Here is a 121,896-nt window from a genome sequence, read left to right as displayed (position 1 = left end):
CCCCACCCCCACCTTAAGAAATACATTGTTGGATCACATCAGATCTTCTACCTCAAAAGTAATTTCTCTTTTTCTTTTCTTTCTCAAATGTTCCCAAAAGATGTTAGCTACTGTTGATCAAACAGAAAATGTGATGTGCTTCAAAGCTCATCCTATAGACTATGTCTTAATATTCAACTGAAAGGAAAATAACATTCAGTTTACATCAAATCCAAACTCCTGAACTAAGGTGGGAGCTCTCAGACTAGCCCTGAAATCTGTTGTTCTTGATACAGTATTATTGCATTTTCATATACATTATCAACTAAATACTTCTTTGGAGAAAAAAAAAAGGCTTTGCAGGAATTCTTAAATATCCCAATGATATTTTTATTATTCATTAAAACACACTTGTACATCACACAGAGCTTAAGAGCATGATTATAAAAAACAATCACTATCCCCCTTTATATTTTTTAAATCACAGAAGAGTTTAAGAGCTGAGCAACTTACGCAGAGGTGATAGCACTTAGATTTCTCTGAGATCTTGACAATACTATGTGTCTCATAAATCTATTTCTCAAAGTAGAGAATCACAAATGTCACCAGGCACAGAGGCCCTATTAAAGTATCCCCAATTATCTTTCCAGAGTGCCTTTCTTTACCACATTATTTGATAGACTCTCATGTACAGGTTTGAGCTGCCCAAATATGATGTCCTCAGCCCATTCTGTGCTTCTCACAAGACAGAGCAATCACAGGCCCCATTTTCCCCCTAAAAGTCCGACCATCAGTGAAAGTCTATCAGATTGTGTAAGTAACAACACGTATGTGCAAACAAAAATCATCAAATCTTCGGTAAAGGCAGTTTTTCCTTCCGTATAATAATGAACAGATTTTGTGAGAAATGTAAAGAGCCAGTATGTTCAGCATAATACCCCTGTGTAAGCCCTTCAGAGATTAAACTACAACATCAATGTCTGCTACAACAGTATTTGTCAATATATATTCAATTGGCTCCATGAATAGGAAATAACATGGTTTATTGCAAACAGTAGACTTTTAAAAACAGGTATTTCGAAGTCCAGCTTGTTATGATTTTATTTAACAAAAGATGAGTTAAATGTTTTCATGCAACATTTGCACTTAAGTCTGAAATAAACATGACAAACAGAAGAAGTTAAAGAACACACCAATTATAGACTTTGGTGAATATACAAAAAACCTCAGCATTATAGGTTATACAAAGTAAAGAACATCTTAAATACTTCCCCAAAATACTGCAGCAGCTGAGACACAGTGATATGCCTTGCAAGGGCATAGGAATGTAATTTAGAAATCACATGGGAACTACCCCTTTCCTTTAATTTCACAAACAAGACAAAAGCAACATTCAACTCCACACACTGATTTTTCAGGTTATGCCTATGCAGTACCTTGAGTTTTATCCAAACAGTAAAAGTTAGACATGTTTATTTAGTAAACAATTATGCAGTAAATCTCTATTACATTTCTTCCTTGGTATTACCTGGAGTAGCCATGTTATTTAAAAGTGGGCAGGTTTGGTACTTTTATACTGATGTCACCAATATTAATATTTCTTGGGATCTCTGGCAGATTCATATTCTTTACAGCTGAAACAGCCCGGGCTGGAGCTCCTGCTAAACCAGCCTGTATATAAAGTGAGGAAAAATGCAAGTCAGGCAAAGTCAGTCACAAGAAGGCTCACTAGCAATCTACACAGACAACTAACTTTTCAAGTATTTCCATGGTTACACAATTAGAAAAACCCCATGGTAATTGTGTTTGGAATGAAATGGGTTACTTGGAAATATTAAACCAGAAAGAGAAAACAGTTCACATATTAGTCTTTTTATGGTAAAATGTGTAATGTCAACTGGATGGAAAAGTATGGGAGGAAGGAACAGGAGGCTTATCCAAGCACGTGTGATGTGCACGTTACAGAACAGACAGTCTCAAGGTGGTGGGTGTCCAGTGTGCTGCCTTTGCCTCTTACCTATTCTAAAAGTTTACATGGTTCACACTTGACTAGCATTGCTTACAGGTTCAGAATAAGTAACCTCAAAGCAACAAGGTGCTGAATGTCAGTCAAATCAATGAACAAACACACACACACACACACGTGTGTGTATATATATACACGTACAAAAATACATATATATGTACACACAGAGGTATTTCAAGGTGGCTTAGACTAAGATGAAAAGGATAAACACCTTGCATTTATGGTTGATGAAGAGCATGCAGACGGATTATTTCTACAGCCCAACTAGAATAACCTGTTTCCCACAGCAACTAATTATACACTAACATATCTGCATCCCCTTGAGCATTACACAACAACATAGTTATGCCAAAGTAAACTATTACACAGCACCTATTTTTTATGAAAGTTCTCTACTGCATGCACTGTCTTTGCATACAAAAACTAGAGCCTTTCTGTATAAACATGCAAGTTTTACAATAGAGAATTGCTGACTTCCATTTAGTTATGATTTTAGTTAAAGTAGCTGCCAAGTTTGTACACTGGGGTATATTATGAAATGCTAACAATTTATGGCTCAGAGACCTGAAGACATACCAAAAATCCATCTTTCCCTATTGCTTCTGAAAACACTTACTGAAAACCTTGTTATTTTAAGGACCATTAAAACAAAACTCCTAAGTGTTACTACTATTTTTGATGTTGTGAAAAAACCATACTATTCATTTTAGATACAGCAATGTTTCTCCTCTATGCAGATCCTCTATGCAGATTTAGAATTTGAAGTGTGGTTTTACTTGAGGCTTCCCACAGAAGTGTAAAAATAATTTTTATTTTTGCAAGGAAATAAAAAAGCATGGGAGATTTTTATAAGAAAAACTCTTATTAGCAGAAAAAGATATCATATTACAAATTCTCTGAATATGTAAAAAGAATTAACTTTTATTTTAATGTTTTAAAGGATTAAAAATATTCAAAAACAATAAAAATCACAGTGTGATTTACTAGTTTTAGAGTGTGGCATCTTACGGGTCCAGTAAAAAGGAGCAATCCACAAAAAAACAAAGCAAGATGCTAGGAACTAGTTTAAAAAAAGACTAAACCCACAGAAATGGAAGATCCTTAATTTTAGGTTTCTCAAAGACTGAAAAAACCAGTCCATTTGCACACAAAGTATTTCTGAACAAGAAATACAGCAAAATGAAAGCAGAAAAACTTCAACAAGGTTGTGTCATATTTGATTATTAAAAAGCGTTGGTACATAACTACCACTCAAAGTATAATTCTTGGTTTTCACTGAAATTCATTGCAAGTGCAAGGTAAAATTACTGAAGAGTGCACCTCACTTCCACAGTGTCCACCTGGTCAACTTTGCAAATGGAGACAGACACCCCACACACTTGTCAGATAACAACTCCACTTCTTGGAGGTTACGAAGAAAAGTATTTTCTCCCTTTTACTACTCTCTTATAAGAAATAAAGTCAAGCTAACATAAGATTTTCACTTCACATCCTAGCTTACTGTTCTTCCTTCTCTCCTTAAAAACATAACCCAAGTCAAAATAAAACCGATTGAAGTTTCTGATTTTGAACTAACCCTTTACGTGGAAAGGCTAAAGCGTCATAAATCCCTAGATTTTAGATCATTTCTGGGATGATTCCCAGAAGCAGAAACAGAGACCAGAAAGCTGTAAGTCATCTATTAACAATATCTTCCCTGTCAAACCCTCCCGTGTGAGACATGCTGAAGTTGAGAAAAGCATGTGGGGCAGAGAACATAGCTCAGAAAACTGCATCTGTGATATCAGCAAATTTGCTCTCACTTTGGCCCTGCCAAAGCCCAAATTATCAGTTCTCAGAAGTACAGACTAAGTAAAACTCAACAGGTGAAAAAAAGTATTTTGAAACCCTCTTTTTCCTTCATTTTCCTTAACGTCACCAAATCTACCAGGTCAATCACTTCACAAGCTCTTTCAATAGCAGTATTTGCTTAAAGGAGAAAACCTGGACCTAATACTAGCAGTATTGAGAAATACAAGTATCTAAAATCTGCATCCCTGAATCTGCAATAAGTTAAAACAGCAGTATTAGACACTGGAATTTCTTTCTATTTATTAAAAATCAGTGCAGAAGGCATGAAGATGCCCAACACCATCCTATTATAACTGAGAACTTGGAAATACTAATTTTAAATCAAGAGGTAATTTCCAGTGAAGTCTTATTGGATAAAACAGTAAATGCTTTTAATCCTTTAAGTTCTATTTGCAGAAATGGAAGAAAAATTCATTAAGCAAAATGGGGTAATGTAAACTGGTTTCCACTGAAAAGATGAAAACACTAATTAAAAGCAATGAATTATACAATCTACAACTGAAACAATGGGAAAACAGCAAAATATAATAAGTAATGACATGGTAGCACATGGCTGGCAATTCAAAGGAGAGGTGCCTTCTGGGTGACTTGGATGCAGATTCTTTACCCTAATTTAATGGAAGTTATTTATTCTTAATGGACAAATAAAATTTTTAGTATAACTGGTTATTATTTTTACCTACCTGCTACTATCCTCTTTATACAGACTTACAGTCCCTGCCTCCCGCCCCAATGGCATAGGACACAATGGAGACACAATTGAGAATTATTAAAAATACCACAATTGACACAAGCACTGCCCTTCCACCCCCCTACCCAGTCACAACTTCCAACAGTCACATTTCATGAAGACCACTCTGGATCGAGATCAGTGAAGATCCTTGACAAAACTGCTCTGATTGTCAGATTACCTCTTTTTTTGACAGCAAGACTATCTTTCACTATCAGATGCTGGAGTAGAGATTTTCAAGCTATTACATTCTCTTCTCCTGGAATTCTCTGTATTAAGTGAGTCTGAAGAATAGCGGATACATAAAACATATAGCAGAATGCTATTTAGCACAATTAATGTCCACCCTATCAAGCAAAATACACTTACACAGCATTTCTAAGAGAGAGCAAACAGCTCATAAAAATGTCTAATGGATAAAATGACTGAAAAGCACTTGAACTCTCAAGCTGGATAATGAATACAATTCAAATGCTATTATATTTGAACTCCTCAGCACTCCTTTTTAGCATGTCAGGCAGTGAACTAGTAGCAGTCCTTCCATTCCTTTTACTGGAAGTGAACTGTATTTACAAACACAAAGTACAACAAGTAAGTGCTTTCTGCCCCGTGTGCTTTTGAGGCATTTTCTAGAGACACCTGATTAATACAGCTTCCACTGTAACACTGAACTCAACAAGTTCCACCTGCCTTTTTTATCATGTAATTCAGCAGGTAAGATGGTGACATGCAAAGAAAAAACTGTTCCACTTGAAAAAACAAAACATGTAACAAGCTTTAAACATGCAGTGAGAATGATGAATTGTCTGTCACAGCAAGCAAATGACTGAAGCAAGTGAAAGTGAAGCTTAAGACATAATTAATGCAATTTCAGAAAGACTATGAATTTCATACAGCTGGTATAATAATTAGCCAATACAACACAGTTTTGCTGCAGCTCCTTTGTAGTCTCAATTTCATTTGTTGTGGAAGGATGTGCTTTAATGTTGAAATGCTGCATATTGAAATTTTAGGTTCCATTATAGCAAAAAAATGCTTGTAAACATATTCATACACTTTTAAAGAGCAATACCATATATGTAAAAGAAGACACTATTTCATAGATCGAAATAGATACATTTAATAACAGGATTCTTACTCTACTGACCCTAATCTATCAAGTGAGAAATATAAGCTGTCATTAATTTACTTAGCTCATTATTAACCACTATTGGGATCAATTTTATTTGTTCTTATCATCACCCCTTCTTAGAATGCCCAACTGGTAACTTCATATCAAAGTGATATGCAACCCATTTTACTCTTTAAAAAGAAATTCAGATCATCTGGGTAAAGTATTACACATCACAAACACTGTTAATATGCATATACAAATAAAAATGTTACAACTGTCATCCCAAATTACTCTACATAGAGCTAGCTAGCTAGCACTAAAATAAATATGTTAAAAAAACACAGCCTACTGGAAAACAAAATAATGAAGGCTAACACTGCAAAATAAGCCACCCTTTTCCAGATACTTCAGAGGTACTAGGACCTCTCTGCTGCTGGTGTTTTATAGCAATGCTTCTTTTCAGAACAAGTATGACTTCAAAGCAGCAGGGATATGAAATCATGAAAGGATGCGATACATAATATAAAGGAATGATCATGTCCCCTGCTCATGAGGTTAAATAAATGAACGTAATTAGAGAAAAACCAAAATGAAGTCTGCAAGTATATCAAAATGAGGCCAAACAGATAAAAGACTTAAGACATACTCTTAGAAATTTTAAGCACTTGAATCACAAAAAGAGTAATGGATGGGAATGATTAATTATTTCTTTGTTTGTTTTTCATTGCCAGACCCAAAAATAAAAACAGAATATGTGTGAGCAGAACACAGAAAAAGAAAAGTAGCTTTGCACGAAAAGAAAAACAAAAACAAAAAAGAAACCAAACCAAAAATCTGAGATCAAGCTCCCTAATGTTACCAATGAAATACAGACTATATGTTACAAGTTAGTTAACATATTAGGCAGAGAAAGGTCACATCCTTGATTTTCAGCATGTTCTGTAGCCTACTTCAAATTTAGGTTGAAATGTTTCATGTTACCAAGAACTATTTTTAGCTAATGCTTTTACAACTCAGTGCTACTAAATCCAATTGTGTAGTTATATCTGTTAAATTTTAATGGTATTGTAGTACACTATCCTGGAAGATCACATAAAAATTAAAGAGCAAAGCTATTAATAAATAAGTTTCAATTGCTTAAGATTCCACCTGTTTAAAATTCCTGCAGTTTGAATACACAGAGACTTAACACAAGTGGAAATTAACTTTCAAGTACTGCCATTAACACTGACTGACATTCAAACTGTTGAGCTAAACTAAATGTTTCAATCAACAAATGGCAGGTGACATTGCCCATAAACTGAACTTCAAACATACTATCTCGTTCTCCTTTTTCTGTTCTTTGCTAACATTCATGTTCAGGGACTGCAGTTACCAGGATATCTTAGATCAAAATCTGGACATCCAGATTATAATAACAGCAAATGTACATCTGAAGCTGAGTACATGCTGACAGCCCTTCTCACTTTATGTACAACATCCTTAAGGCTGGATCATCAACTTTGGAATTTCTACATCATCTTTACAAATTGCACTGATAATTTTATTCTCTCTATACTTCAGTTTGCTGGTTTTGGTGGTGGGATTTTTAATGTTTCATTAACCTGAAGCTTATTCTGAAACTTTTCTTTGCAAGCAGATAAAAGTTCATTGTTTTATCTGGAAATACTAAATGTTGAAGTAAGAGAATTTTTATTACTTATTTTAGATTATCAGGGACAAAATTCTCCCAACAAAATAGTAATTCATATTATGTCATCATATCTTATGTTGTTATCTTGAGTTCATTTTTTATTGACATTAATTTCGCAGGATTTTTTGGCTAGTATTCACATAAGTTCATATTCCTTTGCTTCTTAACAATGATACAAAGAAAAGTTAAATTCTAAAATGCAGGAAGAGAAATAAAATAAAAAATATGATGTCAATGAAAAGCTAGTAAAATACACTATAGCCAATAAAAAGATGAGGGAACTACAAGAAACTAGCACAAAAAGTAGGCTACAAGGACTAGTATGGGTATTTTTACACATAATTTTTGAGTCTGGCCTACGTAATTTATTGCCTTTGACATCATTTTGCTTTCCCTTTTTTGTTAAAAGTACATTTTTTTCTAAAATCAGCAATACCTTTGTCTACCTGTCCTGTCTGGGAGACTGAAAGATAAAGGTCTGTAAGAGAGAAGAATGGAAAGAGCCAGAAAAGATCAGGAGGTTCAGAAAAAATGAGGCCCAGCTTAAAAGTCTAAATCACACGCAGTTGAACACTCCAAATAGAGAAGAGATAGCCCAGGTTTACCTACAATACTTCCAGAAGCTCAGCATAAAATCCCAATGACCCCTCTCCCAAAGAATCCCCTCCCTTCATCACAATGATTTTTTGGCTTTAGGATTGACCAGAAACCCATTCACAGATTAACACTAAACTGAAAGGCAGGGAAATGCATACAATACAACATTTCTCAGGGTACAAATAGTTTCTTCTGTAACCCATCCAAATAATATTAGCTGAATCACAAATCAAAGCTAGGGACTCCCTTATATGGCTTAATTAATCTCTGTTGAAAGTATTCACAAATTCCTTGAGCTGATAATTTTGCTCAAATATATGTAAATTTCATAAATACATTCAGTCTTTTTCACTAAATTCTAAGTGGAAGCCTGTTTAGAAACCTAGTGCATAACTAAACAATTACCTGATGTTAAATAGTTAAATTTTGTATATTACTGAAAGCCAGATGGGCACAATAAAAATTGAAGTATTTCTGAAAATGTAACCCAGTTACAGCTTTATTAGTTTCATCATTTCAGCTATAAAAGAAAAGGCCATTTAACCTTAAAATAGCTGCTTTGTAAATGCAAGAGGTATGATGGCGGTCTAAAAGCCAAAGGGACTAAAGCAACAGTGCTGTGAGGCACAGGTGGCACTCCTATATACTACGGACTACATTAATACTAATTTCTGTATTTTATTTTTTTCTAATTAAAGAAAACAAAGAAGTTTCACTAGCTTCGGTTTTTTAGTGACCAGCATTCAAAATTTATTAAGTTATTACTTATTCTGATTTACATGGATTTGCTTGCATCTTGAAATAAGTGTTCAGGAAAGACATACTCAAAGATTTACAATCTTGATCAAAAAGATAAAAGGAAAGGAAATAGCAATCAGGAATTTTCTGTGGATATACATGAAACAAATTATTAATGATTAAGGAAATAATTATCATGTATTGCAATGTATCTCAGCATTACAGTAACTGTTAAATTTGAAAAGAAATAGTCACTGAACTAATGAAAGAGAAAGTATTTGTGGTGAGCAGACTGTGAAATGTTCTGCTTCATCCCAGTCACAAAGTGTTTTAATTTATCACTGCTACTTCTTTACCTTCTTTAATTCATTGCTGAATGTAAAGGAACAAGTTCCTTTTGCTTTGTATATACTTCATGTTCTGTGTGGGTTTTTTTCAGATCATCTACCATCTACTTTTATATTAAAACCTCTTAAAAGAAAGAATGACTTGATGAATAATGGAAGACAGCAAGTATTGCAGCTGGCTGCACTGAGTCAATGTATCTCAGAAGACTAGTCAGAGACTGGTCTACAGTTGATTTGACAACAGAATTTACATAATTGAATGCTTTCAGATAGAACCATAATGTACATAATACATGGTAGAGCACAACTGCTGATTAAGTTCAGCTTCTGGGAACACGACTGCTTTTTTATCAAATAAGGAAAAGTGTATGTATACAGAAGTTATTCAAACATATTAAAAATTTATGAGAATAACTCCAAATATTCATCTCTGTGATCAGTGTTTCATTCTGAGTGTGAGAAAAACATTAAAATGAACACTTTGCACATGTTCAAAATCTACTACAAAATCCTTTCAGAAGCATACTGCTATGTATTTTGTCATATCATACCTAGCTTTTTCTTGTTTTTCACATATTGTTGACCAGTTCTTGAATATAGTTTGGCAGTTGTGCAAAACAAAAATTTAAATGCATTCAAAAAACTTGAAACAGAACAGCTTGAGACTGCAGAATAAGAACAGTATACACTGTACCACAAAAAAACCTGAAAAATTAATTTTTCTCTTTATTGCACTTCAGTTAGAACTAAGAAGTTCTCTGGGTCCTCTCCTAAAATGCCATTTAGTTCATATTTATGCCACCTGGAACATTTCAGTCTGCTCAGCAGACTTCAACTTCAGAAAGTCTCCAATTCAAGCAAAGGCCTGTTTAGAAACTTGGATATTACTGTTTTGATATATTCCTCTGCGGAACTACTCCCATCATTTAAAATCCAGCACAGACTTAGCAAATATATATTAGAAGCATTTTGGCTTAAAAGGCACATATAGTGATGTTAAAGGGACAGTAATATTCTGTATCAAAGATAAAATAATTCTAAGATCCTTTCTTAATCTAAATGTCTTTCCTAAACACAAATTAAACAACAGTTGAATTGAAAAAGGATTCCCAAAACCCTTTTGTGATCTCTTACTTAGCCCACTATGGACAAATACAGAATATAATTTTCTCACTCATTGAAGACCAAAGGCTCAGATTATCAAAATTTCAGAATTCATATTTACTTTGAAGTGTCTAAAACTGGGCTTCAAAGTCTGTCTAGTCCACTTCAGTCCAATTTATTTCCTTGTGTTGCAGCATTTCTGCTGCTATTTATTTCAGGTGCTTAGAAGCATACTATCAGGCAGGAATATGTAGTCTTTGAAGACACACTGTTTCTTTACCTAATTTCATTTAAGCACTGAAGTCACTAGTCCAGCATAATAAATGGGCTGGAACTAAAAGGTTTTCTACAACAGAAACTTAGAGAACTACAGAAGTATCTTAATAGCAACGGTGCACAATGTAATTAGACACAAAAAGCACAATCTAACCAGCAGCAACTAAGCAGTTTATTACTTCTGATGAAAGGTACAACACCCTGAGACACACTGCAAATTTTTGGCACTATAAGCAGGCAGCTTACACTATTCAGTTTGCTATGAAGGACAAAGAGCATTATATAGCATGCATTTACTACAATCCTGTTTTTAGTTTAGAAACTACACAGTGCATCACTCTTACCTCAGATTTCTCCAGTTTATTTTGAGCATCAATTTGAGTGACAATTTCATTCATATTGGTCTCCAAAACCATTCCACCCATAACCATTTCAGCCAATATATTATGGACCTAAAAGAGATCAAAAGAGAATTTAAAAATGCAAAATATCCCACATACAATCTGAAAAAATTGTCTAGGTACCTTGATACAGGGAAGTATGTATTCTGTAAGTCAATCAATGTTAGCACTTAATCTAAGTTGGAAAAAAAAGCTCATAATTTCATATTCCTTTCTCCAGTATCTTCATTGTTCATACCTCTTACAAACTCATCTGCTATACCACTTATCAATACTAAGAAACGTTCACATTCCTCTTTCTTTGTTCCCATCTTCCACCCAATTATTAGAGTTATTATAAGTTAGCATCAACAGCACTAACACCTCTAGGAGGCAGGTTCTACAAGATGAAACAAATTGCTCACACGTAGATGTGCAAATACTCCTCTGGGCTACACCTGAGAAGGAAGAGACTCTGATGCTCACCCAACACAGATCCCAAGATTTGGCTCAGAAGTAGAACTGACATTCTGAGACACCTGATAAATATGGAGTCTTCAGTACCTACAGGTAACACTGACAGCTAGGACTCAAACTGCAGGAGCACATAAACCAGCTGGGGACATTACTGAAATAGGTATGTTTCAATATCTCTCCTCCCTGCAGCCCTGGCTTGAGGATGAAAGCTCTGGTTCATGAATTGCTGCTTCAGAGTCTGCATTCAAACCATATTAAAGACCTGATTTGGGTTTTTTTCTTTTTAAAAAGGCCTCTTTCTGCACACTTACTAGTAAAAATCCAGCGTTACCACGTAATGTATAATATTTTAATCCAACATTAGTATTTAAATCTGAAGTCAAGGAGTATTTTTCTATTTTTCAGAAATAAACAGATACAATCTGGTATCTCAAAAGCATAATTCTAACTACTATTTTGGACATTCTCCCAATTTCCCCATGAATCAAGGACAGAAGTAAGTATCTAAATCAAATAACTGGGAGATAGTACATCAAAAACCATCACGGTCCTTGCTTTTGTGTCATACCTAAAAAACAAAATTGAGTTTGTTTTAAGTGTATTTCTGAACAAATTTATAGTTAATGTATCTAGCTAAGCTGAAAACAGCCCTTCTTCAGGCCCCTTTGTGCTCTTCCAAAACCCTTCTTTACATACAGTTCTTACTGCTTTGCCTCCAGTCTCTAGAATATATAACTTCTTCCTCAGTGCAAACTGCCCCATGACTTGGGCCATGGTTCTTACCTTTCTCTACATTTTTTCCTACTTTCAGAGTGCAATAGTGAAGTCTAACAAACAGCATTTAAAAATGTTCAAAACATACATGGCTTTAAAGAAGCTTGACTATTTTGTCTCGCCCCACATTTCTTCTAAAGGGACAGCTTTCTAAATAACAGGATTTAATTAATTTTATTAGGTAATCTCCATATGAAAGGAAATCCCAGCTTTGACTAATAAAGTTACATAACTATCATAATCCACTGATTCCCTCCTCCTAAATATATGTTTGCTCATATGTAAGCAGCAGCAAGAGAAAAATAAACAGTAATTGTTTTTTCTTTTCAAATTAACATTCATTGCAAATACATATTAAATGTACAAATACACCGTGTTGTCTCTATATTTTCTTATTTAAAAAATCACTAATTATTTTTGACAAGAAATAACAACAACAAAAAAATCTTAAATAAAAATGCATTAAGTGGAAATGAAGTGCAAAAGATACTTCAATGGTGTATTCGAAATAGTATTTAAGTGAAAGACTGAAGGCACAATGAATAGACATCTTATATTCCAAAAGGGATCTGTCTGTTGAGAACATCAACTCTTTAAAATTTGAAATTGCTGTTTTGTAATAACAATTTTGAAGTGTTTTTACAAAAGTCAAGAGTGCTTTCTATTTTACGTTCAATGCACTCTCTAAAAGCATGAATGCATATTCTAAAGAAGAAGGAATTTATGAAGGAAAAACTCTCAGGAAAATTTGGCAAACACATTTTCTTGTCTTCAAGAAATTTGATTCTGAATGGTTCACTCATCTGGTTAGATAATAAACTCTTGCAAGAGATCATGATACTCCCAGAGATAGTTCAATAGGTGCCAAAAACTAGTGAAAAAAACCAAAGTATTCCCTTACATCCCTAGCTGAATGTATTCTATTATTTTAGTTGCATAATAGCTTTCAGTGATGCCTTTTCCATCAGAAAGCATTAGGCTCTTGGACTCAGTGCAGGACTGAAATAAACCTGCTGCTCCTCCTCACAAGACATGTGAAAATGTCTTGCTCCAGCTATAGCAAGTTTTTTGGCTGCCTGAAGAAGAGAAGTTAAATTCTCTCCTGTATGAACTACACTCCCCAACCCCCCAAGTCCTCATCTGCTACAGCACATTAGAAACACTCATTGCCACCTATATTCCATTCTCCAAATGAATTCATCATACGCTATGAATATTCTTGAATAAGCATCTGTCTTGACTCCAGGTTACTCTAAGTCACTGCTGAGTCCTGTACAATTATAAACACATGATGAGCATAAATACTTCCTTACAGAAATACCACATAAAATACCACACAGTAACAGCTGTTGAGATTATGTAGTTTAACTCTTCTACATGCCACCTCATCTTTTTACAACAAAAAATGCTGGTTTCGGCAGCTCTCGCAAGAGAACTGCAAGAAAGCAACCTCCCTCAGCTCCAAGAACTGAAGACACAGAACCACTCTAATTCCAATAACTTACCCAATCCTTACTTTTCTCAGTATCAGACCACTCAAAATAGAAATATTTTAAAGATTTCACCCCTAACAGCACCCATACATAAGCACCCATTATAACTAAGACTGTCAAGATCAAACAGGAGCAGCTGCTGTTTTCCCCTTTTGCACACTTGAAATATATTAACAAGAAAGATAAAGTTAATGCATTAACTCTGAAGGCTCAGTGCATTATGATTCTTGACAAGTTGACTGTATCAGCAGTTCAAAGATAATTCAACATTTTAATTTAATTCTCACAGATACATCTTCCTGTTTTGTTCTCTGACCTATAGGAAAGTATTCTTTAATGATGAACTTAAAGTGGAGGGGGGGGGGAAAAAAGGAAGAATCGAGATGACATCAAATTAGTCACAGCTGCCCAACTAATGCTACTGTACAGTTGGTGGCAGCCTTGCCTTAACACAGAAGTTCATGTCTGATTACTGAATTCTTTTGTTCATTTACGCTCAAGTTAAAAATCACTGCACTGGTTAATGTCATATTCTGAGCTTTTTAACTCAACGTTTCATTGGCTTTTATTGTGAAAATGTATTATTTTTACCAAAGTATCTAACTAGTATTTTGGGTTCTTTCAGATACCTAACTTGGTATTATTTTCAGTCTGCTTTTTCTATCTTACTTTTCCTTTGACATATTTTGCTATTGATGCAGAAAGATATTCACAGATGGGGAAAGGCAACTGCACAGAGAGAAACAGTAGGCACAAAATGCAACTGAAGGAATAAATTCTGTATATTAAATTCTCAGCATTTTAGGTGTTACACCAAGAAATGCCAAAGTCCTTTTAAATGAAAGGTGACTAAAGTAAAAGCATTTCTCTAAACTAGATTAGTAAGTACAACACTTGTTTCTTATAACTTGGAATATTCAAACAACATTGTTTCTAAACATTTGAAAAAAGACTAAGTCCGTTTGAGATTTTAAACAGAAAGATCCACAAAGCATTTAAATGACTTAATAAATGCACCTTCCAATCCAACCTTTGACCAAACAGCACCATGTTGATTAAGCCAAAGCAGTAAGTGCCATGTCCAACTGTTTCTTGAACACTTCTGGTTACAGTGTCTCCATCAGTTCCACAGGCTCAATACCTGACAACTCTTTCAGGGAAGAGGAATCCAGCCTGAGGCCATCTCCTCTTGTCTGCCCATGGTTACTTGGGAGAACAGACCAACCCCCATCCTGTTACAATCTCCCTTAAGGTGGTTGTAGAGGGCAGTGTGGCTCCCTCAAGCCTCCTCCTCTCCAGCCTGAACACCCCCAGTTCCCTCAGCCACATCACAAGACTTACTCTCTAGACCCCTTTGTTACCCTTCTTTGGAAAGTAAAGCAGAGTTTAATACCAAGTATCAGCTGAACCAAACATATTACTTGATAAAAATATTACAGGATGTCATCACAGTACCTTGTCTACATGGAAGATTAAATCCAGCTCACAGACATTTTCAAAACATTTGTCTAGTGTTTCCACAAATACCTACAAAGAGGGGAAAAAAAGCACCAAAGGTCAATCTTTAAGAAAAACTCTGCAGTTCCATTAGGTGTGAGGTTTGAGAAAAGCAAATACAGAAATTAAACACTAGTCAGATCTTAAGGGATTAAAGGCATCTACAGAAATTATGTGGTTAACATTATGTCAAAAGTATGTTATCTGTGTAGAGGGCAAAATATGCACAAGCCAATTTAGGTTAAAACTCTGTTTAAAGTCACACTGTTTTAAAAAACATACATCTTAAAAAACCAGTAACATAATCTACACTATAATTTTCTCCCTTCCCATTTCATTAGAACTCAAGTATGAAGCAAAGAAAACCAGCTTTTCCCATCATTATTTTTAATAATTACTGTGTTGCAGGCATTTCCTAGTTAACCAGACTGTTAACTTTGCTGTTAACTGTCAACATCACACCTTCCAGCAGCAGTACAGTACAGACCCAGTGAATCCAGGATGAAAAAGGCATCTGTCTTAATGTCACACCTCCTGATCCTGTCAGGCATATTACCATATAAATTTAGAAAAGTCTGTAACAGTTCACACACAGGCAAATAAATCCTTTCTGAATCCAGAATATAAAAGCCTTAAAATCCAAGCAGCTGCTGCACTCCAGTCACTGATGCTCCCTGCCAGATATGGCCTGTACGTCACCTTCCTCTGAGTGTTTCTGGAACAGATTCCTTGGCATTTATGTTTGTACTTTGCTACACCAAGAGCACCTGGTCCCCAGTTAGTCCAGATAATAAAATTATGATTGTAATTGCAGTCCTGAAGTTCCTGAATGCCAGTTACCATGTGCTTGTGGGGAGTGCTCAGACTCTCCAGTCTTAGAGAGTTGTACACACAGTTCCCTTTGTCCAAGGGATAACTCCTACAGACATAGGTTATGTCAAGATCTCTCTAAGTTAAATATAACAATCAGCTTAGGGTCTTCAAAGTTAAAACAAACTTCTGAAAAAATTTATTGATCATTTATTAATGACATGAAAATAAATGGCAACTTGTTGGAAATTTTAATCAGTTTTGTATGTTTCAAGGTGGTTTTGTCACAACATTGTATTTAATACTATTTATTAAGCTGTCACTGTATGCAATTTTTTATTCAATTCCTAACTCAAACATCCTAAAGAAGCAATATGGAAGACAAACAACCTCATTTTGATTCTCTGTCCCACATAATTTATGAACCCCACCTTAGTATTTGAGAGGCATCAGATTTCAAGCTTCCTAGGCCCAGGCATAGATCTGACATAAATTACAGAATTGTTTTGGTTGGAAACCTAAAGATAAATGTGTTGAAGAGGTAAGCTAGCACTGCCAAATCCAGCTCTAACCCAAGTCCCTGAGGGCTACATCTAGATGTTTTTAAAACACTAGGCATGGTGACTCCACCACTTCCCTGGGTAGCCCACTCCAGTGTCTGACAATCTTTTCAGTGAAATTTTTTTTAACATCCAGTACAAACCTCCCTTTGCAAAAATTGAGGCTGTTTCCTCTTGTCCTATTTCTTCTTTTTTGGGAGAGAGATTGAAGCATCTCTATAACCTCCTTTCACATAGTTGTATAGAAAGATAAGGTCCCCCCAGTCCTTCCCTCCAGATTAAACACCCCCAGCTCTCTCAGCCATCACTCCTTGTAAGACTTGAGCTCCAGCCCCTTCACCAGCTCCACTGCCTTTCTCTGGTCTCACTCCACCACTCAGTGTCTTTCTAGTACTGAGGAGCCCACAACTGGACACAGGATTTGAGCCATGGCCTCGCCAGTGCCCAGTACAGAAGCACAATTGCTCGCCTCACTATTGCAGATCTAAGCTGAGCTGCCATTGACCTCCCTGGCTGCCCAGGCACAGCTGGCTCATGCTCAGATGCTGCTAACCAGCACCCCCAGGTTCTTTTCCACTGGGCAGCTTTCCAGCCACTCTGCCCCAGCCTGGAGCACTGCAGGGACTGCTGTGACCCAAGGGCAGGACCAGGCATTTGGCCCTGTCACACCTCCTACAACTGACCTTGGCCCATCCCTCCAGCCTGTCTGAAACCCTTCAGCAGATCAGCATTCCCACCCAGCACAAAGTCATCTGCAAACCGGCTGAGGGAACACTTGAGCCCCTTATCCAGATCATTGATAAAGATATTAAAGAGGACTGGCCCCAACACTGAGCTCTGGGGTGCACCACAGCTGACCAGACACCACCTGGACGTAATTCCATTCACCTCCACTCCTTGTGGATAAAGTCCTGCTTCTACAGGCTTGTATTTATATCTACTGACCCAGTGAAAGAGATCTGCTTGACATCACCCATTCCCAAATGTCTACCTTGCATTATCAACAAAGATTACTTTCACATCTTAATCGCTGGTCTTCAGATCCTGCTCACACTGTAAAAGAGAGGACGATCACACCCTGCCCTTGGTATTACTACTAGTATTAAAGTCTTTAAAATGTTGAAATCAAACTACAAATTAACAATGATCCATGCATTTAGACTACTCTTTAATACCAAAAATACAAATCTGTCACTTAAACTAAGAACAGAGAGCATATTCAGAGGCAGACTCAGGACAATAAGATTTGATGACAAGCTAACTAAGAAAATGAATATGCTTCTGTTAAATTATACTGAAGCTAAGCAAAGCAGGGATTTTTCTTCAAGCAGTTGTTAATTCATTGCAGCAATAACAGTCTTCTGTAAAGAAGGGGTGTGAGCAAACAAAAAAAACTTGTATGTTAGGCAGATAAACTACACATTTGACAACATGTGCAGCAAAACACAAAGATGTTTGCTTACTTTCCTTGCACCTTAGGAGAATGCAGTTACAAGAACAGTGCTGTTTGACATTAGCTGCAAGAAGAAGATTGGAAACAGTGTAAATGTAACCTCTGTCCAATGGTTTCAGTGACAAGAGCTAAGAGTTTGACACTATTCCTCATATAGTCACCAACTCTGCACGTGATTCATCTACTCTGACTTTGCCATCTATGTAGTTCCTTGGAAAACAAAGGAACCCATTAAAGACACAGGCAACTCAAGAATCCTAAAAACACCCCCCTACACACACACATGTGTTTAGTAGCAACATGCAGGCTCACACATCAACCACATAAACTTTTGTGACATTTTTCCAGTAAATAAAGCTTCTATAGCAATACCTGATTCATTGTTGGAGCAGTTACTTTTAAACTTTTACCTGTTACACAGCAACCCCACCACACACTAAACAAACTCACAAATCTCTGCTTACAATGCATGACCAGCAATGCACATTTTTTAATCTAAGGGAAATCAGCTGGCAGACTATTCCTTCACAAAGATTTTTCACTGCCTAAAGACTTCTCATGGAAATTTTGGAAATTTCCCCCATCTTCCACTCATGACGCAAGGCTCACTCAGAATAATGCCAGGAATTTCCAAGGTCTACATCTATTATAAACGATCTTTTAAAACACTGGTCAGCAAGGTAAACTAGATTTTTTACACTAAGATTTCTTGGCCTGTTTTAAGATGCCTGCAATAATTGAAATGGTAAATAAAATCAGAGTCACTTTCATCTGAATTTTAGCTGACTCAAATGAATTGCATATTGTGGCAAGCAGTGCTAAAATTTAAGTACTTCAGTAATCACTTCAAATGCTGCAGACTTGTAGATCAATAACCAGAAGGGAAAACACATCAATTGCTTTGAGATACACACACCCTCCACACACATCAGTTCAGATTGACCATGTGATGTTACTAGAAGAGTTGCATAAATAAAGGAGTGAAATAGCAGGAAAATAAGGATGCATGCATGATTAATTACTAGCTCCCCCTTGTGCTTTATTTATGAAATTATCATCTTTTATGGCAAAAAGAAAAAAACACACACATCTCCACGTAAGTAAACAGAAAACATAAAAAAAAGGGAAAACCTGCACTTTTCTTCTGTAAGAAATATGCTTTAATGAAGACAGATACACACTGGGAGCATAAAATTATATGAAACAAAACACAAAATTTTTATTGAATATAGGCAAGCCTGGAGCTCCCTCTACTCAGTCGTGTCAAAACAAAAACATCACCTTTTCAATAAATGGCTTATTTTTAAAATAAGCAAATAAGACAAAAATGGAGTAAACCATACATTAGTAGGAACATCACAAGGGCAGCAGAAAACTCAAGACACCTAATCAATTAAACGTATTGGAGCACAAATGATGTCAAATACTAACAAAAGCAGGTACAAAAGATGAGCTAGAAACAGCAGGAGTAACTCATACCAAGAATATCCCCTTCTTCTTCCTCACCTAAACAGCAATGGTAAACCTGAGGACAGAAGTAATTCAATCTGCCCTTGGAGAGTTCTCATCTCAGTCACACACCTCTCTGTTTTTTATTTAATTAGCATAAAAGCATCTCTGGTCAGAATCCTTTATCCTTAAGAACTGAGAAAAACATGTTAGATAAACTGCACTGCACTCCCCACATGCCTCTCACTGAACACCATTACCTTGAAAGGCTCCATTGAATTTCCCATGGAAAACTGATCCCACAGACTCTGCTGCTTGCTGACTCATTATGTCTTCTAAGTACAGCTATGGGCCAACACACTCACTAATTCTTGGAGCTGACACAGGCTCCTCAGTCCATAACATAGTTTAAGGTACCACTGTAAAGACCCCTCATTCTTTCCTTATGGCAGTCTACAGCTAGTTGTATTTTCACACAGATTTTCCTTCCACACAATAAAATGCTGCACTTCACAGGCTAACACAAAGATGCTAAAATAGCTTGACAGAATTTACAGAATTCAAAAGACTGCAAAACCTAAGCATAGCACAGTGCTGACCTATCTCCCAATCCAAGAAAGCAAATATAATAAAAAGAAACTAGTATTTATATTTAGAAAAAAAGGGAAGAAAATGGTCAAAAACTAACAAAGTGAATTTGCCTTTCGAATGAAGAAATCCAAGTTGAAGACAGTATCAAACCGGCAGAGTCTACGATTTGTAATGCATACAGCATATTCATTAAGCCTGAGTCAAGAAGATTTACCTGTGAAACAGCTTTGACCTAATGGGGGGATAAGTGGCATTCACAAAAGTACCTTAAGTATCACAACAAAAACTTTCTGCTGAAAAGAACTGCAGACTACCATATGTAATCTAATCTCCTATGCATTTATTCAGTTTACATGACAGAAACCCCCAAAGTGCTGTACTGAGTTCTAGATTCCTTTCATCATTTACTTTCCACCATGAACTACTATACATATCTACTTACTTAGTCATTCATTATATGTATGTCATAACAAAGCCCAGATGTCTTACTCTTACCTGTGTTATCTCTGAACTACAGGAAACAAAGATGTATAAAAATCGTTCAACACTTTCAGGAAGAAACAAAGCTTATTTGTTCAATTCAACATCCGTGTGTATATCCTGTTAGTCTACCCTGGATGTGGGATTGACAAGTAATAAGAAACTTTCTGAGGGCCCTCTTTCAGTAAAAGGTACATTCAATTCTGATTGCTACCGCTAAGAGGATTAAATAGATCCTTCTTCTGAGCCAGTCTAGAAATTAAAAATATTTAATTAATCTCAATACTGTTAATAGTTAATGAATCTCTAATACTCTATGCTATAATCAAATGGTTGAATGTGTAAGAGAATTTTGAATCCTCAACAGCTGTAGGTACTGGGGTGAGTCTGAATGATTTATAAACAAAATCAAACAAGTCAGAAAAACAAAGTATCTCTACAAATGGAAATAGCATTTTTAGTATTTCAGTTTCATTTAAGGAATTATGTTGACATGTAATTAAACACTGGGGCATTTTTGGAAACAATGTGAAATATAAAGATGAGGAGATCAAAATCTATTTAAGTATTTTTGGTACAAGAAGCAAAACATTTCAGAGAAAAGTTTAAATTCTCTAATTCGAAAAGTTTGGGGGCTATATAATTATGAGTAGTAGTAAGCGCAAACAATTTGCTTCAACACCTGAACAGAGAATTCAGGCTGCACTGTCTATGTATGAATATGCTTCTTTTCTCTGTTCATAAATATTTTGGCACTTCTAAGTAAGAAGACACACTATGTGACAGACAACTAAGCAACCCTGTACAGCAAACAGCTATGAACAGGCAGAACCACTGTGTACCTTACTTGTTAACGCTGAATTGTATAGATACTGCAGAACGCTCTATGACCAAAGATCGTATAAGAATCCAGATGGGAGTTTCCTTCCCTCCTACCCATACAAGCACTCTTCTGGATGTACTGTCCAGAACAACACTGGTGCAGCTGTTCTGAACAGCAGGAGGTGTCTGTGAGAAGCTATGCAGCTTCAAGAAAGGTCCGCAGGGAACTGTGAGGCTTTAGAGATGCACAGTGTTTCTACAGGGAAATAACCAACTGATACAGTCTCACGTCTCAGGACAGATTTTACTTATGTAATAAATCAATTCTCATTATGTGCAAGCTTTTGAAAGGCTTAACAGTAAGTTATATTTACTGTTTTATATATATATTTACTCTCTCTCTCTATATATATATATATATATATGCACATACACACACACATATATATATATGTAAAAGATCCATTTTATCCAATGACATAAATCACTTCACGGTGTGAAACTGTTTTTTGCCACATCTGAGTTCACTAACGATCATCAGTGAAATTGTTTATTTGCAAGTTTTAAGTTGAAAAAATCACTGATTTAGTCAGAGGCCTCTTGACCTAGGAGCATTGATATTACCAGACATGGTATTTGTTACTAGGTTGATAACAGACATATTTAGCAGTTTAAATACTGGCCACAGCTCTAAGCCTGCCTGAGTTTAAGAAGCATTTGAACAATGCTTTAAGGCGCAACGTGTGATTCTTGGAGGGTCCTGGGCAGTGCCAGGAGTTGAACTCAATGATCCCAATGGATCCCTGAGCTGGAAGGAAACTGTATTTGGAAGCCTTGCAGAAGGCGTTCTGTTTGAGGCGTCACTGATCTTGAATAGGCTGTGTCTGTTCTACTGGGCTGAGCAGGCCAGATCATCTTCATATAATCTATAACCTATGATGTCCTTGGCAAAAATGAACTGTAGGAATGCAATGTACTGATTCTGACTCAGAGGCTGTTGCATGTTTAGGGGTTAGTCATCCACGTAACAAAACCTGAACAGACACAGAGGCCTGTGCTGTGCTGCAGCAATTCCTTGGCTAAGGGATAAACTCAGCCAGCTCACTGTAATGCAGGAGCCTGCAGGCAGCTCCCACGTGGTACTGGGGAGCAGGCCACCTGCACAGCCTTGCCATGACCCCAAACTGCAGCAAGAAGTTCTCCTGAAAATATCCTTTAGCAAGAGCTGTTTTCCTTTGAAGAAATTATATAATAGCTCAAAGATTCAAAAGAGGGAAAGCTTCTCTCCTTAGACAGCATCTGCTCTCCCCCACGCACTGTAGGAAAACCCAACTGGGCTCCACTGGGTGCCACATGAAGGTGGCATGCCCAGCACCGGAAGGGCTGCAAGATTTACCACCTACACTCATCTTCTCACTCTGCCCTATTAAGCAGTTATCTTATTAAACCATTTGTGCTGTTGAGCCTTTCTGACTAAGAAAAAAAATGTAGGCTTATGGACCATCTTCCTCCTGAACAATCCCCACCATACCCATCCCAATTCCCCTGGAGCAGAACACATACCAAGGGGAGAATTTGCCCTCCTTTTCTAAGGCATACCTGTCAAAAAGCTCATACGCCACAAGGAAAGTTTAATCCAAAGAGGTTGTGGACATATTTATGCATTATGCATTTATAGTGGGGGGAAAAAAAAAAAAAGTATGTGCGTGTTAGTCTGGATATATATTAACAGACATAAAAGAAAAAAAAATATATACACACACACACATATACAGAGCATTGCCCATCAAAGTTCTCATAGTCTACACTTGTATAGCAAATGTTTGAACTGTGCCATTTTTACCTGCAGCCAAAAAAGGTCTTGAAAAGCTAAAACAAAAACCAGTTTGTGCTCAGGAGACTCTCAACAATTTCCTCACTTTCCCATCAACTTGAACAACGACTTTTTCAAAGACAGCCCAGAAAACTGTAAACAATCTGAAAATAATACTCAGCACTTCTTGGTATGTTCACGGCATAAAAGCAACCTTCCAAATATTACCAAAAAAAGGCAAGCAAAATACTTAAGTTCTAAGCTACTTTAGAGTTGAATTACAGTTATTAAGAATAAAAAAAAAACCCAAGAAAAACACAAAGCAGCAAAAAGAACTTACTTGTATGAGGTCTAAAATACCAAGCTCACTTTCTGAGGAATCCACACAGAAGACAAAATACAAGGTGGCATAGTGTCGGTAAATTAGTTTGTTATCAGATCCACCTATTAACCTAATGAGGAAATAAAACAAGGAAAACTTAGTTAGCAACTCAGGCTGAGCTGAGCAAATCCTCACAGTAATTTCAATTAACAGGAGGCCTATTATTAACAGCTGGACCTATCCTAAATACAACTACATTGCAACTTTTATTTTGTCATAAAATTCCAATGGAAGACTAAGTAACAAGACAGACCAATTTACATTTAACACACAAGCAATTATTATTAACCATATGGATAAAAAAATGACATCAAGCTGTGCACCTTTTTATTAAAAACAATTCAAACAGACCACAAAAAAGCAGGTATTAAATGTACTTTCATTCCACACTAGCAGGCAGGCACTGAACAGGGATTAATCTGCTTTACAGATTAACAGTGTGTGCCTATGAATCCTTCCCTGACCTCAGAAGAGCATCAAGAGAAAAAAAAAAAAGAAATATGTAATGAAGACTGGCATTTGGATTACCAAAAAAGCCTTAAATTAGGTTTATGATCTGTTTAATAACAAAGAACATGTAACATTTGTGCTACAAAATGTTTGATCTTGAGAAGTAGGACCACACTTCAAGCAATAAGTCATGATGCAATGTTACAGTCACAGAAGCAATTATATTTTTATGGACTCATTAATCATCATGGCACTGAATGAGAAGAGGTCTAAAGATGTATGTTCTTCCACTCTTCTACTACAGCCTTCCAAAAAAAGGCACATAAAGCACAGGAGATCTACATCAGATCACTGACATTTGCTTTGAGCTGTAAGAGGCCCATTCCCAGAGAAACAGAAGTATTTTTTAGGCTGAACCTACATAGCCATGACTATTGTGATTTTTCCTTAACTCTGTACCAGAACTGAATCACCCATTTAGTGGAACATAACTCATCCCTTCAGTTTTTGTCATTATCACAGGGAGAGAATACACAGATTAAAAAAAATATCTTTTAGGTCACTTTTGTTCAAGCAAATTGCTCTGCATTAATGCTTGGCAGAGAGCAGGGATGGGGGTAGGGAAGGGGAACCCTTGGTTTCTGAAGAGCAGGAACTATGTTTGTGTATCAGATAACACTATTACAAACAAAAAGGACAGTGGAAATACCTAGCAATTGAAGTTTCTTCTTTTGTCATCTATTTACCCAATTCTCTCAAATACTTCATACTTGAAGTAAACATAGTTCTACACATAAACTGTTGAGGGCTTTGGGTAAACTGCAAACTATAAAGTGAGCCCTGTCCTGAAAGAAAAAAAATACTGAAAAAAATATTGAAATGGTAACCCTGTGACTGAGCAGTAGGAGGAAAGCCAGAATTCTGTTCTCTGACTCAGTTTATTCTTGTTAAGCAGCTGTCATTTTTAAAAAGCTCCAAATGTCTTCTGCCTTTCACTTACAGAATTCAAGCCAGAATGGTTCCAACTTGAGATCATCTCCAAGAACCTGATGATAGAATCACCAGTTGAGTAGTCAGAAAAGAATAATTTAAAATTTAAAAAACAGTCTATAAAAAAACTCAGGAATCATTTTGAGCAAGAAAAAAAACCTCCTAGCTGATATGGTACAGCTAAGCATTTAACTGACTCTGCACACAGAAAATCTAGGTGTTAGAAGACCAACTTTCAGTAGCCAGAAATTTCCATAAATATAATATTTAATAGACTATGACAATCTCTGTGACAGACTGGAGATCATGAGCTTATTCCACCAATTCTGACCCCTTCTTCTAGAAGGTGGCTTTTTATCTATTTACTCTTGATGGCTAATAAATACTTCAAAATAAAACACACCTCCATTTCAGAATTTCTTCAATTACAGCAAAATGACTTTCAAAAACAATGAAGATGACCCAAAAGAGATTTTTTTTTGTGTGTCTTACAGAGACAGACACATAAGCCTCACTTTCCTCCTACCTTGCTTTTCCTTTATTAATAAAATATCTTGGTTGAAACTGTACTTGCTAGCATATTTAAAACCTATTTTTTTCTTCCTAGTTCATACAGCAAGCCCAAATCCTGATAAAAAGGCTGTGGAATCCTACTATAAAGGCTGTCTGCTCAAATTTTAGGAGTTCAAGCCAAAGAACAGTTCTAAAGTATGTCATTTTCTAGACATTTGGTCAGAGCACGGTGCTAAAAACACCAGGACTGCGTTGTGGTTTCCTGTACAGGCTGTTCACTTCAGGCACCTTGTGGGTCCCTTCAGAATATTCTGTGATTCTGGGAGTCAGTGGGTATGGCAAATACCAATGCCTCGTAAAATGTGACCAGAAATCTTTAGCTTGATTGTAGCAAAACAACATCTGCCTGTTCCCTCCTCATCTTTGTATCTGGAACAATTATGGCACTAGATATGGCACTGTGGCTATTACAGCACTAGGAAAAGAAAAAAATTATTGCCCAAGACATTTTGGCATTTATAGCTATGCTTCAGTTAGTAAAGAGTATGTACACTTGCTGCAGAATGATATAATTCCTTGTGTAACAACAAATCTCAAGTGGCATGGCATTTACACTACAGCTGTGAAAAGCTGTACTGCAATCAGAAATAAAAATACTCGAAAGCCAGTATTCGGCATTCATCTCAAACTTGATACTTACAGTCCTCCTTCTAGGAAATTACAGACATTTTCATCACGTTTTGATACTAAATGGAAAGTTTCTCTGATAATTTGTTGCTGCGTATCTTCACTCTGTGAAAGAAAATACACTCTGCTAAGCAAACAGGATTGACAACGCACAGCACACCAGACTGTAAAACACAAAGTATATCAGCACTCTCAAACTATCTACTTCTGAAGCCTTAAATCTGCCAGTTAACAAGACAAGTATTGTTTGTGTCATTTCAACACAAAAAGCCATTATTTACAAGTTGCAGAAGAAGGTATTACTGAGAAATGTGGAAAAGTGATTGTTTTAAGGAACTTCAGTAAAAAACTAATCTAAAAGTAGGTTTTTTAAAGTAAACCAGAAGTGTTCTCAAGTAGCTTGAATTTTTTTGTATCTCCAAGGTAGCCTAAACTACTTTTATCCATAAACTGAGAGTAAAATGAAGTCCCCAAAGAGCAGGAAAGCTTCCTGCTCTCTTGAAGAGAGCAGGAAAGCTTCAAATCTCACAAGATGTAACACTTCCAAAAGTACCCTAAAATACAAGGGCACCATGAGCAACAGGTTCTCCTAAGCTATAACCTTAACTCTTAGCAGATCAGAAACATCTCTTCTGAGACTGAATTCTTCTGTCTCTTTAGAAACTTAATTTTTAACTTTGAAATTATGGCCATGGGGCAATATTTTGAAAGACTAAATAATGACATATATTTTAATTGCCATAAATTAGTATTTTTCTACCTAACTGAAAAATGTTATTAACTTCACTTCATGCAGGTTGCAGGTTCTGTTCTCATATATATCACCTGAAAAAGTTAGACCCATACTATAAGTTTTAGTATTATGAAAGAAGAAAGTACCTCTTTCACGGATCTGATCAAATTAATCTCTCTAGAAAGCAGGAGATGCATCCCCTCATAGAAAAAATCTTGAGATTTGCCTCCCGTACAATTGACAGTAAAGAATGCATAAGCTTCAAAAGGTCCACAAACAAATCCACATAATTGAAATCACACATAAAAACACAGTCTATATGACTGCACCTGTTTCTGCACACCAGAAAGTTTCTTAGTTTAATTTGCTATTTGCATCTTCAAAACTTCAAAGCATTCTGTTTACACAAACATATTACCCTCCTATAAGCATTGAGAAATTGTTCAAATCCCAGTTATGAAACTAGTAGATCAGAAGGGTTTCACAAGAAAAATCTGGTATCCTCTGGCCATTTATTCATCTCCTTTCCCTTCTACTTTAGTCACACATAAGAAGGACCAGTATCAGTTACACTCTTTTAATTCAAAACCGGACCGTGCAAACTGAAGCGTCACAGTCATCATTTCTGCTCTGAGGTGTGCAAGTAAGATACATCCCTTCCAATGAACTATGAGCTCTCCATAAACCAGAGCTGCAAAAAAAGGGGCCACAAATCCACGGAACTGTGCTGCTAGAAAACGAGGTATTTGTTTATGTAACTGTAAGAAATACCAGCTGTTTTCTTTTATTTTAATGCCTAAGCAGACCTCAGCATATTTGCTAGGAAATACAGTACGCTCAAAACATTATCTTAAAATCTCTTATCCTTCAACTAAATCACGAGTTTCCGGTGCACCTTCCTTCCATCCAGGCTGAGCGTTTGTGCTGCATTTTCATTGTGCCTGCCTTCTACCATGTAAAAGAATGCTCTTTTCTAGTTCATTACGTGTTCACGTCATCTGCAATTTCATAGTGCACTGAGACTTTCCGAGAGGAAAGGTTCTGTTTAGGAGCTCACCCGCCCCGCTCTGCCAGCGCTGCCGTGCACAGAGACACGCAGCACCGCGCCGGACAGCAGGGCTTAGAGCGGCGCTTCCAGGCGACAGCCCGGCGAGCCAAGCCTGCCGCTGGACGAGACTCCCTCCTCCCCCCTTCACCTCCAAAGCTCCTAAAAAGCAACTCCCAGCGAAAACACGACCGGCTTTCTCCGAAGCCTCACGTCCGCGGTCCCAGCACGGTCCCTTTCCCACGGCGCTGCCCCGGGCAGGGCAGGGCCGGGCCGGGCGGGGGGCCCTGGCGTACACCCCTGCCGCCCGGCCATCGTACGGCCCCCGCCCACCCCGCCGAGCCCCGGCCTGCCCGTACATAGCGCTGGTAGAACTTGGAGAGCCGTGGCTTGCCGTGGTTGTTGAAGATGAGGATGGCTTTGATCATGATGGGACGGCGGCGGGGGCCGGCGGCGGGGGCCGGACGAGCTGTGCTGTGTCCCCGTCCCCGTCCCCGTCCCTTCCCCTTCCTCTCCCGCTCCCTCCCTGTGCCCAGCCCCGTCCCACTCTCGGGCCCGTGGCGGCGTGGCGCGCGCACCACGTGACCGGCCGGGCGCGGCCGCTGCCGGCGGGACGGCTCGCGCGTCACGTGACGCTCCTGGCGTGTCACGTGACGGGAAAACCGGTGTCCCACGAGGGACAAAACGCCTGGCGGCGCAGGGGCTGCCCCTCGCGCGGCGTCACTTCCCGCTGCCCGCGCAGCAGCATCATGGCGGAGCCCGAGGAGCAGCCACCGCCCGCCGCGGCGCAGAGCAGCGGCCGGAGCGACGGCGGGGAGGACGCCCCGGAGAGTGGGGCCGCGGCGGGGCCCGCCGAACCGGGCCCACCCCCGGCCGGGTCGCCGGGCACTGAAGAGCCCGCGGGCGACGCGAAAAAGAAAAGTAATGGGCTGGGAGGCCTCCGCGGGGGCGGGCGGGCTCGATGACGGGCAGGCGCGGCGGCCAATGGGCGGCGCGGGCGGGCGGAGCGGGCCAATGAGCGGGGGGGCGGGCCTGTTGTGACGCGGCGCTCCCCGCAGTTGACGTGCTGCTGAAGGCCGTGGGCGACACTCCCATCATGAGGACCAAGAAGTGGGCGGTGGAGCGGACCCGGACCATCCAGGGCCTCGTGGACTTCATCAAAAAGTTCCTCAAGCTGATGGCCTCCGAACAGCTGGTACGGGCGGGCACCGGGCGGGGGCAGAGCGCGTAGGGTCCACGCTGTCAAACCCTGCAAAGACAGTGTTGAAATCTAGGCTACAGCTGCCTGCAGGAATCTTGGAGTAGGAGCTCCGAGAGAACTAATATTGAGCGAGCTGTTGCGGTGCAGTGTAGGTGTGCTCGGCACTGACCTTTGGGATTTTTGCAGTGTCTGTATTTCTCCGTGTCTGTCAGGCAGAGCTGTGTGCACGCTGCGCAGCCGTGTGTCCTAGGGAAACATTGCTAGGCACTGCGTACCTGGTAGAACTAGGTATAGAGACGGAGTATTAGAGAAGCAGTTCAGAGTTTTTGGGATCAGCTTTCTGAATCTGAGTGTCTGTTTCCTTCAGAACTCACATCTAAACTAGTTGAGCTACTGTCATAGGACTGTTTTTGCTTTTAGAATGGTGAACAGGGAGATGTTTGTCCTTGGGCAGCGGATTGCCAGTGTTATTTATGGACTCCTTCCTGCGGAAGTGACCAGCCTAAGTGGCCTCATGATAACACTGGAAGAGCTGGAAATACAGTCACACTGATTTTGTCTTTCTGCAATGAACTCTCAATACAGTCTGAAGTTTTTATTGAAGATAGACAGTTAAAGCTAGCCTCATTAAAGTAGTCAACTAAAGTGTAGCTGAATTCATTCTGTTTTTGGCTTGGAGGATCTTATTTAAGTATATAGGCATAAATGCACTGGCCTTCTGATTCACCTGGAAATCATGAGGGATCTGCTTTTCCATGGTTTAATATCTCAAAGAAGAGTGATAAATATGATATTGACCAATGACAATCTCAACAATTTGATTCCATGCCTGTCATCTCATTACTTCAGGACAAAAAAAACCAGAGTCACATAGCCATTCTGTGTGCCTGAAGCCTAAGGCTATACTTAAAGAACAAAGCCCTAGGAATTTTATATCTTTTATTTGGAAATAACACATGATACCCCAGTACCCACTGTTGCCCCACACAGCAGATCACAAGGCCCTCTTTGTCATTGAGGATTAGCTCCTATACATGTAAATGTGTTTTTTTGGAGCAGGAGGTGAGAAGGATGACTTGGAAATAGAAAAAGATGTTTCTTATTTCTGTGTTGGCTATTCTAATTGAGCAAATCTGGAATAGCATGAGTGGTTTGGGCTGAAGTAAGAGCAAGAGCTAAACCACTTTGTGCAGCTGTATGGGAGAGTAATGGGTCAGCTTGCAGGAAAAGGAAGTCAGCACATTTACTTTGGCTTGTTCTGGCTGGTCAGACAGAGGTGATCCTCATAGCTCTGTTGCTCCTCCACGCTGAAGTGAAGATAGTAACTGGTCATATTCTTCTACATGCTTAAAGATTATAGCAGAACTTTTGACTGCAGAATGATTCTTCTGTGTTCCCAGTGGGATCCTGTGCTATCTCCATCTCTTCTCTCTCATTTTCTTGCAGTTCATATACGTAAACCAGTCTTTTGCTCCATCTCCAGACCAAGAAGTGGGGACCCTCTATGAGGTAACTTTCGTCGTAAATATCCTTTCCAAAGGATTTAGCAGGATTTGTCAGCACACCTTTGACACTTGAAGTCTCTCACTGCCTCTAGCAGTAATAGTTTGCATTTAATGTAGTGTAATTGATATTCACAGATCTGTGTGAATGGGGTCCAAAGAGAGGTGACTTCATGCAGTCTCTGGAAATGCATTCCTTCATGTGCAGTGTGTTTTCCTGCCTCTCACTGTAATGGGGAGCTTTCTCATGACAATATTCCATGACGTGTGTATCTGATGGGAAGACTTTTTGTTTTGCTTCATGTATATGCTAGCCCATGAATAATTGTAACAGCTATTGTTTTTTTGTTTTTCTTGCAGTGTTTTGGAAGTGATGGCAAGCTTGTACTGCATTATTGCAAAACTCAGGCATGGGGATGAATGACTGGCCACACAGTTGTTCAGGTTTTCTCTTCAAAAACGGAGGAAGGACTAACTTAAACTCAAGCTGTAAACACACAGAAAGAGGGATTTTTGCATTGCTGCCTATGAACATATGATGCAGATGAATAAGCGAAGAGCTGGTTAGGCTATATGATCACATGGCTTTTTTTCTGATGTACATCTGGGGTACAGAAAAAACACCTCCACCTGCCATGTAGAGTAGAGCCAGTGTTCTTGCTGCTGACTACTTAATTACTGTATCTGAAGGGAAATTATTTCAGTTGTGTGCAGGACTGACTGGACAGCTCTGTCCATATGCTGTACTGAAGATAAGAGAACCTTTTTAATAAAAAAGGAATGTCTGTTGTACATGTAGCCTGGGATTCAGTTTACTTCTTATGTGTTGTAGATCTGTGGTGGGCATCCTGTTCTTTGTGAAATCTTTATCTTCAGTGTGCATTATCTCATATTATTTCAAGACAGTATTTTGATTTTTTTTTCTTGTAATATATCGGGGTTGGTATCTAGTCTAATTACTCCACCCTTTGCCTTCATCGTGTTGGTAATTTGGGTATCTCATTTATGATGGCACAGTATCATGGGCGTCCTCACAATACTTCTCTCCTGCACAAATTTTGGAATGTTTTGTTGAAGGCTCAACACTTCAGCAACTTTCAAGGTGTTTCTTCTTACACTGTTTAATGACTTCCATCTTTAGCTGAATGATGTAGCTAGCTGCTGCATCTGGAGTTCTTGAAAAAGTAGATATTAGCTGCTAAAACCTCTATATATTCTCTTTTTGACTGTTGTTAATTTTCATGTTTTACCAGCTGTGTGGTCCACTAAACAGCAGAATGCAATTTATATTCTTTTGCTAAATTGTTGCAGTGAAAATTGACTTGAGGTTTTTTCCATTTGGAGAGGACTTCGTACCTTGACTAGGATGCTGACCTTTGCTTTTATTTATTGGAGAGTTTGGGTGTGAGGGGTGGAGATTTTTAGTGGGTTTATTTGAAATGTCTGTTGTACAGTCTTTTATGTTTGTTTAAGCTGAACCAAATTAAATGTTAGTTATTTGCTTGGAGAATGTTCTTATGCTGGATGGCAGTTTTTGTCTCTGATGTAATCCAGTTCTTCAGCACGTACAGACAAAACAGCCATTTCTAGTTTAAATCATGTTTTTACTATAGTCTGGAACTGTTATTTCATGCAAAAGTGGCACTTATGTAGTCTCTGCAGCCTGTGTATTGGATTTTTTTCCAACTGAGAGGACTTCTGGAAGAGTAATACCCAGCTTAATTTACTGACGTTGCCACAGTTTACGTGCAGTGTGCACATACACTACTTACATGGGCACGTGCTCTGAATGCTTGCTTATGTGGATAGCTTGATGTATCTTGGCACTTTTTAAGTGGAAAACTTGGGTTCACTTCTTTAAACTAACAAGGCAGAATTTGTTGTAAGCTTTAAACTTCAAATAATCCATACTTTGGCCTGCTTAGAACCCTGATCTCATCAATCTACGTCTCTTTAAAAGAGCTGTTGCAGAGGGAAGCATTCTTATTCCGTCTGGTTGAGGAAATTGCCTGCTAAGTTACTGTGAGGCCAGCACAACCTCAACAGCCACTAGAGGGTACACAAGGACAAAGGTATTTGCATAGTTTTATCTGGGGCTCTTTTTCAATCTTTTTCATAGTATGTCGACATGTTGGCCTTGCAAATATAAGTAGTTTGTTCTCCCGTGTGACAGTATGTTTACCTAAGATAAGCTACTAGTCTGGTTCTCTTTAAAAAATGCTCTATTGGTGCCTTTCACCTCACTTGATCTCAACAAATGAAACTACTGATAAACTGGAAATGTCCTCCTCAGAAGTGATGCAAGAAGGTTGATGTGTGTGTGTGTGTGTACTGGGGGCATTATGTTTTGGTCTTAAAAAGTCAAAAGACATTGAGATCTTGCAGAACTATAGGTCATTGTATCTGCCGACTAATTATAGAAGGTTGTCATTTATGCTGAATCTATAAATAATTTTTATCCTCTGAAGTTGAATAAAAAAATCGTTTGCCTCAATTCCTCAAAATGTGATAATCCAATAATGTAAAACCCACAGTAATGGTCTGGATTTCCTTCTTTACCTCATGCATTTTTAGACCTGGATAAATGAATCATGAAGCTTTGAATTATTCATTTATCTAAGATTCAGCTTGTTTCCTGAACAATACTTACTTTTTACTGGTTGCTTCAGCATTTTTCTGCTCTTAATTTTTTTCCAACCCCAAGTAATTTTTTCTTGGCCCCTTGTTTACCAGTATACAGTGAGTACTTACTGATCCAGCCCTTGCTTTGTGTTTCCTCAGTCCTCCTAAGCGGCTGCCTTTATTCTATTCCTTTTATTGACTGCCAGCTCCAGTTCTGCTAATTTCCCCATGTCACTTCTGTACCTTCTTTACAGAGAGAGTCCTCCTTTTTGCCACTTTCCCTTTGGGTTTGTACCTTGCATCAGGGAAGTTGTCAGTACTTACCTCTGGTAGCTCTTTATGGACCATGGACTCTGTCTGGAGCTGAGGTGTGATTTTGGGTGGTAGAAGATTTTCCTTGCTTGTATTCTTCAGTAACAAATCAGACTGCAAACATGTCAAGTAGATAATGTGTCAAGTGAACAAATAAGTGATTCCCAGTACATTACTTGTAGAATTTGCAAGATACATGTTGAATCTCCTATTTTAAGAAGGGACAGTTATAGCTTCTAAAATCATAGATTGTCTTGGTATGCTTTTCTCTTTGAAAAGAATATTTCCAGTAAATTGTGAACCTCAGAAGCCCAAGTAGAATATGAACTGTGTTCTCTGCATTTGGTATCATTTAAGTGACTTCAGTTACTAGAGTGGGAGAAAAAGGGTATGAAGGTAAGGACTGACTCTTGGATAGATCTCTCAACTCTCAGTGATACAACTCTCAGTGAGAGTTGTACAAAACAAAAAATAAAAGTCTAGATTTACTCAAAGTTGTGCTCAACCAATATGCTACTATACTGATGCTGCTACTATACTGAACTGCCAATATTTGTAATGTAATTTAATTCACTTGATTTAATGTAACTGAATTAACAGAAAAGGCAAATTGAAAACATTCAATAAATAATCTTTAAAGACTGAGAAATAAGATAAGTATTGGAAAGGGAAGTTACTACACTGTTTTTATGAACGACCTAGTACTTCACAACATCCTGATATTAAAAAATAATTCTATGCAAAATTCAGTTACCCTGTTTCAAGTTAATAATCACCAGATGCAAACCCTTCAAACTGTGAGGCACTATTTTTATTAATTATTATAATGTTTTAGAGAGTGGCTTTAATGATAGATTTGTAAATTGTAGTTTGATCTAGTCTTAAATGTATACGGAAACCTGAAGAAGCTAAATGAAACTAAAGTTACATCAAGAGTGAAATGATAAAATACACAGTTGTGCCACCTATGAGCATACTGAGCAAATGTCGTCAGTTCCAGGACTTTAAAATCTCGGAAAAACTACTGCTAAGATCTTGATATAAGATGTGTCCATGTTAATTATCCCCACAATTCAAACTTGAATGTACTGATGCACAGTAAAGTCACAGTGAAGAGGTTGGAAATTCACACATCCATTCTTCCAACTCCTTCCAACACCAAAGCAGCTTCTGTTTACCAATTGTTGCTGTTCGTGCTCATTTTGCAAATCAAATTCTGCCTGTTTGCACAACTTTTTGACCTACATTGCTTTTGACTACCCTGAAGTCTCAGTTATTCTTCAGAGATATTATACAAAGGTTATTCAAGACATTATCTTACTGCACCATCTTTATCTTGAGGGTGAGAAAAAAAAAAGGGGCGGCAAAAATTCCTTTAACTGGAGTTTTTCATGAGGACTGACTATTACAAGCTTGTATAGAATTCAGATGTGCATTAAAAATTAAGAGGTTTTCAGCCTTGTTTTGAGCTGGATCATCAAGAGAAGAAAAACACTTGACAAGAAAACCTGTGAAATGTATTTCTTATTTGCAAAGACCACACTTCAGCTTTGTTAATACCATATTTAATATGCTTCCAAGGCTAAACGTCACAAAACCCCATGCTTTGCTCTTGCTTTAATAGCGATAATGCTGTGGGATGTCAGATGCCTCTTTTAGTCAGAATTAGAGTGACAAAAGCTCATTTAGTGATTGTTTCATCCTTAAATACGTGGTAAAAAAAGGTTGAATCACATTTTTGACTGAGATCAAAATGAGTACATTAAAGGCCTAATGTTAAGCCTGTCACACTACATCTATGTCACTAGACTTGGTAGTGCCAGGAAATTTTCTGGGACTCTGTAGCTCAGTCATCTGTACAGCTGTTTGTTAGAACACTTGCTGGCACAGGTTTTGGCCTGTGCTCAAATCAGAAACTGGCAAGGTACCATTTCTGGTGGGCACTTTGGATGTGATCAGCCTGTTACAAAGTTCAGGTGGTAAATAAATTGATGAAATCTGTTCTGTGCAAGCTGGCCCCTGTGCCAGAGATCAGTCCTTGGGATACTTGTTGCTAGGTACACAGGTGAAATTTCAGGTGAGATTTGATCCCTTGTGTATGCAATGAGAAGAATTAAACTTTGGGAGAAAAAAACATGGTCCCTCTTCAAACTTTGAGAGCAATCTAGGAATTTTTAAAAAATTATTCCTCTGTGTTCCCTCCATGCAATTGTCTCTAAATTACTAAATTGATGCCTAGCAATAGCCACATTCAGCAACATTTTTTATTAAATATGCAGATTACAGATGGTGGCAAAGTACTAGCTATGTCTTGGCTCCATCATACCTTTCTTTATTAAAAGTAGATGATGAACATTGCTTAATTTTTTTTTTTTTGAAGAGTAGAGGGGTATTGGAATCCTTGCTCTGTATCTTCTGATGGAATGATTCAACATGCAAATTATTTATATAATGTGTATATATCAATTAGACCGAACACAAAATATTATTAAAATTGGGGGCCTTACCTTAGAAAAAAGGTTTGAGTTAACATGTTCCAGTTGCAAAAATCAGTATATGATTGAAAGCAGATAAAGATGTTTCCCTTGAACTCTTTGGTAAAAGAACTAATAACCCTAAAGAGCTCTTAATGGGAAACCTCAAAGAAAGGAGAAAGATCTCCATATAAAAGCGCACAGCAATGTTCCTAATGCAGAGGCTAGCCAGTACTTTGGCTTTCTCATGTAAATATCATAAATTTAAAAAGACCACAAATTTATTTGTCTTCCTTGCAGAGGAAAATATCAATATTTTGTATTTTATCTATAGTATATGCATGTCCCACCAAAAGTGGATCAGACTGATTCTTCCAAGAGTTCCTTCTGTGCTATGTGGTTTAATGCCATGCAGCTCTTCACTGCATTGTTTGGAGTTTGCTTTTACCCTCAGCAGAGCTCATGCCGTTCAGTAGTTGTTGGTGTTTCCAGTGTATGATATGATTTTTTATGTGGCATCCTCATTTCACTTGTAGTTCACTTCATGCTTTTAGTCTGAAGATGGTGTTTAACTGCATGATGTTTGATGCAATTGTTCTCAAGCTTTTTTTGAGAATTGCTGTGCATGCAACAGTTTCTCATCAAAGATCTCCTGCATACTAAGTGATCAATCTCACTTTACAGGTTATATTACTGAGGGACAGCTGCACGGATACATTGATTCATGACTGTATTGAGTCTTGTAGTCCCAATACTTGCACTACAATTGCAGATCCGGGTTTTCTCTTTAGAACCCTCTACAAATGTCAGAAACTTAGGTGAACTGAGACTTAACAAAGAGGTGACTTAGTAAAAGGGGTGGAAGTAATTTCATCTGGAGGAGGAGGTGTAAGTATTCATAAGGGTGTTGAAGTGCTATCGCCTGGCCAGGCTAACAGACCAAAGGGACCAAACAGACCAGAGAGTCTGGTCATTTAGACACCTTGGATCCCACCTTCAACCTAGCTCACAATTTTTATTTGGAGTTACAAGATATAAAATAAAGTACAGTCACCAGCTACATTTGCAGGCCTAGTACATGGTGCAAAGTGTCTAATGCTGCAGTTTGATAATTCCATTGATCTGACTTGAAGATTTTCCTCAGTAAAGCATGAGAGAAACCTTGTGAGCTGCACCCCAGTAGGAGATGATGTGCCAGTAAGTGATTGAGCACTTCAGCTGATAAGTGTCTCATAGAGTTAGCTGTCATGTCAAATGATGGCTTGATTTGCTTATACCTGTTTTCTGGGTAATAGCAGGGTGCTTCAGCATTTGTACATAAAGCAAAGTTTTTGCAGTTAAAGCCCAAACTCTATTCTCCAAGACAAGTTTTTAATAGGATACTTGAGAAATACATGTAATTGTTCATTTCTTCAGGTATATGATTTCCAGCAATAAAAGTGCATAAAGTCCTGAAGTCTCCTTGTACAGAATCACAACTGAGAATGTAAAAATAATTCCTGTGCTGTGTGGATTTCAGCATTCTCTTTTTTTATATTGACTTTCCAGTGACAGTTAAGTGCTGTATGTGCTCAGACCCTTGTGCCATTTCTGTCAATAGGGCATAAGCAAAAGCACAGGTTGGAGAAACATAAGTATTGTTCCTAATGGTGTTCAGTCAGTCAAGGAAGAGGTTTTGGGGATCAAAAAGTATTTTGAACAATTCCAAATTAAAAGCTGTAAACACTTTTGAATAGGAGCAAATAAAGAGTATAACTATATAAACCGTAATAAACAGCAGTTGGAAACTGCAGTAGGTAGATCCAGCCTGATCCCTTTCTTGTAATGGAGGTATAAAAAGTCCTTTTACTAGCAGTATTTAACTAATGATCTCATCAACATTGTGGCAAAGGAATCAAAGTACTGAGGTGGCAGGGATTAATGGCAGTGGCATAATTATTTTTTCCCCTGGATTTAAATACCAGGTAAAATACCTCCAAGCACAAGTGTACAAATAAGCACTGAAATACAGCTGCTGGAAATTAGTTTCTGTCAGATCCTGTGCATATCAGAATAAGACAAAAAATACTTGAAAGCTTACCTCATGCTGCATTTCAGAACCCATAATTGTGATTCTTACAATTTTTTCTTGAGAGACATTTTATTCCTTTGGGCGGCGCTTCCAAAAGCTGCCAAAAGAACGTGAATTCTGCCTTTGAAATAAATGACAGGGTATTTCATACTAATTCTAACTCTTTGTAACCTACAGCAGTTTTAATGGTGCTGTATGAGACTTCTGATGTGTACTGAAAAATGTGCTACTTGCCCATCCAATCTTTGGAGAGCACCGACCAAGAGCTGACAGAGAACAGAGGCAAATTTCATTAAGAAATAAGACTCATTCTTAATTGTGACTTTGAAAAAGTTACCAAGGGAAGCGATGTGCTTGTTCATTACCTGCATTTGGCCCAAGAAGACTGGACATGACTGCTGAGATAAGCACAAGGGTTGTGTTTAAGAGATTTGGGGTAGTCTTAGGTTCTTTCAGACCTTAAAAAATCTTGAAATCCTTGCAGTTTTCTCTCTCTTTCTCATACATGCGTACCAACAATAATTTACAAAATCCTGATAAGGCAGGGTCTGCTTTCTGCGTGCCAGGAGAGGTTCTGGAGTGATGGCTGAAAATGTACCTATTCAATACATTGATTTGTGTTTCATTCCAGTGTGCTAGATTCCAGCCCCGTTTCAAACTGGGAAAATATTCCCTACTGCAGTGAAGTCAGAAATACATTCAGCCTTTCAAGCTATATTTACTTTATTAATGGCACTTCTTTTTGTTGTGCCTGAGCTTTCATGTACAGGTCAGGGAGAGAGAAGAGAAAGTAGGTGTGCTAAAAATCCCTTAATCTAACTGTCTGCAAGGGAAACTGCAAGCTGTCAGTGTTGTGAGCACCTTTAAGCCTCAGAGCTACAGCAGCCCACACCACCAGTCTGTTTACTTCTAGATCCATAATCATAAGGCAGTCCTGAAGACCTGAACCTTTTTTTCTTTTTAAGAAAGAATAGATGGATCTTCTTCAAATACTATTCTATGGTGTTGCCAGAATTCATGACTAATAAACTTTTTATTAACAGCTGAAGTGGAAGGAAGACGGCTGGTATGGTGTCTGCTTGCAATGCTGCCAGTATATAGATTGGATAGGCTGAGGAGCGTGAGGACGGTCTGTTGTGTTAGCACAGTCTCTTTTGTCCCATTCGCTGTTTCTGGGTATCATTCTGAGTGCTAATGGTTACGGCAGCCTAAATGTTCCTGCAGAGTGCACTGGCTATCAAACAGCACTATCAACGGGCAGGCTGTCTGTAAGCAATCTCCAGCAGCAATCTTCTGTGTGCTTGAAATACCTGTGTGTCTTGTTTTGCTTTTCAGTAGAGCTTTTAGATGTATTTTTTCAAACCAGCGTGTAAGTAACGGAGGCAGCGGCAGGCCGCGCTCCCCGGCAGAGGGAGAGAGATGCTTTCCACCCGGCAGCAATAGCCACTTCTCCTATTTCCCCCGCCCGGGATACGGGAGCGCCAGACGCCCGCCGGCCCGACGTTCTCCGCTTCTCCTGGGCTCCGGCGGGGCAACAGCAGCGGGCGGTGCGAGGAGCCTCTGCAGCCGCCTCCGGCTGCCCCCGCCCGCCGGGGTCGGTGGCCGCGCTCACGGGGACGGGGACGGGCAGCTGTCCGCGGGCCCGCCCGCCGGGGCGGTGGTAAGCTCCCGCCGTGCCTCCCGGCGCATAAAGGCAGGCGGCGGGGGCCGGCCAGGGGCAGCGGCTGGCGGCGGCAGGGGAGCGACCGGCGATGATGGAGCAGCCGGTGCAGACGGAGACCTGGAAGGCGCAGAGCCTGGAGGAGCTGATCCGTATCCTCCATCAGATATTCGCCGAGGACAAAGTCAGCGTGGAGGAGGTCCAGGCGCTGATGGAGTCGTACGAGAGCAACCCCGAGGAGTGGCTGCAGTACGCCAAGTTCGACCAGTACAGGTAGAGAACACCCCGGATCAGGGAGCCTCCGGCCGCGCAAGCGGCGGGGGCGGCGGCGAGGCAGAGCCGCGGACGGGGACTGGTGTCAGCAGGGACGGCGGGCGAGCCCCTCTCGCCCGCGCCTCCGCCCGGCCGACAGCCCCTCCGGCGGTGCCGGGGGGCCGAAGGGCAGAGGCCGCGGGGCGGGGGTCGCGGCGGGGCCGGGGGCGGGGAGCGGGCGGAGCGGCCGCGGCCAATGGCGGCCCCGGGGCACGGGCGGGCGGCGGCCGCGCACCCGGCCCCCAGCAGCTCCCGCTCCGGCCAGGGGGCCGCGATGGCCCAGGGAGACACAGCGGCGTGCCGCAGCCACCTAAATAAGCGAAAAAACACGTAAACAAAGTTGGGAGAAGGAGCCCGGGAGAAGCACGCCGGCGGCGCGGGTTGGGCGCGGGGCGCTGAGCGGACGCGCAGAGGGACCCGCGCGGGGCGCGCTCGGTGTCCGTGGCGGGGCCGGTGCCTTCTGCATGCCCTGCCGTGTCGGCTGCCCCGTGTTCCAGGGTAGTGCAGATCGAGGTTTTCTGCTGCTCACCGGCTGGAAGTAAAATACCTGTTGGGGTTCTAACTCCTTCTTGCTCTGCCAGCGACTGATTTATTTCTGCCGATGTTGGCTTCCCTGTCTTAAATTTCAAGATAAATACATTTTATTCGAGTGTTTTCTTTAAAAAACAAACGTAGAAACAAAACCCCCCTCAAACTTCCCAAACTCCAAAACTTCTTTTTAACTGTGGCATTGTGAAAGCATCATTCTAGCTTGACATTTTTAGCCTCCTTTCACCTCTCTTTGACTATCTTCCATTTGGAACAAATCATGACATTTGTTACAGAACACAGAAAACTAAGAATCAGGAAAACAAAGTGTGTTAACATTGGAAGTATGCATAGCAACCTTTTATTTATATATTTATTTATTATTTGTTATTTATAAATTTATTTTTGTCCAGCCAGACCTGTAAAGAAATAACAGCACTTGAGAAGTTTTGTCAAATACCAGCATTGATTAATTGTTTTCTGACATCATAGGAGAAATATGTCTACATAATATATGTACAGGTTGTGGATGCAGTGAGAGGCAGTGTATAGATATACACGTTTCCTTTGAAAGTAGTTCTTTATGAGCATCCTTACTTGAGTAAAATAGAGTGGGCTTATGGGAGTACTAATATGAAAGCATTCAATTGACATCAGTGCACTTTCTGTGTGCCCTTGATTGCATTTTTCAGGTGAGACTGAGGCATACCATGGCAGGCATAAATATTTTCTTTACTTGACGAAGTGCAAATACTCATGACTACTGCTAAAATTAAATCTGAAGGTCTCCCACTGAGCTACTTGTGCCATAGCATCAGAAACAGATAAGAAGGGTCACGCTATGGGAAGCAATAGAGCAAAATCCAAATCCCTTCTCTAGTGAACTTTGCGATTGAACAAGATGGTCAGGAGTTTAGGGGAAACTTTTAGGACAGTAAAAGGAAACAAACATATAATTTGAAAAGAAATTTTGCTATGATAAACTTTGCTTAGAAGTAGATGCTGGCAAAACGTCCCTCACAGGTGCTTTATCCTGTGCTACAGGATATGCTACAATACAAGACATGGAACTTTCAGGAACCAAGTGGGAGGACCATGTGCAGGAAGTCTGGCATCTTCATTCTTTGTTATTTTGGCTTTGTACAAATGAGTTCTGTGTAAGAGAAGGAAAGCCAAGAATATCAGAAAAGGAACTGCAGAAGAATGTAACTATGTATTTTTCTTGTTTCATTGCAGTCCTCTGTTTCTAATTATAAGCCAGCTGCTGAAGTGACTTCATTCAGTAACCATTTTGATTTGATCCTGTCTACCACTCTAGTCTGACTCACAATTCCCAAACTCCAATCATCTATGTAATTCAAAAGAAATAGTATTCAAAATATTAGAGATTCCTTTTCCTTCCCAAAAAAATAACTCTTACCAAAAAAAGCCAAACTTATAAATACAATTTCGTTTTTTCTAAGTAAAACCTGCATTTCAAGAAAACAGAGGAAAAAGAGTTTTTGTATGTTACAACCTTCTTTCATAAACATACTTTTATATTTTTTTCTTTTATAGACATATTAGTACAGTAAAGAGCAAACACTTTGTATTTCAGGTATACAAGAAATCTTGTGGACAATGGAAATGGAAAGTTCAACTTGATGATCTTGTGCTGGGGTGAAGGTCATGGCAGGTTTGTATTTAAAAACTGTGATTTTAGCAAACATATAAATTCCCCATATCTTTCGCTGTCATACAAAATAGAGGAAAAATCAATCAGTCAGAGAGGGAACTAGCAGAAGGTGTCTGGAAAGTAAGCAGTGCAGAGCTCCTATTAGTGTAGCAGTCCTGAATATCTGCTGTAATATTTGCAAGTTTGTACTCCATGGCCATTTGTAAAGCATTCTTTCAAAAATACTTTGTTTTTCTACAAAAGCTAAGATTCTCAACTGTCAGAGAAAGTTTTTAGTCCCAGAGATACAGTGATACAGATATGACCCTGTTCAACCTGTCCCATACAACAGACCCATATAACACCCGACCTCAGAAGTAAGACTAGGTGCAGTTTAAATAGTCTTCATTCTCTCAGGGTGTTTAAATCTGCCTTTGTGGCAAAATGAGAAAAGTAGATTTGGATTAGGACTGCAGATAGGGAGGAGGGAGCCCCTTTCCAGAAGTGTTTGGCTTTCTCTAGGTTCATGCATCCCATCTCTTCCCTCAAAATGGCTCATAATGCTGATGTGGCCTCCTGAGTTGTGTGCATAGACTGTACACTTGGTTGTGTTGTCCTACACTGTGTCAGGGCAGGATCTCTCTCTTGAAGGGTCTTTCACAAAGTGTGGGCTAAAGGAAAAAAATGCAATAGCAAATATGCAGGTTTTGGATTGAATATTCTCACATCTAAATAGAAAACCTAAGGAGATGTTTATTTTTTTGTTGTTGCAATTGATCATGTACAGTATTCTTTAGGGGATGCCATAACATGATACTCAGAGCAGTACAGGAACTAAGCTCACCACCTCTACTCCTTCTAGGCCATTCCCACACAGCCTGTAATTTATGTTAAACTGTGTTCAAGTTGGATGGGCATTTGTTACAGCTAGACTGAGACAAGTTGTTTTTGCTTCCTGCAAGAAGGTCAGATTTTCTCATGTTATTTAGAAGGACCCTGACAATGTGGCATTTGTGAAGTGTTCTGTGCCTGAAGCAAGGTCTGCTTGCTCAGCATCTCAGTTTGCAAGAAATCCTAATTTTTGCTGAATAAAAACAGCAATGTACAAGTACCAAGTTTTTGATTGAAATGCATTAGCTCTGTACTTCGGAGGGTCGAATTCCCTCTTCTCCTTTGCTCTGATGAGTGGACAGCCCTCTCTTTGTCCTAATCCCATTTACTTCCATAGCAGTTGGTCCTGTACTTTAAGAAAAATAAACCAATACTAAACTAAATATCTAACCCGTATGTAATCTCTAAATGTGGTAAATAAAACATGCTCCAGAACAAGGAGAGAGATCAAGAAAGCAAACAAATCCTACCAGATTCTGCTGGATTTTAACGTGAAAATGCCATTGAAATTAACAGCTTAGTATAGCTGGTTGTATTTAGTGCTCTCAGAGTAAAAAGTACAGCATTTTTTTTTCAAAAATGCATGTGAATCCCAGCAGTAAAGGGGCTATAGAAATTAAGCAGCATTAGCTCATTTCTTCATGTTTTGGGAGTGAGCATGATGGATTTGCAGAGATGAGGTATACTTGCAAGTTTATAGCAGCCTCTTCCTGGGATCATGGTAAAGCATTGTTTTGTTTCTTGGCCCAAAAGAGTTTTTGCATTCTGGAGAAATTTTCAGCCCTACTCCTTTCTCCAGACTTTCTTTTTGTTTCTCCATATTGAAGTCATAGGCTAACCAATATCTGACTCTTCTCCAAATCCTGCTGTATGTGAACTTAGCTCAATTTATTTCCATAGTAGCAGTTTAAGTAGACATCCCTTAATGCACATCCCCTGTGAAGTGGAATTTCATTCTAAGGTTTTGTCCCCATACAGTATGCTACATTGTCTGTCTTGCACTGAAATTAAATATGTGCATCACACTGAGTTTGTTTATTCTTTTTACATATATAGCAGTATCCATGATCACACTGACTCACACTGCTTTATGAAGATCCTTCAGGGAAATCTAAAGGAGACTCTATTTGAATGGCCTGAGAAAAAAGGAAATGGTGAAATGACTAAGAAATCAGAGCGAGTTTTGAGGGAAAATCAATGTGCCTACATTAATGGTAAGATATTAAGCTTGTTTTGACAATTATCTGTCCATAAATCTTATTCATAGCAGAAGAGTTCATTTGCTTTTTAGTCTCCTGCATTTAATAGTATAATACCTATGGCTCTATGCACAGTTTAAGAATGTGGCTCTTTAGACTCTGCACAAGCCTGTATTTAGATTGAATAAAATAAACAACCACATCAAAAATGTGCTTTTCACTCAGTCTTAAAACATTGCAGCAATTGCTTGTAGCAATAATAATAATAATATACTGGATATCTCCTCTAGTCCAAGCAGCCTTTAGTATTGTGCCCCGATAATTAACTGAAATTGCTTGTAAACCTAAACTTTTTTTAAGAAATAAGAGAAGCAAAGTTTAGATAGCTTGATCACCTTGCTTTTTTTTTTTTTTTTTTATTTTTTGGATCTCAAAGAACTAATCCTTTTACTCAGTCATGGAAAATTTATGTTGAAAATGTAAAAACTGTCTATGAAATAAATTGACCAGTCAGGAACAGAAACCTGTAACAGTGCTACTTCTTGTCCAAATCAACAAAAGGCTATAGTGCTGAAGTGCAGTGTGAGCAAAACTAAAATTCCCAATCTACAAAAAAAAAAAAAACGCAATGTTGAGAATGACTAAGATTCCATCAATAAGGCCCTTTAAGTACCTAAATCCACACCATCATCACATGTATCTGTAACTATTACCACCTCATGCTTTGCTGGAGACCATCCTGGAGGTGCCATCTGGGTGTTATATGTGCTGGTGCTATGAAAGACCCTGCACATCATGCTGAACTTTGAGTTCAACAGAACAAAGGTGAAGCAGCAGATAAGCAGGTCATCTGCTTTATATGTCATGGGTAAAATGCTGGAGAGCACACCTAGAGGGGCTGACCTTGGGAACCTCCCAGCTAGAGGGAGTTGGGTTTAAGATTGTAGCTGGGTTGAGGGCACTAGGGAGAAAGACTGGGGTTCTGCAGCCCTCTGTTGAAGCTTTGCCATGCTAAAGGAAAACACTGAATTGATGGGGTAGGAATTGCAAGAAGTGGCTTGACACATCTGCTGATGCTCTCATGCCAGGGACATGGGTTCCCCATCTCAGTCAGGTTTCCCAACATACGCAGTGCTTTCCAATGCAAACAACTGCAGACTTTGTGCATCTTACCTAAAGCTTCCTCAGTTTAAAACAAATTTGGTATCCAGTTCTCTGAGGCTGTTTGGACCTCTGCCATGTTTCATAACAGATGTTTTGGTTTAAAACGAGCACATTAAACAAGCAGAAGGAAAACACTGACAGTGTGTTGATTGCCATAACTACATGGATAGCAAGCACCTTCACGATTCTACTGCATGCTTCTTGCTTGCTCTTGTACATAAGGGTCAGAACCCACTAAACTATGTTTATTTGAGTTCTCCGTTAGATGAGCGAAGATTTAGGATTTTGTCCCCAGCTGCTAGGTCCTCAATTTAGATAAAGTATGTTAACAACACTTTGGGCTTCCAATCTGAGTTAAGAGTGTACTTATGACTCAGGATACCATGGCTATGTTGTGCAATACATGTCCAGGTATTATATAACAAATTCAAGTACAAAGGCCTGAGCTGTTTTTACAGCAGGGTCATAAATTAAATTCAAGGTCTCTCTTAAGTAACTCAAAACCTCCATTTTAGTGTAGAAGGGACATGCTTCGTTTCACGGATGTGATTCTTCATACCTTACATTTTTCTGTAATAGCTTGATTTTGCTTACTATTCAGTCATCATTGGAAGTTTGTTGGTCACTATTGATTGATTAGTCACTTTATAGGAAAGAGAAAACAAATGAAAAATGTGTTCTCCAAACCAATAGACCGGAAGGATTAATTAGGAACAGATGCCTGCAGTCAAAGACACCATATGTCTGCCCATAAGTCCATGCCCCAAATGCATGTAGCTGACATTTAATGTGACTAATATCCTTGTTACTTGTAAAGAATTAGCAGCTTTTGCCCCCTTCCTGCTTCAGCTCTCCTAGGAAAGCCTTGAGCTTGAAGTCCTTTGGGAATGAGAGCTAGAAATATACTTATGGTGTGGTCTTCCTTAATTTTCTTGGGATTTCTGTTGGCCTTTATCCTGTGGCAGATAATCTAGAAATTACATGAACTGTGAAAGGCAATAACACATTTTCAACTACCAGTGCATTTAGGAATCTGCCAGAGAACACCAGTTAAATTCCCTGTACTGAGTTACTTGTTGCCCATTGAAGTGTGGCCATGCCTATTTGCTCATGAGTTACAGTTTAAAAAGTATTTTTTCCAGGCAATTGAGATCTCATTTGATCTTCCTGCTAACACACCTTCTTTTTGCCATTTTCTGCCTTTGCTGGTGTAGACTCCATTGGCCTGCACCGTGTGGAGAACATAAGCCACACAGAGCCTGCTGTTAGCCTGCATTTGTACAGCCCGCCCTTTGACACCTGTAACACCTTTGATCAGAGGACTGGGCACAAGCACAAAGTCACGATGACCTTCTACAGCCAGTTTGGAGAAAGGACTGTCTGCGTAAGTACAGGATGAGGCGCTCTTCACCCGGCCTCTGGCTCTGAGCCCTGCAGGGACGGGGCAGGGGCTGCCCTGCTGCCTGCACAGGCTGCAGTGACTCTGCCCCAGGACTGCAGAAGGGCCAGCACCTCTGCCCTTCCTGGGCCATCCCCTCTAGGATCAGATAAAACCTGTCTCCAAGTTCTGCTTGACTGGCCAGGTTGTGCTTCCCTTATGCGGAATTCCCGTTTTGTAGCCTTCCTCTCCTTCTGAGCGGAGAGGATTTAATGAGACATCTGCTACTAGTTAAGCACCTGCAGGGCGAAAATGATGGTAAATACGACCTAGCCCATGGAAAGTGTGAAGTAGCTACATTGTTTTGGCCAGCATTAGTCAGGTGTGACATTTCCCGCCTAAACTGTCCTGCCAAAAAGGATCACATTTCAAGAGGTTTAAAACCTTGTAGCTTACTATAAATACTTCTTTAATCAATTCAATTCTTCATAATCACAATATCCACAGAGTAAGACTTACTCTGAGAGTAAGAGTAGGCCAGTTGTCTGTTGTCTGCATTCTTGGGTAATGGGAGATTTTATTTGGATAGGAAAGAAATCTTAAGACCATTTTTGGAGCAACCCAGCTGGAACATGTGGGAGAGGTTAACAGGGTTTCAGCACTATTCCATGCATTGGGAAAAATAACTACTTACCTGTAGAGAAAAGATTGATTCTCGATGTTCAGCCACAGATGTTCAAACACTGTTTAGTTTTGTTTGATGCTGAACACTTTCGTTTTCCTTGAACCCAGAAATTCAGTGCTTGGGAATTTCCTAGAGTGAGTCCTTAGTCAGATCAATTTAAAGTTTTATATAGTTGTCAAGTACCATATTAATTATTTCTCTGAAGCCTGAAAAATTACCAAACAGCTGAAACACATATTTTTGCCTTCCAAAGTTTGAAAAGTTCTTGAGAAAAAAATTTGAATTTATGGTTCAGATTTTAAAGGGTAATTAACATGGAAGAATTCTGAACAAAATTAATAGTAGGATTCAGTGTTTGTTTTCTTTCTTTTTGTTTTAAGTCTTTATTGAATATTTAGTACATAAATAGTAAGTGACACTAGGTATTTTGGCTTGGAGTGTTTCCCTACTCTGATCTGTAACCATCTGGCAGTGTTTTCACCATTTATGGGGCTGTGGCTCTGGCTTACAGAAAAGAGCTAAATCTTAATCGGGTCTCTTTCACGAATTCCTCTAAATGGAATTCCATTAAAGAAGAAGGTGGTAGCAAGTCTGGACCATTCAGCTGCCTAAAATGACTTCATGCTACAAAAACCTTCTGATCTCAGTGACTTGGTTTCTGGAGAACAGATTGGAAAAGCAAGCTTTCTTCTGCTTACCAGATCACAGAAGGACCCACAGAGGCAGAGATCTATAAATTATAAATGCCAGGAGATTAATGTAAAGTCCATTTGTGTGTCTTTTATGAGTGAGAAGATTGGCCGAACAAAAGCACATTCAGTTCTTCCTCTTTGTCTTAATTATTTTCTAGGTAAAAGACCTATGCAAATTCCTTGTGATTTCTGGCCTCTGGCCATGATGAAGTCTTGATTAACTAACTCTCCAGGAAATATACAATAAGTTATATAGGCTTAATAAAAAAAATAGTATGTGTGTCAATGGACTTGCTCATCGGAGTAACTGCATAGTTCAAGTACAAAACATGTGAATACTGATAGGAAAGTTCCCTGACAGAAAAGTGATTTTGTGTTGGGTGTCACAGCACACCAGTTTCTTCTGCCAGGAATTTTGCAGGGGGAGACAGTATCTGTTTGCAGCCTGTCTTCCAAGCTGGACATTCAAGCAGTTTCTGTCAAAATGGTGTAGAGCAGGCTTTTGGGGAGACAAGATAGCCTGACAGAGGAAGCAGTCCTCAGCAGTCCCTTCTGCCATGACCTTACTCATGGTCCCCCAGAGCCGATAGACAGGGTGGCTTTGTCAGGCACATAGTGCCTTTTATAAAACTCAGTCAAGGAGCACTGAAAACATACCCTTCAGGTGTCATTAGGAGCTACTCTGAGAACAAAGGTACACAACGAGACCATGAAATAGGCAGCAACAGTTTCTTTCCTTAAAGCAACAACCTCTCCTCTTTCCTTTTAGGCTACAGGAGTGCCGCAGGAGAACAACTGAGAAGCATCAGCACGCATTTGCGTAAGACCTGCTGAATGTTTAACCAGGGACAGAAGACTTGCAAGGCTAAGGCTGACAGCCAGATCCATTTCATTGCTTGTACATCGGAGTACACTAGGGCAGCCTCCAGAGCACACACAGTTTCCTCGAGCAAATGCCAATTATGGGACACTAAGCTAACTAGTGCCATAACCTGCTTCAGAGGTTAGATGCCTTTTCTTAGGCTCCTGTTAGAATTAAAAGGTTGGTTGTCTAATTATAGCGCCTTTTAACACTCCGCCTTGGATATCACACTGAGAATATCAGAAATAGGGTTTTTAAACATCATTTGATTCTTCTCAATAGACCTATGGGGATGTATGCTCTCAATGTAATTAGTAACTATATAAACTTCTAAGCTTCCAGTCACTTGTACCTATGTGTAGTACAGTAGATACAACTAACAGCAGTGTCTTTTTTTTTTTTTAATTAAGTCTTTTAGGGTTTAATGCTTTAGGCCATCTTGATAGTTTTGTGCATTTTTTTACCTTTTTTTTTTTTTTACAATTTAATTTTTCAGATCCTGTTTTAAATAGGAACAGAGAAATGCTTCATGCATGTTAATTTTCAAAACTGATTCGACAGAGATTTGACTTTTAAGAAGACTAATCATACTTAATTCAGCTCATGTCCAGTTTCCAAAGTATTCTGTGTCGCTAGTGAAGAAAACTGAAATAAAACTGGATTTCTGCACTGATTTCAGAGTTTTCAACATTCTTTTCACTGTAACTAAAATACTCATCACACTTTACCAAAATCCACATTCCTCATGAATTCTTTTCCAAGTAATACACTGTTAGAAAAGACTTCTAAAAGCTGGCAGTTTGTCAAACATGCAAAGAATCCTGACTCAAATTAAGTTAGGGGGGAGTTCTGTCACTGAGTGTGCTGATGTTTTATCCTCCAGATTTAGTCACAGGGAAAGAACCTTCTTGAAAACAGTTAACTGTAATTAAACATAAAAATCAGCAAAGCTAAGTGCATGGGGGCTATCTCATTCATTTAATGCAGTTACTAACATATTCTCAAGCAAGGAATGTGTAGCAACTCTCCTAGTCTCGTAGGTGACTGCTGGTTAGTCAGACAGCAGTTTAAATTTTATCAGTATTGGGTTGAGTCACATATTTCCCTCTGTATTGACAAGCCCAGAAAATATTTACTTTATAAGACCCCACTTCCAGAGAGGCCGTGTCAAATTTTTAGTAAATATTTGAGCAGTGTAAGTGGTTTTGAATGAACCTGTGCCGTGTTGTGAAAGTGTGAGAGCATGAGAGATGAGCTGAGGCTGGCAGTCTGGCTGTCCTGCTTGTGCACGGTCACCTACAGCAGGTTGCTCGGGACTATGCCTAGTTGGAATTTGATTATCTACAAGGACCAAGGCACTACAGCCTCTCTGAGCTTTTGGGGTTTTATCACCTTTTCAGTAAAAAAGGCTTATGTTTGCACAAAATGTCTTGTATTTCAGTTTGCACCCAGTGCTTTTTGTTGTCCTCATCCTTCCTGCAGAAAATAACCAGTTTCACTTACCTAACTTCAATTACAGAATATTAATTGGGCTTTTCCTTCCTAGGTAGAATTCAAGAAAAAACTTTACAGCTTGTAGACCACATGTTCAGTCAGGTCAGGGGGAATGGAAGATCAGGGAGACAGCCAAGAAGGCACAGCAGATGAGAGCAGCTAGCTGTTCTAGGATGCATACGCACAGAACCCCAGAGAGTACTCCAGCTCGTCACTCACATGCCTAGCAAGTGGGACAGAGGAAATACAGGCAGAAGTGATAACAACAATCTACACGAGCTGTCCCAGGTACCATTTAGCCACAGTAAGCATGATAGCATGCATTGCATAGCATAACACAGGAATTTAGGTGTTTCAGAAGAAGGTAGCTACTGGGGAGCTGTGTCCTCTGTACCTCAACAGTACAGAAGTAGCCTACCCAACATAAAGGGTACAAATACAGGAAACCTCAAGAGAAATGTTTAATTGAGTCCAGAGCCCTTAGAACACATACCACAGCCACTACATTTGCTACTTCCTAAGCATCAGCTAAGCATCAGCTCTGAGCAGCACAAGCATAAAGCTACTACCTACTAAAAGCAATATTCAATCAACAAATATCAAGTAACATAATGAGAAGCATAAGCACTTTTTCACTCACACAAATATGCTCGTATAACTTGTGCTGGTTTAAAACACAGGAACCAGTAATAGCAAGGTAGTATTTGCACACTATTATGGCTGAACAGCCAACATGTTAAATGTTCTAGCATATGAATGCACCTTAGCTCTGGAATAGTGTTAACTGGCCATCTGATGAGGTAGCAATATGCTGTAGGCTAACAATTAGATTTCACTGGGCCATGAACAGATGTTTAGCATTTCATATGCTTTTACCTGAAAGGTGCTTTTGACCAGTGTCACTGTAAATTGAAGAGAATTTAACATTTACCTGAGTTACTACTAAGATCTTTACGTGGTGAGAGATACTGCCTCAAATCATCCAGGCTGGTAACAGCAGAAGGAACTCAGCCTTAATATGATTTGATGCATTAACCAAGACTTCAGTGAAGGAGCTGCAACAAAAAGACATAGGAAGGCAAAGTAATGCCAGGAGTGGAGTGAAGTGCAATATTTAGGTAATATCAGCAAATTCCAAGGGTGTGGTGTTTTTGGTTCGGAGGGTTGTTGTTATTAAAAATTTAGCAAGAAGAGAAACTGTTTATCAAAGACGTGTTTGAGATGGGAAGGCTCTACAGCCAGGAGTCACTGGGAAGGCATGTGCCATATGCCAGGGAAAAGATGACAATGGGGCTCTCCAGGAAAGGAAAGGCCCTCTTAGTTAATTTGGCTGTGGCTGACAGGAGCTAGATACAATGAAACTACAGAAATGTTTAGGGGGGAGTTCACTTATGTATAAGCAGCAAATGAGCAGTTCTTCTGCTTCATATGCTGAGGTCTGGGACCTCTAAAGCCCCTAGCAGAAATTTTTTCTCAAAGAAGGTGCCTTGCTGCCTAAAGAGTTTCTTAAAGTTCTTGGGGAAAATTGAGCCTGCAGTTACCTTGTCTCCACCTCACTACAAAATCTTGGCATACACAAATCAGTTCAATTTTTTATTTAACCCTTGAGTCTCTTGATGTTTGAACATTGCTCATCATTGTCCATTGTTGATGTATAGAGGAACACAGAACCAAAATCCACCCTACATATAACCCTTCCTTCATTCGTTTTTTTTCCTTAAACCACAAAGATACAAGATGTGCTATTCACTAGCTAGTCCCCGTGGTTGTTTTTTCACACTCCTCTCATCACTGAGAGAAAGCTGTGTTGCAAGAATATAGCCTTCCCAAGGGTAAAAGAGGTGACCTGCCTACAGTAACTGTTTGCAGAGACAAACAGAACAAATGAAGCAGAAGCTCAGTGCTTTTCAACCATACCATGTACTCTGCTCTTGCCAGTTTAGCTCATGAAAGAATTCACTGTCCTTGAACATCAGTCTTGTGTTCTGTGAATGGAGAGTAATTCCATTCACTGTGTCTAGTATAGGAAACAAAACCACCACGGATCAACTGTGCAGGTCTTCCAGACTAGCTCTGACACTTGTAGCTCTTATGGAGCTTTATTCACTAATTTCATCTCAAATCTTTGAACCCTGTGGTACTTAAGACTACAGTATATTTCTTCAGGGATGAATGACCCCCAAAACAGGCAAAGACAAACTCTTCTGACCCATTTGCATGCTACACAAAAAACATTTGAGGGGGTTTTCAAAAAGTAATGACAACATCTTCTGCCTTTTCCAGATCTGTCTCCCCTTCACTTTTATTTTCTAATTTACTGGAAACCTTTGGTACAGAAAGATAAGTGCATTGTTTTCTCTTGAAACTAAACTTCTTGACATTTAAGGTGCATCTCCTTCCTCTCTCACTGCAGGTTGAAAGGAACACATAATGTTAAAACCAACTCTATTTGCACTTCACTTCCCAGTAGGAAAAAATTCTTTCCTGAACGACAATGACAAAGTATATACACTGTTCACTGACTTCTGCTTCGGCTTATTTTTCACATCTATGCTGTTCTTTCAGCTTCCTCCCAGGCTTAGTTTAGCTGTTAGGTTGACATGTGGTGATGAACATTTTAAAACATGAGGGATACATGTGAATTAATGATATTTCTTGGGAGATGAAGCATCATTAACCTGCTTCTTTAATTCATAATGATTAGAGGAACAGCATAAGAGGATTGTGTGGCACATGCTACCCTGATCTGGCCAGTTTCCCTGAGATCCATGAATCACATGAATCACAAAGCTACCATGAGAAAAATATAGTGCCTGACCAGAAAGCAAAATTTCTGCTGCAAAGGACAGCTCCCTCTTAGTATTCAGAATGAGATCCTCAGGATTGTTTGGTTTTCTTTTTTGTTTGTTTTTGTTTCTGTTTTGTTTGCTTTATAAAACCCCATTGTCAATGCAAGGCATTTGATTTTCATTGTAAGTCACTGTCTTGGGAAACTGAGAATCACAGTCAGAGAGAGAAACTTCCTGTCCCTGGCTGAAAAAGATGCCCCAGCAAAACATGCCCTGTTAACTATGAGCACTCTGATCAAATCAGGTTGCTGAAAAATTCTTCCTTTGTTTCAATCTGCAGACAGGTATACAGCTTTTCCATTGAGAAAAATTACTGAATTGCTGTGTGAGTGCTTGGAACCAGGTGCAGAGACCTCCTGTTGATCACTCTCTCAGTGGATGGCCCTGAAGGTGCACGTCCTAAGCATAAGGAGGGGCAGAAAGGCACTTCTGAGGGGCAGAAATAGTTCTGGACATTGAAGAACTACTCTGTAAATGCTGACAGTGTGTTGCTACTGCAAAGACCAAGTTCACTTGAGGTCTGGTTACATATGCTTGTAGAGCACATGGCTTGAGCCTTTTACTGGGATATTGAAAACACCTACAGGAGGCACCCAGACCTGTAGCACACATTTATTCCTCTGGCATAGCTAGGCTGAGAATGAGCCTGAGATTGCTTGTATGAGAATATTTACCAAATACGTGCATAGGGAGAACACAAGCACTTGAAAAAGTTTTCTTCATAGGAAATGTGCAAATTAGTCCTGTTTAAACTCAGACACTGGAGGAAAGCTTATCATCTTCTTGGGCAAGATCTTTATCCAATCGAGGCTGGAATAGCTATGCTGTTGTCAACCAAATTAAAATGTTTCACATGGATTGAAAAAGCCATGACTAGGATTCTGGTTTCTTGTATTACCTGAGAGTTCAAACTATGTCCCTGCTGAACATGGTTACTTATGAGTTAAGAGGAGCTGCTTGAGAAAAGCCCTAACAGCCAGTTTCATGTCCACCAGGAGTATTTAGAACTAGAGTCTTCAGACAACAGGCAAGTATGAGAGGAAAAGATTTTTCCTACATCATTGCATCAGTGAAAAAAATAGCATACATATCTGCTTTTGGACTTCACTTTGTTGAGGCATTGCAATGTAGACAGAGATTAGGAAGGTCCTTTAAATTTTTTCTAACTATTTTGGGGTTCTGATATCTTGCAAAAATGAAAACCTTGTGTTAAGGTTTATAATCTGAATTCTGGCTCCTGCTCTGTTGGCACAAAACACTTAAAAAAACAGCTTAAGTAATTTTAAGACTCCCAAACTTGGAATTTTTGCTAATACAGGGCATTTTGCAAAGCACTGCAATATTCCAGTTGTAAAATTTCTTAAACCAGGTAAGAAAAACAGTCTCAAGATTCTCAATGACATTGAATTGCATAAAGTACAAAAACGTAAATTATTGTTGTCCTTTTATATGCAATGTGATATCTCTTGCTCCATTCCTAGCTCATAGAAGCATGTAATAGGCATTAGAGAGAATTAGACTGTTGTACACAAAATGAGTTAAATTTTGTGTGAGTAACCTGTATAGCCTCAACTGCTTCAGCATCTGAGCTCCTGAAAGTTTTTATTCCTGCAGTATGAAGTCTGTAGCAGGTGAGTAATATCAAGTTCTTAAATTAGAAGGGAATTGAGCATGGATAAGTTGGTGGGCTTCTGTCAGACAGGGCAGATAGCTCTACAAAAATGTTGCAAACCCTCTGCTAGTTTCCAATTAATTTAGCTAATCTTTATTCCTGTTGCTGCCTAAAAAAATATCATCTTCCATGGACACCTAAAATATAAGGGCTGGCTCTTCATAGAGCAACTATGCCCTCTATGAAGACAGGCTAAGCAAGTGAAGTCTTTCCAGCCTGGAGAAGGGAAGCTTGTGTGCAGACCTCGAAGCAACCTCCCAGTATCTGAAGGAGCCTACAGGGAAGCTGGAGAGAGACTCTTCATCAGGAGCTGTGGTGACAGGACAATGGCTCCAAACTGAAAGGGAATAACTTTAGATTGGATATTAGGAAGAAATTGTTTACTGCAAGGGCGGTGAGGCTCTGGCACAGGTTGCCCAGAGAAGCTGTGGATGCCCAAACTCTGTCAGTGTTCAAGGCCCAGTTAGACAGGGATTTGGGAAACCTGGTTTAGTGGAGGTGTCCCTGCCCTTGGCAGGGGGCTTGAAACAAAATGATTCTTAAAGTCCCTTCCAACAGAAGCCATTCTATGATTCTATGATGTATCATGCAGTCACCCTGCCCTTCTATTGGAACACTAAATTTGAAAATAAGACCTAGAAATATCAAATGCACCTGTGCAGAGAAAGCCCACTTCAAAAAGAAATAATGCTAGGTATTTTGTAGTAGTTTTTGACTCTGAAGTCACAACCTTAACATTCAAAAAAAGCAACTTTTATAACCAAAAGTTCCCAAACACTTGTGCAGGTCCTTTCCACAGAGCTAAAAATGATACAAACCAAATGGAAAATTCTTTTCATAGACTCATACTAAAATAAAGGTGGGGTTTTGGAAACCAGCTAGTTCTAAACAAAACAAGACCAAATATTGACTTGCCTTTGGAATTCCCTTATTTCCAATGGCAGAACAGCTAGTTAAGAGGATCCCAAGGAGATGAGTCATGGAGTCACTGTAACATTAAATGCTTACCTTAATTATAAGGCATTTCTCTGAAACAAGTGTTGCTTTCTATCTGTAAGGGATAGCTCACTGTCACTTGAAAATAATGAAGCAACTGCAAGTGACTGCATTTTCACACTGCCACTAGCTTGCATTTACAACTGCTGTTGAAAGCCAGCTATACCACAAGCCAGAGAGATTCCAAAGCTCAGGCTTTGCCACGGACTGCAGCTTCACTGGGACTAGCTGTGTGAAGAGATTTGTACAGTGAGGTGTGAGCAGGACCAAGATTCACCAGTGGTTGGAAACAGACAGGTCAAACAGTTGCTACCTTCATCTATCCATCTGAACAAACATGTTTCAAAGGCTGGAGCCTATTCATACCTTGAAGATCCTTCTGAGCCACCACGGTCTGCAGCTTTGCATATTAAGGTCCACTGAAATTAACACCAGATTTAAGACATGTAGAGCAACAAATCACCGGAGTTCATTAAGAGCTATGCACACTTTCAGCTGTGCTTGGTGCAAGGTGGAAAATGTGCCAGTAAGGTCATGCTCAAAAAACAGTGAAGCGACAATTTAGGATGGGAAGAAAGAAATGTTTTGGTGTTGTCCAGGTATACTCATCAACATAAGAATTTGGAACTACTAGTGGCTGCTTTAACCCCCTACACAGATGTCCTGACCTTGTTATTAAATAAATACAGTGGCTTGAAAGCAGCTTCATGTTATAATGAAAAGTGACAGCACACTGAGTTAGCACACAGGTATTTCTACACACTATGCCACACTCAGGGCACATGGAAATTATACCATGCTTAAATAAAGAGAATTTGACTGGCCTTGGATGATGGACAGTGCAGAAAAGAAGGAAAGATGCTGACCTTGGATGAAGCAGTTCTACTGGCAGTAATTATGAGGTCCTAAGACCAGATTTGCCTACACAAATAAGATCTCGAAAGAATATTTTATAGGAGTCTTAAATCAACCCACAGTCTTTGCTTCCTAGGAGTACAGAAGATCTCCACATGCAAGATTCCCTTGAGAACTCTGCTGAGACTGGACCCTTAGAAGAGATCTAGAATTATTGATTGGTGAAAGGGCAATGATTTAGAAGTAATTTTAAAAGCCACGCTGATTTCTCAGTGTTATAACTACTCATGTTATTGTGATGCAAATATCTTATACCAAACACGAGGAATGCTGAGAAGATAATTATTTTTGTTTAACAAGCACATGAAGTTCCTGTTAGGGATCAAAGTACATGGCTTTGCCTGCTAGGGTAGGGGCATAATGGTTTACAGGAGCCAGTACTGCCATCTCATTTGAATGAATGAATGAATCATATCTCAACTAATTCTCTTTGGCTGATTGATAGAGATCTGCTGCATCACACCCACTGGAGCGTGGTTCTGGGGTGCACACTGGGCTCTTAAATGTTTTTGGGTTGCTGTAGCTTTGTTGGCATTTCTACTAGAGAACAGAGCTGGTACTGTTGGTACCTGTGTGGCAGCACAGGATCTCACAAGCCAACTGACTTCTCAGGTAACTTCTTGTGTTACCACAGACTCTTCCAGATATGTCAGTAGTTTCCACGAACTCATCCTCTGGTATCACTTTTCCAGATGAGGCACAAGGAAGGTAGCTGACTTACAGACAACCATAATTGGGGGGGTGGTGTCCTTGTGATAGGGTGGATCTCATAACTCATTTTTATAATTCATAAATTAATAGGAATAATGCTCCAGAGACCCATAAAAATAAAACATTAATTGTACCACAAGTGTCATTAGATCAGCTAGCACAATTCAGAAAGGAGGACAAGTTTCAGGCACATACATCTTCCTGCATGGAGATAATGAGCACATAGGATTAAATCTCAGAAGAAATTTATGCCTAAAATGGCAATCCACTGGTTAACAGAAAATTTCTTGATGGAGGTGGGATTCTTTAATAGAAAGGCAATATCACCCTGAAGAAAAGAAAACAAAATGGGATTGACAGAAAATTTGCAAAGTAAGACCATATCAAAGTTCAGAAAAGCATTTCATAGGAGCACTTTTGTACTGAACTTTGAGTTTAACTATCGGTACCCACAGAAGCAGACCTGGATGCAATGGTGTGGATGTCTCTCTATCCTAGTGATGTAATGGTGAGTTTTTGAGGTTGTGCATTTGGAAAGGGCTGCACCACTTCAGCAATGTTCTTTATATCTCTTAGAACCCCTTCAGGAGAGACAGCTGTGATTTAAAAATTCCTGTGAACTCTCCTGAGTCTCTGAGGAGACAGACTGTTCTTCCAAGAGGTGCCTAGCACCAGAAGTGTGTGGGCTATCTGGGATCTGAGACTCCGTGACGGTTTTTGTTATGTTCTGGCTCTAAACCACTTGTTTTCTTTACTTTCCAATTACTTTTCATTGCAGGGCACAATGTTAGTTCATCTCACAGGAATTTGTTTACTGTTTTCCACTATTTCAAACCTGTTTCCAGCTTAGTTTTCAACTTGGAAATTACCTTTTTCCACATAGACACATTTTTTCCCCCTACAGTTCTGATTAGATACTATTTTTTCCACTTTTTGCTTTTCTCCTGTAAGTACCATTACTCCTGGCTGAAGAACACCAGTTGGCCTGCAGCTGTATTTTTTGTTATGCTTGAAGGTCCTCTCCAGTTAAGAGGGTGTCATCTTTGCTGGATGCTGACCAGTAATAACTTAATGGAGTAAGAGTAGGGAAAATAAGCCAGACATTTTGAAGTGCGCTCTTGATGTGGTTTGTAACTTATTTTTCATTATCTTGGGTCTGCGGGAATATGCTGTCAGCTTAAAATCTGGTTTTATTCCCTCCTCTCCCCTCCACCTCCTTGTCATCTTGTTTTTACTCCTTTTTTTCCTGACTTACAATGCTATTTTCTTTCCCCTCTCACCTTCCCCAACACCCCCACCCCCAAGCCCCCACCTTAATGATGTTTTCTAAGCAGCCAGGAGAGGGAATTTAATTTTGTGGTGAAGCTCTAGCAAAGCAAGAGTGGGATGTTTAAATGGATTGGCAAAGCAGCGCATTCAGCATGGAAGATATATATGTTTTTCATCCACTCTTCTACCATACAGTTTCCAAACACTATTTCTTCAGTAATTCAGCAATTCCTTCAAATTATATCTTTTTACTGGGATTAAACCTGCCAAATAAATCTATCCAATTGACAGGGTTCCCTGTCTTGCCTCTTTCTCCTAGTCAGTGGTGCTTATAGCAAGGCTAACACAGAGGCACAATGGAGGATTCTGTTTCCTTAGTGACCTCACACTTGCTAGCACTAAGTCAAATTCCTTCCTTTAAGTCAAATAGATAGGATATTGAGGTTACAATTAGGGCACTGAGGGAGGAGGATATTGAGGCAACAAAGAAATTATCATTTCAGTGTGAAAAGTCACCACAACATGCCAGGAGTCCTTTTAGTTCTTACAACTAAATCTCAAAGGTCTTATGTTGCCAACTGATGTCTGTGCTGTCTGTGCAAACAAAATGCCCAGCACCTTCTGGGGCAGCCCTGACAGACATGCTGGGCCATGCTGAGGATGCATCATCACACTACTGTGAGCATAATGGAGTAGAGGAGTGGAACCAGGCCCTGCATTGCCAGAACACCTCAAGGTGAAGTGTAACATAAATCCTGGCAGCCAGCAGGAAAAGCCCTGCTGGAATATTGCACAGTAGCAGCTGGAAGACATTACATTACAATTAGATGGCTCCTACTCTGAGACTGGTTTGTTTAAGATCTGAGTGCTTTTCTACCTTGGTAGTAAAATATTTTAAATCATAATACAGTTTAAAATATAACACTATAGTACATAATCCCACTCCCACTTGGGAAGGCAGAAATTTAAAAACTGCGTCATAATGTGCACACACTTTAGATTTATTTAACACTTTCCCTGGCTCTATTTATTTTCTACTTTCTAAATATATAAACTTAGCTAAACTGAATGTATACAGACAAACAAATTGGGAGGGCTCAGAGGGGTATGTTTTCCTGTTCTAAGCATATAAATCATACAGTGTATCCCAAAAGGATGATCAAGATATCTTTGTCAAAAGAGGGTTTTTTTTACTATTAAAAAAAAACTACAGTGAGAGATGTGTGAGTTAAGGAGAGGTGGTTATATGCAGCCAACTGTATCTATGTGTATATAAACCAAGTAAGTCCCAAGAGCTGTATTCAAATCTGTGTGTACAGATTGTATGTGTGAGATGGGAATTACTGTATAAAAAATTAATTTTAATTCCTGCCTGTCTCCCTTCAAAGGATGCATACAACTGTGACCAGAGCATGAGCAGGTGTCCTGGGTTGTTTCTGCTGCAACAGAGTTGGAAATACCCCGGACCTCATAAACCTGCATTGCTAAGAGCAGAGTGCCTGGAGATTTAACTCGTGCTGTATGTCAGACTCTGCCCCTCATACAGTCATATTCCTAAGGGACAGCCAAGACAGAGCATGGAATGAAAACTGTGATGCTCTGGAAGGAGAAGACTCATTGTAGTCTCATGTCATGGTGGACACGCAGGAATAGATGGTGCCAAACTGATTCAAGCCTGTACACACCTCAAAAGGGAAAAGGGACTCCTCCCTTCAGTGAAAATAAGGGCTGGAGAACTGGCTTTATGCTTTTTACTTGGATTCAACTACAAATGCCCAGTTTTGAGTGTCATTTATCAGATTGCTTGCTGTTCTTTAACCTTATACACTGTAGTTGAGGTGACATGTTTGACTGAAGACTATCCATGAATTTTTTCTCCTTCTGCAACTTTAGTGTTTGGTTTCTTAGCACATCTCTTATTCCTTCACATGTACTCTCTTGTGCACAGAACATTTAAGCTATGCTTTGATAAATGTCTGAGGTTTTATATTTTGTACTTGAAGGTATTTATTTGGTTTGCACTTTCATTTTCTTAGACTGCCATTAATTTAAAGTTCTGTATGTTTGCTTAAACATGAAATGTATTAGTCAGTGATGTGATAGCTTGAATTCTACTTGATTACACTTAGGTGGAGCTGGAAAAAGTATTACATTGATCTGAGCTGAAGTTGGGGTTCAGTTTTGACCTTTGACATACACAGAGTTCCTGCTGATTACAATTAAAATTAGGCATATGCAGCCAAGGCTCAGCATTCGGCCTTTGGTCAGAATGTGTATTAAGTTTTGCCTTTCTCTGGAAATAAGGTTATGTCAAAACCTTGCCTATTTGAGCCTTGTTTACTTTTGCCTGTCTAAAGTGAGTTTGTTGCCATCATCTGACCCCACCTGAAAGTCACAGAGCTAACTTCTAACTTTGCCAACTGTAGTTCTCCCCGATTGCCAGTACTTTTGCATCAATGATGAGGACAGGTCACATCACCTTGTTGACACAATGATATGCCTTTGCAATGCAGCCCGGGGATGACACCGTCCGTCTGTTTCACAAACACAAGTATTACATCAGTTCTTATTGGAAATTCCCCCCAGTCAGGCACCTAGTGGAAAACAGTGGCTTAACTGTTTAGATGGTACTTAGTTCTGTTTGTGCAGGAACTGTTAAACTAATTTAACAACAACATATTTACAACAGCCACTTTGCACAATGGAACCAAAAAGCTGAAAACAGCTAAAAGTAATGTTAGTTTGAAAGGCCTAAACAGAGCCGGCCAGATTTTTTAAGCATTTATTTTACTGTCATTCCAACAAAGTGCAAAGAAAGTTGAAGGTGAGGCAGATTTTTCTTGTTCTGGTTCCAGTCAAAGGCACAGCAAGAAATTTCCTGTACTGAGAGCTTACATTGTCTGAAGATAAAACCAGAAAAAGTTGGAGGGGAAAAGAAGAATTACTACACAGTTGTTGCGTAGATAAAAAACCCCAGGCAAAGAAAGAAGAATGATTTGTTCATAGTTACCAGAGGTTGTAGTTTTATGAGGACCTCCACTCAGTGGTTCTAGACAAAGCACCTGAGTATTTTTCCACTCAGGTTTTGCTCCTTGGAGTAACATTTAATAGCATGCATGGCAGAGTATAAATACAGATAAAAATGAATTAAAGTAGCTCAGATTAGCTGTGGTTTATGCCTACCCATTGTGTGTTTATGTCTCCCATAACGCAGGTGAAAATAGCTGTCCAGACCAACTTTTTAAGTAGTGACAGAAGCAGAACTGGGACAGACATGACATAGAAAGGAATCACATTTACTAGCAAAAAGAGGGTTTGGATGAAGTTTTGGGACATCCCTACCCACCTGACTACAGTTACTCCTGGGCTGAAAGCACCACAGAATAGGGCTATGTAAAATACTCTAAAGCTTATGACACAGTCCACACGGTACTGAGATATTTCTGGAGATATTTTGTGCAATTTACTATGAATTTTTAAGGCTTTTTAACTGAATTTAGCAATGTGCTCCTGATGTTAGAATAATCCTTTCCTGCAGCAACCTCGAAGTCAAGTTTTGGAATCACCTGAATTCCAAAAAAACATGGAGAAAATTGAATTTGAAAGAATGCTGGTGCTTACATGTAAGTGTTTACATATGTATGCACATGACTTAGGTGCATGTAAAGTAGAAAGCAAGGATTGTAAGACATCATCATTTAAGGAGGTAGGGCCCAAAGAGGCTTCCTTTCTATTGGAGGGGAAGTTTTCTTTCTGAATTTTTAAGTTTTGTGGGATTGATTTCTTTTTTTGCTCTTGGCATGCTACTTGTGCTGGCACTGCCAAAGTGATGGCTGCATACCTTCCAGGCAAAGTTCTCATTGTTGTTTGGTGGGATCATTTCCCTGAGTTTCCTCTGGAAGCATTTAAAACCGTTCTCCTTTATAATATTAGTTGGTTTAAGGTTTTGTGAGAAAGAGTTAAAATGGAAAGAAAAAATTGCTGTCTAAGTCTTCTACTTGAAGTTCTTTTCTTCTCCCACTGTCATCCCAAAATCCTGTGCATAAGAAGTCTGAAAATGGTAATTGGTTTTGTGGGGTTTTTTTTAAGAACTGAAACAATTATTGGAGAAATGTAGGCCTTTAAGGTCCTAAAAAAAGGCTGTGGAACACAACAAAATAGCAGTTACTTCTGATAATTAGGCTGTGAAGAGATCCCTTGGCATCTCTGTTGAGAGCTTGAGGACACCAGCAGAGCTTTACTAGAGAAATGTGAGGAAACACCTCCTTAATCAGGACAGATGCTGGGATCAGAATGATGTAAGGCTTTTCTGCCAGATTGTCAGAGTTATATTCTCTCTAATGGTTTAAAAGTTTAAAAGAATGTGAAGGGCAAGAAGATCTGTTCTGAGCCAAGCAATGGAGGAGCACCCGAATAAGTGAAAATTCTTGAGGAAGAGGTGCGCCTCTTTCAGAATTTACACACTGAGGAATGTGGCAAAACTATTGGGCATGCAGAAAACAAAATGTCACACAAGTTTTTGTCAAAATGCCGGATTGGACATGTACATTTATGAATAACTTACTACTCTCTTTTTGTTGCTTCCCTCATCTTTTTACTGTCTTTCTCCCTTTTGAAAAGTAATTATCTTGATATTTCTACGGATTAAATTATTTCACATTTATTTGACATGTCAGAATATTTGGAAACATTAAATTAGATAAATGGTCTCATACTAGAGAGACAATTCAAAATCTAATGTAGCCATAGACCCTTTATTCGTGGTATATTATTAGATGGTGAATATTAGGGCTGATTCTGCCTCACTTGCTATATGTGCACTCAAAAAGTCCACCTCTGAACTGGAAACACTTCTAAGTATTTTGGCGCATGTAAATGCCAAGCTGTTTCCACATATTTGAAAGACAAAGTCCAGCATGCTTACCCTGCAATATCCAGGTGTTTTCATAGAATAATCAAGGTTGGGAGAGACCATCAAGTCCATCAAGTCCAGCCACCAACCCAGCACTGCCCTAAACCCCTAAAACACATCACCCAGTGCCAGATCCAGATGCCTCTTGAACACCTCCAGGGATGGTGACTCCACCACCTCCCTGGGAAAGCTATTCTAGGGTCTGACCACCCCAAACAGTGACAGCTTTTTCTAGTCTCTGATCTGACTCTCCCTCGTCTCAGCCTGAGGCCGTTCCCTCTTGCCCTCTCACTGCAGGCCCTGGAGCGGATTCAGGCCCCGACTCACCTCGGCCTCGTACAGGGAGCCGCAAAAAGCAGAGAGGTCGCCCCAGAGCCCTCTCAAGGGTCCCCTTTCAAATGGACAAATTTAAAAAAGAAAGCTCAAAATATTACAAAAGGTAGAAGTAGCAGCTGTTTCATGGAAAGTTTGCAACATTTATTTTAGTAGACTATAATGTGTAAATACTGCTTAAAAATGTGAAATAGCTTTTTGTTAGAAGATGAAAAACCTAACATACATGCCTATTTTCTCTGGGGTTTTTTTTTCCTGGTTTTTATTCTTTGTACAGAAAATAAGGTCTCATTACTTAGCAAGGTCCATCTCTTCAACTTTTCTTTTTTTATGCCATAGAATTCTTAAACATGTAGCACTTTTAACTTTGTTCTTATTTCATTGAAATTATGGAGGAGGAAACAAAACACCTAATGGAAACTAACAACCTCTTCCTTAGATGGCATGCTGATGAGGATGGTAGAAATATCTACCCTGAGTTCAAAGGTCAGAATTTGACTGGGGGAAAAAAATATTTTTCTTTCTTGCCTGGCGTTCTGAAACTGAATAATCTTTCAACAAAAGATGCTTTAGATTTGCAGTTATTTGGGACTGAGGAAGAGGTGTTCAATTTCACTGTTGGCTCCTTCCAGCCAAAGCTATAATTCAGCAGCTTCCACCAGCATGAAGAAAAAAGTTGCCAATCAGCAGGTAAATACTGACATGAATAGTGCCTTTGTCAATATTTCTGTCCTGCCTTTGAAAGCACACAAGCCAAAACAAAAAATCTTTCGACAATGTGTGAAAAACAAAGCTGAAAAGCTTCTACAACCTTCGGCAGCTAAGAAGCTGCCCACATAAAGTCTTAAAAATTGAATGGTCTTTGTCAGGTGGAGGAAAGCTTGTATTCTGAGACTTGACCATCTGGCACCAGTGCAGGTGTGTGTTTTAGAAAAGTATTTCTTAGATGTGTCACTTTGTTGGTTGTGCTTTTATTTACAACCACAAAGCACTTGCTGTCATCATTGAATTCATCTTGAGTTTCCCTTTTAAAAGTATTAGCAAGAGTTTCCAGATCTTCAGTCAGATTAGATACATTCTCAGTTCTGCTAAATAAATCCCCAAGTTGGGTGATTTCCTTACCCAGAAGAATAGGGATGCGAGTTTGTGTTGTTTCCTTTTTAAATTCTGAATGTTCTTGGTGTCATAGACTCAGGATGACTCTTTGGTAGCACAAGCAGAAAGCATTAAGTAAGTCAGGCTTAGATAAAGTATTTTTTTGTGGAACGTCCTGATTCAATTAAGTTACACAAGCATATCTCTGACTTTAAATACAGAGATGATTTGAACTATTCAAGTGAAATTCTGCCCAGTTTCTGAGATGTTTTGCTTGTTCTCCATGGGTGGCTGCACTGGAGCTGTTAGCAAAGCCTTTCTGAGTGTGAAGTGCGGAGAGCAGAGATGGAGACAGATGTAAACTCTGATGTAGAAGTAACTTCCAAATGTTGCCTGAGAATATATGCATGGAGATAGATGGAGAGATATATACAGAAGCATCTAGCATCCAAAGGGAAGCCTAAATTGTAGGGCTTTAGATCACATTCTGTAAAGGTGCGTTGCATGAATTTGTTGTTTCTGATGGCACATGGGGTACTTCCAGCCTGCCCTTTCTAATGTAGTAAAACTGATGGCTTGGAATGATGAGCAGAAGATAGCTGAATGAATCTTGTTATTTATCCTGGTGTAAAATTCTTATCGTGGCAATTAAAGACCTACACCTAATTTTTTAAATTTACAGTCAGTGTTTAAATACATTTTTTCTAGATCTTTATCTAAGGTGTGTAGTTATTTTGTCCACTGAAGTCAGTGAAGTAACAGTGACCTAAGTCATCTGAGATTTAATCCTGCCTCTGGCTGGATGCCCAGTGTTTCTTTTCAAAGCTTTGAAGTAGCAGAAGAAAACACATTTGACAGAAATTATATTTCAGTTTTGAACCAGAGACCATTTATTTTGCTTGGCTTTGGTTTCTGTTTTTTTTTTTTTTTTTCCCCATTTATTAGTGTATTTATGAATTAGTCAACACCTACCAAAGGAGCTACTGCAGCTGAAATGGTAATCAATTATATATTGAAGGATCATTTGGGCTGTGCATGCATTGACAAGTAGGATAACAACATTAGGAGTGGATCTATAAAGTAAAACAATTTGTGGGTATTCCACAATACATTAATTTCAGTAGGTTTTACTTTAAATTGATCCTGCTCACTGATCCTGATAGTGTTGATCATTAGTGGCTGAAACAGTCCTGTGGCACATCTTCTGGGTTGGAGTTACCTGCAGGTGATCCAGATAATATGCTTTGAGACCTCTGTGGAGCATGGAAGGTGGGAAAATGTGGGAGATTTTCTTCAAACTTGCACTTCTGGTCTCACCTCCAATCCAGCCTAGAAGGATGGTTTATACACTCTGTCCTGAAGATAAGCCATCAGTTTTCCATACTGCAGTAAGTGCAGTCTGTGTATGGTCTTGCAAGTTCTTTCTTTGTTGAAAGACTTCCTACTGGATTATAGGTACGCTTGCTTGCAAAAGGATTGTCTCTGAGCTGAATTAAAACATACCTGGTGTAGTACAGCATTGTTTACACTCTTCTGAGGCTTTCCTGAGAAGAGCTGATTTTATTTTGAAGTGTAATGAAAAGGAGACAAATTTGGCAGAAAGACTCCGAGGGGGCAGTAATGGCTTAGAATTTGTGCTCCCTTCTTCAGGCAAGGTGTTTGACTCAAAGAACTTGAAACTGGAGCTGGGCAAGCTCACTGAGGCAATACACATGTCAGTGATTGGAATTTCCAAAGAACTGACCAATACATTTTATCTGGAGAGAAAATTGCTAAGTTATGAAGTTTTATGTGTCTTGTGTTACACACTTTCATTTTTGATGCTCCCAAATGACCAACATCACTTTATTTTTCAGGAAAGCAATAACTTCTCAAAAGCTTCTTCTCTCTCTATTGGTTTTTCACAAAAGCAATAACTTCTCAAATCAGAAGACAGACAATAAGAGATTGATTTGAGGATATTAATGCAATTAATCAGCATGCTTATTTGATGATAATGCTTCCTGGAATAAGTCTGAAACCACTGTTAGCCCTGATATCACAGTTGGTGAGAGCACTTTCCAGAGGGTAGCTGGAGGTGGCCCTGACAGCTGCACTGAACTGTCATGCTGCACATTCCATGGTTTAAACAGTAATTTATTTTGCAATCCCTGCATCATCAATTCTGGGATGTTTGTCCATAATGTTTAATGTTTAAAGAGGTCAATATTTAAAGAGACCTGTTTTCAGCAAATAAAAGCTCTTCGTTGCTTTAAAGTTAATATGTCACACACTCTGACGGTGATACAGAGCAAGAACTGTCACCCACAAAGTGCCAGTGCCTCTGTTAAGATGAGAAATTATGGTGCCAAGTGAACCACTAGAGAAAAAGACTGTTTAAAACTTCTGACGCAGTTTCTGAGTATCTTAGTAAAGTTCGCCAGAGCTTAAAGGAAAAACTCCATTTGTTAATCCTATTCAAGACATGCAGGGGAACAAAAAAGTGTGAGTAGTACAAAAGAGGCTATATAGGATTTGCCAATGTAGAGAAATCTGCTGCTCTGCCTTCTTCTGCAAGCCAGAGAGGGAATAAATAGCTATGTGGGACACACTGCTGCTCCCAGCAATGCCTGTAAGATCTTACACAGTATCTTCCTCCAGGATCTCTGCTTTGAAGTATCATGGTATGCTTGGCACCAAAGTTCCCAAAGGAATGCTGGAATAACCAAAATAACAAATTTGTGAGTTGTGCTGTCCACAGGGGAAGGTGATGGCAATAAAAGCTGGTACTATAGGCACAGAAGTCACAATGTACACAACTGTATGGTAAAACAAGCAAAGAAGTGAAGGGCTGGTGGAACCCTTTCCTGTGCTGGTGACTTGAGGTTGGCAGGCTTTGCATCGGCTAACCCTGCTGCTTCTAGATCACTCTCTTTGCCTGACAGAGATTTCTGCTGCCAAGGTCTGTGGCAGTGATGCTGGGAAGTACAACCCTCCCTCCCCTCCCACGCAGAGGAGGAGTGCTGCCTTCAACAGCAGCTGGGAAAAGAACTCTGAGAAAAATCCATACTTATCAGAGCCTCAAAGATCCTTATGCACCCATTAACTGAAACTCTTAGAAAGATTAGTGAGAGGACTTCTGAATTTATACCATTCATTACATAAATACAAACATTAAATTTATTCTGACTTGGGGAAATTCACACCAAAAAGCAAAAAGAAAATAATTCCATGGTAATGGAAAAGAACCCCTTTTATCAACAATTCATTTATTTAAAGGCTATTTATTCAGGTTAAATGTAGTGTATTTGCTAAACAAGCACAAACTATACTAGAAACATTCTTATAATTTAAATTTTTCTGATTTTTCAGAAGCTGCGGCCATTTGTTTCCAGATACTCTATGAAGTTCTGATAATTCTGGGAAAAGGGGAGATGTTAAAAAACACATTGGCTCTTGACAAGGAAATTTGGCATTTTAAGCTGATGTGATTTTCACATTTGAAAATCACATCAGATAAAAGCTTTCCTTGGCCAGAAATACTTTTGTTTGTTTGTTTAAAGGGAGGACAAAATACAGTTTAACACTTCTAGGTACCATTTCTAAAGAAATGGGGGATATAGTTTGTTTCGTCAACCTAAGCTTTGTGAACTAGATCCTCCATAGTCCCTAAAGGCATCAAAAATTTCTTGTAAATAGAAAAGAGAAACAAACAAGACTTATGAAATCGTCTCAATACTCAGGTCTTTGCACTCCCTCTCTCTCTGCACCCTCTGTCTCCAGACCTCAAAATGCTGTGAAGTCAAGGCAAATTGCCAAGAGCTTCACACCCAGTGCTGAACTGGCATAGAGTCAAAGGTTGCTAGTCGCATTTGGATGCCAAAACAGAGCACTGCTCTCACTACTGGCTTTGACATGTCCTTTTACAAAGCTAGATACTTTGCAACCTTTGCCTCTTCTTTCACTGCTTGCTTTTCCAAGTTTTCCTTGAGTGCTAATCTTGCTGCTGGTAGGAAAGCATCTTGCATACTAAAATACTCCTCTTCAGCAGTAGTTGTCGATGTATGTCTCTCCTCTGTAAGGGGAGGCACATGCTTCAAGTGTTGCACGCTCTGTACACCTCGGCAGTGTCAGCTCAGTGCTATTCGAGCCTGCTCTTTGGTCCGCATTCCCCATCCAGCCACACTGAGCCAAAGCCCCACTGAGAGGCTGCCTCAGTCTAGGCTCCACAGATGTGTGTGATGGAGACAGACTGCTCTTTCTTACAGCCTCCAAACACATACAGACTTCCACTCAAAATGGAGCATGTTAAGTGCAACACTGCGCTGTCAGTGCACAGCACTGGCCCTCCGTAACCCTGAATGAATACACTCAGGGATTGACCACAGCAACTAAAAAAGCCTCAGGCCACACCAGCTCGGATCTGTCCCTGATCCCTGGTCACAAGTAATGTCTACCTTCAGAAGATACCATACTGGGACAGCAAGATGTTTCACCCATAACTTGCAAGCATACTTTTGGGACACCACTTAGCAACTAAAAATTCACAAACTTCACTTTAAGATCAGAAATGTTCCCACTCAACAGCGTTAAATGCTTTGGGATCAGTCACCTGAGTGATGCTATGAGCTCCCATATCTGCCTAAATTCCTTTCCTTTTGAAAACGTGTACATGTATCAAAGCACTTGACAAAATGGCAGATGGACACCCTGTCAGCACGTGATATTATGGCACTTTTATATGAGGCTCCGTTCTCTGGGAAAAGCAAGGGCTCAGTCATAGAAAACCCGATGTAACATCATTTCTTGGTGGATGTCCATGTCCAAGTGGGTACCAGAAGCAGCCTGTACAACAGAGCAGATATCTCCTTGTACCAGTGCAGTTAACTCTGGCACTGCAGGGACAAAACACAGCAGCCTGTGGGGAAGTATTTAATCTCTGTTCTCCTGGCCAATTCTCAGCAACACAGCAAAAGGAACACACACTACAATTAATGATTCACACATTTATAACTCTTGACCTTTGTTAGCCAAAACACCTAAGTAAACCAATCTCTACACTTAAATTTCTTGTAACAGCTGTGAATAAGGCAAATGTTTAAAAAAAGTTGGGCTGGAATGGTAACTCGTTTAATTCTTTAAGGTAAAACAAAACAGAATACAGGAGCAGTCAGATGAAGTTAAACAATAAGGCAAGCAGTTACTGCTAAAAACAAAATGTAAAAAGCTATTTTGCTTGTGTTGCACACTACAGTTTTGCAATGATAAATTATTTGTTTATCTCACCTATGAAACTGTTTCCTCATTTCGTGTTACAGCAAACAGCTGACTAGGTGAAAAGGGTTGATCAGTAATTTTGAGGATTATAACTGCATCATTGATCTGGTTCCAAGTAAATGGTCATTAAAAAATCTGTTATCTTTGCAGCAGTTCATCGGACAGAACATTGTATTTTGACTACTTCCTACCCTTAGGATGGCAGGCATGTCCTGAAAGAACATGCAAAATATATACATACTCTTTTAAATCACTAACTCTTTTGGCTTTATCCACACACTAAAATGAACACAGTCTGAAACTAAATTTTATGTTCTTGAAGAAGAGCAGGGCTCCTTTTCTGAGCACATCTCGCTGAAATTCCTACAGCTTGTAGCTAGACTTTTGTCTTATGGCAGCAATGCATGCTTTCTATTTTGTAGTAACATATGGCATAATGATAATTTAAAAGCCTATTTGTGTCAGGCTAGCAAGGGAAAGCCAGTGAAAGAAGCAATGTTTTTAGGAGAAATAGTGCATCTCACTCTCAGGTACTCAGTGCTCCATTAAGTGCCAGGGAAGAAATTCCTACCTACTTTTAGCATTCTGCTTTAGAGGCCAAAAGTAAATTGGGATCCATAAGCACTGTGGATTCCTGTAGCTCCACCTATTATCTGTTACTGCCAGATCAAAGCTTTTAACTGAGTAAACCAATTTATGCTGCTATATTTGAGTCAAATACACTTGAGAGTGCACACTCCGCTGATTAAAAAAAGGTGCTTAATCAGCATAAATGCATGCCTTGTGCGCAAGAGCCCAGAATTTCACTGGAAACCGGCTGCAGCATTTCAGCTGGGAGAAATGGCTGCTGTCCAGATCATCAGGGATTTGGAAGGCTGTTTCTGTGTGGACATATTAGGTACACATAGAGGCCTATAAGACAATGACTGCTGGATGACATTGGAGCCCTATGGCTGCAGAAAGGGTCAGAAAATAATTGTTGGAGAGGTTTTAAGGGGGAATGGAAGGAAACTTGCTATACCACCCTGGAAAGTGTAACATACAAAAAGTGAATGTGGGAGCTCACACAGCAATTACTCAGAAGTAAAAGGGTATCACCGTGGCTTCCTGCATAGAGACACAATGTAGATAAGTGTTTGTGTCCCCTCCAAGATTTTTCTTATGACAATCTGTTATTGAAGACAATTAAAAGTTATACAAACAAACCCTCCGCTCCCAACATTTTAAATAATCTAACAAAGGTTATTTTTCTCTTCCAAAATAAATTCTTGCTCTTCTCTAGAGCCATGATTTCCTTTGTTCTTCATGCTCAGGACTCAAAAAGTTCTTCATTTCTGAAATGAAATACAGACTTAAGGCTAATTTAGAAACAAACTTGCAGCTTCCCTCAAGCCATCTGCTCTAGGACACAGAGATCTAGTGTTCTCCACTTTCAGGACTGAGAAACAAGAAGAAGAAAGGAAAAGCTCTCTTTAATTTTACTTATGTATTAATTGTGCATTTCCTTAAATAGAAGGCAAACAATACAATCTAAAGCATCTCAAAGTTGTTTTCTTTGACTTCTATTGGCTGGCAGTTTGAGTTAAGATTCTTACCTAAGCTGAGTCTCAGTGTTGTGCTCCAATCCATCCCTTCAGTGCTGTAACTACAGCTTTGTTAGTGCAGTGTATACCTACAGATATTGCACCCACTGGGTATTTAGGCATAAAATCTGGTTCATAGGCATCAATGGGAATTTTGCTAGTTTCTTTGCAGTCTAGACTTCACTTGCAGCTTGGGGGCAAGATGCAATTAGATGCTTTATATCACATTAATATTTCTGATTACTCCAATCATAACCAATGGTTTGTGCCTGAGATTTTCAAACTGTGTGATATGAGAAAACCTACATCCTTTGTTTTCAGTATTGCTGCTTTGTAAGAAGAAATGTTTCTTGTTAATCTGCCTAAATGGGTCTAAAAAAAAACCCCAAAAAACAAAGAGGAAAGCAGAACAAGAAATAAAGCTGGTGTTTCTAGGTATGCAACAACAGTTGCTAAAGCCATATCAGCAGGACAGAAAAGCATCATACCAGGAAAATGAGCAACTAACCCCTAGAGATCTTGCTCTTGATATGTTGCAAGAGTATCTGACTATTATTATTATTATTATTATTATTATTATTATTATTATTATTATTATTATTATTATTATTATTACTATATCATAATAACTATGTTTGGGAACATAAATATTAACCTAACATATTCAAATCTATCTCCCTTGGAAATGTGACTCTTTTCAGGAAAAACTCATTTGTGTGAGTGAGCCTTGGACTAAGTGACCTTTGGTGCTTTCCCATTAAAGTAAATAATCATCCTTTTTTCTAGCTGTACTAAAGATTTCTTTTGTCCAATGGGACAGTGGTTCTTTCTCTCTTTTTGTCAGCGAATCAGGGGGAATACCTTCTTCAGATTAGAAGTACACGTATTGGTATGTTATAACACAAGAGAGAGATCTTCTTGAACCATGCCAGTGTATAAAATCACTACTCCTGGTCACTTAAGTTTTATTAGAAATGAGCAGTGCAAGATCCTTTTTTTCCCAAAATCACAATTTCTGATTACTTTTATTTCTCCATCTTTCATTAATACTTCCATTTTGCAAAGCAAGCATAAACCTGCTCAGTTTGGCACAGATGCAAATGACTTAGCAATTGCAAGCACAAATGTCCCGTTATACAACTGCATTTGGTTCCCATTTTAATCAGTGCAACAACTTTGCAATTGTATAAATGTGCAATTAAAAAACCTGCTGATATGAAAGCATGATAGAGAAACCTTCACTTTTGAGATGCCACTACCCTCCAGCTGAATATGTAATGTTCAGTGCTACAGTTCTTGTCTATAATAGCACCCTACCTAGTTCACCTGTTTACACTCTAAGAAATGTGCTGAGTTGTAACTTTTGTGCCCTTTTGATGAAGCAAGAGAGGACAGAATGTGATGCCTTCCTTTGGGTGACCTCTGCAGGTGCAGAGACGATCAGTTTGCTACATTAGATGTATCAGGTATTGATCCATGGTAAAATTTAGCTATCTCCATATTCAAGATCCTTTGAGACTGGAGGTAGCTGACTTCACAGTGAAAGAATTAGCTATTTCTGGAGAAAGAAAAAAGGTTGTTTTCCCTGCTTGTATTTCCTTATTTTCTTGGACAGATGATTTCAAGACAACAGATTTTTCTCCACTCTCTATGTAACACTAATAAAATAGAAAAGCCTTGTTGAGGACTGCCATTGTGGATAGCTCTTCCCCTCAAGTTATGGCTAATATTCTGAATGTCAGCACAAGGAGGAAAGGCCTGCGTGTCCTCTGACATACACAGAAAGTTAAAAATTATCAACAACTAGTCACAATATACAGAGAGATATCAATACTCTTGAAAAGGAAAAGAATATATATATATATATATATATATATATAGGGGGGAGTAATTTAATAAAGGTCCCTCTCTAATTTTTAAACTTAATATTATGAAAAGTATTACTCAGTTTCAGGGGCTATTTTATTGCTTGTCCAAGCCCAAAGCAGCTTCAAGAATGCAATATATGCATATTTAACATGCTTATTCCAGGCAGGAAACAGAGGGTATTTTGTTCTCATGTTCTCTCACTTTTTTCAGCATCTAGTATATTAAATATCTAGAAATGCAAAGGGTGTCTGTGAATGAAAGATTCCACCAGTTCTGTTTGTCATCAGAACCACATATATTGGTGTCCAGACCTGCAGACTGCAGTAATGAGGATTGCTATCATTTTTGCAGGTACAGCCCTACAATTTAAACCCTTCCCCGATTAGTAAAAATATCAACTCAGAGACATAAATTCTAACCCAAAAAAATTAGCAGAATATATACTACAAGCATCTAAATTCCAGGGAAAAAAAAGTGCATGGCTTCATTGCAACCTCCTTACAGCTGTTTCTACAAAGTTCTTTAATATCAACATCAATATTTTGCAATGTAACTGTAGGTGTCATTTTAAAAGTCCTCTGGAATTAAACTGCTGTCACAAGTGACTTTCAAAAACAGAAGCAATATTCTAAACGAAGGCCCCGAATTTCTTGAAATACTTTATTTTCTCTGCAGTGTTTCCTGATGTCAGCCTTCTGTTTCATCTAATGTAGAGAAAAATGTTATCAAAACACTGCCTGTACCATGGTAAGTTATTAAGTAATTAAAACCATGCTACAACTATGATTAAATCAGGTCTTATTTTTTATTTCTGGATACAACTTTAATTATTACATACTTGTTACAACATAGAGTGCTTTCAGTCTATCTTATTTTTGAATTGAAAATGTGTCACAGTATCCCAACTAGTACAAAGATACTGGAAAATAAACAACTACCGGTTCCTGGCAGCAAGATGATGTACAAGCACTTAGATATTAGAAAAAATTCATGTCCTAGGAAACTGACTTTTGTTACTGCCCCTCACTCACCTTCAATAGTATCCTAACCTTTCTTCTTCTGTCTATAAGCAAATTTAACTGTTGAAGCAAACCCTTGTATTCTTGGCCTTGCTCCAATACCACAGCCACTTTAGAACTCTCCCTTCTCTGCTTTAAAATGCCTCTACCACATCAGGCCAAGTTTGTCAGATTATCTGTTTACCACTTCTGATAACAAAACAAATTCACCTTTTTCACTGAAAGAACCTGTGAGCATCTGGGACACAAAGCATATTGCAAAATTATCAAGTCACTAAAAGCATCTTTTGAAGGCAGCTGTGGATATATGTATAATTTTACAGACTGGCATAAGGACACCATCTTTCCATGTCTGTGATTAACTACCAGCCATCATTGAATATTTCAATATGTAATTCAAAACACGGCATAGAAATCTCTCTGGTTTCATAGTCCATACTGGTATAAAACCTGGTTATCTATTAACCTAGTGATAGCTACCTGTCTTACATAAATGTGATAGGTCCTGTGGACTAGACATTATCCCTCATAGAGACAAATAATAAAGATTACAAGTTTGGGTGGATTACTTATGCAAATAATTTGAAAATATCTTTAGAAGGGTCAGATAAAATGATAACCTAAGAAATTACAGGAAGTGGAAACAGAAAATATGAAATTGGAATAAAAACCTGAAGAGAGAGAAAGGGAGCAGGTTTCATTGTCCACAACATAGCTGTTTTCCTGCGCCCAGGATCCAGTAAAGAACAGCACCAACAACAATCAACCCATAAAAGCCTGGCATGTTCTTTCTTTCATGCTTGTTCTTTCTTTCTTTCAAAAAATATGTCTCCCTCAAAAAAATAGGCAATCCTTTTGCTTGGTGGATGTCTTCATTCATCCCATGCATCAGATTTTATAACAGGACTTGGGTTACTGTTTTCTCCTAACAGAGCAGCAGATGCTGATTGTAGTATCACCTCTAGAATGAGCTGTTTGTGTACTTCTTCGCAGGTGTTTTTCTTCCACACCACTGACAGCTGAAGCCAGTTCAAAAATTATGATAAAGGCTGGAATAGGTCTGAAGCCAAGTTTCCTCCTGGCTTTTCTTCTTCTTCCTGCTGTGCCCCATGTGGCTGGCAGAGCTTTGTCATTATGGAACAGAGGCTGCTAGAAGTGAATGCTTCTTGAGCAGACTGGCTTTTGTTCAATTTTGACTCAGGCTTCCAGCCCAAACTCTTGAGCAATCTGCACTGAGAAAGCTCTCTGTGTCTGTGTACAAGGTTTGTGTTGGTTTTTTTTTTTTTAGTTTTTTGTTTGAGTTTTTCGGTTGGTTGGTTTTTGTTGTTGTTGTTGTTCTTTTCTAGAGGCTTCCAGTCAGATTCAATCTGTTCAGAGAGCCATGTTCTGTGCAGAGGACCTTTATTATCAGCCGTGTGCTAGCATATTCTTTGAAATTTGCATGAAATTAGGCTTCAGATTTAGATGCAGATGAAATTATTCTTAAGTTTCTATACCTCTATTTCTTTATGTGGGTGAATTGTGGAACAAATCAGGGAGGCATACTGCATTATTTTACTTCTTGTCTATTAATTAATTAATTTTTCCCCTGTACAAATGGGTGAGAAAAATGGTGTCTACACGTTAAATTTTTCTTTCTGAAAAAGCAACACATGATTCAACAGCTCATGTTCCGTCACAGCCATAATTTCATCATGTGAAATCCAAGGGTGCTCTGTGTTCTAAAAGAGTCAGCATGTTCCTCATCTTTTCGTGGACATGAAAGAGGCCAAATAGTTTTATGGGTTTTACTAATCCTTTTCCACTTTTCTTGGCACAATGTCCAGGATTCAGAATCTGCAATGTCTTTGCACAAGTCTACAAACTGAGACACTCTTTAGCAATATAATTTTTTTGGGTGCACTTATATCAGAACAATGTTCACAGAGCATTTTGTGTAATTGTTGAAGGAGTATCCCTCTTTCATTTTATTAGTGACAATGGTAGACAACCACTCCTGTCTGTCTGTTAGAAGTTGTCATCACCTCTCACCCAAGTTCAAAGCATTTCTAGCCAGCCTTTACCTAGCAGCTATTTTTTTTGAAGTTTTGGTGAATCATACAAAACCTGTATGTGCCTTTTGCTGCAATATACACTTTATAGATCCTTTACTTATTTCTTTTCCAGCTAAAAAGAGAGGATTGAGGACTATAAATAGTTCCCACATTACTTTGTCTAACTCCAAGTCCCAAAATTCCCATTCACCTCTCTCTATCTTTTTCTGCACAAGGCAATTTTAGAACAGCTACAAGCTCCTGGGTAACAGCTTTGTTGTTGTTATTTTTAATCCCACATAAGAGGCTTGCTTTCCCCCCTTAATCCTATTTCCCCATCCTCATTCCGCCTCAAGAAATCCCTCTTTCTCTGCTTCTTCCTCTCCATACTGCTACGTGCAGTTTTCATTCTGAAATTGTTTGATGTTTGATCTTTGCCTGGACTTTAATCTGTTATGAATTGTCACATCCAGGCTTGAACTCCTACTTGTTAAATACTACGACAATATATTGTTTCTCCAAATGCTTCTATTTTCTGTAAAAACACATGAATGTACCAATACCTTAATCTGTCAAACACCTTAAAAGCAGCAAAACATACAGAATAAGTGAAGAAAGCCACAAAACAAAACTCCAGCTGATTCACAGTGGTACTGATTATTATGATGGAATCACTATGAATGGGGAAGTCCCATCACTACATGCCCTTTTAAAAACTCTTTCTCCAGCTCTCCTGCAGACCTCCTCAGACACTGGAAGGCCATTAGAAAATTGTCTTGGAGCCTCCTCTTCTCCAGGCTGAGGCTTAGATAGCTGCAAGTGCACACTGCTAGGTCATGTCCAGCTTCTTGCCCACCAACAACCCCCCAAGACCTTCACCCCAGGGCTGCCCTCAATTTGTTCCCTACCCAGCCAGTACTTGTGCTTTGGATTGCCCTAACACAGATACAGGATATTGCATTTAGCCTTGCTGAACTTCATGATGCTCACATGGTCCAGCTTCTCCAGCCTACCTGTATGGCATCCCTTTCCTCCACTGTGTCAGCTGCTCCACACAGCCTGGTATCACCAGCAAACTTGCTGAGGGTGCTCTGAATCCCACTGTCCCTTGTCACCAACGAAAATATTAAATAGTGCTGGTCCCAAGGTTCCCTGATGAACATAATTTGTCAATGGTCTCCACCTGGACATTGAACTGTTGACTGGAACTGTCTGAGTGTAAGCACCTAGTCATCTCCTTATGCTTCAAGTGGTCTGGACGCCAAATCCAAGACTCCCCAGTTTAGAGACAAGGATGTTGTGTGGGACAGTGTCAATACTTCCCACAAATCCAGGTAGATGAGGCCAGTCACTCTTCCCTTACCCACTGCCTCTGTAATCCTGTCATAGAAGGCCACCAAAATTGTCAGGCATGATTTGCCTTTAGTGAAGTTTGTTACCAATCACCTTCATATTTTCCACATTCCTTAGTTAGTTACCAGAAGGTTTTGCTTCATGGTTTTGCCAAGCTCTGAGGTGACTGACTGTTTTGTAGTTCTCTGGATTTTCCTTCCTTATTTCTCTCTTTATAAAAAAATATGGATTATGTTCCCCTTTTCCAGTCAGTGGGAACTTCACTGGACTGCCATGACTTCTAAAGTATGATGGATAGTGACTTAGCTACTTCCTTCACCAGTTCACTCAGGACCCACACAAGAATCTTGCTGGGTCCCATCAATCTGTGCACCTTCAGGTTTCTCAGATATTCTTGAACTTGACCTTCAGCAGGTGGCTCTTCATCCTCTCAATCCCTGCCTTCACCTTCTGCAATCTGGATGGTGTGACTGGAGAACTTACTGGTGAAGAAAGAGGCTAAAAAAGTAATTATCTCAGACTTTTATCTCAGGGTTATAGCCCCAAGTAAGCAAGTTTCCTATACCCATCCTGAAAGAGTTCACATTTTTCCTAGTCTTCCTTTATCACCCGTGTACCTATGGAAGCTTTTCTTGCTGGCCTTGATGTCCCTGATCAGGTTTAATTCTATCAGTGATTTAGTTTTCCTAATCTAATCCCTAGGTATTCAATCTCTCCATATTCCTCCCAGGCTACTTGTCCTTGCTCCAAGCCTCTGTAGGCTTCCTTTTTGTGTTTGAATGTGTCTAGCAGCTCCATATTCATCTTTGCACACCTCCTAAGGTTTTCACTTGGCTTCCTGTTCATTGGGAGGCTCCTCAGCCTGAAGGAGGATATCCTCCAACATTACCCTGCTTTCCTGGGCTCTTCTTCCCTCCAGGGCTTTATCCCATGTCACTCTAACGAGCAGATCTCTCTAGGCTAAGACAGCTGCTCTGAAGTCCAGGGCTTGCTTTGCCCCTCCTTGCTGCCCTAAGGATCTCAGACACCACCATTTCATGGTGACAGCAGCCCAGGCTGTCCTTGAGCTTCACATCCCGCACCAGCCCCTCCTTCTTGGTGAGAACAAGGTCCAGCACAGCACCTCTCTTTGTTGGCTTCTCTATCACTTGGAGAAGGAAGTTACCATCGAGGCATTCCAAGAAACTCCATGCTTAATGCCCTTAATGCTGTACTGTCCTCCCAAAAGATAACTGGGTGGTTGAAGTCCCCCATGAGGATCAGGGCTTGTGAACATGAGGCAGTTCCTACATGCCTGTAGATGACTCATGTCCCCTGTCCCTGCCATTCCTTTAATTCTGGGCTATCATCCATCCCCAGGTAGAACTCCATGCACTCTGACCTTATCATTGACATAGAAGGCAACATACCCTCCTCATTTCCCCTGTCTGTCCCTTTTTAAAGAGGGACAACTATTATGAAGCCACAATATTGGTTCTAATACTTTCAAACTGTTTCTGTAAGGAGAATGATGTATTTTATTAGACCGATTACATGTAGTTGTAAAGGCAGTGAGTAATTAAGTATTATCATGGTTTAAGCCCAGCTGGTGGCTCAGCCCCATGCATCTGCTCACTCATTACCCCTAGTGGGATAAGGGAAATCAAAAGGGTAAAAGTGAGAAAACTCATGGCTTGAGATAAAAACAGTTTAATAGGCAAAGCAAAAGCCACACAGGCACACAAAGTGAAACAAGGAAACACTCCTTCCCAGGAACAGGCAGTTGTTCAGTCATCTCCAGGAAAGCCTTTCATGCATAAGAGTGACTGGAGAATACAGATGCCATCTCTCTGAACCGTCCTCTTTTCCTCTTTCTTTGTCTCCCCTCAACTTTATATGCTGAGCATGATGTCATAAGGTACACAATGTGCCTTTGGTCAGTGGGGGTAAGCTGTCCCAGCTGCATCCTCTTCTTAGCTCCTTGAGAATCCCAGCCCACTCACTGCTGGGGTGGGGTGAGGAGCAGAAAAGGCCTTGGTTCTGCATAAACACTGCTCAGCAAGGAGAACACCCTGAGTTATCAACACAGTTTTCAGGACAAATCCAGAACCCAGCTCCATACTAGCTACCATGAAGAAAATTTACTCTGTCCCAGCTAAAATCAGCATGAATGTTTTATAACGTACTACAAATCTAAGTGAATCTAAATCTGAGTGAATACAAGTGCACATATGGAAACACAAGTCTTTCTTGCACTAGGTAAAGTGCAACAGGATTATCAAAATTCAGCCAAGACTGGGAGGAAAAAAACCAAAACAAAACAAAAGGTGAGCCACTGAGAGGAGTGCTTTGGGAAGAAATCTTAAAATACTTCATTTAAAATCTGGCCAGGGCAACCTTTGGCATTCCTATCTAATTCACTGCAGCCAGCCTTTCATTGCCTCTCTCTTCCTGGGTTTTTCAGCCCTTCCCCAGATCTCTCCCCTTCACATCGTCCAATGAAGTCCAGGTTTGGACTAACAGGAATTATCTTTCACACATCCAGACCACTCCAAGTCCTAATGAAACTAAAATAATTGGGGATGGTCCTATGGTCATACCCTAGCATTACATGCTGTGTAACAGGGCTGGGGAAGGCACCTGGGGACTGTTAATGTCAGCCAGAGATTGCTAACAGCAGGTCACATCTGCCACTGAAGCCAGGTCAGAGAAATGTCAGACATTTCCCATGGGGTAACATTTCTTCATTTTCCACGGAGCAACTTTTGCAGCTCCCTCCCTGCTCAGAAGATGGGTGCTTGTAAGCCTCATTGCTGGAAATCTCTGTAGGACTGCTGGTACGTAAATGGATGCGTGGCTTTCACTGTTGAACTGTGAGCCTAAACAAGGTGTAGGCCTTGGATATTGCATTCTGTTGAGCTATGCCTACAATATGTTTGGTCATGATTGCTACTATTTACTTAAATATTTTTAGCTTTCTGATATCCATTTATCACTGAATTGAAAGATGCATGGCTTTCACTGCTGAACCGTGAGCCTAAACAAGGGGTAGGCCTTGGATATTGCATTCTGTTGAGCTATGCCTACAATATGTTTGGTCATGATTGCTACTATTTACTTAAATATTTTTAGCTTTCTGATATCCATTTATCACTGAATTGAAAGATGCATGGCTTTCACTGCTGAACCGTGAGCCTAAACAAGGGGTAGGCCTTGGATATTGCATTCTGTTGAGCTATGCCTACAATATGTTTGGCCATGATCGCTACTATTTACTTAAATATTTTTAGCTTTCTGATATCCATTTATCACTGAATTGAAAGAGCTAGTTTGAAAGGAAGAAAATTTTAGGTACTGGATATACTTTGAACAGAAACTGAGGAGAACTAAAGGGGTAATGATCTTAAACAGAAAGAGGGTTTAGACTATTTAAGGAAGAAGATTTTTACCACGAGGGTGGTGAAACACTGGCACAGCTTGCCCAGAGTGATGGTAAATGCCTCACCCCAGGAAACACTCAAGGTCAGGTCACACGGTGCTCTGAGCAACCTGATTTAATTGAAGATGTCCCTGCTCATCGCAGGGGCATGGACCAGAAGACCTTTAAATGTGCCTTCCAACCCCAACCATTCCATGATGCGATGGTTCCATGTAAATTGTGGTGACCAAGAGCTCCCTCTTGTGTGTCACAAGAGCAGCAGGTCTGTGTCTCCACAGGTCTAGTCTTGGACCCATAAGTAAAAACTTTTCCATCAGGTATTTGCAATCATATTGAGTTCCCTACCTTATCTGAAAAGAAACAAAGAAACAAACAAATAATAAACCACCATGAAACAGGCATTTGGAAACAAATTCTAATTCATTAGACCTTATTACGTACAAACATATTTTTATAAGTCATTGAAAATCAAAGGACTCCATCCTCTGATTCCTTAATATCTGTGTTTATATGAATACAGGTTCACAAATTGCTGTTGTCAATAACTCAGGACTCTGCAGGAGTGCATGTGACGTATTTCAGATTGTAAGAGGGGCCACAGCTTTCCCAATATTCTCTCTTCTTCAAACTCCTTGCACAGCAGCAGCTCTCAGCCTGCTCCTCTGTAAAGCTGTACACGTGGAAAGACAGTGAATGCTTAACTTTGGGTGCACCTATATTTGGTTTTCATCTAAAACACTTATTTGAATTTGTTATTTTCTTGGTGTGTCCTATATGAAGGTGTTTGGGCTTTCATGTAATCAACTAACACAATCGCAGCCAGTAGTGCGCTGACTTTTTAGACTCAAAGGAGCTCATTTCTTGTTCACTGCAGTTTTGGAAACATGAGAACAGAGGTTAGAAAATGCACTGAACCTTGAAAAAAAGGATAAATTCAAGCAGTTTTAAGGTCCAGTGACTTTTTCCTCCACAGCATGACTTTGCACAAATCACACTGAAACATTGTGATGAAAATATGTTAGTATACTTGACTGCACTTCAAGTGTTTTTTGCAAGTGCCAGAGTTATTCAATACCATTTTTTAAAGTACAAAGGCCAGTGAAAAGAAAGATTAATCTGTGTTTTAGCCTGTCTGGTTTATTTTAGCAATTTTAGCCTATCCAAAATTAAGCACTATACTGGGAAGTAAAGAGGAATTAATTATCTTCACATCAAGGTCTATTATTTATATAAAATCTGCCAAAGTAAGGCCAAAGCAAAGGCTTTCAAGATGGAGATACTTAAAATGGGGAAACTTTACCATTTTAGGTAGTCTGAGTAGTAAGATAAAGCGTACTGTGGAATATGCTTTAAATGAAAATTAAATTAAAACAACAAAGTGGAGTTTTTAAACTGTTACACACAGATTTCTGGAAAGATGTTAAAGGACTGTAAAGGTGAAGAACAGGTTTTTTCCTGTCTCACTATTTAAATAACAGGAACTGTTATTTCAGTCATAAGATCTTATTTTATAAGTCTCCAATTTCATCCATATCTACAACCTCTAACACAGGTTAAAGATCTCTAACTACCTCAGGAGAGTAGCTTGATTCAACTACTAAGCTGAGAAGAAACATTAAGACATGAATATCCTGTATTTTTGAGATTTCTCTGGTCTTTCTACAGTGGTTTATGCATGTTTTTGAAGAATGAGAACTGCTTGTACAACCATGGTTCATTAGCAGTCTTCAGGAGATAATGTTTTAACTGTCTGCACAAGAAACACGTGCCATTTGTCCATTTTCATTTTCCACATACAGAAAGCAGCAACATACACTTACAATCAAACCAATGTAAAAAGAAAATGAATCCTTTTTTTTTTTTCCCTAGTCTTTGACTTCGCATGTAAGGTAAAAAGGATCCTTAATAAAGTAATGTATGTATGCATGCATGTATGGGGAAGTTGTAATACAGGCTCCTGCTTGAAAATATTTTGTCATAATAGAGGAAAAACAAAACCTATAAAGGTTTTTCTAAGGGAAGAATTATGCTGAGAGCATCTGAAACTAATTCTCACCCTGCTTAAACAGACTGTCCAGTAGGAAAGGAAAGCTCTTCATATTCCTCCCTCTAAAATACATTTTTTAAACTTATTATTATATTTATTGAACTTATTTCAGTTTCAAGCTGCTAAAGAATTACTGAAATTCATAAGCAGTTCATAATGCTAGTAATTAGTTCTCAATTACTGTCATGATTGCTACATATATAAAACAACTAGTCCTTAACAAATCTACACCAGATGAGCTGCAAGCACACCACAAAGTGGAGCTGATCCTATGCAGTTGGTGCTGACAGCTGCCTAATGGTGGTGTAATGAGGAATCACCAGGGTTAAGGGGACCAGCTGGAGAGCTTCTTGGATGCAGTTTGCCTTCTTCACTCCGTTGAAGTCTTATAATCTCTGACCCCAATCCAAAATGAAGTTGATGTAATCTCATCTGCTCTTGCTGATTTATTTTGGGGATTGGAACATCATCTGGTCTTCTGCTTATTCTGCAGGTGTCACCAGACTCCTTTCTTGCCTGCTCTGTATCTCTTCCCTTCTTTGTTGTTGATTATTTGGTGACAGGTTTCCAATCATCATTTCTTAGGTAAGCTTCATTTTGCCCATTCAGTGACACTTTCAGAAAAAGGCAGGAAAGAATGAACTAGGAAACTGTAACCTGGACATGATCACTCCAGTTGCTGCGAAAAATCACAGAGGAAGTCTTCCTGAAATGTATTTCTTGCCACATGAAGGAGAAGGTGATTGGTTGATTCAGTTCCTTCAAGTCTTTGGTCACTGATTTAAGTAAAATGACTGGACCTGCATCATATGGCCCAGATATCTAATCTGCTTTTGAGCCAGCTCAGCTATCAGCCAACATTTAAGTTCTACCTAAAATAAAACAGTGTGTTTAAATGAAAACAACAAACATCTGAGAATTAATTGTAAATGGATAATGTCTGCCTCAGCTGTAAGGTGGGTACTTGGTAAAGCATCTGCTGTGTCACTATAATCCACACCTGCATATCTATCAGAGCCTTCTACACATGAATTTTGGGTACCTCTGCCCTATGAAATCCATAGTCCTCAGACTGATGCCCAAGTTTCTTACGCAGTGGTGAGGATGAAAATCATACCTTTCAGAAGCTAGCACAGGACTTCTCTCCAAGGCTAGAGGATTTTACAGCAGCACCCCAAAGTGGTGCCTCTTTTGGCAATAGGTACTTCATGCAGGTTCAGCCCCTCTTCCAGAGGAGCAAAATGGGTGACCAGACCCGCTGCATTACAAGCTCAGGCTCCTGCCTGGGAGGTTTAACCTGAGTTTTCCTTTTCCTACTCTGCCTGATTTGCCATTAAGAATGGAGGGTTGCTGCCTTTTTTTTTTTTTTTTTTTTTTTTTTTTTTTTTTTTTGGGGGGGGTGTTGGGTTTTTTTGTTTGTTTGTAAAAAAAACTAAGAAAGGCTGAGAGTGTTGGGGCTAGAGAAGGGAAGGTTGTGTGCAGACCTCATAGCAACCTAGCAGTATATGAAGTATATACAGGGAAGCTGGAGAGAACACCTCATCAGAATCTGTAGTGGTAGGGCAAGAAATAATGGGTACTAACTGAAAGAAGGGAAACCTAGGTTAGACATAAGGAAAAATTCTTTACAGCGAGGGTAGTGAGGCACTGCAACAGTGCCCGAAGAGGTCGGGAATACTCCAAACCTGGCAGTGATGAAGGCCAAATGGGGCTCTGAGCAACCTGATCTAGTGGGAAGGGTCCCACTAGACACTTAGACACTAAGGGGTTAGGGCTCCCTAAGATTTCCAACTTTTAATATTCTACAACTCCATGACTGATTGGAGTGGAACTTTAAAGTCGACACTCGTGCAATCAGCGTGAGCACTTTAATCGACGTTTTATACCTCTGTTTATTCATTCACCTCTTATTCACTCTCTGCAATGAACGTTCAAGGATCTGCACAGCAGAACTCTCCAGACTCCTCGGAGGGCACCGAGGCCGCTCTCTGCATGCGCTTGGCCACGGGAGCCCGCCATTTCCAGCTACAGGGCCCAGGGGGACTCTCAAAAACTTAATCTGCGGGCAGCAGCGCTGAGGGGACACCGAGGGCCCAGCCGCGACACGGCAGAGGGAAGGGCGAGGCCACGGCCGCCGCTCGCCCGCCCCTTCCCCACCGGACACACGTCCCGGAAGCGCTCCGGGAAGGCGCGGGCGCTTCCGGGTGCCGCCGCTCGTCCCGTCGGCCACGCCGCGTCCCGCCCGCAGCCTCGCAGCCCCGCAGCCCCGTTCACCCCGAGCCTCTCCACTCCCTCCGAGCCTCTCTCCGCACCGAGCGATGCCGTCGCGGGGCTCCCGGGGGCCGCTGCCGCCCTTGCTGCTGGTGTGGGCGCTGGCGGCCTGCGCGGCCCGGGCCTCCGAGATCACGTTCGAGCTGCCCGACAACGCCAAGCAGTGCTTCTACGAGGAGATCGCCCAGGGCACCAAGTGCACCCTCGAGTTCCAGGTACCCCGGCGGGAGGAGCCGCCCCAGCCGTGGCGCCGCGCTGGGCCGCGGCCCCGAGCCCTACGCCCAGGCCCCTGCCGGGGGCCCTGCCGGGGGCTCTCCCTTGGCTTCCTTCCTGTAGGGAGTATTTGGGAGCACCGCCCGGCGAGGGAGTAGCGGCTGGATCCACTGAGGGGTTTCCAGCTTGACTAAGGAAAACTGCGGCAGCGGCTGGGAGGCTTCCGTGTAGTGCGGGCTGAGTGGGACACAGAGTTAGCCCTGAAAACTGGCAGTGTCCGTAACCTGGTGGCTGCCATGTAGTGCCCCACCTGAATAGCGTAGAGAACACCTAAAGCACACCTGACCAACAGGTCGGTGTGCCGCAGCCGTAATTTCCTTGTGGTTTGTGAATAATCGACAGGGTGAGCACAGTATATCTTAAGACCTATTATTTCGTATTTCAGAGTACAGTTCAGGTTTGGCTTACATACTAAACAGTGAAAGGGTGATGGGAGAAGGATGTGGTACAGCATCACTGTTTTGGTGCCTCTGAGTGTATCAGCAGGGCTGGAACTTTTCAGTCTGTCACCTCAGTAGATGAACTCACAGTATAGCAGCAGGATGAGAGAAAACTCATGCCTGCTGACAAAAATCACAGTTATCTTTGGGGGCTTTTGAAAGGCTTGTGTAATTTTTATGAGCTGACTTTTCTTGCTGAAGTCCTGTGCTTTCTAGTTTCTCAGTTCTTATCCCATCTCAAGTATATTTGGGGAGTGTTGCTGCCAGATAGCAGTCCTTGTTACTCTGTCCTGTGTGGTCTAGGTCCTCGATACCTTTTTCTCTACCCAAATATTTCTTGTCCCTGACTGTTTCTTCCATACAGTCTTTTCTGTGTGCTATTTTACCCTGCAGCTTTGAAGTGGGTATCACTGGACAGATAAGCATGCTGTTGCCACTTTTATTGGTGACCATAACAGGATTAGCACTTCTAAAAGAAAAGTCTGGATTTGACCAGCCACTGGCAGCTTGTAGTGCTGTGTGTATGGCCTTTGGCAGTATGCATCAAAGGTCGACAGGAGGCACAAGCGAGTTTTGTGGCAAGGATTCCTAGGGGAACTTTTAAGTTCTGGCCAATCTTTACTACCTCTGTGTAAACCAGTATTTTCAGGGTGCCTACACAACTGTATGCAAGTGACTTCCATGGAAAAGCACACCCTTATCAAATTGTAGATTGTATTTCAAAAATGAAGAGCTGTGTTATTGCTTGCCATCTGGATACTTTTAAAACTTTGCCTTTGTGGGGGAGCTGGTGCTCCTTTTGTTATTTCACTTGTACCACTAATGTAATCATTTTAATAACCTGGTACTTCAGTAAACTGATGAGCATTTAAACAATGCCATGTGGACTTCAGTGCAACTTAAGTGCAGATACAGAGATACTAAAATATTTCAGTGATTTCTGCACACAAATGAAATAAGTCTCTTCCTCCTTCAACATGCTTTAAAAGTAAATAGCTTGCAGCAAGGATAAAGTGTAAAGCTGCTATGGTAAGAATCATCAGAATACCGAGTTGTGAATACCTAAACTCCTGATCAGTCTTTCTGGAGAATCCAGGTAGTAATACACTGTAGACCAACAGTAATCAAAGCCTCAAAACCCCCCTTGGAACAATTTTGAAGTTTTGAGTCAGTTGCAGACATTATCTGGATGGTTTTTGGAAGAACTCCTGTGTCTAACTTCAGAAGGAAGGCGGCAGGTCCCTCAGAGCTTGCTCTGTTGACAGCAGCCAACAGGAAAATGGACACATTGAAGCCAGACAGATTGAAATTCCTGTTCTGCTGGTCAAACACCATTCCTGCAGCCTAATGCAGCTGATATATATCAGGGCAGTTACACTTTCCTGGCCACGCAGGAAGGAAGGGTCTTGATGCATGTTAGCAGTCTCAGCTGGATGAATCAATTCCATGGAGGACTTGAGTGTACAGCAAATGTCAGACTCCTTACTGTCTTGTCTTTGCTGTCCCATGCAGTGTCATCTACTGTAGCCTTTGCTTTTGTACAGCTAGTAATAACAAAGTAACTAAAATTGTTCTCCTAAGTGTTTGAAAATACAGTTGACATTGCAAATGATGAACCTAAAGCATTTTTAATTATTTTCTGTGTGTTGTTCACAGGAAAATAATTTTGCAGACTTGCTTTGAAAGATTCTCAAATGAATGCATTATATTTTAAAACACCTGTTAAGACTGTCAACGCCTGTCAACACTGTCTTTGCAGTTCCATCTGCCAGACCATACTTCTTAGAAGAAATATATAGGTGTCTATATTTTAAAAAAGACAATTTCTTGGTTTTTGTTTCCAGGTGATCACTGGAGGTCATTATGATGTTGACTGTCGGTTGGAAGATCCTGATGGCATTGTACTGTACAAAGAGATGAAGAAACAGTACGATAGCTTCACATTTACTGCATCCAGGAATGGAACATACAAGTTCTGCTTCAGCAATGAGTTCTCTACTTTCACACACAAAACTGTGTACTTCGATTTCCAGGTTGGAGAAGATCCACCACTGTTTCCTAGTGAGAACAGAGTAACTGCACTAACCCAGGTAAAACACTGTTGTGTTTGACAAAAGTTGTTAGGTGAAGGCAATTTTTCTTCAAGTTCAACTGCTTTAGTTATCTACATCCTTTTTGAAAATGAATGAATTGAAGCTTTTCAAATACTCTGAATTGCAACAAATAGTCTTTCTTTGTAAAGATCAGATTTGTAGAACACAAAACAGAGCTAAGAAGAAATCACCAAATGTTTAAGAGGAAACCAGGACAGAAACTTAGGGCAACTGTTGTTTAGGGTTTTGTTGTTTGGGTGGTTCCTGGTGGTTTTTTTGATTGTTTTCAGTTTGGTTGGCGGGATTTTTCTTAAGTTTCTAAGGGACAGTCCTTTTAATGACACAGTATTGTGTCTCTTGACTTGTGGACTTCACAAAATAGATATTGGTGGAAAAGCGTTTAAAAATTTCCAAGCTCTGGAGAAATTCTCAGAATTATGTCTATATTTAAAACACTATAGTCTTTTTTTTTAGCAGGAGAACTCATGTAACTACTGTTTTTAAACTGGGGCAGGGAAATTCTAGCAAAATAAATCAATAAAGTCAGCTGTATTTATTTGACTTCTAGATATTTGGGCATTTTAAGTCTCCAAAGTGTCAGAGCATCATTGTTATTGTATTTTGAGGATTTTATAGTTTTGTATCACCTGTACACAATCTGAATACTTTAAAACTTTCTTTGGATCGTTTCATTAATTGCTGCAAAGCTTTTATTTTGGGTTCAAATTCTTGATACTGTATCTCTTAATCTCTTTTTTTTTGCTTCTTTGGAAGGAGGTTCTTTTAGCAGTTCTGGTCAGGCTTGTGGCATGACCAAGTTTGGGCAGCCTTTCATGGGAACAGTTGTAGGTAAATCCATAAAACCAGAGTGACCGTGTGTTTAAATCCCTTGTGCAGATCAAGATGTTTCTACAATTTACAAAAAGCAAAACCTAGTTTGGAAAAATTCATTCTGAATTTTGTCAAGAAGATTTTCTTAGACTTGTTCAGACATCTTTAAAGTCATCATAATGTGGTTAGACTCAGATTTAAGGGACTGAGAGCAGCCCTACAAGGGTGTTAACATTTCCTTTATAATAATTTGTGGTGTTTGATCTTCGGAGATATTTGTTTTAAGCCATTAAAGAGAAGCCTAAATTGTGAGTAGAAAATAAGTCTTTTGAAGATCTAATGACTATCTCTTAGTGAGCTAAACACAGTTAGAAGTACTTTTACTTACAGCAGATAAACTGGAACTGCAAGAAATTTATATAAAAAATTATCTAGGACTTGGAAAACCAATAATGCTTTTTGCTTTTTTTAAAATGAAAAATCATTAAATTGGCCAAGTTGGTAAGTATTTTTGTATGAGTAAGGTATTGAGTGTTCAGGAGCACTGAAGGATAACAACTGTCCCTTTTCTAACCAGTTTTTGCATACATGACTAAGAGAATGGTCTCTTGACAACAGAATAGACATTGTACAACTTAAGTGAGAATTAATCAATGAAGAATGTCATATTTGTGAAAACTGAATCATGTAATATATGCTTTGTGTATCTTAGTATTATAAGCAACTGCTTGCTTTCCTGTAGAATTAACAGCTGGAGAATCAGTGACATTTCAGAAATATTTCTGAGTGTCATTTTGAATCCAAGTATGAATTTGGAATTTGTTCATTAATTCTCAGAGCTCATTTCTTTTTATTAGTTCTGTGGTTTTATTTGCTTCTGTATTTAACAGCGTCACATTTTTGTGTGTAAAGTTTCATCAGCATAAGTTACATTTTACTGTATTTACACTACTTTTATCCAACATCGATCTGAGTTAATTCTTAGCTTGAAAAATTACATGACTCCTCATTTTAAATATCAAAGCACAAAATCACTAGAAGGCTTCTTAATTCTGTGTTGTGTGTTTCTCCAGATGGAGTCTGCATGTGTTTCAATTCACGAAGCTTTGAAGTCTGTCATCGACTATCAGACTCACTTCCGCTTGAGGGAAGCGCAGGGCCGCAGCAGAGCAGAGGATTTAAACACAAGGGTGGCATACTGGTCAATAGGGGAAGCAATCATCCTTCTGGTTGTTAGTATTGGGCAGGTATTTCTCCTTAAAAGCTTCTTCTCGGATAAAAGAACCACGACAACACGTGTTGGATCGTAACCAGTAGCAGCAATGGTTCAGGTGTGTTACTCATTAAGATTAGTGGTTCTCCAATTTAACTGTAGGTACAGAGGTCTGAATATATGCAACATTCAAGTGTGTATACTCCTCATCTCTTAAAAATCACAAAACAGACCCAAAAAGTTATGAAAGGGACACATAATTTGAAACACTTTTAAGGGTCCTTTGGAACTTAAATATTTTAATTCCTGTATTAAAATATCTGGCAGTGTCTAGTTCTCTCTTTATTTCTACTGATACTAATCGAAACCAAGTTTGATTTTTACCACTACAATTAGTCATCTGCAGTGTAACACTTTAAAATAACACAACAGTGTAGTGTCTAATACAAGAGATTATATATATGAAAATCTCATTTCATTTTAATTTTCAGGCTGAATATCTTCGATTATAAAAAAGAAAATGTGATTAACTGTAGTGCACTGTTTTGATTTGCTGTTTTAAAAAAATGGAATCATACCCATTGCTTTTTTGTAAAATCGTTGAAAGCTTGGCACTACATTGTGGTACATATTCTTTATCAGCCTGGAAAGTCTTCAGAATTTGCTGAATTTTATACTTCATTATGATTGCTTAAACATACATTCTTCTGTATTAAAATAAATACATTTTCTCTTTTGCAATGTTTGTTTTACTGAAGAAATTGTAAGCTGAGACTACTCAGGAAATCCACTTTGGCATACAAAAAAAAAGTAAAATCCAAATTTTCAAGTTTATGTAAAAAACATGCAGTAGAATAGGGAGTCTTTTAACTTTGTCATTGAACCTGTATACAGTACTCATACATGCTGCTGCTGCTTTTTGGATTTAAGATCAGAAGTAGCTTGGTTTGTTAAGCAGCACAGCACCAGCACTGGATGAGATAATATTATGTGTTAGGCACGTTCAAAGCTTTTTACTAAATTGTTTTCCTAGAAAGAGGGCAATTTGATATTGATACTGCATTGCACAAGTGCTGTAAATATTCCTTTGTGTGCTGCACTGAGACATGACAGCCTTGTGCATCTAATTGCCACTCTATTTTGTTAGTGGTCAGGAAATGTTTTAAATATTTCAGGTTATCTTTTTGGTAGAGTTATTAGACTTAACATTGTTTTCACTGCTCATGTCTTCAGTAGCTTATGTACTGTAAAATTTTCTTTGGTTGTGGAAGGTAGTAAATGTATGTACATGCCGATAGTTTGAAGTGAGCTGGTCATAGTAAGGCTAAACTCCTTCAAGTGGCTCTGGGGAAAAAAAAAAGTAAGCTGACCAATTCTTTAATGCACACAACATAAACTAAAGTGAAAAATTTGTCATGTATTACTAGCTAAATCAAAAGATGCTTCTTACACAAGTTCTTGGCAAGCAGAGAAAGAGTACTACAGTCTTATTGATTGCCTATAGTATTTCTAGCAAAAATTTGAAATTACTTGTTCAGGTGACACTTGAGCAGGCTAAGGAATTCATCTAAGATGACTTGATTTTAAAATCATGTCACAGTTGAAAAAAATTAAAGTGCCCCTACTCTGTTGTGAACTGATTGACTGTTGTTTTGGAAACTGAAGGAAAATATCAGACAGCTCAAAGACTATTTAGAAGGTCATGGAGATATTAAATTTCCTTAAGTAAAATTCAGGATGTAGTTTTGCTGTGCTGTACTGAATTTTAAATACTGCAGTCTCATTTTGGGTTGCAGGTTCCCCAGAAATAGTTAGACCCACTAATACAAGAAAACAAAAGTTTGCTACTGTCTTGCGATACAAATGTGTTCCTGCACACAACATTCTTGATTGTACCTCTATGCTTTCTTCTTGTGCTTCAGCAACTGATGGCTTGTACTTTTTGTGCTGCATTGCACACAGTAGTAAAGCAAGTGGTACACTTCAGGTGCAAGTGTCAAATGAAAACATGATTTACTTTTGCTAGTGTTCATTATTTCTGGAGTTTGAATATTAGTTATATAGCTTTAATCACAACAAAGGCATTTGGTTGAAAGCTTGAATTGGATTTAGTTTTTTTTTTTTCCTACTGAGTTGTTCTGTGTGCTGGCAAAAGTGGTAAATAGTGCTATAAAACTGATGATGATCAGCAATTGCATACATGTCTCTTTATTCTTTCATAATGTTTGAATGTGTGAAGTGGACTGTTCCATTCAATGTTACTCCCACAGCAGAGGTTTAGTGGACTTGACTTATCCATTAAAGTTAGGTGTCTGAACCAGTGCTCTGGCATCCTGCTGCATAATATGCAGCAACAGCTTAAAAATGCCTTTATTTTTGTGTTGTTAAAAACATGGCACAAACACACGTTTAAACGTAGCTGTATATAGTTTTTAACTGACTGAATAGGATATAATAAAACACACATGCTAACACGCAGTGGGTGAAGAAGTGCATTGTGACCTTTGGTTAAAGCTGCACCTTTTTAATATATAAGCAGTTTGATTAATGGTGTGATACGCAAGAAAACACCCTGCGTTAAAGGGGATATAACTGTGTTTTTAATTGCTATATGCTCTGGGTTTCAGCTATGCGTTGGATGTTTTATGTTTACAAGACTTCTTTTCGTGTCCTGAAATGTCGGTTCTTTAGTTTGAGGGCATGGGGGGGGAAATTTAGTTTGAATAAGACAAAAAGCAGTCCCTGTGAATATTGTATGGGAAAATAAAAAATTAATATATGAATGTAGTCCAGTTGTTTTGTTTGCATGTGGGATTGGGGAACATTATTCTTCAGAAAAATCTTTGAATCATAATTTCAATAGTCCGCTTGTGTTTTAATGTACTACAGTTAATCTACCTCCTGACACCTGATCATTACTTCATCCATGCTTAGCAAGGTACTGTGATTACTGGGTCTTTGCTCAGGACATCCTTAATGCAGGCAGTCACAGTCATAAATCTCTTCATGTTGGAGTAGAATTCAAAGTATTTAATTGCAGGTGCCAAGAATTATTTGGGACCTACTGCATGTTTTCACATTAGCTCTGTAGATACAGAGTTAGAGGGAGCTGGAAAGGTGCCTTCAATTAGTGTTGTCCAATTACAAAATATGAACTTCAAATAAATAGTGACGGAATGTGTGATTTAAGGTACTTTATGTTGTGTTGCATAGATTTAAAGAACAGATATGGCAGGCATCATTGTTTTGTGTGGACACCTTCCAGAATTACTCTTGCTAAGTCAGTAGCTAGATATAAAAAAAAAATCAAGACTATTTATACAGCAGTTGGATTAAAAAAAGCTTTTGTCTAGAAGTATGGGTAAATACTTCTTTCAGTAATGTGTAACTATTATGGCCAAGTAGTTGTTTGTGGCTTTTTAAGGTGCATAGCGCCCAGGATTTTGAAGTAACTTTACTTGTGGTCTGAAGTGTTTTTCTGCTGAAAGGAGATAATCATACAAAAAAAAAAATTAGACAAAGTGAAAAGATGAGTCAGTGGATCAAGTAACATGCATGATGATCATGAAGGCTTTTATTAAGAAGGGAGGAGAAATGTGCTCTGGACCCCCACAAATGTAAACAATTCCTGAGGCTACCAGAGGGCACAAGTGCACCAGCAATACCACAACCACCTCCTTCAGGGGTGAGATGAAACCAAAAGTTTAGCACAGGCCCTAAATAAGATGGATGAAAAGTCTTTCACATTCTTCTCTTGACTTGCAGAATCAAGTCCCAGAAAAGCAAGCTTATGCTTTGTTCACAATGTGTGCTACTGATTTCTATCAAGTTCAGTGTTGTGAGACATGAAGGAAAGTGGTGACTCAGCTTAGCTTAGTAAAAACTCCTGACAGTAACAGCTCTCAAAAGGTTCATTATTTGTATTAAAAAGTCCCTGTTGCACTCCCCAGAGCAAGATGTTATGTAAATGTAAGGTGGTTTTACTTTTCAACATTTCTAAGCAGATTGATTTGACTCCTGCCTTCTACCCACCTGCTGAATGGGAACCAGCATACACATGTGAGTGGCCTGGTCAGCTTCTATTGTGTGCAACACATTTTTAAGCACATAAACTGCCTTGTGTTTTATGTTTTATGTTTCTTATTACAGGCTGTTTTACTGGTGAATTAACGGGAAAGGGAGTGGCATGGGTTATGCTGTAGTTTTGTTGCCAGCCTCCTGTTTCAGGTCCTTAAATGAGTCATCTGAACTGTAGTTTTACCAGAGTGCAGAAGCAAATCCTGACAGGAACACCAGGTTCCTTAATTTCACTGTTGATCACTGTGTGTTTGGTTATCAGTAGAGGCCATTGAACAGAACTTCCTTCTTTTCATGATCTGAATGTCATTGTGAGACACTGTCAAGTTTATAATACAGTACATGAGAGGCAGTACCGCAGGATGCCATCCCTTCAACAGCCTGCATTGTTCAGGTGCACATTCCATAGCTGAATGTATTTTTTGGTGTGCTTCCACAAGAAGGATACAGTGACCTCCTGCAGACGTGTGACAGTGATAATCCCTTATCAGTTGCATCTTTAAGATGCCTCTGCTTGATTAGGAAGAGTATTCCTGGCTTTAGCAAGAACCTTTTTGTTAGGGATGGTTTCTATATATCTTGGACATTCTTTCCTAAATTAATGTACAGGGATTTTCCTGGCACCAAGGATGGTAGAGTTATTCAGGCTTTACTGTAAATGAGTATTCTTTATAAATCACCAAAAAAGAAAGTACATTTATATATTTGATATGCAGGACATGAAAAACCAAAGAGAAACATTTTCTTCCTGGGAGAAATCAAACAGGGGGGAAAAGGGGATGGGAATGATAACATTGATAAGAGACAAGAGCTTTTTTGGCACAGCACTGGCTTTTGCTCTGGTGTTTGGAGAACACAATAACAGATGTCAAGAAAATAACTTGACAGGGAGAGAAAGAGGGGGTAAGAGAGGGGGGAAAAGGAGGAGTTAGGGAGTAATAAAAGAATGAAAAAAAAAGGAGAGGACAGATGGGACCCCTGTGCTGGGTTTGTGAGGCTTAAGGAGTGCCTAGCTTGCTCCCTGTTGTCAGGAGGTGCTCCCTCTCCAAGGGCGCTGGTGGCCTTTGGTGGCTCTGGCCCCCAGTATAGGTTTGCAGCACAGTCTGCAAATAGCAGCTGAAAATCACACCAGAATCAACTCTTCTAATGCATATTGGCACACACATAATGAGGAATTCAATGAAAATTACCCTGAGGAAACTCAAGAAACATGTCAAAGGGTGGGTGAAAGTTGGAAGAGCACACAGCTGCTCACAGGGAGGGAATGTGAAGAATGGAGAATGGTAACCACCGGGAAGTGCTGCTACCTGTGAAATACTCTGCCCTGCTACCAGCTGCTACCTGTGAAATACTCTGCCTCGCCTAAAACCAGCCTTTAGTGCACTGATACAAACCCACAGTGACTGCATTTCTGTGTCAGTGATTGTCCTGAACTACTGACTCAAGATAGTCAGCTGCCCACCCATTCTGCATGTCCCTTTCACTCACAGAGATGCCTAAGACATTAAAGACCTCACCACCACACCACACTTGCCCTTCTCTGGAACAAAAGCTATCAGAGTCCAAAAAGTCACAGAGCAGAAAATGAGTCCATATTTCATGACTTGCACACATCCTTAGGTCAAGTCCCTAGAGAGTTACATTTCATTAGGTGGAATTGTGTAGCAAATGGAATTTTTGCCTTCCTGCAAGTCTTACCTTAGAAAGAAATTGCTTGAATTTCAAAATGCAGTTAAGATCTTAAAAAACATTGGAAAATAATGCTTTTAGGCAAAGTATGTGGCAATTTTGGTCTAAATATTGCAGTTTAATTTCAATTATAGACTGTTACTGTTTACAATATCTTGGAACACAGCACATTACCGGATGTCTAAAACATTTCTTTGCTCCAGGTTATAATACTTTCCTGCAAGAATGCTCAAAACCAAAAACTTCCTTTTACTTTTTACTCCAAAACCCCAAGAGCTGAAAGTTGAGCTGCTGGCAGCCAACTGACAGCAGAGTCCTGCATGCAGTGCAGTCAACAGCAGAGGAGAACACTTGTGGGTGTCCTGGGAATCTGTATCACTCTATAGGGTAGGGCTCAGGATATGTGTTTCTTTTCCATAATATTTTCTCATAACCCTGAGTGGAAGCAGGAGTGCTGTAAACTAGGATTGCTTCTGAGCACTTGACTGGAAGCAGTAATTTTACCGAAGCATATATTTGGAAGTACACAGAGTGCATAGCAATAAAGAAATAGGATAAATGGCACATGTATGCAAGTGTAAATCAATACACTTCATGAATGCCAAGACAAAACATTGCTGCCTACCTTCAGCTCATCTCTGTAGGACTGAACTTTCTTAACATAAATCCTGACAATAGTGCATGGTAAAAAAATCCAATTAACTACAAAAATTAAACAGAAATATTGAACTCTCGGTAGTCATAGAGAATTCAATAAAATTCCATATGGGGAAGGATGACTGATTTAGGGCAGGGAGTGCTAATAGGTGCACTGGTAACTCATCTTCCTTACTAATGCATAACGAAAACCAGTGTCTGAGTGACAGGAACCAGGTTCTGCATTGGAAGGTATTCAGAAATTACAATATTGGGGTGATTTGCTGTAATGTGAGAATTTCAACATCTGAAATCACTGCAGAAACTATACTTCTGCCTTTCCATTTACTGGCAGACCCAACACTGCAATCAGTCAAGAGGTCCCTGCTTGGTAAATACAAACTGTCACTTGACACTCTCACTGCCTTTGGATGTTTGGATAGTGAAAGCTCTGATGGGCTTTTACCATATTCAAATAGTGATAATTATAAACCCTTTTATCTTTGTCATACCTGTGGTGCATACTGATATAGCCTAAATTCCTTTAGACCAAAAGTAGTTCTGAAATCATAACAAAAGCCCCAGGAGAGTGGGGCTTGCCTGGCACTAAAACTAACTGGATGTGCCTTCTCCTCTTGAGGTGTTACTCCCTCCTCAGGACATCTGTGCATTTCATGGCACACACAACCATCCACTTCCCCTGAACTCCTAGGAATACATCAAGATAAAAATAGGGATCATTTGTATCACTAAATCATACCTCCTTCAGATGCATTAGCCATGAAATGAGCATTTATGCAGGAAGGGCTCAAAGAACATCCTCCAACCACTACAGCCTTCAGCACTCAATAGCAAGTAAATAGCCTGTCATTAAAATACAAGCTCACAAGTCTCAATAAAGATTCCCCAGACAGCAGTCCACTGGAAAACCTTTAGCAGATCTGAAAGAAAGGTAACTGAGGGAAAATAAAGTTGAAAGAATGAAATTCTGAAAGACTGAGAGCCATCGCACCTGCTCACTTAGGTCACTTCAGTGAGTTTTAGACACTGCTGGAAATAGCAGACCCAACACAGCTCTGCACACAGATTTTCAACTCCATGCTTTCAAATTTTTTGTGGCTATCTTTCAGAACTCCTCACAATCCAAAGATGTGGACACCTGGATGGTGGTACAAGATGGGCAGAAGAAACAGGTGCATTTGAATGGGCATTTCCTCACCGCTTGATAAACACTAGCTCCTTTTATTGTGGATTTGGAGCAATAAAGGTTCTTTTTTCCCCATTCTGCAAACTAGGCAGTGGATCTGAGGAGGGCAAAGCCTTCTGTTTCAAGTTCCTCATTGAGCTTGTGGAAATAACTCCAAGGCAGTACTTGTGTCAGGCTATGGAGCAAGACGTGCAACTCATGTCAACTTCCAGACTCCAGGACAGCATGGAAACCATGCTACCCACCTTGTAAAACCTAATAACCCATAGTCTTGCGCTTGTTAATGCTTTTAGCCCACTCAGGCCTGCATGGCTGGTATCATGGAAGTGAAGGCACTGGTGGCCAGGGAAGAAGGAGAGGGTGAAGGGAAGTGCAGCAGTTTGTTTCCCAGCACTTTGAGCCTGTGAGAATGTGGAGTATCTTTGAGTCTGTGGTGATTGATGATGGTTCAAAACTGTTGCACAGTGTCTAGTTCTAGCCTTGAGCTGTAGTTGTAGAAGTTGACACACAATCTAAAGGACAGAAGACAGCACTGGACAACCTGTCTGAGGGTGGTGCTGCACCCTAGGGATGTCTTAAGGCAGAGTAGGTGGCTGGTCATTAATTCCAGCTTGTCAAAAAAGCCCATTGATTTGGAAGGTTTATTTTTAGTATGTTGCCCTTCCAATTTGGCTGATTTGGCTAATTGGCTGTCAGGGTTTTCCTTCACATCTTCATTTAGAAAAACTGCTTTCAGGTGTGAAAGAAACACCCAATCTTTGGTCTCTAACATTAGTACTGCAGGACAGCAAGTGGATGCAAAGATTGACCTACTAATTTTTCTGCCAACATTGAGAAACTTTCAAGGACAAAAACTGTTGCTAGATAGCCTATGCAACAAGGTGAGATAACACAGTGTGACAACAAACAGAGTACCCAGCTGAGTAGCTGGGTACTCTGAGCATATCTTTACACTTTCTAGACCAATAAATAATACTTCCTGTGCTCTGCCAGGCACTCTGAGTAAACAGAGGATTCCATCGTTTTTATGTAGCTCTGAATATGAGTTCCACATGTGTTGCCCTTGCCCTTTCCCTCAGAATAAGTGCTCACCCAAGCACTGAAGTTGGCTTGGGTGCTTCAAAACTACAGTGCCCTTGCTGTAGTTTTGCCTGCCCTGTGGCTGGGCTGCAAGATTTCTGCTGTGAGAACACTGCACTGCATTTGGGAGCCAAATGAAAGATTATATGTTTCCATGTCAGTAAGAAAGAAAAAGACTTCAGTGTCATTCTAGAAAGCGGACAAGGAGAGCAAACAGGTCAGTCTGGCAGTTTTGTGTAGAGTGGCTTGGCAGATGGAGAACACAGGCAAGTGTAGGCAGTGTAGAGGCTGCAAGGCCAGATCTTTCCCAGACCCAGGAAGAAGTCAAGGACAGTAACTGAACAACACTGAGAACCACAAACAGGGAAAGTGCTGTGGCCATTTGCACCAGATAAGGTGTGGAGCTGAAGGGATAGGACAACAAATTGTCTGAATTGGCAGAACTACAGAAGTTCAGTCAACACAAGATTTTCCCAGATGGCACACTCAGGCATTCAAGAAGGCAGAGATGCCCCAAAGCTCAGCCTTGCAGGAGTTGGGATTACTTCACGAGAGACAGTTTCCTATCAGTGGCTATGGGACAAGAATCTGCTGCTTGTGCAGAGAGGATATCTGTTTTCTCAGCTGGAGAGCTCTCTCCAAATGGCAGCAGCTGAGGGAAATGCAGACACCTTCAGTAGCAGTACTCTTAAAACTTATACTCTCCTCAGGCTGTCTGAGTTTCCTAGGCAAGAGAGCAAGGATTGCAGTGCACCTTGGAGGAGCAAAGAGGATAAAGAACAGCAAGGAATAACTTGATGCTCTCAGAAAATTCTGTTACTAGACCTGGGTTCCTGTGGTTAGGAAATTTAATGAGAGCCAGCTTCTGGGCACAGAGGCAGCAGGCTTTGTGCAACATCATGATGCGAGGCTCCAGGGTCACAAATTAGTATTTTGGTCCATCTTTGTTCCATTGATCCAGGTCAACGGAAGAGGACAAGTTTCAGCTGTCAGACAGGTAGCTGAGGATGAGGACATTGCACTCTATGCAACGCTGTCACTTGCATGCATGAAGACAGGAATAGACAGAAATCCTAACTCTAAGAAAGAGTCTTAGTGCCCAAATGAGATACAGACAGCAAGGACTTAGGTCCATGGAGCACTAGGAAGCCTTCTGGGACAGGAGGAGTCTGAACAAGAGGAAAAGGCTGCACTTTGATCTTAATGAAGTGAGGGTTTTGGCCCTAAAAATTCAAAGGCTCCCAGAGTAATATTTAAAATAGAAGCTGGGAGAAAGCAAACAGGCACAGAAGAGCATGTCGTGCAGACTGATGTGATGTTAAAAAGTGGATACATCTAGGGTTCAATGCCTCCTGGGAAATACCAGAAAGGAAATGAAAATAAAAATTGAAATAAGTAAGGACAGCAAGTTAGACTGCTAATGCCAGTTCATTTTCACGTGTAAAATTAAATGTTGGTGTCAGGGCAAAACTGGCACATCCTTGCATGGAGCCTGGAGAAAGGAATTAGGGATGCTGAAATGGTTACCTTCAAAGACCAGTGGCCATCTCAACAGCTGGGATATGGAGGATCAATGGGATTCAGTGTTACCTTGCTGAGAGTTTCATGGCAAAGAAGGAGTCAGTGCCCTCCCTCCCCTCTGCAAAGCTCTGGGCAATGCCATCCTATCTCCCCCAGTACCAGCAGAATGTTCCCCATATCCACTGAGTGCTCTTCTTCTCCTACAGGAGCTCTGCCTGGGCCTTCAAGGCCATTCCCCCTGGCACAACTCCTGTGATGCCAGCTGGTGCCTGTGTCCAGCAGGACAGGAGCCGGTGGAGAGGGAGTGAGTGCCAATGACCTTGGTGTCCACAGTTCCAGCGAGCACCTCCTTCTCTGAGCAGATCTGGGGGCTTCCTGTGATACAGGGTGGTAGCCACTGCCCCCCATGTGCAGCACTCCCCATGCCCAGGAGGCCCAGAGGGCTCTTTCTGGCCCCGGTGGCTACTGTGCACAGATGAAGCCAGCTGGGAACAGTGGTGGGATGAAGCTACTGAAAGGCTTCAAAAACCTCCCACATGCCCACCTCTGGTGAGTCAACTGACAAATGTGGGGAATTAAAATCTTCACATAAAAGAGTGGGGCCAGCAGCAGCCAGTGATTGTCCCCCTGTGCTAAGCAATGGTGAGACCACACCTTGAGTCCTGTGTTCAGCTGTGGGCCTGTTAGCAAAAGTCAGTAAAAATAAAAACCCCTTAACACTAATTTGGCATTAAGAAGCCAGCATTCTTTATTGAGCTGGATGCATGAGGGGATAGCTCCTCCAAAATCTCATTCATACTGAGTACAGAGAAAGCTCTAGTTTATATACTGTATTTTGTATACACATTGATAGGATTTCCTAGAAGAAACATATATATGAGAATAATTTCTCCGAAGTCATTAACATATGTTCCCTGCCATCTCTCCATGTGTTGTTCTGTCCTGAGGGTCTCTTTGGTGATCCCTAGTGGTCAGGGACTCCAAAGTTGTAGCTGACAGCCTTGTGAACTGGTAAAGTTGGTGCAACTGGGCTGGTTGCTTGCCAGTTCTTCCTACAGAATAAGCATTGTGCAGTTCCACAGGTCAATGGTTTTTGAAGAACAGGCATTGTATTAACCCACCCATTGTGCAAACAATTCTTCATCTGGCAACAGGCCCCTCTCTGCAAGAAGGATATTGAGGTGCTGGAGTGTGTCCAGAGAAGGGCAACAGGGCTGATGAAGGGCCTGGAGCTCAAGTCCCCTGAGGAGGTGCTGAGAGAGCTGGGTTGTTTAGTGTCAAGAAAAGGAAATTCGGGGGACTTATCACTCTCTACACCAGCCCGAAAGCAGGTTGTAGCCAGGCAGTCTCTTTCTCCCAGATAGCAAGTGACAGGACAAGAGGACAGCCCCAAGCTGTGCTGGGGAGGTTTAGGTTGGACATTAGAAAGAATTTCTTCACAGAAGAGCTGCCCAAGGGGCTGGTAAAGTCAGCATCCCTAGAGCTGTTTAAGCAAAGACTGAAGAGACTGGATGTGGCACTCAGTGCTATGTTTTGGTTTACAAGGCGAGATTCGTGGGGTCGGCCTCGGTGATCTCAAGAGATCTTTTCCAACCTGCCTTCTTCCGTGATGCAGTAGCAGCTGAGCCATCACAGCGCGCACTACACAGTCCGCGGTCCTGACACGGGGGCACATCGGTACCGGCGGCAGCCCCGCCGGCACTGCTCGGCTGGGCAGGCAGGACGAGAATGAAGGGCGAAAAGAGGGGATTTGCTTTAAGTCTCGTCCCTACACGGAGACAGCACACAGCACGACTCCAGAGGCACGCCTGCACCGCGAGGGGACCGCGGGCGACGCTGCAGCGGAGCGGGGCGGAGCGGGGCGGAGGCCTGCCGGCCCGGCCCTTCCCGTGTGGGCGGTGCGGCAGCGGGCGGAGCGGGGCGGGGGGCTGCCGGCCCGGCCCTTCCCGTGTGGGCGGTGCGGCAGCGGGGCGGAGCGGGGCGGAGGCCTGCCGGCCCGGCCCTTCCCGTGTGGGCGGTGCGGCAGCCATTGGTCAGGTTCCGACATGGCGGCCAGCGCGGTGTCCAACCCGTCCCAGCTCCTGCCCCTCGGTAACGATGGGGGATTCCCGGGGCCCGGGCCGGGGTGCCTCTCGGGTGTTCGGGGCGGCTGCGGGCCCCCTGGGGAAGCCGAGCTGCGCCGGCGCCTGGCGGGAAGCGGGAGGGCGGGAGCGCCTGCCGTCAGGCGGCGGGGCCCGCGCGCGGCCCGGGAGGAGATCGGGGTCTGGGAAAAAGGGGGAGTGAGTAGGGGATTGGTGTGGGGGTGTTGGAGTGTGGGGATGAGGCGTGGGGCTGTGGGAGGGTATGAGGGAGGCCGGTGGAAGTGGGGATGGGTGTAAGGATGTCGGGAGGGGGGCGTGCTGGTTTATGTGGGAGAGTGGAGGGGGAGTGTGTAAGGTTGTGTGGAATGTGCCTCTTTGTAAATAAACACAAAAAAACCCGTGAGGCACGAAACCCTTCCTTTGTAGAACGTATGTTTTTCTGTGTATCTACAGAACTTGTGGACAAGTGCATCGGTTCACGTATTCACATCGTGATGAAGAGCGACAAAGAAATTGTTGGGACTCTTCTAGGATTTGATGACTTTGTCAGTATCCTTTGATGGATTGTCTTTAACGCTGTCTGCCTTATGCTCTGGCCTAAGTAATTTACAGCTGTTGAGAGTTTTGAGTTCACTGAATTGAACTTCTTTATATGGATCAGTTGTATTTTAATATTTTAAACTTTCAGGTAAAATCACATTTTGGCATAAAATGAAAATAGCATTAAATAGTCTAGTTTTAAAATCTGGGTCTTATTTTCCTTGAAACTGGATTTTCAGATATGGTGCTGGAAGATGTTACGGAATTGTAAGTATGTTTTCTGCCTCTTGTTGTTATTTAATTTGGTTCACTGAGACAAAGTACTGTGTAAGATCTGCAAAAAAATGTTTTTACATTTATGGAATACTTACCAGCTGAGTAGTTTAAAAACACTAGTAAGTGATCTGTTCAGGCCAGCCATGCCATAGAGTAGCTATTGCATGGTTTATACTTGTATGGGGATCCTATTTGTAGTCTCAATTTTGCATGGGTTGTGTGGGAAATTTCCAGTAGTTAATTTGTTTTTAGAGTTCTTCAAGACCTAGGCTAAGATTCAACAAGGTAGCAAACTTAAATATTTTTACGTTGCCATAACATGTTGATATATCATATTCAAGAAATTGTCAAGCTTTAGAGGGTAAATACACATCTTCATGTACTGAATGGAGAGAGCTTTTCAGTTAGCTTTCTGTATGTGGGTGCTCCATTTATGAAGATTGTGCTGCTGTGAAGCTGATTTATTTGTTAGTTCCAGCAATGGTCACCTTAATGCGGAGATTTCTGTCAAATCTGGAGCCACTGTCCCTGGTTCTGTGTTCTTACTTACTGTTTCTAACACTCCTTCAGTGAGATCACACCTGAGGGCAGAAGAATCACAAAGCTGGACCAGATTCTGCTCAATGGAAATAACATAACTATGGTGAGTCATCAGAAGCTGCCTGTGTTGACTTTCTGTGCCTGTAATTCAATCAGTGATTGTATTCAACTCCTTTAAGCCAAGCTTTCCTGACAGTTACGCTGCATCAGGAAGTTTCAAGTAGCTTGTCTGCATAGGTGGCCACAAAGCCTCGACTTCCAATGCAAGGGTATTCCTAATTTTGTGGGAAGAGGAAGGCTCATGTGGAAAGATTTGAGTCTATGCTGGCTCTGTATGAATGAGGAATATTCTCCATTGTGTTGTTTTACCTATCTTGCACCTCTGCATTGTGTGTCGGAGCAGGTGCCATCCTGTGGCAATTTTTAAGCCTTTTTCCTGCTTTGGTTATTGTTCTGCATGTTGAAAAGACAGCATACATTCTGACTCCTTGTATGGAGTGAAATTCCTACCATACGGTTAAGCTGGGGGTGTGTTGCCCTTGATGAAGAACCGAGTGAATTTTCAGCAAGACATAGATACATTTCTGCATTAGATCTCGTTTGTCTTTTGGGGATGTATCTTCCCATATCAGGAAGTCCATGATTTAGACTTACTCTTATTTTGATCCCAAAACCAGTGAAGCTCTTTCTGTTTAGAAGTGCTCAGCTGATAATGAAAAAGATATCAGTAAAAGTAGTGGTTAATCCTTTTTTTTCCCCTTGTGTTTTTCCTTTTGTATTTCTTTTTCTGTTCTTCGCTTTGCTTTCTTCACAAGGAGGTGCTATGCTGATTTACTCCCTGCTGCGTTTTTGGTTTGTGCGTCTCTGGCAATAACTGACTTCATCTGTTGGGAGAGTCTGAAAGCCACTTTTGTGGTCTAGCATGAAGTCTCCATGTCCTAAAATGTTTGTTGTAAAGTAAGAGCTATCATGTATGGGTTTGTAAAGCTTTACTCTATGGCACTAATGCAAAAATGTTTTACTGTTTTATAGCTGGTTCCCGGAGGAGAAGGACCTGAAGTATGAAGACATGAAGTCTTCAGTGTGTATAAAGTACATATGTACTTTATATGTACATGCAAAATCTAAATAGAGATTTTGGGGTAGGAATGTTTTGTTCATTTGCTTTGCTTACATACTTCACATTGTACAAAAGACAACTTGACGTTGTACAAAAGTGCTGGTGGTAATGTTGATTTTGTAAGTAGAAATCATGACTTTCTTGTAAAGACACCTGAACCTCTTCTGAATAAAAGGCTTTTTCCTTAATGGTTGCTAAGTTCTGTTAAGTGAGTGCACAAGTTTGATGATTTTATAACTACTTGATGGAGTAGAAAAATGACAGTTGTGTTTTGGTTGGCATCATTCTTCATTTTTTCTACATCTGTTGCATTTGTTTCTGGCGCGAGTTTATATAATACACAAGTCAGGATGTTGCTGTGCTCTGGCATGCACGCAGATACTGAGCTGGATGTTTTGTTCGAAGTCTGTGTCACTGGAAACCATGTGGCAGAGTTCTGTAGAGTTCTGAAAGCCCTTCAGACCACATGCATCTGTTTGATGCTCAGCAGCCTTTGGTTCTGCCGGCCTTGAGGTTCAACTCTTGTGGACCATTTTATCAGTGGATATCCGTCCTGACAGCAGAAGCCCTGCAATGGCATTTGACAGGTGAGAACAGACAGACCTGACCTGTTTTATGTTCCAGGGCTAAAAATCCCCAAGGCTGGTGTTAAAACTTCTCATTTGTGTCAGTGGTGACTCTGCTTACACCACTAGATAATGCTATGTGTACTCAAATTGGGAGGTGCTTGTGTCTGCTTGCGTAGTTTGGAACACTCATTTTAGAGTGAACAGGAGCCTTGTGTCTCCATCTGTTCTCCTGTGATATAAAAGTTTGACAGATATTGCAAGCTACTATTTTAGGATAATTTCTCTAAGTAATTGTTGTTATGACGTTGTGCTCTCAGTGCAGCCTAAGCTTCCATAGTACACCTCTCAGCTGGCTTCTATATGTAAATGTAGAGAGGAGAGGAGGGGAATCACAGGTGCCTGCTGTCACTGTGGACAAGGTGGGTGCTGCATGGGCTCACGTGGACAGGACTTGCTTTTCCTTCCCATCACCAGAAGAAAGAAGAGTTGAAGAAGGGGGCTCAAGAGCAAGATTCTGCAAGGAAGCTGCTGTACTGGATCTCTCTGCCTTGCTTAATCTGACAGAAAAACTGCCTTCTACTAGCTGGGTGTGAGCTCAGAAAGCAGTGAGAACCTCTTGCTGTAGCCTGTTAGAAGGAGGGTGTTCCTCCTCTCTCGCAGGGAGACTGCGGTTACTGGCTCACGTGTTCTGAATAAGTGATCTGTGTTTGGATTTTGTCCTGGCAATCAGTACCATTACTCCCTGAATGTGTTGCTTTTTTCCTTTCTGTCTCCATTTCTTCCTCCAGCTTTTATTAATACATGTATTAAAAAAGATACATTTTTTTAAACTTAAATTTGATTGAAGCATCATCAGTGGGTGTTTGCCTCAAGCACTTTCCTAGAAATAAGTTCTTTTCACAAGAAATGAGAACTTCAGAGATTTCTAGTCAGGTCAGAACTACTGTGTTGGGCTATTGTTGAATAAAATTTTGGTTTTGTTCTAGTTGTCCAGTTTGAACGCACTTGATTTCTGCTTCACTGAGTGTTTTGAAAACAGTCACACTTCTGAGAGAAGAAGAGTAGGTCTTGACTCAAAAGCAGCTTTTATTTTGACAGCACAACCATCTTGTTCTCTCAGGAGTTTGTTGCCTTGAAAAAACCCAAACAACTTGATACTGCCTCAGTTTTTACTTGATTGGCTGTGTTTTGTTCTACTTACTCCAGAAGGACTGCTTAGACTCTCAGGAAGACATTTTAATTCCTGACTCAGGTCTGCAGAGATCCCTCTAAAGATGGTTTGTGCATCCAAAGCACTGTTAATCCTTTCTAAGATGAAACATTTCTCCATTGTCAGCTGAGAATACAAAGTATTCCAGGTGTGTCTGGTTTGCTTTGCATTCATTATTCCTGTAGTCTGTTGCTTTGGAAGTGCAGCTAATAAGCTTGTCCAGTCTGTAAGTAAGTTGTGGCTTTTCTTCTTCCTCCCCTAGAAATGCAAGCACTTAATTATACTGCACTCTCTTCTTGTGGACACTGATCTTCTCCAGAATACTATTCAGGGTGCCACCACATGTAGGTAATTTAAAATAATAACCTTAGACTTTAAAAAGATAGAAAACTGAATGAGGCTATAAGTTTAGGGCAAGATAATTGTGAGGTTAAATAACTTTGTAGTTAGGCCATGCACAGTAGTGGTTCTCTTCAGATTTATGTTTGTGTTGCTTTCTGTTTTTCTTTAGGATAGCACCAGTTGCAGTGATCTTTAGTTCTACTACCTGGCTATCTGTCTTAGTATGGCTTTCTGCCTACTATTTCAGTATACTTGCTCATTCTGTTTTGGGTACAATATCCTCAAAGTATTACAATGACTCCTGTCTGTCCCAGGTCACTGGTAATTCTTAGCACACTCACTGCTTCCAAAGCTTATAATTGTAATTTTGCAGTCTCATCAGCAACATGTCATTTTGCAGGTGAAACAATATTTTGGTCAATTGAACTACAGTCAGACACAATCTAAGTAGAGAACACTAGGATATTTATTCCAGTTTCAATTCCAATGAATCTGACCTCGAGGCAGTTGACGCAAGGAGTCAGAAAATATTTTCAGGAGCTTGCTTTGACATTTTTGAACTGCCATAATGAATAGGAATCAAAATTCAACTTTGTTTTGACAGATGCTGCGTTAATGCTGGGCCACACTTTTGCTTTCTGCTAAAAGAGAGAATGGATTTGAATTAATCATTTATCAATAGATTCTGCAAACTTGATGTTATTTTCATGAAGACACTATGGTTGGTTAATTAAACTGTTAGAAACAAAATCAGGAATTCAAAAACTGTGCCATTTTATTTCAGAGGTCCTTGCTTATATTTGTACAATATATTTCATAACTCTCCATTTTCTGCAAAACTTAATATATCTTTCATGGCTTTTTTCTATAAACTTTTATAATTTCACATTCTCTTGAAGCCTTCTAGAAGCTCAAAATAAGCATTACAAATGAAATATTTGCTGTCTTCACAGGAAAACAGTTGCAAGAAAACACAAAAATATACCTCTTTAATCCATTAGGAAGAAATCTTTCAAGCAGATTGAATACAATCTTCATACATCAGTACTTAATACATTTCGTTAGCTGTTTTCTTTTTTTATTATGTATTTATCCAAAATTTTAAAATAAATTTAAATATGGCAAAGTACTGTAATTTTATTCCAATTAAGGGTTCTCAAAACCCAGAGTAACATTTTTAAATCTAATTCAAACCTGTAAACATTATTTAGTATTTGGTTGGGTGGTTGGTTGGTTTTGTGTGCTTCTTTTAATGGATCCTCATATTTTGTTTTCAGTACTGATTAAAAAGAGTGGCCTTCAGCAGCCATTAAGTGCAAAGTGATTTTGCAAGTCCTGCTGTCACCTGCATTCCCCTGGCATTCCATTTGGTGAAGAACTTGATGTGGCAGCAGCCCCTGCACAGCAAGAGGAAAACACAGGTTATAAGGATTTATAAATAAGCAGTTAAAATGTTTTTCCATTTAGTAAGCACTGGTATATTGTTATGATTTAGGAATGTTACTCAGTTCAGTGCCCCACTGAAGCTCTCCCAAACTGTGCACAGTTTTTGACCATGCCAGAGGCTGATGCACAGTAAGGAATATGATACCTACTCAATATTGTGCTCTTTGGCCCAGGGGTCTGTAAGACTACTTTTGAAATTAATCCCGTTGTCTGAGTCAGCTCTTTCTGGGGTTCCATGTCACCACCTGCCTTGCTTTTCAAGACCCAAGATGGTGTTTGGGCATAGGCTACATCTCTAGCCATCCTGTGGTGGATTCCACCCTTATTCAGCACATAGCATTTGCCTTCACAGGTTTGTGGGAGTGCAGTCTGACTAGCTAGGCCTCTCCATATTTGTATTTTGGGCGTTGTTACCCATACCACAGAGGCTTTACTCGGCCTGCTTGATTGCAGTGCATGTTTCACTGCTAAGGATAATCTAGGAAATGTTGTCCATGGTTAAGTCCGCCCCTCAGTCCCAAGTCCATCTGTATTGTTCCATCTCTTCTCTGATGACCTGAAGCATCATGGGCCCAATGAGCCAGAAGTAATTCACCCTTATGTTGCTAGTCCACATCCACCTGAGACACTTTAATCTTGGCAACTCAATCCACCTGTCCATTGTTGTGATGTTCTTCAGTAGCCCAGCTAACAGGTGTGTGTGTATCTACGTGATGTGCTTTTACAGCCAGCTTTTTTCTCCAAGTAGTGATGTCTTGTCAATCTTCAGCAGCCCAGATGGCTTAACCTTTTTTCTACTAATTTATGTTTTTGTATTAATCCAGCCACCCCTACAGAGCATTTGCTTCTGTTCAGTAGTCAGTGTAGAGGTAGGGCTCTGGCCATTTCTCTTGTTTAGTGATATATCTACAGCCATCTGGATGGCTTTCAGGCCTGCAAATTGACTTGATCCACCTTGTCCTGTAGTAGCTTCTGCAACTTGCCGTATAGTACTCCATATAGCAGTTTCTTTTTTTTGATTTATCCCCAAGATATGGCAGGAACTGTCAATGATGAAGCCATTTTCCTTTTTCTGATAGCTGACTATATGGTGTGGCCTCATCAGTATGTCACCTTCTTGTCCTCCTCTGATGATGATAGTCCAAAATATTTGGCTTCCTTGATTTCCAAGATCCCTGGGTGATTGGTATTTCCTATTGAGCTTGCTGGGTGATCATCACAATTGACTTACTCCATGTAGCATCAGTGACATGATGTGTGTCAGAGACTTTCTCTTTAAACATCCAGCCTAGCACTGGCAGTCAGGGTGCCAGAAGGAGCTGTGCTTTGGTGCCAGTTACTTCCAAAGCACCTCAAAACCCTACATAAGCTGCCAGGATCTCTTTTTCAGCTGGGGTATAACATGCCTTAGCTCTCTTTTATCTCTGAGTCTGGAACCCCACTGGTCTACCTGGGTAATTTTTGCCAGAGACTCCAGGAAAGACCATTCTCCCTATCTGCAGTGTAAAGCAAATTTTTCACATGCGCTGCTGTCCGGACTGGCCCAAAGGTTACTGCATGAAGAATCTCCTGTTTAGATAATTCAAAAGCCTGTTATTGTTCAGGACCCCTCCTTAAATTATTTTTCTTCCATGTCACGTAATATTGAGAGGGTTTACAATCTGACCGTAATCTGTAATATGCATCCTCCAGAAACCTGCAGTGGCTAGGAAAACCTATGCTTGCTTTCTGCTGGTTGGTGGGTACATAGCTTCTTGTTTGTTTACCACATCCATTGGAATCTGATGACATCCTTCTTGCCATTTTACTTGTAAAACCTGAATTTTCTGGGCAGATCCCTCGAGTTTGCTTTGCTTTATGGCAAAACTGGCCTTCAGGAGAAGGCCAGTACTCTGAGAAACCAGGCAAGATCATCCTTGAGAGAATACCTTTCCCTCACACTTGACATGAACTGTCTCCAGTGGCTGAGAGTGTCTGGGCTCTTCCCAATCATCTTGTCAATGCCCATATTCCAGGACAGAGATCCCAGCTTCTTGGCTTCACTGCCATCCAGTTTCATATCACAGGCCATTACATTCCAGAATTAGAGCAGCCAGGTCACCAGGGGCTCTCCTGATGAGTGGTTGAAATCTATTTGTACATCTCACAGCTGACCTGAGGATTGGGATCAGGTGATTATCTCCGGCCCTGCCTTTTTCTCCTGTTCTGAGGGCTCTACTTCCTCTTCATCCCTCATGCAGTGAATTGATTACATGTTGGATTTCTTTTTCTGTATAGGGTTGACTTCTACTGGTTGTTCCTCTGGTTCAGCAGCAATTTGAGTGGCCTGCTTTCTTTCTCCACCTCTGGGAATGATGTCTACTGTTGAGCAGTGTCCAGTACACAGTAGCCAGGACAGAACACATTGTGTAAGTTTGTGCCTCTTTGGAGCTGCTACAGCATTTTTCTTTGACATATTTCATCATTTTATCAGGTTGTTAAAGTGATGTACTTGTTCACAGGTGAACTGCTAAACCATTGGAGAAGTCCTCCCAACACTGGCTCATGTCCTCCTACGTTCCATGCTACTCATTACTATCCCACTTCAGGGCAGATCTCTGAATAACCTCTCCAGAAATCTTTCTTGGCTCTAAATATACTGTGTACTGCACTGAGGAGACCTAGCAGACCTAGCAACAAGAACATACTTTCCTTAACATCTAAAGGGAATTCAGAATTCTTAAAAGGTGTTGTAATAGGCATGAAGGGGTAAAAGGAGGTGAAAGGTTGGGGAAAATCATCCTCCTCTTTCCCCCCATAGACTGGATACTTTTAATAATGGACTCCCAAGGGTAGCACATTAATTAAGGGTGGGAGAGCAACACTGAATAAACATCCCAAATGACCCTTGATATTATCATGTTATGAGCTGATATCAGAGAGTGCAACAGAGCAATCCTGATCCCTCTCCATGCTTCGAAAAAGAGAAACGCAGTGGGCACACAGTACATATATGGAAACAAATTTCATTTCTGTTGGCTAGATTTTGGCACTGGGGGATACAGAGATGGCTTCTGTGAGGGGCTGCTGAAACCTTCCTCGCGGTCTGGTAGAGCCAATGCCAGCTAGGTCCAGGACAGGTGTGTCACTAGGCAAGGCTCAGTCAGTTAGACATTATGGTAATGCCTCTGCAACAACATATTCAAGGAGAAGGAAAAAATAATGGTTTTGCACAGATGCAACTGTGGCCAGAGAAGAGCAAAAGAATATTTGAGCGGAACAACTCTGCAGACACCAAAGTAAGTGGGGAAGGAGGTGGGGAGTTGTGATCCACCTGCAGTCTGCCAAGGAGAGCCACACTCAGGTGAATGCCAAGAGACTGTGGATTCATGGGAGGCCTGTGCTGAAGCAGGCTCCTGGCAGAGACCTGCAGACCTGTGGAGAGAGGATCCCATACTGGAGCAGATTTCCTGGTTGGACTTGTGACCCTTTGGAGGACCCATCAGCCTGTTCTTGAAGCACACAGATGAAGAGCAATCCCAGCAGTTTGTGAAGAACTGTTGCCAATGGGATAGACTCACATTGGAGGAGTTCATGCAGAACTGTCTCCAGCAGGAGGGACTCTCCCTGAGCAGCAGTGGAAACAACAAAGAACTGACTGTCCATTCCCTATCTCCCTGTAATGCTGAAGGGGAGGGGGTAGAGCTGGGAAGGGGAAAGAGGTGGGGGGAAGGTGTTTTTGTTTTATTTCTTGTTATCCTTCTCTGATTTTGTTAGTAATAAATTCAATGACTATCCCTAATTCTAGCTGGTTTTGCCTATGACAGTATTGGGTGAGTGATCTCTCCTGGTCCTCAGCTCATTACCCCTTTGTTATATTTTCTCTCTCCTGTCTAGCTGCAGAAGGGATGATAGAGAGGCTTTGGTGGATGTCTGGCATCCACCCAGGGGTGAGGTAGCACATCCATATGAGTAGACCAAGCAGCATTGTGACCAGTGGCTCTGTACCTAATAAAACTAATGCTTAGATCAAATAATTTCCAGCTCACACTGGCCAGATCTGATATTATTTCAACCCTTCAAGCCCTACACTGGGAGACAAATAAGGCTTTTGTGGTTTAGGAATGATATTCTGCACTTCAGTGCCCCCACTGAGACTTTACCAAACTACACACGGTTCTCTCTTGCTCCCCCACACTGCTGCAGCATGCTGGAGAGGAGTATTGGAGGCCATTGGTTATGATAAGAACAACTTACTTGAAACAGCAATGAGATGCAAAACCAAATGGTAACAGCAACAATACTAATGTCAGAGGGTGTAAGAAAAGAAATAATTCACATGGAAAAAAACCCCAGATGATAAACAATTTTAGACAGCTCCCTTTGCCCATTTTCTTGACCAGAAGAACTCCTTCTCTCCAGAATAGAGTCCCTTTTCTCTGCTCCTGGCAGTGATGTGAGGTGGTATGGAATAACCTAGACGTGCTTCCTCCTGTATACTGCAAAAGATTAACCCTGTCCTAGCCAAAATAAGGACATATACACTGACCTCAGTATTTAATGCCTAGTGCTGAAAAAAAGAAGCCTCTTTCTCCCAGTTTTGGCACTGTTGCCCCTTAAAGCCCTGACTGACCAGCCATACAGACCAAGAGCCCAGCCAGATGACACCAGAGCTTATTCCTGACCCATCAGCAAGTCAGCTATTCTCTTTCTTTCCTCTCGGAGTTGGCACAGATAGGACCTTGTCCCACCACTGAATCTGTACCTCCTCTGGCAACCAAGTAGCAACTGCAGTTCCCTTGCAAGGGCTGCAGCCATAAAATCTTACTGTGATAACACTCATTCTTCATGTACTCAGTGAACTCTTAAATGCATGCATGAACAAGACATGGAGAAAATTATCCTTTTAACGCTCTTGGCAGAAGGCACACTAGAACATTTCCTGCAGTAAGACATGTGGCAGTTTCAGAAAAATGAGACATTTTATTAATTGTCTCCTTTACACTCTTGAAATAAACCCCTAATCATAAGTGGAAAGCACTAAGTAGGTGCACAGGCAATGCTACAGGAAATGTATCTAACTTGACAAAAAATGAGAAGTTATTAAAACCCATACTTTTTTTGCTGCTTAGAAAAGTTTATTTCCTGTATATTGTTTCCTGTATTAAATAGTTCTTCCTTAACAGAATTAACTAGATTGATTACCTTGTTAATGTTTCTCCCCTTACATCACTGGATATCTGATCTGGACCTTCTAAAGGTCATAAAATAACTGTATCCAGTGTTTTCAGAAAACAGTAAGCAAAAACACACTAACAGCAGTAATCTCCCTAAAGATTACCCAACTCTTGTTAAAACCTTAGTAAGATGACATGCAAGTTAGCTCTCTAAAAGTAGATTTTAGTTCCCAGCACTTACTTTCCAGCTCTTTTTTTTTCTTTAAACGCTTTGTCCGGTCAATGGCAGCCAACTCAGCTTTCAGCAACCGGTAGCGTTTTCGGATTTCCTGCATTTTTGCTTGGAGAACTGTTATGCGCTCGGAGCTACTCAAATTTTTCAAGTCAGCTGCAAGTTAAACAATTTCTGTTAATTATTGTATTGCAGGAGTTCCCCAGCCTTCTGAGGCTTCAGTGAAGGGGGAGGTACTCAAATCTTAGTGATGTGCTTTGAGGTAGCAGACAGCAAATCTGAGAAGCAGCAACTGCTGTTTGCTGTCACTATCTTGACTGACACAAACACACTGAAACTTCTTCTTACAAGAAATACTAAACAAGTCCTGGTTCATTATGGCAAAATGGAAGGGGAAGATTTAAAGATTAATAATCTTAGAGCAAGAAACAGAGAACAAGGAGAAAAACAAGCAAGAAAGGAAAACTATCAGGATATGTGGCAAAATTAAGCAAACTGGGGATGGAGTAATTTTAGAAGTAAAAAATCCTCAAAACCAGAAAATTCCAAAAGCTTTCTTATAGTATACCACAAGACCATAAGAGGCATGTTTCAAAGAAGATACTTACACTCTTGAAAACTCCATTTGCAACCTTTGGGCAAATGATTATCATGTTCTTTTAGATCAGACTCCCTCTCTCCACTTTGCCCACATTTTCCTGTGGGAAGGTAGATTGTTACAAAACAAAGCAACTTTTCCACCCAACCCAAAGCTTACCAGGAGCTGTCTCACTCTAACATGACAGAATCCATCCTGGTGTAGCAGCTTGGCACACAGCTCTCTGCACCATGGGTGCCCAGGTACAGGACCGCAAACCAGGTCTGTAATGGGGCCCCTCTAATTCTGACATACGGGGAAGGGGAAACCTTGCACTGGAAACACCAGCCAGTTTGTTGTTGTGCACGTAGAATCAGATCTGTTCTGTGGATTTAGGGGAACCAAAGTCCTACAGACTAGAAGGTTGATAAAAGTAGGAGACTGTGGCTCCACAATCCATCCCAAAAACTGGCAGGTATTTAACTGAATGTGTGTGTGGGTGAACATAAGGAGGTAGGGTAGGGACACACTTCCTGGAAGGAGATTCTTGAATACGATCCAGCTGCTCAAGGTTCGTATAGCCATAGTCCACTCTACTCTCCAACTGGATCACGACAGCAGTGCACTTATTGCTTTAGAATCACAGCCATAAATAAATTGCCTGCATCAGAAAATAAGGCAAAGAGGCACTGTAATGTGTTCATGTAGGTGCCAAAATTATCCACATGTTTCTACTTATGGAGCTATATAGTCTTTAAAAGGCTTTGCAAGACTGATTATTACATCCTAGCTCCTATTCACCTTTTAAATATTCATTTCAAACAAATGACAGGGTACTTTCACACATTTTATTTCACACTGAGCTGCTGTACTTACTCCTTTTAGTCTTCTTTTTGATGTTCACAGATGTTTTGAGGCTTGTTTTCTGCTTTTTGGAGGAGCTGTCTCTTCCCTGAGCATTTTGAAGGTTTTTTTGGCCTCTAAACACTATAAAGGAGGAAAAAGACCCCAAAAAGTAGAAAGAAATGGAAATAACAACAACAACAATTAAAAAAACCCCTGCATTTCTCTGCATTTTTCTCAATGTATGTACATCTGTGATTAACAAATCAATAGAGATATATTTATTGAGGGCTGCCTATTGACCTCATCCAAACTCTCACCTTTGTTGAACAAAACACATTTTATTGCATTCTTTTACAGCAACATTTCCAGATGAATTATCGTAACACACCTTAAGGACATTTTGAGGAAATTCAGTTAATTGTTAATTGAAGTCTGTTGCAATGAAAAAAACAAGGAGTATAGTCAGACAAGCGTTTTCTTCCTCAGTGTTAAAAATTTTTCAGGCACTACAGCACAGTGAAAGCGCCTGTATTTTTGACGAACTGCAAAAGAGCCAGTCACTTTCGCAAAAAAGCTTTTGGATCCAACCTTGCCAACAGTTAAAATGCAGGCAGCAGTACACTGACATCATGTGCATAAATGTTGGCTGTGTTTATTATCCTCTTCTTTCTGGTGGTCTCAGGATGAATCTCAAAACCACATGAATGTGAAACCCACCTAAAAGGTCAATGTTTGATATCAGCTTGACTTCCATTTTTCAGAACATTAACTTCACAAGGGGCAATGGTTGCCCAAACATGCAATAGCTGGCACTTTCTCCCAGAAATTAAGTAGCTTACAGAGAATCAAGTTTCATGCAAGAAACAGCATCTTCTATTTGTAAACAGGGCACTCAAAATGCTTTCATCTTGCTGCAATAAATATTCCTTACACAATGTTTTACAGATTGTTCTGGGCCTTTCTTTTCAAGTCTAGTATAAAACATCATTCTTATATACTTTTTTCCTCATTGAAACCATCACAATTCCTAACAAAAGGCCAAGAAAATTCCTGGCAGTTGTATTTTTTTCACTAGATGATTACACCATTTTCACAATTTTGATGTAGACAGTAGGCTACTATTTCCTACAAAAATTCACTTCTCAGTAGAAAAACTATAACAGAATGAAGATACATGTGCAATGGTAAAATGAGAGTTGCTTAGGTTGAAGACAGCTCTTTTTACCCTTTCCTTTACCATTTTCAGCATGCTCTGGCTCTGATTGATTACCACTACTGGAGCTGACACTGGCATCAAAACCTTTTGAAGAAATATTTCGGTGGGACTGGAGATCTTGCATCTGCCCTGCAGTATTCTGTGCCTCTGCTGTGCCATGCATTTCACTTGTGATGCCTTGTATTCCTTCTTGATTTGGTGGCAGACTCCCAGAGAGAGTGACAGCGGATTGACAGTCACTGTGCTCTGCTACAACTACAGTGGAAGGTGACTCTAGAGTTGGAGCACTGTTTTGCACTAAAAACTCCTCCTCCTTCTCTCCATCAGTTTTATTCTAGGTGAAAGAACAGATGAAAAACCCTTCTCATTTGAGCAATTACAAGATTGCCATCTATAAAATTATGCAGTGCTTACAATTTGTTAATCATTCAATGTGTAGAGGAAAGCTCTCCTCTTTATTTTAAAGTCTACAAGTACCTTCCTATCGTCCATGCTGAGGCCTTTCTATTGAAGACACGAACTTTGTCAACACCCAGATAGATGTGAAAGCAAGCTCAGCCCGTGCTGTAGAAGCAGTGGGGCCACAGGGTACAGGCACAGCACGGCAGCCGTTGGGCAGTTGGGCAGTTTGCGGCCGTTGGGCAGTTGGGCTGTTCCTTGGCATGGCATTTCCAGAGGTTCCGCCATGCTGCAGGGCAAGGAGGGGGAGAAGGTGGGGCAGCAGGAGCACTGACTCCTGTGGCAGAAGGAAATTCTTCCTCATAGCCCACCACCTGAGGAACCTAACCTATGCCTAAATATCAGTTAAAAAAATAAAATTTTGACGAAAAGGCTCTGAAATAAAATGATATGGATACACATGAGTCCTGTTTGCTCTCCAGAATCAGCAGAGAGAGCTTCCAAATTTCATCCCATCAAGTTGGCTTCCAACACTGATGAAATGGATTCTTCTCATTTGTTTTCCATTAAGTCATGCATAACTTTATTAAAGAAAAAAAAAAAAGAAAAGAAAAAGTGAAAATCCCAAAATCTTTATGGAAAAAGGTTTCATTTCTAAAAGGCTGGGAAACCACTTTTCCTGTCATGTACTTATACACCAATCAAAAGGAAGCAGAATGGGGTATACTTAAGAATGTATCAAGCCAAAACTGGGGGTAACGAGGGCATAAAAGGGAGTGAAACTACCTTTATTTTCTTTTATTCTAATTTTTAGTACTTTCCTTTGGTCTGCTTTTATCATTCATCATACCTAAATGCAAAACTAAATTGTATATATTCATGGCTTTTAGCAGCAAACTGCAACATTTGTAAGAGAAATTACTAGGAAAAAAAAGAAAATCAGGAGCCATATAAAATGGAATTTGGATTTGAATACAGCAGTCATTTGTGTACTTTTCAATCTGCTAAGTTTCAGCTAAGATTCAATTCTCCATCTGTTGGGACACAGAGGATGAAGGCTTTATCACACTGACAGGTAAGAGGAAAAGGTGTGTTTTTTCCAGTCAGCACTGAACAGTAGAGTCACAGGTAAAACACACCACCCAAATGAAAATTTAGATGGATTGTGGATCTCTAGCAGAGAGATAGATATACTATGTAGTATACATACTATATACTATATATACTATAGATAGAGTATATATATAGGTGTATATACTTAATATATATACCTTAAAAATTTATATACTTTATATATATACTTAAAAAAATTCTTACAACTAGATACAATGTGGCCAGGTAATAAAAATAAACACTTCTGAGCCTGAGTGTCTGCCAAGTGGGTATTTGGAGTGGCTAACCCACTTGGAGTCACTAACTTTCAAGTCACTGACTTTGCACTAAGACTTTTAAAATTCTTTTTCAGTTCAAGGCTTCCATTTTAGATCAGAATGATACAAAAGAAACACTACTCCCTAATACCAATACATTAACAATAGGCATCTTATGATCTAAGGTTGGGCCTGTTCAATCCAAAACTAAAGAGGTACATTCCAATAGGCTGCCTTGTAGATCCTCCAGAGAATTCCTGGAAGGAAAACAAGGAAGAAAAAGAATTTTTCCAACTGCCAGGTTTATACTCACAAAGGTATCACATTCTCAGGAAGACAAGGGACCTCAAGGAGGTAGCAAGCCTTGGCAAATTAATGGAAAATTTCCAGGACTCCTCTGTATAGCTCATAACATGAAAGAAGCAATTTTTTTTTGCCTGTGATCAAAGAAAGGAGGAGAGTTAGTTTCATATCCAAATGCTGGAATACTAGATGAGGGCTCCATTTAAAAATTTTTAAATAATATCCTTCTTCCCTCTCTCGCCAACCCAACATACACTACCCTTCAGAACTTGAAATTTCATTATATGTGTTCATTTTTTATTTCAGTGGCTGACTCTAAAGCAAAAACTTGTATATTGGTAAATGTGGGAAATGGAAGAGAGTTCTCAGGGCCTGACAGAAGGCCTACACAGTATGCATCTGTATGCGTACCTTGAGACAAAAATGTTGACTTAGAAATGCCACAGAATAGGGCAGATATTGTTGAGAGAGAAATGGAGCTAGAAAAAAGTTTCAAAAGACTGCCTTGCAAATAAGACTAGATACTTTAGAGAAATAAAACTATGAAAGATGCATTTTATTGGGACGCACAAGGAGTAGTTTTAGATGATTGGCTTTAAGGCATCTATAGCATGGCATAACAAAAAGCAAAATAGGCTAAGAAATGCTTATAGTGTATTGCAATTAAGAAATAGCTTCTAATTGTGATAGTGTGAATTATAAAGTCTGTATTGTCTCACCCTTCCCATGAGACTAAAAATAGAATAAAAGTTTTTAAAATGCCTCTCATTTGCCCCATCTCTGGGTCAAGAAAAAAGTATTGTCTGACAGGTAACTTTTCAAAAAACTGAGAAAGAGATTAGTACTTGGACATGCTGATTTCTGAAGGGAAGAAAGGTGTTGACAGGAATAAGCCTAAGTTTTAAATGCCTGAAACACTCAAAAATAACATGTTTTGTGATACTGTACCATATGTTACACAGAGTTAAAACAAACCACAACTCATTAGTATCTGACTTCAATGCCCACTATGTTTAGAAATGTTGCTTGAAGACACTTTGTGTCAAAGATCCAGTTCCTGTAGACCAGTGTAGATATAGATCAATATCCTACAAAAAAATCAATGTCAAAACCAGCAATAGGGAGATTTTGTCCTTAGCAGTAGCTTCCAGGTGCTCCTGGAAATCACCAGGCCTAGACACAAAGATGTGTATTCAACAGAGGGAGAGATGCATCATGCTTAGCTCTAACTGTTACCCTTGCTAGCAGATCTTACTAGCAGTTAATACATTAATATTTGTTCTGCTCTTCACCAGACCCAGGATGGGAATCTAAGTCTAGATCATAGAAGAAGGTCACATGAGCCTCAGCATTTCCAGAAGAGGAAAAATACAAAGTACAGTAAATTTGCATCAGGTTTACAGGGTTTTTTTAAACATCTATAGACAAGTGATGAAGCTTAAAAGACGACAGCAAAGGAAAATCAACAGATATGCTGAAACTGAGTGAAGAGGAAGGAGACTTGCAAATTAACTTAAAAACTGCACAGAAAGCTTCTCTACATTTTTGCAGTTGCTTCAAGTTTTAAATAGCAAAATCTAAGAGCACTTCCAACTTATTTTTATTAATTCTAGAAAAAAGACAATCAAAACTGTATACTCCTGCTTACATTAAGTAAACAACAGGAAGTCATTAAACTAAGAAAAATTGTGTTTAAAAGGCTGAGGCAGACTTAGGGGTAGGAGGAACGGGCAGGCATGGAAATCAGGCCTGTGGGCACCATTCAAAGAGAATCTAGTCCCTGAGCACCCCCTCCCTGGGGGTATCCCACCAGATGGAGTTGAAATGGAGCCACAGATTGGTGGAAAAAGGGCTGGGGTTGTGAGCCGTGGGTAGCAGAGGCTCCTCTATCAAATTGTTCACTGACAGGTGTGATATGTTGTGTGACTGTCCAACACCTGGCAAGAGCAGGCTGGCCCAGATGTCGTAAAAGGCCAAGGAGGCAGCAGAGTGGGAATGGGGCTCTGCAGGAGGCCCTGGTGGCTGCACACACCGGTGGGGGATTAGGCTGGCCCAGAGGATCCCTGGGGGTCCGCGATGAAAAGTGGGGAAAAGAGAAGCAGGGAGGAAGGGCCAGAGGCCACTATGAGAAAGCCATTACAAAGCACAGGTGACAGAGAAAGAGGAGGGTGGGAACAAAATCCTGATTCCTCCTGATCACCATGACACCTTCACAACAAGAGGCCCAGAAAGGACTGCAGATCTCTTTTGTATATTGTCGTGAATGGGAGCTTATTACATGGTGTTCAATACCTAAAATTCTCTAAACCTCCTACTGGCATTCCATGCTTAAAGCAAACAAAGATGCTTAGCTTTGGGCTTAGATTCTTGAGCTTCTGAAAGGTTCTGGCCACTTAGCTACAGCACGGCAAGGAAGGGAGTCTTACAAGGCTCTGCATATTTTAGAGTTTTATTGTC

The 121,896-nt window shown here is 40.1% G+C and overlaps 5 protein-coding genes across 8 annotated transcripts; 4 read left to right on the top strand and 1 right to left on the bottom strand.

The window, feature by feature from the left end:
- Nucleotides 1–420: 420 nt before the first annotated feature.
- Nucleotides 421–28,349, bottom strand: AP3S1 (adaptor related protein complex 3 subunit sigma 1). 3 transcript variants are annotated; one of them, XM_084225845.1, is made up of 7 exons: nt 28,214–28,349; nt 26,090–26,181; nt 23,395–23,506; nt 15,035–15,106; nt 10,800–10,907; nt 1,508–1,650; nt 421–1,131 (listed from the first exon to the last, which is right to left on the bottom strand). In XM_084225845.1, the coding sequence occupies exons 1-6, from the start codon at nt 28,280–28,282 to the stop codon at nt 1,522–1,524; spliced, it is 582 nt and encodes a 193-aa protein (XP_084081971.1). In that variant the 5' UTR covers nt 28,283–28,349; the 3' UTR covers nt 421–1,131; nt 1,508–1,521. The 3 variants fall into 3 exon arrangements, with proteins under 3 accessions (XP_084081971.1, XP_084081970.1, XP_084081972.1); XM_084225846.1 differs by lacking the exon at nt 421–1,131 and adding an exon at nt 7,830–7,871 and having other exon boundaries at nt 1,518–1,650; XM_084225844.1 differs by having other exon boundaries at nt 421–1,650.
- A 230-nt stretch (nt 28,350–28,579) lies between these two features.
- On the top strand, nt 28,580–32,941 carry ATG12 (autophagy related 12). The gene is made up of 4 exons (XM_084225202.1): nt 28,580–28,775; nt 28,913–29,049; nt 30,502–30,564; nt 30,918–32,941. The coding sequence occupies exons 1-4, from the start codon at nt 28,604–28,606 to the stop codon at nt 30,975–30,977; spliced, it is 432 nt and encodes a 143-aa protein (XP_084081328.1). The 5' UTR covers nt 28,580–28,603; the 3' UTR covers nt 30,978–32,941.
- A 6,049-nt stretch (nt 32,942–38,990) lies between these two features.
- On the top strand, nt 38,991–49,734 carry CDO1 (cysteine dioxygenase type 1). Of its 2 annotated transcripts, XM_084224824.1 has the most exons (6): nt 38,991–39,969; nt 42,134–42,211; nt 44,138–44,295; nt 46,659–46,828; nt 48,969–49,019; nt 49,558–49,734. In XM_084224824.1, the coding sequence occupies exons 1-5, from the start codon at nt 39,788–39,790 to the stop codon at nt 48,996–48,998; spliced, it is 618 nt and encodes a 205-aa protein (XP_084080950.1). In that variant the 5' UTR covers nt 38,991–39,787; the 3' UTR covers nt 48,999–49,019; nt 49,558–49,734. The 2 variants fall into 2 exon arrangements, with proteins under 2 accessions (XP_084080950.1, XP_084080949.1); XM_084224823.1 differs by having other exon boundaries at nt 39,068–39,969; nt 48,969–49,734.
- Nucleotides 49,735–86,088: 36,354 nt separating this feature from the next.
- TMED7 (transmembrane p24 trafficking protein 7) lies at nt 86,089–93,763 on the top strand. Its single transcript, XM_084225193.1, has 3 exons — nt 86,089–86,371; nt 88,714–88,959; nt 90,867–93,763. The coding sequence occupies exons 1-3, from the start codon at nt 86,204–86,206 to the stop codon at nt 91,101–91,103; spliced, it is 651 nt and encodes a 216-aa protein (XP_084081319.1). The 5' UTR covers nt 86,089–86,203; the 3' UTR covers nt 91,104–93,763.
- Nucleotides 93,764–103,175: 9,412 nt separating this feature from the next.
- LSM5 (LSM5 homolog, U6 small nuclear RNA and mRNA degradation associated) lies at nt 103,176–107,124 on the top strand. The gene is made up of 5 exons (XM_084225208.1): nt 103,176–103,307; nt 103,751–103,846; nt 104,077–104,104; nt 104,684–104,756; nt 105,686–107,124. The coding sequence occupies exons 1-5, from the start codon at nt 103,262–103,264 to the stop codon at nt 105,716–105,718; spliced, it is 276 nt and encodes a 91-aa protein (XP_084081334.1). The 5' UTR covers nt 103,176–103,261; the 3' UTR covers nt 105,719–107,124.
- Nucleotides 107,125–121,896: the final 14,772 nt, after the last annotated feature.

This window comes from Fringilla coelebs (genome assembly GCF_963513975.1).
Source record: "Fringilla coelebs genome assembly, chromosome: Z".
NCBI classification, from domain to species: domain Eukaryota; kingdom Metazoa; phylum Chordata; class Aves; order Passeriformes; family Fringillidae; genus Fringilla; species Fringilla coelebs.
Note: the sequence above shows the minus strand (reverse complement) of the source record. Positions and strands in the feature narration are given on the sequence as shown.

What these genes read in the sequence shown, in the direction of transcription:
- TMED7 (XM_084225193.1), top strand. Translation starts at nt 86,204, where the DNA reads ATGCCGTCGCGGGGCTCCCGGGGGCCGCTGCCGCCCTTGCTGCTGGTG. An exon ending in AGTGCACCCTCGAGTTCCAG is followed by an intron (nt 86,372 to 88,713) that starts GTACCCCGGCGG and finishes TTTTGTTTCCAG; the next exon opens with GTGATCACTGGAGGTCATTA. An exon ending in GAGTAACTGCACTAACCCAG is followed by an intron (nt 88,960 to 90,866) that starts GTAAAACACTGT and finishes GTGTTTCTCCAG; the next exon opens with ATGGAGTCTGCATGTGTTTC.
- AP3S1 (XM_084225844.1), bottom strand. Translation starts at nt 28,282, where the DNA reads ATGATCAAAGCCATCCTCATCTTCAACAACCACGGCAAGCCACGGCTC. An exon ending in AATTTCCTAGAAGGAGGACT is followed by an intron (nt 23,507 to 26,089) that starts GTAAGTATCAAG and finishes TTTCCTCATTAG; the next exon opens with GTTAATAGGTGGATCTGATA. An exon ending in TAATCTTCCATGTAGACAAG is followed by an intron (nt 10,908 to 15,034) that starts GTACTGTGATGA and finishes GATCTCTTTTAG; the next exon opens with GTCCATAATATATTGGCTGA.
- LSM5 (XM_084225208.1), top strand. Translation starts at nt 103,262, where the DNA reads ATGGCGGCCAGCGCGGTGTCCAACCCGTCCCAGCTCCTGCCCCTCG. An exon ending in GTCCCAGCTCCTGCCCCTCG is followed by an intron (nt 103,308 to 103,750) that starts GTAACGATGGGG and finishes GTGTATCTACAG; the next exon opens with AACTTGTGGACAAGTGCATC. An exon ending in ATGGAAATAACATAACTATG is followed by an intron (nt 104,757 to 105,685) that starts GTGAGTCATCAG and finishes ACTGTTTTATAG; the next exon opens with CTGGTTCCCGGAGGAGAAGG.
- CDO1 (XM_084224824.1), top strand. Translation starts at nt 39,788, where the DNA reads ATGATGGAGCAGCCGGTGCAGACGGAGACCTGGAAGGCGCAGAGCCTG. An exon ending in GCCAAGTTCGACCAGTACAG is followed by an intron (nt 39,970 to 42,133) that starts GTAGAGAACACC and finishes TTTGTATTTCAG; the next exon opens with GTATACAAGAAATCTTGTGG. An exon ending in TGGGGTGAAGGTCATGGCAG is followed by an intron (nt 42,212 to 44,137) that starts GTTTGTATTTAA and finishes TTACATATATAG; the next exon opens with CAGTATCCATGATCACACTG.
- ATG12 (XM_084225202.1), top strand. Translation starts at nt 28,604, where the DNA reads ATGGCGGAGCCCGAGGAGCAGCCACCGCCCGCCGCGGCGCAGAGCAGC. An exon ending in TGATGGCCTCCGAACAGCTG is followed by an intron (nt 29,050 to 30,501) that starts GTACGGGCGGGC and finishes ATTTTCTTGCAG; the next exon opens with TTCATATACGTAAACCAGTC. An exon ending in AAGTGGGGACCCTCTATGAG is followed by an intron (nt 30,565 to 30,917) that starts GTAACTTTCGTC and finishes TTTTTCTTGCAG; the next exon opens with TGTTTTGGAAGTGATGGCAA.